Source organism: Etheostoma spectabile, chromosome 8, assembly GCF_008692095.1.
Source record: "Etheostoma spectabile isolate EspeVRDwgs_2016 chromosome 8, UIUC_Espe_1.0, whole genome shotgun sequence".
NCBI classification, from domain to species: Eukaryota; Metazoa; Chordata; class Actinopteri; order Perciformes; family Percidae; genus Etheostoma; species Etheostoma spectabile.
The window spans coordinates 6,982,124-7,109,524 of record NC_045740.1 but is presented as its reverse complement, the minus strand read 5'-3'; the positions used below and the strand labels follow the sequence as shown (position 1 = coordinate 7,109,524).

General features: G+C 39.3%; 7 protein-coding genes across 10 annotated transcripts in view; 6 read left to right on the top strand and 1 right to left on the bottom strand.

Moving 5' to 3' along the window:
* The first annotated feature begins 24,873 nt into the window (after positions 1–24,873).
* smad3b (SMAD family member 3b) lies at positions 24,874–35,799 on the top strand. Of its 2 annotated transcripts, none has more exons than XM_032523390.1 (9): positions 24,874–25,303; positions 29,314–29,507; positions 29,624–29,758; positions 29,915–30,004; positions 30,087–30,137; positions 31,370–31,582; positions 31,685–31,822; positions 33,590–33,734; positions 35,518–35,799. In XM_032523390.1, exons 1-9 carry the CDS (start codon positions 25,101–25,103, stop codon positions 35,639–35,641), a joined length of 1,293 nt encoding a protein of 430 aa, XP_032379281.1. In that variant the 5' UTR covers positions 24,874–25,100; the 3' UTR covers positions 35,642–35,799. The 2 variants fall into 2 exon arrangements, with proteins under 2 accessions (XP_032379281.1, XP_032379282.1); XM_032523391.1 differs by having other exon boundaries at positions 29,915–29,989; positions 35,518–35,797.
* Positions 35,800–37,920: 2,121 nt separating this feature from the next.
* aagab (alpha and gamma adaptin binding protein) lies at positions 37,921–42,656 on the bottom strand. The gene is made up of 10 exons (XM_032523392.1): positions 42,439–42,656; positions 41,927–42,117; positions 41,740–41,836; positions 41,557–41,646; positions 41,363–41,446; positions 41,178–41,257; positions 40,889–40,991; positions 40,617–40,721; positions 38,770–38,819; positions 37,921–38,462 (listed from the first exon to the last, which is right to left on the bottom strand). Exons 1-10 carry the CDS (start codon positions 42,530–42,532, stop codon positions 38,385–38,387), a joined length of 972 nt encoding a protein of 323 aa, XP_032379283.1. The 5' UTR covers positions 42,533–42,656; the 3' UTR covers positions 37,921–38,384.
* Positions 42,657–43,365: 709 nt separating this feature from the next.
* iqch (IQ motif containing H) lies at positions 43,366–66,953 on the top strand. The gene is made up of 21 exons (XM_032523389.1): positions 43,366–43,659; positions 43,983–44,105; positions 44,395–44,462; positions 44,609–44,684; positions 44,939–45,058; positions 47,058–47,160; positions 47,430–47,516; positions 47,779–47,975; positions 48,128–48,673; positions 50,229–50,295; positions 51,140–51,223; positions 51,315–51,499; positions 52,896–53,168; positions 53,313–53,501; positions 58,057–58,177; positions 58,432–58,718; positions 63,393–63,551; positions 64,765–64,887; positions 65,339–65,400; positions 65,860–65,968; positions 66,177–66,953. Exons 1-21 carry the CDS (start codon positions 43,609–43,611, stop codon positions 66,258–66,260), a joined length of 3,114 nt encoding a protein of 1,037 aa, XP_032379280.1. The 5' UTR covers positions 43,366–43,608; the 3' UTR covers positions 66,261–66,953.
* A 900-nt stretch (positions 66,954–67,853) lies between these two features.
* c8h15orf61 (chromosome 8 C15orf61 homolog) lies at positions 67,854–69,348 on the top strand. 3 transcript variants are annotated; one of them, XM_032524206.1, is made up of 3 exons: positions 67,854–67,863; positions 68,162–68,697; positions 68,797–69,348. In XM_032524206.1, exons 2-3 carry the CDS (start codon positions 68,355–68,357, stop codon positions 68,922–68,924), a joined length of 471 nt encoding a protein of 156 aa, XP_032380097.1. In that variant the 5' UTR covers positions 67,854–67,863; positions 68,162–68,354; the 3' UTR covers positions 68,925–69,348. The 3 variants fall into 3 exon arrangements, with proteins under 3 accessions (XP_032380097.1, XP_032380098.1, XP_032380096.1); XM_032524207.1 differs by lacking the exon at positions 67,854–67,863 and adding an exon at positions 67,874–67,930 and having other exon boundaries at positions 68,349–68,697; XM_032524205.1 differs by lacking the exon at positions 67,854–67,863 and having other exon boundaries at positions 67,937–68,697.
* A 34,962-nt stretch (positions 69,349–104,310) lies between these two features.
* skor1b (SKI family transcriptional corepressor 1b) lies at positions 104,311–111,157 on the top strand. The gene is given in 9 exon segments (XM_032523861.1): positions 104,311–104,539; positions 104,989–106,599; positions 106,602–106,729; positions 107,105–107,195; positions 107,312–107,416; positions 107,537–107,599; positions 108,024–108,098; positions 110,182–110,256; positions 110,961–111,157. Coding segments are annotated over 8 exon segments (2,229 nt in total). The 5' UTR covers positions 104,311–104,539; positions 104,989–105,005; the 3' UTR covers positions 111,059–111,157.
* A 2,038-nt stretch (positions 111,158–113,195) lies between these two features.
* On the top strand, positions 113,196–123,210 carry pias1b (protein inhibitor of activated STAT, 1b). Its single transcript, XM_032523860.1, has 14 exons — positions 113,196–113,219; positions 115,435–115,867; positions 115,991–116,075; positions 116,281–116,328; positions 117,151–117,241; positions 117,326–117,460; positions 117,571–117,676; positions 118,097–118,170; positions 118,873–119,033; positions 119,471–119,604; positions 119,692–119,869; positions 119,967–120,106; positions 121,250–121,287; positions 121,378–123,210. The coding sequence occupies exons 1-14, from the start codon at positions 113,196–113,198 to the stop codon at positions 121,720–121,722; spliced, it is 1,992 nt and encodes a 663-aa protein (XP_032379751.1). The 3' UTR covers positions 121,723–123,210.
* Positions 123,211–124,922: 1,712 nt separating this feature from the next.
* The window catches only part of morf4l1 (mortality factor 4 like 1), a 7,043-nt gene continuing 4,564 nt past the window's right edge, over positions 124,923–127,401 (top strand). The window contains exons 1-5 of the mRNA XM_032524128.1: positions 124,923–125,171; positions 126,454–126,500; positions 126,598–126,665; positions 126,759–126,845; positions 127,214–127,291. Of these exons, the coding sequence (XP_032380019.1) occupies positions 125,132–125,171; positions 126,454–126,500; positions 126,598–126,665; positions 126,759–126,845; positions 127,214–127,291 (320 nt within the window). The 5' untranslated portion in view covers positions 124,923–125,131. The remainder of the gene's footprint in view (positions 125,172–126,453; positions 126,501–126,597; positions 126,666–126,758; positions 126,846–127,213; positions 127,292–127,401) is intronic.

Genomic DNA, 127,401 nt, shown 5'->3' with positions numbered 1-127,401 from the left:
CTTGTTCTCATCTTTGCCAAGCAGAAAATGATCAGAACTGTCATTTCCCTGTTTATACGAGTAGTGTGATGTCTGCACTTGTGGATACAGAGGAGTTAATTAAAAGACCAAAGGAGATAAATGATTATGTTTATATTTCAGTAGGATCTACAGCATTTTTTTTATAACTAGATTTTAAGACAAGCTAACTCAACAGATCCACATGTCCTTGAGGTCCTAAGGAGCCTCAGTAATGAGGAGCGAGAGGAGATGGTGTAGTGGAGGACAGTGTAGGAGGAAATGATGAAACTACTCAGGCGATCCTTCCGAAGTTGTTTCTACTTAAGCACATCATCGTTGGCCCATGGTCGCAGGTCTCGGGCCCCCACAGCCAGCTTGTCTCACAATGGACGGTGTTATAACTGACCGGGGATGCGGCACCCTAAAAAACCGCCACAGTGATATTGGAATGTATGCAGAGAAACCAAAAAGTTTTACAAGCCTACTGGAATCTTAAAAAATACAGCCAAGGTGGATGTGGTTTAGCTGGCTTCCTTCATAATTGCTGGTGTTGGGTTGTCAGATTGGCGGGGCTGGTTGTGAGAAGGGGGGGGGCGGGGGAGCAGGCCTCTGCCAACATTCAGCAGTAAAGGCATTCAGTAACACTCTGATTCTGATTTAATGAGTGCTGCTGAACTGTGCAGTTACAAGGAAATGTGTTTTAAAGTGGGTTCTATAAGACATCGACACTGTTGGATGAGCTTTTTGAAGTTTGAGAGGAATGTACTTTGAGCAGAGAGGCACAATGAAGAGGGCTGCTTTTTTCATGACAGGTTGTCAAATTTTGTGTTGAAAATGCTACTTTTCAATTGTGTGTGCTGCTGAGTGCAGCGTCTCTCTCCTTCCCTTCCTCCATAAAGGCTCAGACAGCCTCCTCCAGGCCTGCTGACTGTCTGGAGCCAAGACTGTGTAGAGTTCAATCAGCAGAGAGGAGTGGCTCCACTCCGCCTCTGTCTCTGCCTCCTCTCTTCCCTACAACTGGGGGCCATTATCTTGCTCCTTTGTGTCTCTGTTATGGGAAAAGGGCCCACATCACCACTGGAGAGGAACTGGTAGACAATTATATGGGGTGGCGAGGAGCTAAGACACATAGTGGGCAGATTACACAAGCCACCACAGACGGTATGAGAGGGGGCCTAATTAGACAGGGCTGGGGAGGGGCCAAGCGATAATTCACATCTACTGAAGCTGCATCTCTGGAGAGGCGACTGCTCTGCTCCAGAGCTGGAGTAGTTGTGGCAGGAGGACTTTGACTCTGAGCAAGATGAAGTAGGAAAAGAAAAGCCATGTAAGCAGCTTTTTGTGCTCCATGAGCTCAGGAATGGTATTGATTAGCAGGCTGCAGCCTTCAATCATTTTCTGGAGAAGTCTGTGTCGCTCTCGGCCTCAAAAACCTAGGCGCCATTTTGTTCCCCTGTTTTCGATAGACTGAGCTATAGTTGCAGCGCTGCATTGATTAGATTAGCAGCTACTTTTCACAACAACACAAACATGAAGCACTCTCTGTGTAGGACACATAAATGCTACATTTTGATATGTCTGCATTTGTATTTCTGTGCACAGATGAGTCTCTCTTAGCTGGTGTGCGGACAACTGCTTTTTAAAGCTTTGAGTTTCGAAACCCTGTTATTATGGCTTCTGTTTTGTCAAAGCCTCAGTACATTCCTCAGACTGTAGATTCTTGTCTGTAAGCCTTTCCTAAAGCCTGGTTCTCTATGTTCACAGTTGGCAACAAAGGATTGAAGTCTCTGGTAATTACAATCAAGTCACTAAACACATCTGTTCCCTTTTCACAAAAATTGAGCAGACCTGCAAAAACATCCCTCAGTTAGTTAATGGAAGAATAAATGACAAGTGAAGAGTAATAAAAAAGTGATTTCCTTTGCTGTTACGCTCATAAGATACTAGAGAATTAAAACAGACACAAACTGTAAAGTTAGTAGGTCACTTGAGCCGGGCAGATGTGGAACTACCGCAGCTTGCTACTACTCACTCCATTTGATGACCCTGTCCTGCACATCTGGCCCCAGTAAAAACACAGTGAGGTAATAGCACCTTTTGAAACGAAAAGAGATTACACAGAGCGCTTGCAACACTTCCTGCTCTCTCTCTTTCTCTCTCTCTCTCTCATGAACGTCGGCCCACGGAAGTCTTCTCACCTTGGTTGAGGGTGTTAATTACGGCTCCTCGCAGCTGCCATGCTCACCACTTACTGGGCGTGCTGACACTTGCCAGCGCGTAGGGGATCCACGCTCTCAGAGGGGATTATGGGCCGGCACGCAGGGCAAGCCAAAAAAGAAAGACTTTTGCTTTTAGGTGTTTTTCCACCTTAATGGGCTGAATATAAGACAGACGGATGAGAAGCGGTGGGACTGATGTGTCTGTGCTTTGGTGTGGGTTGCATGTGTCTTTGCCTGCACCGGTGTGTGTTGTGGCTCCACAGACATCAAAAAGCACTTTGTTACTGCTTCTCTCCGGTTTGAAATCTTGTTCCAAAGGAATTTTTGTTTTGTATCCCCCCCTACAACCATATTCTGCTACTGTCTGCAGACCCTAACTGTGGCCGGGAACAACATTGAGAAGCTTTAGGGTTTTCAGAAACCAAAGACCCCGGCCCGTTTCCCTTGAGATCCCACCCCCCCCCTCGGGTAATTACAGGTGCGCAGGGCCCCTCTTGCGACAAAAAGGATTTATTTTTTTATTTCCCGAGGTTAAAAAATGCCCATGGGGAAACACACACAAACAAAAAAAAGCACCCTTGGGCTCTTCTGACGCATTTGCCAATTTAAAATCAAAAGACCAGGGGCCCTTATTTTTTTCTCAGTAAAAAAGATTTTTAAATTATCTGGTGATCTGAATAGCAGCCCAATTTTAGTGCCTTAAGATTTTTTTTTTAAAACCCGTTGTAAAATTAGCATTTGTTGTCTTTTGCTTCTGACGACAACGTGTTTTTTTTTCCACAGCATGAAACCCTTTTTTTTGTCGCCTAATACGATGTTTTTTCCCTTTAAAAACAAAATCCCCTTTTTAGTTAACATTTCCAAGGGGCAAGGCTTATTCATGGCAAAAAAGCTAGAAAACCTTCTTTTAAAATTTCCCTTTTTTTCCTTTTTTTTTTACATACGACTTTCTTTAATGAAAAAAGTTTTGGGGTTCTGGGAAATGGCTCAAAATCTCTATAATTTATGTACCTTTAAAAGAGTTCTTTACAAATCAAATCCCTCCCCAATCTCTATTACCTTTTAAGCAACATGAATGCAATGTGCTGCAGTGGTGATGAGATACATATTTTTATGCCTGCATGGCTGTGGTTGTGCCTGTCTGTGGGTTTTCTTTTAAATGTGACTCTTTGAGAGAACTAGTCACGAATCCGTTTTACACTTTCTGCTAAGTAATACAAAATACATTCACTTAACACTGACTCTCACATGTTTTAAGAAGTAATCCTATATATTAAAGAATGTCATGCTCATTGTTCTAGCCAAAAACTCAAATACTTTTTTCCACAAGCCCAGTTTGTCCTTTCAGAAGTCTGACTGAGTTTTTTTTCCCAAGGGGCTGTAAAAAAGAAGATCTAGGAACGAGGCCCCCTTTTTTTCTACAGGGCTCCTAATATGTTCCATATTGTGAGTTTAAATGGGGTGGACTCAGGAAATGCAGTCACACTGCTTTGCCTTCCAAGCTTCCAGTCTGAGGTTTGGCCTGCAGTGCCGGTGGTTCTGTGGACTGGAGCTGATTGGGCGGCTGGAGCTGCCGAGGTGGTTAGGCTCAGCCATGTGGGCTTTCTTCCTCCTCTTCTCAGGAGCCGAAATGTCCACGTCGCTGGTTCTGTTTAGTTGTGTTTATCTGCCTGCAGAGGAGCCCCATCTCATGTAGACTACACACTGGTCCACTCACACTTTGTTTGCGTTCTGCAACTTTCTCAACGCTGCATCATTGTTGCTTATTGTGCAGAAGTGCTAAAGGAATGACTTGACAATTAATTAACTTTCATACCAAGAGCTAGATAAGAAGATAGATATCACTCTTATGTTTGAATGTTAAATATGAAACTACAGCCGTTTAGCTTAGCTTAGCATAAAGACTGGAAACAGCTAGTCTGAAGGAACAAAATCCCCTTACCTGCACCTCTAAAGCTCACTTACCAAGAAATAGTCCAGCCCTTAACTCCCCTTTCAAACCACAATATTTGTTTGTTGTACAGATTGAATAAACAACACATAATGTATTAATAAGTGAGCTTTTGTTACCTTTGACAGAGCCCTCCTGTTTACCGCTTTCATGCTAAGCTAAGCTAACAAGCTGCTTGCTGGCTGTAGCCTCGTATATATTGCACAGACAGAATGATATGAATTTTCTCAACTAGCTCTCTGGAAGAAAACAAATAAGCTGCTTACCTAAAATGTGAAACTATTTCCTTTATCTTTAAAACATCACTATTGCTGTCCTCTTGATGCTTGTTTTGTCTACAATGTGTTGTGAGATCTTCATTTAGCCAGTGCCAGAACTTTAAACAAACCCTTCAGTTGTTGGAGATGACTTTATGTAGTTGTTTAAGTACTCTGCTGGGCAGTGTGAGTCCCAGCTATGAAAGCGTATCTCTGAGAAGAGTGAAGATGAGTGAGGAGGCTCAAATTCTAGCCCAGAGGTCAGGTTTCGCATTCCTGGGGCACACACCACCGCCTGTCTCCACACTGACATACCTGCTGAGTGTATGAGTGCCAGCGAGAGGCCAAGAATGTGTATGTGTGTGTGTGTGTGTGTGTGTGTGTGTGTGTGTGTGTGTGTGTGTGTGTGTGTGTCTGTGTGTGTGTCTGTGTGTGTTTCATGCAAACTAAATGTGTCAAAGTGAACATATTACATTCCATTACACATCATCAAACATATATACATACACAAACATATCAAAGCAAACAAAAGAGTGAGCTGTTTCTTTGTGTGATACAGGGGGGAGAACACACACAGATGTAGAGAGGAGTTGGCTCATCAAATCAAACCAAGCACTCATTACTTCACGCACGGCATTCACAATCAGCTCAGAGGGTGGGTGAGAGTCCAAAAGAGCAAAAACCCCCCAAAAAAACAGGGCTCCTTCTAGTCTCATTTGAGCAGAGCTGGTGCCCTTGGAACTCAGAAGAATCCAGAGAGTTGAAACCGCTGCAGCTTTTAACTGCTCATGGTGCCTTTCAGGCTGCTGTGCTGCAGCATTTAATTTCAATGTAAAAGCCTCGCTAAACAAAACTGACTTGTCTTTGTAATTGTTCAGTCATTTTGTTGTGATTTTAATGGAAAGAGGGATATGAATACCAGTCCAGCCACACACAATGGTTTTCATTATCTTAACATAGTGTTTATTTCACAGTCTTTGAACGGGGCCTGTATGAGTAACATGAGGGAAAGTAAATCACTAATTAGATTTAAGTGTTGCTTTATTTTTCACAAACACAGTTACAAGGAAGATTGAACTTGAGTTCAGAGCTGCATGGATTGTTTCTGCATCTTTTAGCTATAGGGACACTTCTTTCAACAACAAAACTACTAAAAATGCATTAAAACGTACATAAGTCCAACCCAGTGTAAAAGTTTTGTGTGCTATGTACATCGTCTTGGATGTTAAAAGCATTATTCATGATGCTATCTCAATACAAAATTTATGTCAGGCTTGACAATTCCAGAGAGTGTAACTTCACATTCAATACTCACCTCTTTGCCAATATAGTTGCCAATTCTGGCCAGGAATTGTTGGCTCATCTGCTCAATGCTATGGATCAGCAACACAATACCTCCCCGCAGTAATTTATCAGTTGGTTCATTGTAACAATGTACTAAAGAATGTGTAGTGTTTTTCAATGTTTAAATCAGTTTTGAGTTTGTCCAGGATAAGGGTTATCAAACAACAAACTGGATTGCTTCAAACTTCACCAAAATACAGAAACTTGGCCCAGAGGACGGGTGTTCAGTCCCCAGGCTCCGTGCTTTAGTGGGGTCCCTTGAGAACAGAAGCGTCCCCCGAGGGCTTCCCAGCCAGAGAGCAGCCAATGTTAATAATATGTCCTATTCCTCCAGGGCTGTGCAACATGATCTCCATTTGACATTCCTGAGCTTTTGTTTGTCTCCATTTCCACTGCGCTCCAGCCCCAACTGTTTCACTTGTCCCGTGCCATCCCATATGAGGCTGTTTAACATCTTAATCTGCTGCTGTCTTTCATCTGGCTCCTGTTAAAGCCTTAAAAGAAAGATTGTATATGCTAACTTCTGTCAGCACCTGCCTGTAAGAGAGCAGGGGAGAGGTGAAGAGGAGCAGACAGGAGAAAGACAGGGAATGGAGGATTTAAAAAAGATATCTGAATGGGATCATAAGTGATAATGGTTGGGAACCAATGGTTCATCTATAAAAATGCACTGTATTATATAAGACTGCTATGTTTTTTATGTAACATTTTAATCTGAAAATGATCTAGTAACTACAGGTGTCAAATACATGTAATGGAGAAGAAGTAAAAAGAATAAAGCAAACACACAGGTTAAGTCTAAGTACATACAGTTGGAATTGTATTTGGAATTGGAATTGTCCTTGGGTACATTTTCTTTCCACCACTTCATGTGCTGTACACATCTTCTGCAGTCAGTGCTGCTGCATTAGGCTGCCTTCACCTTCCCTACATGGATATTTATGTCCCTCCTGCTGTAATTCATCATATAGATAAAAAACTTGAGTGTATGACATGCGTTCATTTTCTGATAACTTTTCCCTCTGTGCCACTATCTATCCAGCTCCTACAGAACCTGTAAGATGGGGGGGGTAGCCTCCATACATCTCCACGTTTGCTTGCTTTCTTATCTCTGCTGCTCATGTCAGTGTGTTGCTGTGCATCATGGCATGGTTCTCCCAGATTCTTCTGCAGATTTATGTGAATGCCCATCCCCTCGCCTGTGGCAGCAGGTACGAGTGACGGCAGCTTGTCAGACCTGACGGACATCATGATGTTCTTACAGCCATTAACAATCGCTAATAGGAATGAGGCCCCCAGCTACAGAAGCCAGGTTCCGTACAGTGGGCCCTGGTATATCATGACAACTGAGGATCTTATTGTTGTTAGGAGGACAACAATGCGTCACAGAAAGCAGCACACAGATCAATGCAGTCACTGAGAACATTGTCTCTCTCCACTGGCATTCCTCTAATTGCTTCAGTCTTTTTTTTCTTTGGCCTGTATGAACAAAATAAAGCAATCCAGAGGAATTAATATAAATGCTGTAATAACTGCCCTCAGGGCTACTCAAAATCAGGATAATAGCAGGCGCCTTGCAAGCAGAAAGAAAAAGAAAATCCTCATTACACTTGCTTCTGCATTCTTCCTGAACGGCCGACATGCTACAGCTTGTCACTTTAGCTTGGAAAGTGTACAGATTTATCTGTGTAGCTGTTCATTTTTCCTGTGCCCCAGAACAGACTGCAGATTGAAGGAGGAGGCCTGAATCTGCCTGAATTATGTGTTTGTGAGGGCTATAATGATTCATATTTTTATGTAATGGGTTTTATGTCGCATGGCGTGGTGGTGTGAAAGTTCAGTTCTTCTCCAGGAATGCAAAGCTGCAGTCTTGAACTCTCATGCCAAACTCTCACTCTCGGGTATAGTTTAAACTAAGGGCAAGGTAAATTTGGTCCACAGTGTTGGGTTATTTTTGCTGGCACGCGCACGTTTTTGGGCACAACCAGGCATCTGCTAGTATTTCAGGTCTTTGGCATGGACTCAGTCAGTGAGGTACAGTATCAGGGGATTTCTTGCCTCTGGCGATGGCTCCACTCCAGCCTAAGAGGCCTGTTCACATCTAAAGAGAGGCCCCCTGTGTCGATGTGATCACTGTGTGAGAATACAAGAGAATAGGCAGGTGGTTGTTACAGCAGGACAAGCTAGAGACTGAGGCTGATCAGACTTACTACATGAGGAGTCAAAGAGCTGTTTTATTTTGTTTTGACTGGACAAATATTTGTGAGTCCATTATGAGGTTACACCTACAGACATGGGCTTAGGAGACAGTAGGAGTTTGTTTTCATCCTTTTCATCTTTCCCTCGCGGCTATCCCTCTTTCCTCTCGACTCCAACTCTACCCCTCAGCAGAGTTTTTAATATCAAAGTGCGCTGTCTGACAGGGGTAAGTCTCAAACAAGGGCTCTTTTGTTGGGTCTCCCTCCAGCCGGCCAGGAACGACAAGAACTTGTCATCCCTTGTTCAGTTAGAAAGGAAGATGAAGAGAGGGGGAAAAGGGTCGGACAGGATTGGCTCTTCTACAACGTACAAAAGAGATTATTTAGGTGTCTGGCAGTAGGTATGAAACTGAATAACGTAATTTCAGCTTATTAGGGAGCAGACATACTGTAGATATGAAAACCCTATTCATTTTTCAGATTCCCCATATTTAATATCTCTCTGTCTGTGTCTGTGGGAGAGGGGGAAGACTGTTGTGACTTTGCCAGAAATCAGAACAACTACCGCAGCCAGGATAAATATAATACTCTCTCAGTTTACCTGGTATTTACACTAATGTCTTGTCATCTGATGATATATAGGTACATCCAGCGGTGGTAGAAAGTAACAAAGTACACTTACTCAAGTGCTGTACACATGTACAATTTTACTTGAGTTTTTCAAATTTATACTGCTTTGGCAAATATTGTGCTTTTTACTCTACTACATTTATTTCTACATATGATCAACTCATAAAATAAAAAATATGGTTTAAAGACCTTGCATTAACCTACTCAATAGGAGACGCCTCAATCAGACGCCAGAGTAAGAGTGATGATAGAAAAACGCATGGCGTGTAGCAGATGAGTGCAAAGAGCATTTTTGGTGATGGGTAATAAATGACAACACTGTAAGTAGTTTGGTTAAGTTTCTGCCTTCTTCTATTTGTTAACCTTAATGAATTTGAAACCAATGCCAAGCTCAATGCACAGCTGGTGACACGAGAAGAGGACACCAGGCATCGACGCAGTCGATTGAGCGACTCTGTGGGGAACTAGTAAAGCGACAGGGGAAAGTTAACTCAAAAGTTAACGGGAAAGTTAGAACTTGCATCCTCTCTTGTTGTTGGCAATCAAGGCATTCAGTGTATGATGCGGCCCGTTACTAGCCGGTACAGCTGAAAGGCTTAGTGATAATTCATCTCCCTAGACCAGACCACAAAACGTTATATCATCACTACATCATTTAACCTTTTGATTACTTTCACTTTGATATTTAAAGTCCATTTTTGTGGTAATACTCATATACCTTTGTTCAATTTTCAATGTGGTTACTTGTAAGTATTATTACATTATGATATTGCTACTCATCTGAATTATTCCTCCTTATAGTTCATAGTACTTAGTTTTTTCTTCCAAAGAATTTTGTGCTTTTTATGGGAAAAAATCAATTGCCCTCAGCTCCTGTAACATACCACAGTACTTGTTATGTTTCTGTTTACAATGTGTACATCCTCACACCGGCTTTGTTAAGCTGCCTGACAAAGATCTTCATGCTGATTTCATAACTGACATTTAACTTGTTCCCACAGTTTTGGAGAGTAAGGTTGAAGTCACAGCTGAGAGGAGGATCGTTTGATCCTGACGATAAACAGTTCGCGCTGCATGTGTGCATCCTTTTAAGTTAATCTCTATCTGATCATTGACTTGCCATGTCACCCCACCTGATTCAGAGGGTTCTGTCTCTGTGAACTATTCAATTCAATTCAATTCAATTTTATTTATAGTATCAATTCATAACAAGAGTTATCTCAAGACACTTTACAGATAGAGTAGGTCTAGACCACACTCCAAAATTTACAAGGAGCCAACAGTTCTAGTGGTTTCCTCCAGAGCAAGCAACAGTGCGACAGTGGCGAGGAAAAACTTCCTTTTAGGCAGAAACCTCGGACAGACCCAGGCTCTTGGTAGGCGGCGTCTGACGGGCCGGTTGGGGTTAGTGGAAAACTATATGGTTATGTTAGCAACATGGGTCCTGTGACACTCGAGATGAGCTGGATATCAGTGCTATTTTTTGCTTGAAACACACCTTCAAACAAACCGGGATTTGCTCTGAGGTAAGATGTTCTTCCCATGCTATGTATAAACTTTGTTTGACCTCTGTCCACAAAGAACTTTTCCTATGAGTTGTGGTCCAGGCTGTAGGTATGAAAATGTACGTTTACAGTGAGCTGTAATGTATACCAGGGGAGAAGGAGGAGGGAGTGCTTGTGGCTGGTGGCCAGCTGAGGCCCCAGATGTGCAGCATTGTCTGGGCCTTGTCCTGTGTTGTAAGTGCGTAGTGTGGAGTCGGCTACCGGACACACACTGAGGGATCTGGGCAGCAGATGATGGCTCACTGTTCCCAGAGTGTAAGATAAACTGTTATATGCTACAAAGGATTTACAATATGAAAATGTTAACAAAAAGAAATCGTTGGTTAGTGACAAAGAAAAATGTGTGTATTAAGAAAACATACAGTTAAACGATAATGTGGGGAAATTGCTCTTATTTTGAAATGAGTAACGTTAATTTTAGCTTTCTTTCGATCAAGTCAAACTGAGACAAATTCATCAGGTGAAGTCTAATATCATACCATTTCTGCTGAATATCTGGGGCTGTGATTTCATGTTAAACAAGATTGTTTCCTTCCACAAAATAAGATGATCAGATGAGATAGTTAGCTTTTCTGTACAGAAATGCCATCACACCATGACTTTTACCCCACAATTTCTCCTTTAATGATACAGTGTACAGGAACAGGCATATGTATCAGTGCCACCTGTATTCATATTTTTTTATGATGAGTCCATCATTCACTCCCTTTTATCTCTGTGTTTGGTCATTACTAACTCTTGAGGGAAAGATCTGACTCTTCAGCTGCTAAATGCTCCACTATCATCAGCTAGTTGCAAAATTTGTCCACCTGCTGTATGGTGCTGAGCAGACTACTGTATGGTGGATTTTTTGTTGTTGCTGCTTTTTTAGCTTTAGGAATGCATTTGTGTCTGAACTACCAGCTTACCAAACCAAGTAGTGTTCGATGAGGAGCTACTCACAACTACGGACGTGGTTATGGTGTGTGATGGCCACGATCATGTTTGTTCAAAACAACAGTGGTGGATGGTATAAACAGACGGTTCATCCAATCATATACCAGGTATTTTTTGTGTCTGCCCTTTTTAATACAGCTTTTAATGACAGCTGCTCAGATGATTCTGTGTTAACAATCCATCTGGCTTATAAGGTTACCACACTGCTGTTGTTATTCAAAATCATAAAAGCTCAATCTACTTTTCTTGTCAGCAAAAAGGAATATATCTCAAATGTTCTCTTTCCTTTGTTGTTGTTCTGCATCTTTTGACATTGTGTAAAGTGCCCACTGATTGTGGATATACAGCTGTAATATTGTTACTTTTAGACTGTTCTATGCATCTTCTCCTTTATTTTCAGGTTTTTCTTTTCCATCTCCCAGCATGCAAATCTGTGTTTGTCCTCCCTTTTTTCCCATGCAGTCATGGAGATAGCTACCTGTTCCCACACTGACTTATGAAGAGAGAGTTGCATCAGCAGAGGTAATGCCTTCCTACCAACTTGTTTGCTTTCCACCTTATGCTACGCATGAAGAATGAAACCTTACTATTTTGGGACACTTGAGGGGGGAAAATACTCCACCCAGAAGTTATGCAATTTAAAAACATTAAAAAGGTTCCATATTTCTTTCGTGGACTTTTTCAAGAATGGCCAACACTCCTCGAGGGCCACGTGTGAAGTCCATGAAGGGTTTGTTGGACGGGCACGGCGAACACACAGCTCGGGAAAGGAGTGGAAGTGTTCTGTCATGGTTGCACATGGGCATCTGGTGGTGATTAGAGACCATTTGTTTCTGTCAGAGCACAAAGCTTCAGCCTTCTCTCTGCATGATAGATGATTTAGTAGAAGTGAACTGGATAAAAGGGAAAAAGGGGAACACACTCATCAATGAAGTACTTTGACACAGACGTTCGGTGATTACCTGCACTGGAATGTTTTTCTACGATCGGGCAGAACAAATTTAAGAAAAGTCTGTTTTTCTTCCCTGTGTGTGTTCTGTGTTCTCATGGACAAAATGTTCTATTTGTATTTCAAGCCCTTGTATCCAAACTTGTCCTCTTCTCACTCTATCCTCTTGTTGTTTTCTTCATTCTCACACATGCACGTGCGTGCACACACACACACACGCACATACAAACACACACACACACACACATACATAATAAACATACTAGTTGATGACCGGGCTAATGCTTGTTCCTTGTCTAAAGAGCAAAGATGAAGACAGAGAGGAAAGTGGCGAGTGGTGCAATAGACCCCCCCCCCTCCCTCCTCCTGTCCTCCCCAAGGGGATCGGATGTTCTCAGCCGTTATAAGCAAGCAAAGCTGGCGGCCGGCAGACCGTCTGGCTCCAGAACAGCCCGGGCACACAGACAATGCCAGACCTTCTGTCATGAGGTTTGCTTTCACTGAGGTCAGCTAAACAAGCCTCTAGGCCCTAAACACAGCCATGTGCACACACACTCTTTCATCCTCATACACACATGCACATCTGAACACACTCTAGATAACTTACTTTATTTCCCACCTTATAGGCATTGGTGTCCCTTGTTTGTGTTGTCTGTGTCTATGTTTGCAGTGTCACTCTGTCCTGCAGTCAATGACTCAAACTCAGACTAGAGGCTGCCGTTTGATCGGCTCACTACGCCAACATCGACATGCTTTGCACGCAGTAGCATTTTAATTAGAGCTGTACATTATAACAACATACAACATAGTGGCACCTGCAACTGTCAGAGTGAGCTGCAGTAGCTGTTGTGACATATATCATGTGTTTGTGAGTAAATTCAGAACTGTCAGTACTGATAGGTGTCTTCAATATGTTTGTCCACCTTATACATATGTAGAAGCTAACTATTTGGAGCATTTTACAATATAGGCTAATGCTGGTGCAGTGGTAAAATTGAATTAAATACATTTAATCAGGTACTGTAGCCTACTATACAGTTTTGATATACTTGAGTATTTTTCAAGGAACACTTGTAATAGTTGTACTTTTGACTCCACTACATTCATCTTACAGCTACAGTATAGTTAGTAGTTATCAGACAAATAATAAAAATAGCAGTTTATAAAACATGTTATAGAGCATTGTGAAAATGTTACTTACACAGTAATACATCAGTACTAATAATCCAATATGTGTAACAATACAACACTAATCTGTTGTATTTATGAAATCATATGGGATTGCATATCTTTTTTTCTGGTCAGTATGTGTAAGTGAGTATAATATGTGCAAGAATAATTTGTAAAACTATACAGATAGGTCCACCAAAAAGTAAAATTGAAGGTTTTTGCAGCTCCAACAGTCCTTGAAATTAATTTATATGCTGTTTAAGTGTTAAATTATTCTCCACCACTGCCAGACAAATCTAGTATCCGTATAAACTTTCGAATCTCCACTAAAATCAAAACTAAAGTTGCATGGGCTTGAGAAATGTTTTGATGCTCAGCACGAGTTTGAAATGACTGATTCACCTTTAGCTTGACTGTTTTAGAAAGGCATGTTTGCACATGTGTACATTTTGTTATTTAATGTATACAAAACACGTTTGTTGCAACAGTGTTTTATAGTAGTGTTACGCTCTTTTATGTCAGAAGGGATATTTGGACAGGAGAGGAGGGCTGCTGGATGGATCTGGTCTCCTGTGTTTGGGGATGGGCCAATCTGCCTGCACTCAGGAGGGCAGAGTAACTTTTGTGAGTGAGTTATTCCAGCTGAGGCTTCTTTGTAGCCCGCTGCAGCTGTTTTTGATTTCACAGTCCATCCCCCTCCTCACCCCCAGCCAGCATCATAGAATGGATCCCCCGCGCCACCCTCCTTACCTACCTCCATTACCACCCCTATACTACACACTGATACTCACTCACATTTACTCTCGCATGTTAAAATAGCCGACACGCACCACAACAGGTGTTTACACTCGCTTGTCTGTCCACACAGGTTTCAGGGTGATTTATGATGGACGGGAGGAAATTAAGCATGAAGGATTACATTGTGTTTAAGACACCGACAAGACCTGCACAGTGTGTGTGGTGGTCTTTCTAAAAGCCTGCTGGCCTGCAAATGTGAGCCCTTTGAGTCACATTTGCAGTCACATTTGATTCTGATTCTGCCTTAACAATTATAGATACTGTACACATCAACACGTTTATAAAAGTTAAGGGCAAAAAACACACACAAATGTTTGTGATGTCAGCGATCACACTCTAATAATCCAGAGGATGTTTTATTATTATTTATTTTATTTTATTTATTTTTTTTGGGGGGGGGTAGATTTAGGATTTTCATAGGGAGTCAAAAGAACCAAAAACTGAATGTATGGATTTGTCAAACTTACTTTTTTTTTTCTATCTCTTGTTCATTTTGGCCTTCAAGTTTCTATTTGTCTGTTAAGGGTACTCACGGGTACAATTGTATTAAATACAAAAGTATATAAAGGTTTAAGCCAAGAGGAACAAACAACCCTGTCATTTTAAATTGAGAAGTCTACAGTGGTGTCTCTAGAGGAGCAAATAACAGCTACATGCTCTAAAATGTTTTCTTTTATCCTCCCTCCCCTTTGGCCTGCTCCCACTCTGTCCATCCTTCCCTCCTACATCTTCTTTTCTTCCTTCTCACCCACCCCTGTTTTTTTCTCTCTCTCTCTCTCTCTCTCTCTCTCTCTCTCTCTCTCTCTCTCTCTCTCTCTCTCTCTCTGAATGAGCTGCCTTCGGATTACTGGGGCTTGTGGAGGTCTATCAGAAACATGTGTGGAGGCTCATGGGAAGTCCTTCGTCAGGCGGCTCACCCTCATTTCTCCCAAAGAGCCCGAGCCAGTGGGGAAGAAAAACTCTGCAAGTTCAAAGAGAGAAACGTATTGGCTTTTTACAGGAAATTATTTTCCATTGAATGGGTAAACAGGAAAACACTTCTCACTCTATACCACTCTCTATAAAATACAGGAGCCAGTAAGAAAACTGGATCATCATCACCACCACTCCGGCTTTCAGACTGTGATTCTCTGTCTCTATCTCTGTCTGACAACCCTGTTTGACTTTATATAATAACATCAGAGACATCACATGTTGGGATTTAGGATAATCCTAAATGATCATGGATGATCACACTGAAACATGCCAGTAAACTTCAGAAGAAATGCAGCATAATCAGGATGTCCTCATAGATTGTACAGTCTGCTGATTGTAAACGTCTCATCAGAACAATGTCAATACGTGACAATAGTAGAGGCAGCCACTGAAGGAAATGACACGATGAATTTACCTTTTTTAAGTTAATTCAAACATGTGTTACGTTGCCACCTTGTGGGCTGTAATTGTATTGCTCTGGTGGGCACACACCTGCAATGAGATTTTAGTTTGCACTTTTAAAATAAACTATTTGCAAACCACATAATTTTAAACATACATCATACACTAAAGCTGTGTGTACTTTGCATGTTTTCTTTGTTTCTGTGAGCGCTCGCCTAGAATGATCAGTAGGGAAACAAGTACTCAGATCTTTAACTGTAAACATGTAAAATACTCCATTGCAAGTAAAAGTCATTAATTCAAAATCCTACTCGAGGAAAAGTAGAAAAGCATTATCAGCTAAATGTACTTGAAGTATCAAAGTAAAAGTGAGTGTGGTGTTATTATATATGACATTATTAGATGGTTAATGCTGATGCATCAAATTGCACGCAGCATTTTACTGTTGAAGCCGGTCGTGGCTGAGCTAGTTTGCTCTACTTTATAAACAGTTTGGTAGTTCAGTCCAGCGCAACCCAGAGGTCGGACTCCTTCAAAAAGGTCACAAAATAAATGTGAGCGGCTGTGAGATGATTGATGGGGGCGTAAAGAAAAAACAAACCACCAAGGTTTGTTACACAAATTTGTAGGCTATTTATCTTTGTATTTCTTTGTGTGAGCTAAAATGGATCTCAAACACCAGTTCTGGTGTAGTAGAAGTAAGTGGAAGCTGAGCTATAGGTACATTAAACGTGTATCAGCACACTTCTGAACTTCTGCTCTAATTGACAGTGTGCAAACAGTGAGGGTCATGTGCAACAAAGATCAAAGGTCTATAGTACCCTCCTTAACCAAAACACTCCACCACTTCGAGTCTATGTGGTGTTAATTCATCAGTTACTGTAAGCGTGTTAAAAGATTAAAACCAAGTCTTTGTGCAATGCATGAAGCAATCACTGCAGAGGAATGCTGCTGAAGAAAGAAAATGTCTTTCAGCTACCGAGCAGAGTCTGTGCCGCCAGAGAACGAGCCAGAGAGGGAATGGAAAAATCCACGGCATTTAGGTAAAGCCATGTCATAAAGGCAGCACTAATGAGCCGGAGGTTTTAAGAGAGGGAGAGGAGGAGGAGGCGGGAGGAAATGGTTTACATATGGATTTGAAAGAGCACAGGCATCACAACTATGTCGTGTATTTAATGAAGCAAAGTAATCCTGGTGCACGTCTCTCTCCACTACTGCTGCACTACTGCACACTCACTTCTGTTTGATCTTTTGTGAGACTTTTTTTACATATTAATTTGTTGCAAAAAGTAGTATTAGAGAATGGTGATATACTTTGAAGAGGATTGTCTTGTGTCAAGGCACACTGTGCGTTTGTCATTTTGATTGCACTAAAAATGTTCCTGTGTCTCACTTAGAACAACAACATCTCGCTTTTGTCAGCAATAAAACAAATCATATGATTGTGGCTAAACTGCTTGTTAAGCTTAGCAAAATACAGATTGACCAGAGGGTATAAGAAAATGTGTAATAAATAAATGTATGTAGGCAATTGTTGAGGACTACAACAAGCCTGATTACTTTCTTTTCCTGAAGCCACATTAAATCATCTTCAAAGCAATATCAAACTTCATTCCCATTAAAAAGATAACACAATTTCAGTTTTAATTAGTAGTGATACTGGAGTACCGAGAAGAAAACAAACCTCATAGACATCATAGGTGTTTCATCTAATTGTTTCTTAACAGTCAAACAACTGTTTGCTAACAGTTAAATGACAAGTAACTAAAGATTAATCAACTGTAAATTTACCATCTATTAATGATGGTTATTATAAAATGTTAACAACTTTTTTTGTATTCTAGATATAACAAACATATCAAATCTTTATTATGGTGTTAGCAAAGAATTAATTTCACTACCGCATACATCATGCTTTAAAAAAACAACTAGCCTTATTATTGTTTGACTTTTTTTTTTTTATAATCACAGTAACTTGATGATGTCTTGCGAAAGTCTTGAAACGTAATTGGTCACCCAAACAGACGAACAATCGCTGGCAACAGCCACGCCAGGCAACTGCTTGGGGCCGCAGGCCGTTAGGGGGCCCTCGAGGGCTGACAAACTTTACTCCACAGCAATGACTCAAAATGTGGCAACCACAGTGACCGCAACTCCCCTTCCCCTTACACAAATAGATTACTTTTGCAATGACATTTCAGTAGGAGCCCCAGGTCATTCCCGACAGGCACGATAACCAAAACTTTTCAATTGAAAGGCAAAGGAAAATTAAATTATCATTCTGGGAGAAAAAAAAGAAAGACAAAAAAGGAGGATGACAAAAAAGAAAGCAAGACAGTGGTAAGTAGACAAGATAATGAAGGTAAAGTTGTGTTACAGTAACGGTCTTAATGCTCTATGGCTAGCATTAACATTCGACAAATGGCATTAATTCTTCAGCGTTTTTTTTAACTGGTTAACCTTGAAATTGTGAAGGTAAATTGAATGTGCACAATTGCGCAATAACTTAAATTGTAGGTTGTTTTGCTGACTGCCGAGTCTGACCGCAGCGGTCTTGCTTACTACAGGATCAATGTTAAAGATTGTTGTTCCCATCAGTCACTTAAAGACAAAAACACAAGAAAATACGGTTTAAAAAAACAAAAACAAAGTTACCCTTTAAAAAAACAGTTCAACATTGGTTATATTGATTAATTGACCAACCGTTTTGATTGCTGCTTTTATTTTCTGTAATGCATACTTTAGAGAAGTTTAGCATGGGGATCTCTATGGACACCTCGACATTGTCCTTTGTCTGCTTTTAACTCTTCCAGTCACTTTTGCCTCTGGAGAAAGAAGCTTCTCAGCTTTAAAACACATTGAAACCTATCTCAGGTCAACCATTTGTCCCCGGAGAGACATTCAGGACTGGCTCTTATTTCAATAGAGTGAAATGTCTTTAGATATTTCGATAAGGACATAGTGTAGCTGTAGCCAAGGCCCGTGAACAGCATTTGTAGAGTTTAGAACATGATAGAGATGAATGCTGGTTTGGAGGGCCCCCATAGACATTTTTGCCTAGGGCCCAAACAGACCCTAGAATTGCCACTGGGATGTGCTCATAAAAAACTTCTCAGGCACTTGATTAAGATCAAGTGACTTAAATGTTGTTTTTGTGTAATTAAATTTTACTGGCAGCCCCTCAGTGTGACAAACATTCTTGACTCTGACCACTGAATTAAAACTGCAGAGGTGAGTTAGTGTGCAGAGTGTGAGTTTTTTAAAGACACTATTTTATGTGGTATATAATTAAGTTTGGTCCCCCCTTCAGACTTTATCCCCCTTATCACCCACATTTGTTTTTGGAGTCCAACCACATATTTGACAAAAGAAGTGAAGAAGATAAACAACTACATTGCTTCAGTTTCAGCCTTTTATTCAAACCTTATTGTCATTCTCTGACTTTGCTACACCACACTTATTAAAGGCCCAGTGGTTTGGGCCTGCAGGTACTCTGCCATTTTCTAACATGAACCCCCTGTAGATTAGATTGTGGGTGGACACAATGGGGATGGCTTGCAGCAAAGGAGACCCTCAATTCAAACAAGGTTTACCTAAATGCAACAGCTGAGGGACAGGATGGGTCTCTCCTGTCATCACCCAATCCTTAGGAATGTGTTTACTACCCTGAAATATGGCCCCCTGTTGCCAGTGCAGGTCATTCAGCTCATGAATGACTGCCTGAAGGTTGGTTGTTTGTTGGAAGGTCACAAAATAAGGAAAATAGGTTGCAATGTAAATTGCAACACTGCTGTATTATGTTAAAGGTCCAATATGTCATACTGACTGCTAGCGTTTAAAATGGTTACTGCAGACCAAATTCAAAATACTGAAAAGAGTTGTCTCCCCAGCCCCTCCTTCCCAGTGTCAAAGTTCACGGGAGTTGCCAGGTTGAAAACGATAAACCAAACGGGACACAGTCAATGTTGCTTGATGCTAATCTTGCATTGCCAGACATTAGTCCACAGTGCAGCAGAGTTGCTAGATGCCATAACATACCATAACATACCATAACATACCATAACGTACCATAACATACCATAACATACCATAACGTACCATAACATACCATAACATACCATAACATAGTATAACATAATGTTGCATACATTGCAAAGCAACCACCAACAACTCAGGCTACAGGGTGTTTTGCCAAAGTTGAATTGCATCTTTCCATTATGAGGAAGTCAAACATGCGGTTTCTGGCAGATGTTATGCATCCTACGTTAGCAGTTAGCGTGTGTTAGCATGGCGCAATAGCACCTGTCAGGCTCACTTCACCGGCTGTCTACATTTTATTTTGCAAATAACTAACTCGAGAACACAATATGATGTAAAATCAAATGTTGAAATTAATGAAAATTTCATCGTTTAATCATTTGTTTTCTGCTTTCATGGCTTATTTTACAGGTATATCTGGCAACCAGGCCTGGCTGTCAAAATGGGCAGCTGGCACCAACACGCAAGACAAAACACAGACATTCCGTCACGGAACGAAAATTTCAAAGGAGAAAATACATTGCATTGTTGTCAGAATACAGAGTATTTCAACGTAGCATGTTTCGTTAATATGTGATAACACATTGGGGTCATTGTTTGATTAAATGCATACTGTACATGTTAAATATATATTACATACTGCACCTTTAAGGCACATGCCGGTATATACAGCACTTTCCTCATGAAATGTTAATACAAAGATTTCTGTTTTAGTATTTCATCATATTTCTCGGAAGATGAGATAACCCTGGAAAAGAACATAGTAAAAAGCAATACTTTTAATGTATTTTCATGCACTATTGAATAACATAGAATCAATCATTTTAGTGAGGGTTCAAACAACTAATGCACCGTAGTGCACAATTAAAAAAAAGTATTTCTAAAAACGTTTCACAAAGCTTACAATTGTTAATACACTCTTTCTAATGAAAACCCATTTTCAGAATACAGTAAGAGAGATCAGAAAGTTTACAATTGCTCTCATACTAATGAGAACACATTATAAGGAGACACCAAAAATAGTGATGAGTCCAATAAGAGCTCTTCTCTGCCTGCAGCTCTCTGAAATAAGCAAGTTTTAATGTTCAAGAGTAATGCTTAATTATCCATACATGGCCATTTACAAGCCTATTGCCACAGGGCTCCGGCTTCACAACATTTCCCCAATCTAATAGAAGATAGTATTATTGCGTGCAGTCAGAATTATTCACTGCATTACCCACGATTCATAGCATGTATTAACACAAGCAATTTCATGCATATGGATACAGTGGGTCTTAGCAGGGGAGCTCCTGATTGCTCTGAAACTAATTTCACAATCATTAGTTTTGGTGGTGGTGTGAGTGACAGAGTGTATTTACCAGATCTCAAAAAATGTTCCACAAGCTTTGTGGAGGAAGTTGTAAAGATGAAAGTCTGTTCTATGTGAAGTTCTGTGTTTAAACTGTACAGTGACAGCAGTGTTGTTAGTCAAAAGAAAATTGGCTTTGATTTCCAAATATTTCTATTTCAAATACAAAAGGACAAACTAATAATAAATAATCATAACTATCTAGTGTCAATAATTTATGATATCAGTGTCCACTATTAAATAGAGTCACAGAGGGGGAGATTTTTTGTAAATACATGGCCAAGTGCTTGAGCTAAAGGCCTAACAGAAAGCCATTTTAGCCTTGAGGTGAAATTAATGAATCATGGCCAAGTGCTGCATTTCATCCATATGTAAGATAGGGAGATATTTTGCAAAGCCTCTGAATCAACTTAATACTGTTATGGGTCATTGTTCACAATAAACATGTAAATTGTGTTTATGGAGTAGAATATAAATCAATGGCACTGATACACAAATAAATTATAATCACAGTGTTGTCCTGTAGTTGTACATTGATATAGCCTAAGAAGAAGAACACACACACACACACACACACACACACACACACACACAAAGACAATGTCCTTTTGTACATAAATCCAAACTGAGAAAATATATTTGCATTTCATCATAAGCCTTCACATTTTGACATAGCAGAAAAAACACGTATACTAATAATATTAACAATTGTTCTGTTTTATTTAAGCGTGCCGATAAACCAGTGGTGGAAAGTAACTAAGTATATTTTTGCTCAAGCACTGTATTTAAGTACACTTTTGAGGTATTGTACTGAACTGAATTTCCATTTTCTTCCACTTTATCCTTCAACACTACTTTCAGATGGTAATATTGTACTTTTTACACCACTTGCAAGTTTCTTTTCAGATTCAGGTGAATAATTCAAAATATAAACAATCAACAGATAAAATATAATATATTTAAATGCTAATACTTTTGTATTTGTACTCCACAAATGTGCACACATGACTTTACTACACTGTATTGCTACAGTACTTTGACTTAAGTGAAACATCTGAGAACTTCTTTCACCAATGCAATAAACCATGATGGTGTGACAGTGAGCCAGCATGCACAATACCAGGACCCTGAAACTAAAACAGCTAAATGGAATTTAGCCATGATTAATTGTATTATTTACTCCTGCTTTTCCTACTGTGAGATACCAAAATGTCTCCTAGGGGAAAAAAAGCCTGTTAACGAGAATTTTCCTTTAGATATTTAAGAAAGGTAAGTAGATAGACGGACAGTATATACCATAATATGAAACTATTTGATACAAAAGTCCACAAAAACCGGCCTGGACTCACAGACAACATTAAATGATGTAGGAACAGTTTTGTACCACTAGGTGGGGATATGTCATCTATCTTCTTGATAGTCTTGTTGTTTTACAGCCAGTTTACCAGCTTGTGCATGTCATGGATTGATGTGATGAATTTAATCTATATGTTACAGATTTGATTTCAGTTTTGGAAAATATATGACGATTAAATTCTAGATAGTAATGTAAAATCAATGCAGAACAGCACTGCATGCTCACATTCTTAGGATCAAAGTGTTCATGATAAGGTGCTGTACGACTTTCTAATAAGGCACACTTTATGAATGTTTTTTAATTCACAACTAAAGGTTGATACACAATATACTAATGCTTTATAGATCCTTTAGAAGCCAATAATAAAAAAGAGTTTTGGTTAGTGATGACCCTTTTCCTGGTAATAATACAGCTAGAAATGTTGTTAATCCGTTAATACAATTGTACTACACACTCTGCATGTAAGTAATAGTAAGGAAATGCAAATACAGGCACCTGTGAAACAAAAAAAAGAGAAAAGAAATATACAGAGTGGAGAGAATCACAGTGAGGAGACAGAGAGAGAGGAGGATGGGATGTATCGCCTCCATGGGTTCGGAGTAAGAGGATTCAAGGGTGCTTTGGTGTGGGCCAGAGGGAGGGAGAAAGGAGGGAGGGCACTACTGCCCCAGATTTGGAGGTGCCACTGTCTGGGGAGAGATTGATGGCTGCAAGCAACAGATAACAGCTTGCAGTGTGAATGGAGATTAAAAAAGAGGCAGAGATTGCAGGGAGAACTGGACCCACCCGTTTGGGTCTATGCTCAACAGCCACATCTGATTCTAACACACTGCAATTAGCTGCTGAGGCAAATACAGGTTTGTGGAGGGTAAATTTGAGCTACTATGATTTTTTTTAATCATGCTGGAAGCTGTCATTTATCCTACAGAATATGTGTTTATAGAAATGTGATTGCAACAGATGCTTTCATTATTATTATTTTATATTATAACACTTAAAATGTCAATACAATTTGCCCATATGGACACACAAAAAGCATATTTACTCGAACCGCTGCTCCAGCCTTGTCTAAGTATTGTTGTGACAGCAGCCCAGCTGATCAGTCCCGTGCAACACATCCAGCTTGTTTCCCACATAGCCCATGAGTGGTCCATCACAATGCCATTGTTATCCTGTCCGCAGTCATTACTTATTCACCCAGCCGTCATGCCTTTTGTCCAAAATCATTCTTCTTGTCCCCAAGACCTTCTCCTGCCTGCTGCGGCCCATCTGCCCCCCTGTCTGACACATACTACACGAGCCCCCCATTTTTGTCTCTGTCTCTTTCTCTCTCTCTCTCTCTCACACACACACACACACGCAGAAACTCTTCACGCAAGCTGTCCAGCTTGTGTCCCCTGGCAGTAAAAGATGCCGGCCGTGAAGCCAGAATACACAATAAAGAGAGCTCTGCAGTCAGATCTGCAGTCTGTTTCCTTTGCCATTGAGTAGACTGTTTTCAGAATCAGTAGCATTTGAACAGTTTGATTAACATAAACACATGTGTAGCTACACAAACTTCTGACCCACACTGTTTGGTAAAGAGTCTAGATTCCATGTACTATTGTATGTATCAATATGTGTCAGCACTATACAGCACTATGCAGTTCAATTAAATTGAATTATGCCTGATTGAAGATTTTGCTTCGTGGCTTCAGGAAACTGTGATTTGTGAATTTCCCCATTTTCTGACATGTTATAAACCAAATGATGTATTGTTTATTAAGAAAACAATTGGCAGATTAATCCATAATGAAAATAATCGTCAGTTGCAGCTCTAATTTAGTGTTTATCAATGGTTATCACTAAAAAAAGAGCATACATTAACTTTAGATACACACAACTGACTGTTCTAGAGAGCTTTTAATTTTATTTTCCAAGGGCCATTGCCAAGATAGTCATAATATTTATTTAAGAAGGAAGTAATAAGCCATGCTAAATACTTGCTTAAAAATAGACAGCAGTCATTGATGGAGGTTATAAATAGAGAGAAGGAAAAGGGGATGGTCCTGGAGGAGTATATTTATAGCACATGTACACTGCTGTTTACTGGAGGCAGCAGCCAGGAGTGCACTTATCAATAACAGCATAAAAAAACAAATAGCACTGAATGTACAGTCATCTATTTCTGGAAATATGCATCTGTGGTGAAATAAAATCACTTTTATGAGGGGATGAAAGGGATTACTCCAAAGGGTCTTCTATTCATGGACAGTGAATGCAGAAGTTGCAGAAGATCACTTTTCACCCTCGGCATATCTCTGATTACAACATTTTTTCCATTTCTTGGCTCTTGAATTTGACGTAGGCCTATGTTGAACAGATGCAAGCGGGTCTAAATCACGTATAACTCAACATGAATACATTAGGTGGACACATTATGAATAAAAATGTAAACATACTGTATCTGAATTGGTAATAAAAACAAATGACCATAACCCAGAGGTGTAAATGTAGTTTATCAGAGACAATGCTTTTATTACTGCATTAGTTAAGTTGTTTTACTTGTTGTTGTTTTTATCCTAAATATAAAAGTCTATAGGAACCTGACTATTTGCTATTGGATTTCTTTATCCTGTTTAATAATGTTTAATCTAGTAGTGTTACTGAAATGTGTAGGATTAGGAGCATGTCTTGACACACATGGTTGATGCAGGTGGAGGACAGACCAGCTGACTGAGGAGCAGGAGGAGGGGCAGACCGACAGCCTGGCTGGCGGGGGAGCTGATCCACTCCAGTTCGACAGACGGCCAACTTGATCGGAGTGAACCTGCGACACAAGCCGCTGCTGCAGACTCCCCCGGCAGCGACCAGCCGCTCGTCTGTCCGGGAGTTTGTTATAGCAACGAGAAACAGTACTGTTAGCAATTCTGGGTATTAAATCAGAGTACTGTAACTAATTGTTTAAGTTGCAATTTAAAATGTCCATATTACCGTTCACTCCTCCAATCGTGAAGAGGCTTCTTGGCTGGAAGAAGGGAGAGCAGAACGGACAAGAAGAGAAATGGTGCGAAAAGGCTGTCAAAAGTCTTGTGAAGAAGTTGAAAAAGACGGGACAGTTGGACGAGTTGGAAAAAGCCATCACAACACAGAACGTCAACACGAAATGCATAACCATACCCAGGTAACGACACAAACCGCGAACTAGCTGCCTCGTAGTTAGCTAAGCTGAAGCTAAGGTTGATGGCAGCTAACGTTAGCTAGCTAGCTAGCTAAGTTGCTGGCTAGTTAGCGTGAGGCTGAGCTATTATTAGAAGCCTAACGTTAGTGCTTTTGTTAGTGAAGCATTGTATTGTTTAACTTTGAATAAATTACCAAATTCATTGATTTAATTTCAATTTCAAAAAGTGTGATGTTATGCAGTGGGTTTTGATTGCATTGATAGTTAGCTTTAGCTGTTAGCTGTGGTTAAAAACAATCCATATTAGAGCTAACATTAGCTGATCAAGTTAAACTTCACTTGCTTTTCAGCTAAGCTGCATTTGTTTGTGTAAACAGGTAACGTTAACAGCCAATTGGCATTTTTTCAGTCTGAAATACCGATACATGGCAACTAGCGTTAATTGAGCTAGCTAGCTAGCTAGCCAGTGTTGTGATTATAAATGTCAGGTAAAGAAGACTTGATGCGCCTCTGGCCGTAAACACGAGTTACATGTGAGAATGTTGTCATTATATTGTTAGTTTGCAAGTTAGTACTAGCTAGAATAACTGGTAGAATAGCGGTAACATATACGTTACAATTTAAGCAATTGTATAGGAATGTTATCTTAATAAAACCATGAATGTGACATACATAGTAGTAGGTGTTTCTCAAATGCTTAAGCAAGTTTTTTCTAAATGTCTAAGCACGTTTCACCTGCTGACATGGAAGCTGAGGTGCATCTATGCTGCGTAAACAAAAACGTTATGTCCTCAGTTCACAGGTGTGATGAATAGCAAGAGCAGAAGGGTTGGTTCGGCGAAGCAGTTCCCTGACTCAGTGGATGTTTAGACTGGAGTGTGTACTCTGGGAGAGTTGGAATAAGGACTCGGTTTGGGATTCCCCACATGGGATACCCATTCGTCTAAGACTAGTAATTCAGAATACTATAATATGAGGTTGATTTTTTTTTGGGTGTGATGCAGGACCATAGAGTGTATATTAATAATAATGTAGATTAATAATATGAAGTCTATGTGCAGGACTGTGCGCACGTACAGTTGTCTGTAAGTGGTCTGGATGAGTCTCAAATGTCGATTAAATGTTTTTCCTTGGTTGGATGTTGAACTTGTTGCACAGTTTAATTAATTTACTTTTTTTAGGCTTGGATCCTCATTTCCATCTGTTTGATTTTAAAATGTATCCTTAAATAAAATTTAAAAAGAAATAGTTAAGGAATACAATGATAACTCAGACAAGAAACATAACAATATGAAGTAGAATGTAAATACATTGCATTTGCATCTCATACATACATTTCTTCAATGTGAAATATTACAGTAACATTTTTTTTTTAAAGAATTTAAATAATGTTTTTACTTTACTACATAAAATAATAATAAAGGGCAGTGTAGAAAAAGGTAAAATACACCCTTAGTAAATTATTTAATTGTTAAGCATACTTCAAAGTAAATTTTTTTGCCAAGGAATATACAATCAAGCACAAATGCTAATGAAACTGGAAGTCCTGACTCCCGCATCATGGTGTATAGAAGTGTTAACTACATTAAAAAACTTTTTCCAGTTCTTTGAAATGTGCACCAGGCTCAAGGAGGGGCATGGCCTACTGTTTGGATTGCGGTTCAATGTTGGTGTGTCCAGAGACTGTAGGTTAACAGAATAACAGCTGTCTTGCTATCTGTTGGGGATACACTATTCTATACCCACAACGTTCCACTCCCGGGATTGCTCCGGGGCGCAGTAAATTCTGCCGGATGCATGTCTTTTTGCCCATGTCCGTTTCCTTCCGCTTTCTTGTGTTGGAGTTTAAACTCTGTTCGTTTTATGAGGACTATGATGAACTGCTCCTTAGATCTCTACAGGGTAAATTGAGACGGCTAGATAGACTATCTGTCCAATTTGAGTTTTCCTTCGCACGATTAAAATAGGGTATCACCTCGAATATTGCCTAAAACGCTGTTATTGGTATTGGGAAGTACTGGAGTTTATACATTGATCCGCTACCACGTAAAAAAAGAAGAAAGAAAAGAAAGTCTGCATTAAAGTAGTTTATTTATGTTCTTTTTCTGTTATAACTGACTGCCAAACTGAATATTAAAAGAAAGCTCTGTGACATTCATTGTTTGAGAGTTTAACCTGAGCCAGACTGACAACAAGGATATAAATCATATCACATCCATACAGGGATAGTAGTACACAGTTGTTAAAACATAATAAAATATTTGACACACTGGTATCGGATCAGTACTCGGTATCGGCCGATACGCAAGTTCAGGTATCAGAATTCAGGAGGAATTACTGGTATCGGACCATCTCTAGAATAAAACAACTTTTGAATGTACACATTTCACCAAAACAAGTTCCTTCCCGGTGCTATTTTGCAGCGGCTCCCATGACTAACTATTGTAATTGGTTTAAAGAAATGCCAATAAACCAGAGCATGTTTTTATCCCATCCTGGAATGCTGTGGGGACTAGCCAGACACTCTTTGCAGCGTGTGGAGGTGGGTCTGGCAAAGCGAGACTGGGGATACAAGGATTCAGTGTATGTGGTATGCTTGGTAAAACGCTAGGCCACCAGATTTCCCACAAAAAAAACAGTGTTGTTGCAACCCTTCATCTGTTTCATGCAGGCACTGGGCAGTAGTGTTTGGCTCTGTGACCAAAACTCAAAGGAAATGCTTTCTCTCCCACTCAGTATTGTCACGGGATAAGAGGTGCTGCATTGGTGTTGAGATGCCTGGCTGACCGCTGCACAGTGTTGTTTCTACAGGTAGATAAGATGGTTGTCTCAGTCTAGTTGGGTGACAGAGTGGTCAGCATTTCAGAGTGGCAAATCAGGGAGACCAGACAACGCACTGACCAATCTCAGTACAGGTATGAAAAGATTGACTTCAACTGACCCTAAAAATATACCCTCTATGCCGGAGTCAGCGCTGGAAGATGAGTCTGTACCCATCTCTTTTGTGTACTATTTAGGTATCACACTGTTCAAACTTCAATGGTACAATCTCTTTTTTTTTTTCTTCAGTCCCATCTAGCATCTTTGCTTGCTTGAGCTAGAAATGTTCTCCATTTTTAAGTTTTTTTAAATACTGTGTCAAAGCCTGTTCCTTTAAATCGGAGTGAATTTAAAATTTAAGAGGTTATCCATTACTTCATTTGGCTGTTGATGTAAATGCAAATGTATTAGAAATTATGATATTTGGGTTTGGTACTGGAAGTTGCTTTGTTGGTCATCTTGAACTAGCACCAAGCTAGCTTTAATTTGTTCGTCTTGAACCCCAAGTCCTCTAACAGGAGGCCAAGCCTTGGTAAAGAATGAAAACCATATGTTTCTCGTAACAATGAGCTGAACTGTTGTTGAGTTCAGCTGGAAAAAAGTAATCACCACACTGGACTCCATGTGAGTCTTTCCTTTCCTGTTTTAGTCATTTAAGTTTCATGGCAATATATACATGCAAGGTCTTACACTTCACGGTCACATATGCTTTTTGTGCAAAAGTTCAAACTACAATTTAAACTTCTAGTTTGTCATTATCATAACATAATAAAAAATGTCTAGCCTTTTGTTTACATTTCAAAATGTTTATTTGACATTTGGGGTCATTTTAGGATGGTTTAGACTGTTGATGTTTCCTTGACTGGTGCTGCCGTGTGGTAAGGGCTGAGGGAATGGTTGGCAAAAAATATGTTCTTTCATTCTGACAGTATTTTAATACAGTAAATGGAAAAGCATTAAATAGCACACTGCATAAGTAATATCGGAAATAGAATATTTGTACCAGGTCTAATGTCAGTCAAAGGCTTTAGTCTTCTGCCCTCAGGTAATGTTGATCTATTCTGAACTAGGTAATATGTTAAAGGTTGTATCCTATAATTCCAAAATACTCAGAGCATAAAGCAAGCCAACACACTGATTTATTCAGTTCAATGTGAATGTACCACTAAAGCCTTTTTGCTGCTGTCTTTCAGATCTTTAGATGGGCGTCTACAGGTCTCCCACAGAAAAGGTCTTCCTCATGTGATCTACTGTCGCTTGTGGCGCTGGCCAGACCTGCAGTCCCACCATGAGCTGAGGGCTGTTGACCACTGTGAATTTGCCTTTCACACCAAGAAGGATGAAGTCTGCGTAAACCCCTACCACTACCAGAGGGTTGAGACACCAAGTGAGTGCAGTTAATTGCCACATGATCCAAATCACTGTTTTTAAAATAATGTTTTTTCCATACAGTTTACAGAACTGAACTTGTCCTTTTTAATGAAATTATCTGTGTATCTCCAGTTTTGCCTCCTGTCCTAGTACCACGACATACAGACATCCCTGCAGAGTTTCCACCATTGGGTGACTACAGCCCATCCATCCCTGAGAACACCAACTTTCCTGCTGGCATTGAGCCCCAAAGTAACTATATCCCTGGTGAGAATAGCATTGGCCTAAAATATACTCAAACAAAATAGCCATAAAGCTGTCATTACGTCTCAAAAACATGTTTTAGCATTTGAAAACATGTCAAACCCTTGATATGCTGAAACCGGGAGTGTGTTAATCTTTGTCTATGTTTGTATGTTATAGAAACTCCCCCACCGGGGTATCTCAGTGAAGATGGTGAGACAAATGATCACCAGCTCAACCACATCATGGACACAGGTGACTCACATGAAGGTACACACAATTCAAGCTCATGCTCTTCTAATTATGCCTTATCTAGATCATGAACCAAACCTCTATTACCGCTCTATTTCAGGTTCACCCAGCCTGTCGCCCAATCCAGTGTCATCCACAAACAGTAATCTTGGTAAGCAAAACCAAAGGGGTCATCTTAATTTACAGAGCATATCATTCATTATGTGCACTTATCTGGTTGGAAGCAGTGACATTATGTAAGCTATAATACTGCTTATACCATGACCTTTTACCAACAAACATGTAATATGTAATCAAATTACATAATTTCACGTCCTTCATTTATTATGTTACCAATTTTTGCTTTTGTTTTTATGTTTTACATATCATGAAATATAGACTGTGTCTGAAATCACTCCTCACTCATGTTCACTCATTCACGTCTCGCTTCATAGTGGACACTCAAATGTGAGCAGTGAATGGAGATTTTGGACATCTGCTTGTCATCGTCATTTTGCATCAGATTTTTGAAGTATCAAGTCTGTTTGAAACCACCTTTGCACAGTCCCATTAGGCTTTTTTATCTACTTTTGTAGTGGTTATACAGTAAATAGCACATCAAAGCTTTCTAGCTAATCCACTGAAACCTTAACTGTTCTTTAAAGTACATTGTACCTGTTGTGTCCATTAAGGAATCATCCTTACTATAGGAGGAAAGTTTAACATTATAGACATGTTATCTGTAAACATCCTCTTCTGACTTTGCAGGACAGCAACAGTCAGTAAACCTAAGTTGTTGATGTCTTTTGATGGGGGCTGTTTGATTATTCGTGCACGTCTATAGTTTTAGTGTTTTGTAGAGGTGTGTGTGTGTGTGGGGTGTGTGTGTGGTGTGTGTGTGTTTGGGTGTGTGTGTGTGTGTGTGTGTGTGTGTGTGGTGTGTGTGTGTGTTGTGTGTGTGGTCGTGGTGTGTGCGTGCGTGCGAGACAGATGCGCAATGGATTCTGTGTGGGAGGCTTAGCCTCAGGGCAGTAAGTGTGGTATGAATGGAGTCTTTGTCTATGATCTGTCCTTCGTCTGTGAAAAGGCCAGCAGCAGACAGCTCAAGCCAAGGTAATGCAATAATAATATCCGGTTGCCAGGTTATTCTATGTATGTGGAAAGCCACCAGGAGGTCATTGTTAAATGTATATATTTACGTCATGTCTTGTCCATTCCTGGCTGGGGCGTAACGGTGATGGGAAAGGGAAACTTTATCAGCCGTGTGCATCTTGACAATTAAAAGGTTGTTTGAGCACAGATCAGTACCTGTTCTAATGGATTTCTTAATTATTTTTTCATAAACCTATGAGCTTGTATCTTAGCTAATGTCTCTCCATCTAACCTCACCCTCTGCTTACACAGACTTACAACCTGTGACATACTGCGAGTCTGCCTTCTGGTGCTCTATCTCCTACTATGAGCTGAACCAACGTGTAGGAGAGACTTTCCACGCCTCCCAGCCCTCCCTCACAGTAGATGGATTCACAGACCCATCCAACTCTGAACGCTTCTGTCTAGGCTTGCTATCCAACGTCAACCGCAACTCAGCAGTAGAGCTCACACGCAGACACATAGGTACTCATTTTATTTCACATGGATTTGCCTTTTATTTTCGCTCTTGACATAATCAGTAGGTAGCTGTGCGCTGAGTGACAATCTTCTCTCTTCCCTTTCCAGGACGGGGCGTACGGTTGTACTACATTGGTGGAGAAGTGTTTGCAGAGTGTCTCAGTGACAGTGCCATCTTTGTCCAGAGTCCCAACTGCAACCAGCGCTATGGCTGGCATCCTGCCACTGTCTGCAAAATACCTCCAGGTTAGCATATTTATATTATATTAAATATATATATATATATATATATATATATATATATATATATATATATATATATATATTACACTTTGAACAGTACAGGCCAAAGGTTTGCACACACCTTTTCATTCAATGTGTTTCCTTTGTTTTCATTTACATTGTAGATTATCACTGAAGGCATCACAACTATGAATGAATACATGTGGAATTATGTACTTAACTAAAAAGTGTGAAATAACTGAAAACATGTCATGTATTCTAGTTTCTTTAAAGTAGCCACCCTTTGCTTTTTTGATAGTGTTGCAAACCCTTGGTGTTCTCTCAATGAGCTTCATGAGGTAGTCACCTGAAATGGTTTTCACTTCACAGGTGAGCCCTGTCAGGGTTAATTAGTGGAATTTCTTACCTTATTAATGGAGCCGGGACCATCAGTTGTGATGTGCAGAAGTCAGGTTGATACACAACCAACAGCCCTATTGGACAACTGTTAGAATTCATATTATGGCAAGAACCAATCAGCTAATTAAAGAGAAACGAGTGGCCATCATTACTTTAAGAAATGAAGGTCAGTTAGTTTGGAAAATTGCAAAAACTTTGAATGTGTCACCAAGTGCAGTCGCCAAAACCATCAAGCGCTAAAACAAAACTGGTTCACATGAGGACTGCCCAAGGAAAGGAAGACCAAGAGTCACCTCTGCTGCTAAGGATAAGTTCATCTGAGTCACAAGCCTCAGAAAACGCAAGTTAACAACAACTCAGATTAGAGACCAGATGAATACCACACAGAGCTGTAGACACATCTCTGGAACAACTGTAAAAAGGAGACTGCGCAAATCAGGCCTTCATGGTCAAATAGCAGCTAGTAAACTACTGGTAAGGAGAGGCAACAAGCAGAAGAGATTTGTTTGGGCCAAGAAACACAAGGAATGGACATTAGACCAGTGGAAATCTGGTCTTTGGTCAGATGAGTCAAAATTGGCTATCTTTGGTTCCAACCTCCGTCGACAGAGAAAAGGTGACCGGATGGATTCTACATTGCTGGTTCCCACCATGAAGCATGGAGGAGGAGGTGTGATGGTGTGGGGGTGCTTTGCTGGTGACACTGTTAGGAATTTATTAAAAACTGAAGGCATACTGAACCAGCATGGCTACCACAGCATCCTGCAGCGGCATGCCATCCCATCCAGTTTGCGTTTAGTTGGACCATCATTTATTTTTCAACAGGACAATGACCCCAAACACACCTCCAGGCTGTGTAAGGGCTATGTGACCAAGAAGGAGAGTGATGGAGTGCTGCGCCTCCACAGTCACCGGACCTGAACCCAATCGAGATGGTTTGGGGTGAGCTGGACAGCAGAGTGAAGGAAAAAGGGCCAACAAGTGCTGTACATCTCTGGGAACTCATTCAAGACTGTTGGGAAACCACTTCAGGTGACTACCTCTTGAAGCTCATCAACAGAATGACAAGAGTGTGCAAAGCAGTAATCAGAGCAAAGGGAGGCTACTTTGAAGAAACTAGAATATAAGACTGTGTTATATATATATATATGTATATATGTATGTGTATATATATGTATGTATGTATGTGTGTGTGTATATATATATATATATATATATATATGTATGTATGTGTGTATGTGTATGTATGTGTGTGTATATATATATATGTATGTATGTATGTATGTATGTATGTATGTATGTATGTATGTATACACACACACACACACACACACACACACACAACACTTACACATTACATCTATTTTACAGGCTGCAACCTGAAGATCTTCAACAACCAGGAGTTTGCTGCTCTGCTCGCCCAGTCAGTCAACCAGGGCTTTGAGGCCGTCTACCAACTCACCAGGATGTGCACCATTCGCATGAGTTTTGTCAAGGGTTGGGGAGCTGAGTACAGGTAAATAAATACATTTTAAACAAGACAGACATTAAAACAATTATAATTATATTAAAATGACAATTTTATATATATACATTACATTTGTTTCTGACATTTACCTGTTATTGCTTAAATATCTGACATATATATAATATTTGTTTGGCATATTGTTTGGCAAATCTTGGCCATTTTTTAATGAGGTAATTTCCAGTATAAATTCCAGCTGTCAAGTCTGAGTAATCCCCAGGGTTTTAAAGCCAAGACCAGCAACGTGTACCTTTCCCTTTTCATTATTTGTTTTTTGTTACTTGCGTAAAAAACAAAACATAGTTAAGTGTTCAATTAGCTGTTCTTATTTCAGCTTTCCAAGGTGGGATAAAGCACCTGCCTTAACACACTGGCTATATATTGTTGTCTTTGGCCCAGACTGCATAAAGCAGAACACAGCAAGTGGACGCCTGTCCTGTGTGTCGGCTTGTCCAGATGCTCTCCACATACATATTCAGTCATACAGTTAGGGCTCCTGCACACTACCTGCGTGGTGTGAGACACGAACGTCTCAAGCACGGCTCGAGCTGCACTGAAAACGCGTGCTACAAAAAGGACTAACACTTATTTTTCTCGTAACACGCAAGCGTGTTGGAAGCGGTTCCAGGCAAAATAGTATACAAAAAGATGTTTATATGTTCATTTTGACACAAATACATGTAATAAATGACATTTTAATGTCTGAAAGTCCCTAGTTTTGACATAAATGCAGATCTAAATGTTATTAAAAAATTATAATAAATAATTATTGATTTTCAAATACTGCACCTGTCAATACAGAAAGAAATATTCTGTAGCCTATTTTGCCGGTAATACTGCAAACGTTGTCTTTGCTGTTATCAAATCAGTATACAGTATATTTATTTTTTACATGAAGTATACTACTTCTATTATTTCATTTTATCAATGGGAAACCTACATGTGTACACACAAGGCTAATGGCCGAGTCAGAAACGTTTCTGGTGTGCAAAGACATAGAAAACCCCACGCAGCCAACACGCAACAGAAACGCCACGCTTACGCCACACAGGCAGTGTGCAGGAGTCCTTAGGATGTGCGCAAAAACACCTATGCGCCTAACACCTATGTGCCTAAGCCATATAATGGCAGGAAAAACTCTGATCAGTAAACATTTGCTTTTAAGGGTTCATTGCTCTTCTTCTTTTCCTTCAGGGCAAAAAACTTCCATTAAGCCTTGTGCCATAAATTTTAGAAGAAAAAAATGAGCGCGCGTTGATGTTTATGATCAGGATAATTGACGTCAGTTTTAGGGGTGAAAAAATGAAGCTGTGTTGTGCACAGACGGTAGCAAACTTGGAAAGGAAAAAGAGGGCAATGGGGGGTGGGTGCTGCTGTGAGTCGGCAAGAGAGGGTTGAGTAACAGAGAAAGAATGCAGCAGGCATTCGTGAGGGGACATGGTGTGGGAGGTGAACCCATTTCAGACACCCTTTGCAAGGGGGATTCCCACTGGACTATGAGTGGTGCATGTTATATTTCTGGCACCAAACACCTTGGAGGAAACATCTCTGACAGAAACTTGAATGACTTCAGAAATAGCTTGGAGAGTTGGTTTAGGTGTTCAGCAAATTCAACTAAGACAAGAAAGACTGAGAAGACTGTATCTTTGCTTTGACTAAAATGAAGTTACTTTAATAATGACAAGGATTGTAAATGTGTGGTACTATGTTGTAGTATGAAAAGCTCTCAGTAATGACAAACTGTGCTGCCCCTCTCCTTCTCTGTACCCTGCAGACGCCAGACAGTGACCAGTACCCCCTGCTGGATAGAACTGCATCTTAATGGCCCTTTGCAGTGGCTGGACAAAGTCCTCACACAGATGGGCTCTCCCAGCATCCACTGCTCCAGTGTGTCATAGGAGCAGTACATGCTTCACAGAAGCCCTCTTTCCCATTTCAACTCTTATTTTCAAACCACATGTGTGTATATATATATATATATATATATATATATACACACACACTCACACTCACACTCACACTCACACTCACACTCACACTCACACACACACACGCACACACACACGCACACTACCGGTCAAAAGTTTGGGGTCACTTACAAATTTCCATGCCACTTCATTATAGACAGAATACCAGCTGATCTGAGTGGGTGGCTGATCTTTAATGCAATATCTACATTGCCCATTATCAGCAACCATTGATCCAATGTTCCAGAGGCACATTCTGTTTACTAATCTGATATCATTTTAAAAAACTAACTGAGAAAACACTGGAGAATCCTTTTGCAATTATGTAAGCACATAATGTAATTTGAAAACTGCTGACCGGGTTAAAAAAAACATGCAACTGACCTCAGCTGGTATTCTGTCTATAATGGAGTGCAATGGAAATTTCTAAGTGACCCCAAACTTTTGACCGGTAGCGTGTGTGTGTGTGTGTGTGTGTGTGTATATATATATATATATATATATATATATATATTATATATATATATATATATATATATACACTGTATATATATTATAAATATAATAAAAATAGCGTTTCCTTAATGGACCAAATAAGGAAACGCTATTCATCAAATGAACAAATCACTCTCCTCCCTCGCTGTCTCTAACATTTCACCTCACATCTATAGCACTTTGCTCAGCACTATTTAGTGTTTTTAGTTGATGGTTATTTCAGAACTTGTACATTGTTTTGTTATTCATGTGTTCAATGGGCAGCCACAGGGTATTTGCAATAGGTTTCAAAAGACAACATATTTTCTTCATAATTCATTCAGACATGTCTATGCTCAGTGTTGTAATCTTTTTTCTTTATGAAGGAGATTGAAATGTTGGTTTCCCAAGTCAAAGGGATGGTACAGTTTCAGCTTGTTCACCTTTTACATGTTTCATCACATTTTTGATTCTATGAATTAGCTAAAATACGCTATGATCACTGGTGTTTCAGTGTCCCAGTACCACTCTTTGTAATCACGGAATTAAGAGGCTTATTTGTCAATCAAACCATAAATTAACATGAAAAGTCATTCTGAGGAGTGATTAAATAGAATATATTTAATTATCTTAAGTACAAGGTACTTTGCCCGTATTAATGTATCTGTATGAATTAAGTGTCAATTATCTGATTGATTGTGTAATTGGTATTTTATCTATTTTAAACAAAATATAGACATTAGCACTATTGTTTCTTGAAAAGAACCCTTGTATGAAAACTATTTTGCTCAGTGAAAGAGACATTTTATAAGTTATTTTTGCATACTGTCCTGCATGGGAATATATTTTTTTTATTGCCTCAATACAATTGTACATAAATATTTATAGCTTGCGATATCTTGGAGTCATGCAGTGCTTGAAACAGTGGACCAGACTGACCTCTGGCATGAATAGATTCACAGAAAAACTTTGCTTTAATGACCCAAAACCTAGCCTTCTAACCAGGGTCAACTGGTTCTTAAGTGTGACATATAGGATTACTGTATGAGTGATCATAGTGAACTGGTTGTATTTAGGAACCTGTGTGACTTCGATGTGAAGTGTCCTCACTAGCAGCAACCATGGCTTTGGTTCATCGATGGCATGTAGAGTAAAAACATAAATTCAGATCTTTTCACATTACTGTTGGCCTATAGTACACTATCCCCCCTGTGGATAAATAATCTAATTCTTAATTTACTGTGTTGATCAGTGTAAAGCTTTAGTTCTAGTGGTAATTTGCTTGTCCAGTAAATACTGTAATTACATACATTGCTACAACATAAGGCATGTGTAATATGCTCGCTGTCATTGTCTATAAAGCCACCATGTTCATCCTGCACTTACAGTACATAAGACTGAGTCACCATGTAATTTATTTGAAACAGTGCTAAACTGAAATACTGTGTACTACAGTGCATTAGGTAGTTGGTAGATCTCTTGTAGTACTTGTGTTCCTTGATATTCTTAGTTGGAGGTTTTATGTTCCAAGTCTTATGTACATGATTTTTCATGTAGTCTAATATTTGTCCTAAAATTGACCATTGTTTTGTTATCTGTGAAAATTAAATAAATTGCAACCAAGTAAAACGATTAGGTAAATTTTTGTTTAACCATGGCTCGTTATTACAGTGACTAGAAAAATGAAAACCCTTGTACAGGAAAGCAATCCAATACACTAAAGCACACACAAAAAATAAAATCACAAGTCTTTATGTTGATTCAACAGAATGTGGATTAAATGTCTTACAACTAAGGATAAGGCACATTATGTCACTTGCAAGTCATTGTGACAACTGTACCTAAGGGACATACACATAAATCAAAGCCCACATAATTCAGATATGTTTATCCATCAGGTGCTGAGGTTCACTCAGGGCTTATAGCATAGTGAGGGACCCAGGGGAGAAGAGTGAGGGTCATCCGTTGGATCTCTTCTATCCCTAATTAAGATATTCAACTGCTTCTCAATATACACCAGTATTGCAATCTTTTCACTTTAAGTTCACACGTTTCTAAACAGGACTATGCCAACAGTACCATCTGTAAGCATCTCCACTTTCCAGGTGCAAGAAGCAAGTCAAAGGGCGCTGGATCTTGTGGGAGCCCCAGGAAAGGAGGAGGACCAGGAGAAAAGAGACTGAAACACAGGTAGCTGCTTTTAGCTTTCCTCTCCCGATGATAACCCATCTATCTCATCTTCATCACCACCAATGGCCATCCAAAATGCTTTTGCTACCTGGAAAGTAGATTTAGTGTAAATACTTGATACTGGAGTTTACATCAAGATGTTTATTTACACAAGTTATTGAGCCAAATTGAAACTTAATTAGCTACTGAAATATGCTCCTACAATTAGATTCAAACTAAAACTAACATTGTATCTGTCACATTATCTATTTGGGCATAGTTTGACAATAGTGTGAGATTGTGAAGACACTATTATTGGTTTGTGATACACTGTAAATCATTTATATAACCAGGGTACACAGATTGTAAACATGAACAGGTTCTAGTCTTGTAAATGGGTAAAAACAGTTACTTACCTTCTCTGCATGAACCTTTCTCTGATCATGCGGTAATGAAGAAGCTTTGTCTGCAAGTTGAAAATTAGAAAAATACAAACATTGTAAATGGCTTCAGCTTTACAAATATTTGACCTCCACACCAACAATGAGAGCAAGGTAAAAACATCAAGTACGGTTTACAAATGGCCAAAAAAGCTTTTTCTGACATACAGTGGTGTGAAAAAGTGTTTGCCCCCTTCCTCATTTCCTGTTCCTTTGCATGTTTGTCACACTTGAGTGTTTCGGAACATCAAACCAATTTAAACAATTGTCAAGGACAACACAAGTAAACACAAAATGTAATTTGTAAATGAAGGTGTTTATTATTAAAGGTGAAAAAAAATCCAAACCATCATGGCCCTGTGTGAAAAAGTGATTGCCCCCTAAACCTAATAACTGGTTGGGCCACCCTTAGCAGCAACAACTGCAACCAAGCGTTTGCGATAACGTGCAATGAGGTTTTTACAGCGTCCTGGAGGAATTTTGGCCCACTCATCTTTGCAGAATTGTCCTAATTCAGTTACATTAGAGGGTTTTCGAGCACGAACGGCCTTTTTAAGGTCATACCACAACATCTCAATAGGATTCAGGTCAGGACTTTGGCTAGGCCACTCCAAAGTCTTCATTTTGTTTTTCTTCAGCCATTCGGTGGTGGACTTGCTGTTGTGTTTAGGATCATTGTCCTGCTGCAGAACCCAAGTTTGTTTTAGCTTGAGTACACGAACAGATGGTCGGACATTCTCCTTCAGGATCTCTTGGTAGACAGCAGAATTCATAGTTCCTTTGATCACGGCAAGTCTTCCAGGTCCTGAAGCAGCAAAACAGCCCCAGACCATCACACTACCACCACCATATTTTACTGTTGGTATAATGTTCTTTTTATAAAATGCAGTGTTCCTTCTACGCCAGATATACTTGGACACACACCTTCCAAAGAGTTCCACTTTTGTCTCATCGGTCCACAGAATGTTGTCCCAAAAGTCTTGGGGATCATCAAGAAATTTTGTTGTGGAGAAATTGAGACGAGCTTTGATGTTCTTTTTGCTCAGCTGTGGTTTTCTCCTTGGAACTCTGCCATGCAGGCCATTTTTGCCCAGTCTTTTCCTGATGGTGGAGGCATGAACGCTGACCTTAACTGAGGGAAGTGAGGCCTGCAGTTCTTTGGACGTTGTTGTGGGGTCTTTTGTGACCTCTTGGATGAGTCGTCGCTGCGCTCTTGGGGTAATTTTGGGCGGCCGGCCACTCCTGGGAAGGTTCACCACTGTTCCATGTCTTCGCCATTTGTGGATAATGGCTCTCACTGTGGTTCGCTGGATTCCCAAAGCTTTGGAATGGCTTTATAACCCTTTCCAGACTGATAGATCTCAATTACTTCTTTCTCAATTGTTCCTGAATTTCTTTGGGTCTCGGCATGATGTGTAGCTTTTAAGGATCTTCTGGTGGACCTTACTGTGTCAAGCAGCTCCTATTTAAGTGATGCCTTGATTGTGAACAGGTGTGGCAATAATCAGGCCTGGGTTGTGGCTAGAGAAATTGAACTCAGGTGTGGACAACCACAGTTATAGTATGTTTTAACAAGGGGGGCAATCACTTTTTCACACAGGGCCATGATGGTTTGGATTTTTTTTCACCTTTAATAATAAACACCTTCATTTACAAATTGCATTTTGTGTTTACTTGTGTTGTCCTTGATTATTGTTTAAATTGGTTTGATGTTCCGAAACACTTAAGTGTGACAAACATGCAAAGGAACAGGAAATGAGGAAGGGGGCAAACACTTTTTCACACCACTGTAGTTGCACATTCCCTTTTCCTTCCCTAATTACCTTTCATCTCTTTTAATTTGGTAAAGAGACGTTCAAAGTTATCCACATCTGCATCTCCAGCCGTGAGATTAGCAAGTTCCTGAATGTCCAAATCAGTCATTGCATCTGAGAGAATCAACAAGTGAATATTAATAACTTAACATTAAAATGTCACCTCCAATGATCAAGATATCAGTGTCTTGGGAGAACATACTGACAAAAATGTGCCAGCAGGGGGGAAAGATACTTTAGATGTTAGCAAAAACAGATTTCATCAGGAGTTGTTCACTTACCAACCACCGTGTCTTCCTCTGTGTCTGTGTTTGTGTTTGTACTACTTTCTGTATGGTTAGTTTCCTCACTAACAAGTGAGCCCTCTACTGGCAAGCTGGAAGACTGCCACAGAAAAGAAGCTAGGGTTAGCATGTCTCATTGAACACTGACAGATTTAAAGTCCCATTTAAATGAAAATGGATTGATTATATAAGAGAAAGAAGTAACACAAATTGAAAGCCAATTACAAGTATAATTGAAATTATGATCAAAGTAAATGAAAATGGTAACAACAAAATTGCCACTGACCTGTGGATCTTGACAGCTGTGTGGGTTGTTGTGTCTGGCGGCGACCAAACTACTCATCAGACCAAAGCCCTGATTGTGCCCTATTAAATAGAGATATAAACTGTTACATACCACACATACACAATGATAAATTATACAGTCAGGGGAAAGTGCAATAGGTAATTGTATCACTCATGTCATCTCACCATCCTTCATCTCCACACTGGACCACACATTGGCATTGAGAGCCTGGACTATTCTCTTTACTCCCGTGGATTCTGGAAAGTCATCTGATAAAGACACAAGACAATGTAAAGGAGTACAACATTTGCTAAATATGGAAAATGAAAATATAAATGTACGCAGTGTCATTGGATTTTCTACTGTCTGTAAAACTCACCATCCTCATCTGGCAACTCCTGTGGATTGAGCTCCACCAGCTCAAAGGCATGAGCCAAACACCACTGTTGTGCTTCATGTCTGGTGACCCCTTGAATACAAATTGAATTTCAGGTGTTGTATTCCAGTGCTTTCTGCAAACCAACCGACACCATAAATAATCCAACCTTAAGCCAGAACTAACCATTTTCACAGACTCTGTCACACACCAGAATGAGCACCTCTGGAGCAAGATCTTCCACCACTGATATCCAAGGAAGTAGCTTTTCCAGACCGTCCTTCTGCAAGCACCGTGTGCACATTATAAACGTTGCACATGTATCACAGGACATACTGAAGAGATTCTCAAACGATGGTTCATTTTTACGTACCACTGTACTGTCAAAGTAAGCGATGAAAGCCTGCATGGACTGGGCAATCTCCGATGACATTTGAAAGGTGCTTGGTACAACACATAATCGGACATCCGCTGTATAATATTTGTTGTTGATGGTCCATGGATACCAGGCTACTGTGTCTTCTTGCTTGATCGGTTCGGGCAAAGTCTTCGAACTGAGGATCTCTGAAGCAAAAACACGCTTTTTATGATTATGAATCTCAAATACAAACTTGCTTTCACTGTGACCACCGGCTAGCTGCTAATGGAATAAGATGCATGTAACCCGATTCAGCCTTACCTTTGCCGTTTTACAGCAGCCCCGCACAAACAAAAAAACACAAACTAGCTTTACAAACAGACAAATTGGTTATTAGTATGTAACGTAACTTGCAACATGCAGACGCTACCAAACGCCATCTGTTGTGGTAAGAGCAAGTTAGCTTGGTTTAGCGTTAACATTAGCCTGTTTTCCAAATCATGCACGTTAATCTTTGTTAAACTTACGTTTTACCAGCTCTTCTTCTTCAAACCCACTGTCACAGCTTGTGATGAGTGCACACGGAATAGTCATCTCGGTGTCTTCTTCTGTGGTTGACATTTTTTTTATATTTAGGACAAGCTTCTCTAGTTGCTAGCTTGACGTGACGTTGTAACCTTTCAACTCTGACCGGAGCGGCTTCAACCATAGACGGTTACTTTGCAACGATCTCTTCCGGTAATTTTTTAAAAAACTTTATTTAAACAACACAAATGAATGAACAACAAGTTTATTGTTATTATTTTATTTCTATGACATTAACAGTATGTTCACACAAAACTGTCGATACCAGCGACAGATATCCATGTATAGGTGAGTTATCAAACACAAAATTATCTTTGCCTATAAAAAAAATTAAACTTTTGTTTGGAGTCCGCCCATTTCTTCGTGTGAATGTGAACTGTTCGCAATCATAAAGTAAACTGTCATTAACATTAATTGTTAATTGTCATTAATTTCATTACCTTACCTTCAGAATGTATTTATCCTGAAATTGAATTGTTTGCCCAGTTCTTCTTCTTACAAAATATTCTGGTAACAGTTAGCTACAGTTGACAAAATCTTAATACGTCCATGGATAAAATCGATAAAATAAGTGACCCATTGCCGTGGCTCATAAATCGTATACTAACTAAAAATGTCATTTTTGGCAACATTTACGCTTCCTTTGTTTTAGAGTGGTCTACTTTTGTGCCCTGAATTTACCTTTCAGGCAAAGCATCTCCCCAAAAAAAACACCAATAAATTATGAATGTATGTTTACATTAATGGTTAAAGTAAGATTCAAGTAAGACATGTTCTGATTTTTTTTTTCATCTGCCTGTTGGGATGTAATAATAGCTAGACTGTAAGGTTGATGTAACGAAATAGTTGTCCTGTGGTTTGTCTCTGTACCCGGGGAAAAATAATTTGTTGGTTTCGTTGTCTTGGTTACGAGCACTGTTTGAAGACTTTTGATTGTTGAGTAGCTAGCTAGCTAGCTAACTGGTTTGGTGAAGTATAACGTTAATGTTAGCTAGAGGTCGTCTTTAAGATATCGTGTCACATGTTTGAGTCACATTATTTTTATTATTATTTTTATTATTATTATAGTTATTATCATTATTATTATTATTATATATTAACCCAATACAAAAATGTCTGACACACTTAAACACGAAGATAAATTGGGAGCAGGTTTATTACAGGTAAGTTATATTATAGCGTTAGCTACCTTAATGTTAATAACCTTAACGCTAACTAACGTTATCGGCGTTAGTCAATTTATTGAACAATACCGTTAGTTAATCCATCTGTTTTTAGTTTTTGCGGTAATCTCAAATTAACAAAATAGCTAATTTATGACCACAGTACAGACAATAACTAAATGTTTTCATAAACTGGTAAAGAATTTATTTTCAAGAACAAGATAGCTAGCTAACGTTACACGTAAAATTCTGTTGTTGATTGTTGACTGTTTTTTAGGCCAGTTATGCACAGTACATGTACATCACAGAAGTGTATATTACAGGTGCAAGAGGATTTGAGACAACCCAAATGCAGTCTTGAGGACATCACTATCAATGAGAGGGGAAAAACAATGGACATTCAAGCCTTGGACGCTGCCATTGGCAAGACAGAGAGTAGCATCAGGGTGAGATGCTACATTTTTGCACTTATGCAGAATAAGCACTGATAACAATACTATTGAATGTACATCAGACAAAGGTAGCTGAATTGCAACTTCTATATTATTCTTATTGTAAATAGAAGCGTGCATTATCTAAAAACGGTGACAGTCACTGTTTTTAGATAATCCTCTCTTAACGTTTAGGGAACGTTATGACCCAGAGAGAACGTTCCCTAAACATTAGTTTTTGGAACTAACCTTTAGAGAACCACAAACTAACGTTTCCTAACGTTCCATAAACGTTCTGTGTTAGTGGAGTAAGCAGCTGCTGGTTCTTCCAAGAATTGAGGACTTACAACAAAAGAAGCAGATTCCCAAGTGGTATGTAAGGAGAAGCTTACATAAGTTATTACTAAATAATTAAATACTACTACTAAATAAAAACCATGTTTTGTTAGAACTCTTAAGAAATATGTTTAGAATTGCATAAATGCTGGTGATTGGTATTGTGAGTCTGAAATACACAGGAAACCTGCTCTGGAGAGTATCCCAGATGTGCGTCCAGCAAGGGAAGGCCTTCAAGGGACTTCACCTGGGAAAAAGGTAGATTTTTATTCATGTTCAGAAATGAAAATGTAGTAATACTACTAAGTAATACTATTACTAAGTAATAGTATTACTTAGTAATATAGAGCACAAGCTATAGGGAAGTTAAACAAAAACATTAAACATTAAGACCGACAAGTTAAACGAATGTAAACATGAGACAAAAAGAAAACACATTAATTCCTTTTTGCTTAGCAGAAATACACATACATTTAAATCTGTATTACATTTCCTCTATCTGTCTCCTTTAGCACAAGTATGCGTTAACCACGCATTTGCCATGTAATCCTGCTCATCCAAACAACAGAGCCGTTATGCACCAGAAATTTGGGATGTCCCTCTCTGATTTCCACAAGAAGAGCACAGATGCAGTAAGTAATATGACTTTACATGTAGATAAATATTACTTCAGCTGTAGATTGAGAGTATTCAAAACATGTTATGCCATGTATGGAAATGCCACTTTACAGAGGTTTGATTAGGTACTTTCAAATTACAGTATGGTTTTTGGGTTATCAGTGATAATTTAAAGTATTGTCAAATTTATTGATGCTAGAAATAATGTTAAAAGTATACTTGTGTGACTTCCAAGTCAGTATCACATTGTGATGCATTGTGTGCTCCAGGTGGGTTCAATGTAAACACTATGAACTGAAAAAGGCTACTTCACTCAGGCTCTTTGTGTAATTAAGGTGATTTTAGTGATTTTATTAATACATTTTGTTCACTTGATTCAGTATCATAATCAATCATGATTCAATCATGGAGTGGGTGACAGGTAATTCATCTGTGGCTTTGTAAAACTGAACACCAAAAACTTTTAATTAGTTGTAGAAATCAGGCTACATCCAGTTATCGAGCAGATTGTCACACTTTAGTCTTACTGCTGGAAAGGACTATAATCAACTATAATAATACACTATTATCAGAATGATCATATGTCCTACAGTTATTTGCTTTGCACAGTGAGAAATTGATTCCTGTGTCTTGAGTCTTGACTGGTACTGTATATTGACATTAATTGCAACATACAGCAAATGCCTCGGGAAAGATTTGATTAGAAAGCATTACAAGAGTTTCAGCTACAACTAAGAAGGATTGGATATTAGTGTTCCTTTTCCTGATGCTTACTCCTTTAATCCTCAGAAGAGACACTTTCTGCTGGAGTAAAGAGTGATGGTACAGGTCTGCATTAATAGATGCTTTAAGTGTCATGCTCAGAGAGACAGGGACATAAAGGTCACTTGGCGCAGTGATGACAGCCAGCACTTATCCCAGCAAACAAATTAATCTTTGCAAAGGTCGGAATTAGTTTTAGATATATTTTACACACTTTCTTTTCCAATATGTTTTTGGTAATCTATACCTGACATGAGAAATAGTGGCCAAGACTGTCACTCTGATATAGGAGAGATGGAAGTGCTGGCTGCAGAAAGCAGCAGATTGCAGCACATCAGCATTCTTCTAAAGAAACAGGCGCCTGATTGCTGTGCTATGGGCTACTGGTTTACAGCTGTCTCAGGACAGAAGTGAGTACCTGGTCCAGCATGCCAATAAGACAGCCATATCTTCCCCAACTGCTAACCACTGGCTCTCTGCCTGCTGCCTCCTCATGCAACTCAGGCCAGCTCTTCTCCACTCCATACCCAAGCCAGGAAATTAGCTTTTGCATTTTAGCAATTTCACAAAAAGGTGCCACCTTTTCACAACCCCACCTGAAACAGATGTGTGCCTTTGAGGGGAGATTCTCCCAGCACCTGGCTACTACCTGTGGTCTGTCAGAGAGCTCAGTGGTCTGAGGAGAACGAAGGAGAAGACATTAGGTGACAAGTCTGGAGGATCAACAGCACAAACTTTGTGTTTTATAAGTAATGACACATTTTAATCTGCATATTAAACTAGGCCATTAAATGTCCTTTTGATTTAATTATGATACAGAAGTGTGTATAAAAATGTTTAAGTTTAGCAAAACAGAGTTATAGTGTTTTAAGATAAACCTTGGCTACTTTGTAATTAATTGATGTAGAGTTAGAAGGGTTACATGACAGTTTACAACTTTGAACGTGCCAGTTTTATGGCACTCATGAGTTCTTAATAAATACAGAAAATCTATTGTTTGTAATCATGTAGGCTTTTTTCTTACATCACAAGTCTGGCATGAGTCTCATTAATGGTTGGTTACCTCCTATACTTAGAACAGTATCACTAGAAAAGAAAAAAAAACATTCAATTCAAACATGCTCAAACTCTCAAGCCGGGCTGCTTCAGCAGCGGGGAAGCACTCTTTAGTGTTTTTTATCTAGTAGCATTGTTTTAATTTAATTTATTTCAGATGTACAACCTCTGATCTTATATAAAAATTCTGTTCAGGCAAAACATCACAGAATAATCCATGGCCCTGTGGTGAGTCTTCCGACCATTGAACCAAAGGGCCGTCCTAGCCTGGCAATGCCTGAAGAAGACATGCGTACAAGTAAACAGATTTTTCAACACCTGACCTCTGTTATACTCTAGACAAATGCTTATTAATTGTGCGTTTGATATTTTGTGGCAGTTTGATCAAGCTACTACTTTATATTTAATAACTAACCGCCAACTATAATTTACTTTTTACATTCAATTAATTACCGGTAGATTGTTTTTATATTAACTTAGCACTCTGTTTTCCATATTATTGTGTTGTATTTTTTTATCTAGTGCAATGTTTTGAAAGTTGTTTTTTTAATTTTCTGTTTTCATCAGTGCCAGATTCAAGTTTGCTTCGTATGTCGATCCAGCACAAGGCTGTATCTCTTCACCCCAGAGAGGATTCCTATTCTTACAAGACAGGTCCGCTGTCCTTGGAAATATTTACACTAAGAAAAGTCCTACCACTGTGACAATCCGATATTTTGTTAGGGCTTCTATGCAATTATGCATTTTGTCTCTCTTGCCAATTCTGTCATTGTTTTGTTTGTCTTTTAGTTTAAACCATTTAGTGACTTTATTGTAGTAGGTACAGCTGCCACTTGATTTGAAATTAAATACTGTTTGCCACTGATTGATCACTAATAGAGTAGCTACATTTGTGCCTGTATGTTTGGGGCTTTAGGTCTGATAGGCTCTAAGTCCCAGTGTCACAAGCAGCTGAAATGGGAAACAGAACCTGTATCCACCTGCGAAAGAATTGGCAGAGAATGCACACCCCTCTGGACCACCAAGACACCGCCTCCCTCTACAAGCTCCAAGAGCATGGACCACAGGGGTATGATGCAAGGCATCAACGATCTTATCCCTAAAAGCCCTGAGGTAAGAATACTGTAATAGTTTTAAATAGGTGTTAAATTAAATCAAGAAAGAGAAGTTAATCAAAGACAATGTTTCAATTCCTTATTGCTAAGCTAGCTGAATTATTAAAGTCTAGGTTGGTTGCCTCTCATTTGTTTCCCTATTTTCTTTAGAATCTACCTGTGCAAGTTCCAGTAAACATCAGCAAATACCCCTTTACCATCATAAAGGGACGGATAAACCCAATGGCGACAGATTTCTGTCATTTCAAGCAGGGCTTTAGCTTGTGCTGGAGCAGTGTGGTAGATGCTCTGGAGGCCCTGGAAAAACTGCTCAGGGACTTTGCCGTGCCTCTAGCCAAAGTGAGCGGGGAACGGCTAGTGGAGTTTGGCTATGGTTGGTATAATGGTTGGAGAAAGGCTCCTCCAGTGATTGGCCTCCTCTCAGTACTTGAAAACTGGGAGGAGATATTGAGTCTGGTCTTACGCCCAGGTCAGCGCTACAAGGGAGAGGGGGGCATTGACGCAGCTGCCATCCACATCCAGTCCTGCTGGAAGCGCTACTTAGCACGAACTGCCTACCTGTGCCACTGCCGGCGCAAGTGGGCGGCAGGCACCATCGCTATCTCATGGTTGATGCACACTCAGATGCTTCGTATCAAGAAGGCCCTGCAGGCCCGGCGTTTCAGACAACTGCAGAATTACCGCAGCAGAGCCCAGGTGATGTTTCTTATATCCAATGTGTGCTTTCTCTCTTTTTCTCTCTCTCTTACCTAATGTTGCTCTCTCTTGAAAAATATTGTTTAGGCTAAAAGGAAAATTATGTTTCTACATTTCAGCTTGCTATAAAGTTCTATATCCCATTCAGTCAAAAATGTCAGTGTTTTACAGAGGGCGAATCAAAACTTGTGTTTGAGCAACATCCATTTAGAGGTGTCAAGAGTAGCCTAAATGATTGAAGAAGTAAGGACAGAAATGGGCAATGCCATGTCAATAAAAATGCAGGGACATTAATCATGGTATGTAATTTCACCAAAAAACTGCTGCTTTAGTACTTCTGGGATGAGAGTAACAGAAACACCAAACAGCAGAGGGGAGCAGTGAGACAGATGAACAGAGTAGAACAACAGGAAGAAGCAAGATAAACATACTTAGACTAGGACTTAGACAAACAGAGGGGAACTGCACAAAGAAAAAGTAAAACAGATAAACAGTAGAGAACAGCAGAAGTAAAGAATGAGACAGACGAATATAATGAAGTAAAATTGCAGCACAAGAAGACAAATGGAAAAACAGGGAGGGCTAGAGATCAAGGGCAAAAAAGGCACCCAATCCATTCCAGTGGCCAATTACAGTACATGTAACAGTAGCTAAATATATAATGTCATGCTAAATATAATAGATGCTTTAAATATTTAAAATTTAAAAATGTGTTATAATGTGATATAATGTGATATTAGGTTTTAAAATGAAAATAGATTGTAAAAGGAAAATTATATTTTTGCAGCTAAAATTATTGTGACAAAATGTAAGGTTTGTAGTTGAGTGGGACATATGGAGCTATTGGTTAAAAACAATGTTTAAAACATGCCATTTTAGACATTTTAGATTCCCTGGGAGATGTAGACAAATTACATTACATTACTATAAATATTTTTAACGTCTTTCTGCCACAGCAAAACCTTGCAGTTTTAAACTCAATAAATAAAAATTTGCTTCTATTTAGCTTTTCAAGAGAGCAGTATAAAAGCACAATTTTCCTAGATGCATAATGTTTTTACATTTTTCCCCATTCAGCATAGATGTCATGTCTGTGCTGTCATCTGGGTGGAACATCTTTTAGAGCTCTGGCACAATATTAATTAGTGCCTACAAGTTCATTTAGTTTTAACATCGCTGTGTGTGTGTATACATGCACTAAATGTATGTTCTCACTCTTAAAACATTCATACCCTGTTAATTAAGCCTGCTAATCTTCCCCTGGCAGTAGCATCATGTACCTTGCTGATTGAATTAATTGTGAGAAGATGTTTCTGAAGTAAACGCTTAATTTAATTAAGGTGGTATTTTATGCTTGGATTGCTTCTGTTAGCCCAGAGAGAGATTGGCTTGATGTGTTTTAGCTATGCAGGGATGATTTGTGTGTGTGTGTGTGTGTGTGTGTGTGTGTGTGTGTGTGTGTGTGTGTGTGTGTGTGTGTGTGTGTGTGTGTGAGTGTGTGTGTACACGCGTTCAAGCAGTCCCCTCTCTGATCACTCCTTTTCACCATTCCCAGCATCTGGCAGCCAACTGGAAATACATCCAGTCCTCCAAGAGGACCATTATCCACATCCCTTCATTAGGTAGCTTTCTTTGCCTGCTGCACACACACATCTGATCCAGCAGCAGTCATCCCCTGTCTCACCACTCTGCTGCTCCAGTCTTTGGCCCTAGTGGAGGCACTCTGTCTCGTTCAAATGACTCTCTGCAGGAAACCACTCACAGGATGATGACAGTCCCCATGCCAGGGAACTGAACAATTTAGTCTCAATCGCCATTTAATTTGCAGATTAAGCAAATGAAAAGCCATTATGTTGAATATTTGCAAGAGGCACAAAGGTCTTATTTTATTGCTGTGCAAAAAAGAACACACAAAAAGAGGAAGAAGCAGATGTGTTTTTGCACTAGACATAGAGCGCAAGCTATGATCTGTTCTTGTTCAAATTTCAAATTTAGCATAATTAGGCATGTGCATTGTAAATCATTGAGCGATTGTCTAAAATTATTAAGCCTAATTACTAGCAGATGGAATGCTTTATTTGCACTTGGGGTGGCTACAGAGAGTGCTGTGTGAGCAAGGATGATTAGAAAGTTGAACCCCATTGTTGTTAATTAGCATGAATTCAATCATTTAATTACCTTGATTCAGTTGAGGATTCTCTCTCAGGCAGAAATCCAGACAGACATAGAGTAAAATGCTGGAGGTATCACTGGATGTAGCTCAGTAGTGGCTGGACATGGTGCAACAGGACGCTCAGCACATGACAGACGCTGTGTGACTAGACTTAACTACCTATCCCCCAAGTTTAGTAGCGCACATCTAAGGGTAGTTGTACAGAGCAACATATTTTAATAAAGCCAGTTAGAGATGATATGAATCTCTCTTTCAAAGTTGTATGCAGACTTTTGTGTAACTTGTTCTGACAGGATACTCTCAGAGCCAGCGAATGCACCTGAGGGGATTTGGCATCCTACAGAACATCCAAATAAGCAGAGTGTGTGATATTAGAGGTAGAAGCTTCTCACTGCCTCACCCCATATACATACATTAACTTTCTCTTCTTTACTGTAAACATGTAATTTACTCTTTGTATATTTTAAGATGAAAATGTGGAGGTCATCTACGTATGTCCGCGGCATCTGGGGGAAGACATGTTGCACTATTACACCAGCCTCCTGAAACGTGATGGAACCACAGACGAGGATTATACCGGGACCCCTCAGGCCTCATCCTCCTCTGTCAGACGCTTCATCATCCTCACACCTGAGGCTGTAGATTATTTTCCGGTAAGGTCAATGACATTAACATTTTGTGCACAGATGTATCTTCAAAGAAAAAAACCTGACAATGCCTTCCATTTCTCAGCAGGATCTTAGAATTTACTGTAGAGGCGTCGATTGTATTGTACTGTAGAGATGCTACAAGCATCTGTAGTTTATGAACTCTCCTCTAGAGGGTACTAGAGGAGATTATTATACAGTTGTCGTGTGTGAGTTACCCTCTGTGGGTTTAATTCTTTTCATTCCCTTTAACTACTTTTGAAATTAAACATCTGTGTTTTTTCGAAATAAACACACTAGAGCTATATGAAGTTATAATTAATTAAAATACATGTACATTAATTGTTGTGCCAACTTGCTAAAAACCTTCCTCGCCACGTTTTGCAGGATGTAACCACCATTTCCAACTTCAACATGCAAGGCTATCTAGAGAGGGCCAAGCTGGTAGAAAGTGAAAAACTGTTTATTCCATGGATTGGTTAAAAAATAAAGATGAGGAAACTGACACACACAAAATACAATCTACTGACAGCAGTCAGAAAAATTTTTGCTCCGGTGAAGCCTAACTTACACTAACTTCACTTAAAGAAACCAACTCAAAATTTTCCAATAGCAGATTAGGCTAGTATAGTGTGAGTCGGAATAGGGCAAAACACACATCAGAGTACATTGTGCAACATGACCAATTACCTGAATTCTAATGTCTCTGAAAACAATTTACTTTTGTAATAAGAATAAAATACCAAAAACTGTAAACAACACTGTGGTTCTTAAATTAGAGGTCTCTAGCTGGTTTTCAAGAAATAATAAAATGTTATATTAGTTGGCTTTATTAACTGTTTATTCTATCCAACTGCTGCATTTTTAAAAATTATGAAGTGTTTTGATTACCTCCATACTATAAAATAAAGGTGTTGTTATATTGTCTTTTTTCATCCAGCCATTCTATCCATCTTTTAATATCCCTTTCCACTAGATTGAATGTGCAACATGACATGGTCTTCTTCATTTCTTTCTATTGATTTTCCTGCTGTTTTGTTGTTAAACTGTGCCAGACGTGTTGCTGAGATGAATCACTGGTACCCATGGCTGGCAGCGCATTCTGCCAGTGACAGAAGGGATAATTCCATGTGGATCAAATAAATACAGATGTGAAGTAATTAGTTATATTCCCAAGGAGCTCATTGCTAGCACACATTAAAGATGTGAAGGATAGGGGAAGCCTCCCACAGGCAGCTTTTATCAATTCAACCTGCTGGAATACAGGAGAGGTTACAACCCTGCTGGCTATTACAATAATAGATCTGTTGTGTGTACACAGTGATAAATCAGGTCATGAAACAACCCTTGGAAGACACATTTAGACATCTTAGCAGACATTTTTCCCCATCTTCTCTTCCAGACCCATAACATGTGCCTGTCTACACTACTAAAGTATAGTCCACGCACCCTAAAGCGCATCAGGAACCTGATCCAGGGGAAGCAGGCCTATATTGTAGGTGGAGTAGCCCATGAGGATGACCTGGCAGTGGCTGATGAGCTAGGAGTGCCAATCCTGGCTCCAGAACCAGCTATTGCACAGCACTACAGCACCAAGTCTTGGGGGAGGAGGATCTTTGCCGGGGCAGAGGTTGATGTACCCCCTGGTCAAGGAGACATCTACTCGCTGGACCAGGTCAGAGATCAAAACCACAATTGCATGCACAGCATACAGCATGAGGTGTTTTGCACATTGCCTGATAACACAGAACACTTTTTTACTTTTATTTAAAATTAATTATATTATAAGTTTGTTTTTCATGTCTCTCTCATGGTTTAGCTTCATGAAACACTGGCTAGGATCATGACTCAGAACATTGATGTGCAGCGCTGGCTCTTTAAGATCGACTCTGAGCATGATGGCCGTGGCACAGCATACTGTGATGTATGCCATCTTAGCTGCTATAACTGGGCCCTGCAGGAATGCCGTCGTTATGATCCTGAGATATGGAACACAGAATGGATTCAGGTAAGATGTGAGGATTATGTCATTCCCTGTCATAAACTATAGGACCACTTCTTAATGGAAATTTGATACACTTACGTTTATGCAATGTTTTATTGAATTTGCATGAATTTTGGTTTGTGTTTTTATTTGTTTATTTATTTATCTTATTACCTTTCCCTAAACTGATGTTTTTTACTATTATGGCTTGTTTTTATGGCTCAATCCAAATACTAGTTTTAGAAAAGTGCAATACAAATAAAGTGTATTGCTATTATTATTACTCTCATGCCAATGAGGGACTGGCCATTTAAAGTTAACATGGTAACAACTATACTTAACAGATAACATTACAGTAACAGCTAGGTATTAAAAAGGAGCTTGTCCTCCTTGTTGAGATGAGACAGCTCAAAAAGGGTTAAATTCATGTCTGTCATCGAATGAACAATATCATAGGTCACAGTGGGGTCAGAGAGTTGCCATCATTTAGCCCAGAGTAGGGTGAGTCACAATGCTGGTCCCCGTAGTACAGTATGTTGAGCATCGTCTCCACAGACAGAACATTAAATCAATAGATAAAATATCTGTTTATACACACAGCTATTATCCATTCTCCGAGGCACATACATCAACTAATGTCGGTGTGATGGGGAGAACAAAAGGCTGTCCAGTGGTAGTAATGCCCTAACTCACCTGGCAGTGTTTATCAAATCACAGTACAGGCATTCTGGTCAATATATTTATATTTTTATGAAACTATTGTGCAAATTATTGTCCCACAGATTCACATCTGATTTAATTTGTATCACAAAAAGTATTTCAAAGTATTTCAAAGTACAAAATGACACCAAACACTTAAATCCTAAATTGCAGCAGATGCTGTGATTTTCTGCTCAAGCATTACAACACTGAGCTTTCTGTGTCTGTCCATAACACTTATTGGATGGGTGTGAGCCATTTGTAAAGAGAACATTTATTACAAATTCAGTGTGTTGTGTTAAAAGTGTGACATTGTAAATATTTAACAAAAATAAATAGATTTATATTTAATCTTAGACCTACTCAAAACAAATAAAATGCACATAATCATTAGTAAACCATTCATTTCGTACAGACCCAATCTGTACTCTGCTTCTGAGCCCCTGGCTCTTATTTCTCATATGCTTACAAAGTAGCCTTTGATTTTCTGTCATGTGTTAATTACCGTATTTTGCCATTTAACTGAGAGCATTGTGTAAACTAATTACAGGCTAATGATTGTGGGCTTGGAGCACAACGATTTTACTTTTTATTCCATTCGAAAGAACAGCAATCATCTCAAGCTTCTTATGGCTCGCTCTGTTTTGTTCCTATTAGCTCGTTCTTTGATTCATAGTGTATGTGCAGTGTGGGGCTGTAATTGTTGTTGCATTGGTGCTGTTAATTATGGCAGAGAGTGGCTGAGCCACAGCCAAGGTCCGTAATGGTGGCTGAGGCAGCACAGGAAAGTAAATGGGGTTTGTTTCACCAGCTGGGGTCCCATGGAGAGGGACGAGTGCCGAGGCCCCCAGTGTAGACCAACAGCCTCGGGGCTTCTGGGCCATATGGACACAACACTTTAACTGGCCTTTATTCTACACCTTGCTCTTTTAATCAAAGCAAAGCCCACATCCTGTGCTCCTCATTGCATGATTTTTTCTTATGACATTGTTTTCCCCAAAAATGTATTCGCCCCTTAAATATATCACATCATCTGTCTGTTGTTGTACTTGTGTATATTGAAGATAGCAATTTGGCTCTACAGTATATGCTGTAAGATTACAGAACAACGTTGTTGGTTAGATAGATACATGAATATTTTATATCATTGCACATCCTCGCTCTCCTCTCCTCACAGCAGAAACTGTAGGTGGACGTTCAAACTTGCCAGTATATTTTAAAATATAACACTCGTAGCGTAGCACTTTTCCAAAAATAAGTAGACCTAATTAAAATGGCAATGACAGCTTGTGAATAGGATAGATACTGAATATTTGTGAGCAATTAAACGAGAGATGATTAAAGTTATGTTTATGAAATTAGTAGCAATTATTAATGAAACCCAAATTATCAAATTAAGCGTTTTTAATATTAATTCATAATTACCAAGAATAAAATCAAGATCATTGCAAAAAATAACAAATACGTTGTTTGAAGTTTATATTGTACAAATATGTTATACTCTTTATAATCACTGTAAAAGTAGAGAGACGATTAGAGAGTATACTTGGCCTCAGTCTACACAGACTGTGTGCATATTTTTGTAATTATTGCTTGTTCTGAAAGGCTCAGCATGAAGAAGCTTGACTCACAAGAGTACCATGTGGTCTTTCAGAATTATACCAACAATCAGATTCCTTCTGGCTTTGTAAAAGAAAGCCTAAAAGGGTACAACAAGAAGGAGGAGCCACACTATAGGAGCTTCCACAGAAGTCTAGGAGATGGTGTGTTTATCTGAATATAGTGAGGCCCACAGCCTCCCTAACATTGTTTCAGCCTGCAGAAAGCCCCCAGGCCTCTTTTAGCATTTACACAGAGAGAGGTTAAAGACATGTAGATCTGCACCCATGCAATGCCTGAAGGGGGCCACACACACACACTTAAGCACTCACACAGCTTGCATATGGATCATTAGGCACAAGAGGGTAAAAATTACACCTAATAGCGTCAACAGATGGAGTATTTCTTTTTGTCACACTGGGTGCAAACAGATCTTGAGCAACACCTTATTTAGGTTAAGTTTGTCAACAAAATGGGTCATTTGATAATCACTACAACTGAAGAGGTACAGGGACATTTTGTACAGATGTTTTCTGTCTAAATATTGTGCAGTCTGTGCTTGCATGGAGGAGTTTAAATATATAATGCTCTGCCTTAACATAATTAACCTGAATTACCTTAACCTTAAGACGATCTTAAAATAGTCTTTGTGGTCCATGTTTGCTTTGTGTTTTCTTTCATTTCACTGTAGGTCTTAAGTGCCTTTTGTGCAGCCATTAAATTATCTTTAAAATCTTAAAAATCCAACCAGGGATGAGAAGAATGTGATAACAAGAGATTAACTGAATGTATTATTTAGTATTACACATGAAATTAGTCATGGGCTGTAGTAGATTGATGTTGAAACTTTGGTGGGACAGTGCTACAGAAAATGAATATTCATACAAAATGTATGACTAGTCAAATCATATCCCTCTACAGTATTCTCAAGACTAACTGTAGCTTCTCAGTTGTTTCTCCATGTAATGGCGATGAAATGGCAATCAAAGAGGCAAGGCAACATCTATTTTATTTATGACCAGATTGCTTGGCTTTATGTGGACACCAAGCAAAGCCTGAATCCTATCACAGGGTACTGTACGCAGTTTAAGTCCAAATAATTTATTGCAAAATACCTCTCTTTCTTTTCTTCCTGTCCTGCTGTTTCTGTGAACTGCATAGGCAAAGTCCTGGGGTGAGCCTGCTCTTCCGTTTATAATGACAACTGTTCCCTTACACTTTTTGCCGCACCATTGTGTGCTTTATGGTTTGTATAGGGGGAATCACTGTGTAGCATTTGACCTCGCCTCTTACAGTACTTGAATATGATGATGGCTGTTACATGACTGGAATATCAACAGCATAATCTCCAGTCCTGTCTCCAGTGAAGCCAGACAGCATATACTCAAAACAAAGTAACGCTCTAGATAGAACAATGAAAGAACAAAGACATTATTTCCATTCAGAATTTAGTCATCTTTCAGACAGGTTTCACATATTCTATTGGGTATGAACAAATTAAAATCCTATCTAATGGTCATACACAGACATTATTACGTACAGAAGCCTGTATTTCAAAGAAGACTCAGCATTTGAACACTTCATACAGTCAACATAAGCATTCAATTGTAGTTTTATACAATACACAATATATATGGTATATAATGACAGCTAAAGGTTTAGTAGAGTCTTGGTGGTTACTTTGACTATATTACAGCATTGTCAGAGAAAACATTGTTCTTGAGTTGCCAAACTGTTTAAGAGACACCTAAAGCAAAAGTTAGAAATTACAGCATAATTAAGTGATGAAACCATTATGGCATTTCCTAGTTACAGAAACAAGAGTGATATCGATCCCAGTCAAGCCCTGATTGATCCCCAGATAGATGGGGTTAGCTTAGGCATTCATCAGCTGCCCAGTGGAGAGAGTTGTTATTGAGGGCAGATGCTGTCTCTGTGGCTGTGAGTTAAAGCCATTAGACTCCTGAGGCCTTCTGATAATAGGCTGTCACTCACAAATAGGCCCTCCCGCAGTAGCCATCAGACACTCACACATAAATTGAAGCAGCCACCAAAGGTCTGGAGGATAACAAGCAGTCACTGGAGTCATCCGGATTACACAAGGGCATTTCCAATAATGTAGTCGACCCCTAGAAAGCTTTGATAATGGGACAAAATAAAGTAGCCAGGACTTGTTATTGAATTGTCTTTGAATTAACAAACCTACATAATTTCTTTAGCTCTGTCACCAACTAATTTGCAGTAGATCCCTAATCTATGCACCTTAACTTTCTTTCTGCAGGAGTCTGTGCTTCTTAGATATCTAGATGAAATCCCAGAGTGGCTTGCCCGTTACAGTCAGCCAGCTAAAACCTCCTGCTATCCCAACTGGGCCTTCTTCCTGAAGACCTTCCTCAGGCAAGGTCTGATACCTATTGTCAGGCACTGAATGCTTATTCATCTGCAAATACAACCATTTGGAATATGCTAACAGTCAGAAGGAACATGTATTTCCTAGTTCCCTAATGTTGCCTATGTAAACTGACAAGTTTGATAAAATTCATGTTACTCTTGTTGGTTGTTAAACAGCTACCAGGAGAGTTTCAGATGCTGTATAATTGGTAACTTTTTTATTGTCTGTACTGTAGCCATTCCTCTGCTCTCACTGTGTGTCCAGGAGGTGTGGTGGAGGCCTACCCCCCTTCAGACAGTGTTACTTGTCTGACAGTAGATCTGCTGCTGGAGCCCGGGGGTGAGGTGACCATGCTGTCCTGTGGAGACCAGCTTCACGGTTCCTGTCAGCTGGAAGCTATAGGCTCCACTGTTCCTCAGACCTCTGTACACCCAGAGACCCTGCAATCCATCTGCATGCGTGTGGGCAAGGCTTGTCTACAGCGCCTTATAGTAGGTTATGTCTCCGTGGACCTGGCTACATTTCTGAACCGCAACACCATGGAGCAAAAGGTGAGACACAAGCAAGCCGGCCTTAGCTCATACTACCACGATAAATATAGTCTGAGCTGTTGCAGCGTGGGGTGTCAAAGCTCTCTATTTCACCATATTGGTGAAAGAGATCAATTTTTAGGCTGGATCAGCGATCCATATGAGCAGATAGGTGTCTCCCCTACTGCTCCCTTGGGATTTGAAAAACAGGCAAGGCAAACAGTGGGCACAGGGACCAAATGTGTCACAAGGACATCTAATAAACTGTCAGGTGTTATTGTGTCGATACACTGATTCCACCATTTAAGGCTTGCCCTTTAACCTCACAGTGCCGTGAAATTCAGAGACAACTATCTTTTAGACAATAGGTCATTCTAAAGTGGTTGGCAGCTTCACAGGGATGCCCTGTCAGTGTTTAACCCCTAGCTGCTTACCTGCAGCGGTCTGCTGAAATTTTTCTGGTTATTGTAGTGAGGCACCATCGAAGCCTTATCTCATTTGTCAGGATTAATTTTTGTTGATACCTTCTTGATTTATGATATTGGAAATGAGCTGGTTTATGATGGTTTAACCTTTGCTCCTAACGTGTGGCTAAATTGACTGCTTATTGATCCAGAGCTGTAAAATGAAATACTTTGTTTATAATATGGTCTACTAAAATACTAAACCTACAAAACAGTGGAAAAAGGACTAGAGCTATTTTACAGTTTACAAAAGGGTATGAAAAGTGAATCTGAATGTGTTCAGTTTTTGTTTTTCTTTTATTAAATTTTATTAAATTACCATCAGGTACCATACATCTTCTTCTTATTCAGGGCATGTCAGTAAATCTATTCTATTTGGGTTTTTTTGTCTTTATTTTTAAGCTTTATTTGTGTTTACATTTATAATTTATTCTCATTATAAAATATGGATTCAGAGTTGACACTAGCTAAGGGCATGCTTGCCACTAGAGGGTAGTCTCTTATGGATTAGATGTTACCACACAGTGAGAGCAAGGCAGTGTTCAGACAATGCAATTTATCCTAAAACTTTCAATACATGCAGGCCAAACGTTTGGACACACCTTCTCATTCACTGTGTTTCCTTTATTTTCATAACTATTTATATTGTAGATTCTCACTGAAGGCATCAAAACTATGAATGAACACATATGGAATTATGTTCTTAACAAAAACTGTGAAATAACCGACAACATGTCTTATATTCTAGCTTCTTCAAAGTAGCCACCCTTTGCTCTGATTACTGCTTTGCACACCATCACTCTCCTTCTTGGTCAAATAGCCCTTACACAGCCTGGAGGTGTGTTTGGAGTCATTGTCCTGTTGAAAAATAAATGATGGCCCAACTAAACGCAAACCGGATGGGATGGCATGCCGCTGCAGGATGCTGTGGTAGCCATGCTGGTTCAGTATGCCTTCAATTTGGAATAAATCCCCAACAGTGTCAGCAGCAAAGCACCCCCACACCATCACACCTCCTCCTCCATGCTTCACGGTGGGAACCAGGCATGTAGAATCTATCCGGTCACCTTTTCTGCGTTGCACAAAGACATGGCGGTTGGAACCAAAGATCTCAAATTTGGACTCATCAGACCAAAGCACAGATTTCCACTGGTCTAATGTCCATTCCTCGTGTTTCTTGGCCCAAACAAATCTCTTGCTTGTTGCGTCTCCTTAGCAGTGGTTTCCTAGCTGCTATTTGGCCATGAAGGCCTGATTTGCGCAGTCTCCTTTTTACAGTTGTTCCAGAGATGTGTCTGCTGCTAGAACTTTGTGTTGTATTCATCAGGTCTCTAATCTGAGTTGCTGTTAACTTGCAATTTCTGAGGCTGGTAACTAGGATAAACTTATCCTCAGCAGCAGAAGTGACTCTTGGTCTTCCTTTCCTGGAGGGGTCCTCATGTGAGCCAGTTTTGTTTTAGCGCTTGATGGTTTTTGCGACTTCACTTGGGGACACATTTAAAGTTTTTGCAATTTTCCGGACCGACTGACCTACATTTCTTAAAGTAATGATGGCCACTCGTTTCTCTTTACTTAGCTGATTGGTTCTTGCCATAATATGAATTCTAACAGCTGTCCAATAGGGCTGTTGGCTGTGTATTAACCTGACTTCTGCACAAATGATGGTCCAAAGCCCATTAAAAAGGCAAGAAATTCCACTAATTAACCCTGACAAGGCTCACCTGTGAAGTGAAAACCATTTCAGGTGACTACCTCATGAAGCTCATTGAGAGAACACCAAGGGTTTGCAACATTATCAAAAAAGCAAAGGGTGGCTATTTCACACTTTTTTGTTAAATACATATATACATACATTAAGTATTAATATATTAAGACTACTGATAATAATATTCTGTATTTTAAAAAGGAACCAATTATACAAAATATATATACACACATTAAGTATATATATACTGTGTATATATACTGCTGTGTAAATATATATTTTGTATTATTGGTTCCTTTTTAAAATACAGAATATTTTCATCAGTAGTCTTTATTTGGACTTTATTTTTAAGGAAACAAAACAAAATATATTGGTATAAACGTAAAAGTATTTCTTACATTTCAGGATTTCATTTAGGCACTAAATTTTAATTTTAGTGTAACTCATGTCAGAAAATATACTATATCTCAAATTTATTATAGGAACTAAAGCTTTTCTCATCTTTAACTTGATATAATGACAATCTTAAAATGTTTTTTCAGTATCAATGTTGACCCGAAATTGAATGGGATTCACTGACAGCATAAGTAAGAGCAGACTATAAACAGCATGTGCTACAATAGAGGCAGGAACATTAAAGACAGATTCTTAACCATCTCCCCACGCATAGAGCTCAGACAGAGGACAGCCACATGGGCAAACCTGTCTGGATTTAAACATCAATTTAGATTCAAACCTGTTGCTAAAAGCTGCCTACTTTATTTGATGGGAAGAAGTGGGTCACATATGTTTGCCCTTGCAGTCTTTTCTCACATTGTGGAATGGTGGGGCCCCAGCTGCAGCATCAGGGTTTTTAATGAAAATGCAAGGCAATAGAAAACAGGTACAATCCAGGCTTAAATTTCCCACGGCTTTGTTAAGAACGACAATGAGACATTGGAGTATGATTTTTAGTGAGTTGAGTGAATGGCGCGGTGGAGTGTGTCCTTCACTGAGGCCCAGGTAGCAACCTGATGCATAGAAACTGGCATCTATCTAGTGGTAGCTACTGTACCTCTGTCTTACTGTAAAGGTCCCTGGGTGCAGTTTACGGCTGAACATGAATGTACACAGCTTGCAATTGTTTTGATTTTATGTGTACTGTTTATACACTTTGTGCATATATTGTATATCCTACATGTCATTCTCATATAGCGTATATGCAATTTTATTTAAATGATGAAATTACAAAATTGACTCATGCAATTACAAATAATAAGCAATGGCTTTTTTGCACATTGGAAAACTGTTCCAGATTGCCAACTACAACATTGTAGTTTGTTTTGCCTAAAATTTAACATAAAGGAAAACATTTTTGTCACTATAACAATTTGAGACATTATTTGGGGTACCTCTTCAAGTGGTTCATTGAAAGTTTTATGAATTATCTCTTGTATGACAGTCCCTTTAAAATTAATACATTATTAAAATGTTTATATTATTTATTTATTTGTATTTGCTTATTTATGAATAGATTTAACATTTCAATTATGATTTAAACAAAAATGCCAAACTTTCTCTGGTTCCAGCTTCTCCAATGTGAATATTTGCTGATTTTCTTCATTTTATATCATTGTAAGCTCCATATCTTTGGGTTTTGCACGGTTATTTAGACTAAACAAGACATCTGAAGGCAACACCTTGGAGAATGTTCTCAGCATTTTTCACTATTTTCTGAAATTTCCCTGGGAAAAAAATGATTAATTAATTTATTGTCAGATTAATTCATAATGAAAATGAGTTCTAGACTATAACAATGTTTTACAATATATTTTATAATTTATATTATAACATAAATTATGATTTAATAAAAAGAATGAAATGTGGCTCATAAGAGAGTTACTGTACATGGTCAGATATCCATGTGTTAGTGGAGATAAAGTGCTCAGGTTACAGAGACTGGAGGGTTCAGACAGGCAGCGATTTGCATTCAGTGGCAGGAACGTTTACTTTGACAAATAGGAACAGCAAAAGGAGGCAGCCGACTGCCACTTAGTTATTACCAACTCCTTCACTGGTGATTTATTTGCCACTTTTGAAGAGAGGGCATAGCTATTAGGTTATTATTGGGAAAATTAGCCCTGTTTAAGCAGAAGGCTACGACCATACCTGACCCCTTAATATACTTATAATGATGCCATTTACTATACATATCTGAACTTAGCTTCTCATCAGACCTGTGCCAAACAAACTAGCCCAAGGCAGACTGAATACAAATACGCAGGGAAGTATCTACTTTGTGCATGTGTCATTCTACAACTGAATTACCTAAATCTGTCGAGCACACACCATTAACCGTGTTTTCCCTTTCCCCTGCCTCTCAACGTGGATAACATTGTAAGGATTAAAAGGTATTGACCCCTCTCTTTATAAGGACTGGTGGGTGAAATACTTTGATGTTCCATTTTTGTGATTAAATTGGAATTTAAGTTTGTAGGGTCTGTTTTTCTCTGCTGTGACACCGAGTTCACCATGTCTTGTTTGCAGGTGTGGGCTATTGATCTGGACCTCACATACAGTGACCAGTTGGCCATGACGCAGTTGCTTCTGATGATGACTGGAGGAACGCTGAATTTCCACACAGGCTGTTTAGAAGTGCCAACTCCAATCAGAGAGAAATGCCGTGAACACCAAATTGCAGCCAAAGTACCATTTTATATTTGTTTATTGGGACAATTTTGATAAAGTTACATTTTCTTGAACATTAGGTTGATTTAAAATGCTATATTTAGCTGTATACTTTTACAATTTCCTCAACAAGGAAGAAATCACCCGTTCTAAAGCAAGCTCAGATTTTAGAGGACATTGTTATCCCACTACAGTAATCACAAAATAGACCATGTTTTGCTCTTCATTTTTGTTAAATACAACTAAATACTGTAATTACGCACTGAGCTCAGTTGGTGTTTAGGTGCTGATTTTATTATCATTTTGATAGACGAGCCTAAATAATCAACACATTAATAATTCATACCATTTTCATTATGCATGTGTTTGCATGCTTGAACACCTCATCAAACTGGTGCCAGTCCTTAAACAATAGAGCTCTTTTATTAGCAATATGCCTGAGTTTACGCTTGTTAATCTGCGACTTGTATTATTTTATCAAACATTCATTTAGTCGGTGGCCTGGTGCTTCAGTACAGCAGTTGAGCCACCGCTGTGGTTAATGGCTTTAGCAGTGGCCATCATTAGGGGCCTGCATATAACAAACACAATTAAATCCCTGTTGGACACTTTTATTGTTGTGTGAGGGTCCTGTATTTGACAACCGCAAACACACACCCATCACAGCGAGTTATAGGCTATCTCCTGAGCTCACAGAGGCTTAGTCCTGCTTTTTTGTTTCCCAAAGGTGCCTGAGAACCAGGAACATTTTTATCCTCTTGAGCCCTGCCACTTTAAGTAATCAACCTCTCTAGTGTTAGTTATGACACTCACATGCTCAGAGCCCCTCCATTATAGTGATGTGTATTGTGCGAGTAGTCCTTTTGTGCATTTGTAGTACTTTTTGTCTCAAATTGAATGCAAACATTTGCAGTCCCAAAACTGGTTTATTTTATTGGCATCGTACAATTAAGCTCGTCTTGTATTTGGCTTGTCTTCTAAACATTAATTGTTCCTCCCCGCAGTTAATTAAGAAAGGCCCAACAGTTTACCACATGTGCCCCACACTCATCATGTTTACTAATCACACACACTCCCCAAACTCAACAGTGACCCTAAGGACATGTGCATGGGGTTCAGCCGTCTCTACCATTTTACACACATCACCACCTACGTTTTAGATTAACAGAAAGACTAATGCCAACAATCATACACTTACTGACTCTTTCTTGTTTTCTTGCTTTTTGTACAGCCTCCCATGGTTAATCGTTATGCAGTTTTTGGGAGCCACTTGTTTCACTCCAACCTTTCCATGTTATACCACAATGTGTTCTTTATGGTGTGCAAGGCTCATGGAATAGGATTTAACATGAAGGTAAAATCTCAAAATTAACCTGTTTGCCTTTTTATCATCCTTACATATTGTTTATTTTTCAGCTTAGTATATGATTGATTAAAATCCACAGATTTTACATAATAAAAGCTGTGGAGTTAGAAAGAAGTGAGCTTACCAGACTTTTTTCCCACTCCTTATCTCTGCTTGAGGCTAGCAAGTCAACGCTACATTAGCAGCTACTAGCATAACATGCATAAACAGTTGGCCAAGTTGCATTGTGATGTGTAATGAAGGTGCCATGTTTTGACAAGAAAGAAGACTGTATGGAATAAGAAAGACAATATCTCTTGTTCTGCTCCATTGATTTTGATCTTAAGTCAAGAGTCCCAAAATGTTATAGGAGCACAATGCTGCATCGGTGAAGTGTTTTTTTTAAATGTGATGATGGAGCTGTTCTTTTGACTCTGTATTTGTGGCTCTTAAATTTCAGAGGAAGCAAGGGACTGTATTTGCTCTTTATGACAGCAGTGAGCGATGCACTATTGGAATGATGTAAGTATTTCTTATTGCATCAAATTCCTTTGCACACAGTATTAATGACATTTAGGGTTCATTGTCAGGAGAAAGAAGCACATTTAGATTTGTTTTACCTCTCTTTGTTGAAATAGACAGGCACATGAAATAAACAGCAGAGTATTAGGTGGGTGAAAGACTTTGGACAGATTGAGGACAATTCCTTTAGAGGAAAAAGGTGCCCTATCTGGCTTTGTAAATGTTGTTACAACGTCTTGAAGTTAAGCAGAGGGTTATTCAACATATTTTTCACTTATATCTTTTAGCTTACATAGTGCTGTAACATTTAAATCAAGCTGAGCTTATCCAACCAAAGTTGATGAAGATTTTGCTTGCTGAAAGTTTCATTTAACCACAACCATCTGACAAGCTGATTGTTTCATAGCTGGCAACATGGGGAACATTAGTAAACTCGTTTGTTTGGGGTGTCGTTAATAGAACAGTCTCAGAAGATCTCCAGGGAGCTCTGGTGACCTTTGCTCGGAATCTGTCAGACATTCATCAGGAAATATCGCCCTCTAAAATGCAAGGAGAAAACAATTTTAAGGTACTATGGTAATGACTTAACGATCTCTCCTCATCTATATTATGAAACTTGCATCTTGAGTCAAGCTTTGGTCTGGAATTATGTTGAAGAAAATGTAACCAAAATTATGTTTTAAATATAATAACATTGATAGATTTTCAAATAACAGACTCTTGCGTGGAATAATTATGGATAGTGATTTAACTTCTTTCATATTTTGTTTTTGCAGGAGCTGATCAAGGACATAGAAGATGTACTGCAGATGACTGTACAGAACAAGATGCGAGCGGTGGAGGATAAACTTGCTGCCTAGACAGCAGGTTCACCAATAAACTCTTGGCCAGTTAGGCCTTAAATGAACCTTTATAATGATTAGTTGTGTGATCTCTTTGAATATAATTAATATAATAATAATAATAATAATATTGGTAAATGACAGCTTTTAACAACATACAATAAACTATGCACACAGTAATTCCACTGGGGAATCAGTAGGCTTCATTCATGAATTTATTAAGGATTTATGGATTCAAATTATATAAAGCAGTTTTATTTTGTGTTGGAGACTGCAGATTAATTGTGCTTAAACTATTACAAGGGAATACGTAGTGTGGATGAACTTCATAGTATCTTGACTTTATGTCTATATTTATACAACATAGATGAGAATGAGTATATTGTTTAGTGAGATGTTCCATAATACATTGCCTCTGTGAATCTGTGGCTACACATTTCTTTGGTCGGTTGATAAAAAAGTGATTGGTACTGGCTGTAATTTGATTGCCAAAGGACTCCTGTAAGTTGACAATATTTATTTCTTTATAAAAAGAGTGTATTGTGAAGTTTTCAGAAACACAGTATTTTGTTTTTTTTCATTATTATACATATGTTGTTTTCAGCAAGTGGTGAATTGTAAAAGTTGAAATGAGGTGATTTAATAAATGTTTGCATTCAGTCTGTCACTACAAAATGATTTGATGATATGAAATTCAGTTGGTTTGAGGAGCTAAAACATCACTTATCGCCCACACAAACCAACAGGTTTCTTATATACAATGTATACATATGTGTATACAGCATGTATATCTTTTAATATGGAAATTCATAAAATTGTATGCATACTTGACTTAACATTTTGGCTTTTTGTGGCCCATATTCAGTATAAATCTTTGCTGATATGGAGAAAGTGTGGTTCAGGTGTGTGTTGCAGGTTTGTGGACTGCTGTCTGTGGTGCTGATCTACAATAGACAACTGAGTGTTTATTTGAAAATATTTCACTAAGGGCTTCACTGTCTTGGATCTAGTTTGTAAAGTGTCTTGGATGTAGTTTGTAAAGGAGGATGTGCTGGTGGTCTTTATGTGGTCAGGAGCCTAACAAAAACCCTGATTACCACTGGGGTCAGTAATGGTCAAAGTTGCAAAGGGATTATTTGAAGCAAAGGTTATGGTCCCTGATAACCAAGTTCAGCATACTTATCTTGATAAATAAAATAAAAAGTAAGGAGGTGTTCCAGGCACGTCCAGCTGGGAGGAGGCCCCGGGGAAGACCCAGGACTAGGTGGAGAGACTCTATCTCCAACCTGGCCTGGGAACGCCTCGGGATCCCCCCCAGTCGGAGCTGGTTGATGTGGCTCGTGAAAGGGAAGTTTGGGGTCCTCCATGTGCAATTTGCATATCATGTGTAACTATCTATAAATGTAACTTATTTTATGTAATTTTGTACTTTATAGCTGTGGGCTTCTCAGTTTTTTTCCAAACAATGTCTCGTACTCTCACACATATTGGACTGTTGTGAATAATTTGTAAAATTAAAAATTATAGTACTTAATGTTAAATTAATTGTTTTATAGGGTGGTGTGACCGTCACTTCACACATGACCAATATCGGGTGAACAGACGGTCGTAGTCCCAAATTGTGTTGAAGAGGAACAATTGCACAGCGCTGCGTTTCCAACCGGACGACTTTAGCAGGAGAACCAGGTCAGATCAAACAAACACTACACAGCACAGCTCTAAGCGCTCACTCAAAGAGCTGCTTTCTTCACAGGTCGTTGAAGGAAATTGGATGTGTATGTGTTCAGCATGTGTATCCGGACGTGTTGCTCTGTGTAGCGAAATATCTTACGCAGAATAACTTTTTGTTTAGTTCGCAAATATGCACTGTCGTGCTTGCTAACCTTACCTCTCGTTAGTTGCTCATGTAACATTAAAAGGCGCTGTGTCCTTTTCCCGCTGTTTGAAGGACGTGTCAGTTGACACAGCATGTTTTGCACAGCTGATCAGCTGATTTAAAATGTCTGTACATTTCATCTATGGTTAGTAGTCAGAGCTCTGCCTGTAAGTAATTTACATGCGGCCCAGGTGATACAACAGAAAAGGTGAATCATTCTACTGTTAGAATAAGTCATGAAGGAGGTTTTTAGGAAGATACACAGCATCGTTTTAAAGATCGCCCTGTTTCCGAGCACATTTGGCAGGACTGGCCCGCGGCCAACTGCCTCAGAGGTGTTGACCTGCCACCTGCTGCAGCGGAAACTCCCGCCGTGGACTTCATTCTGTGTCCGCTACAGCTCCGTTCAAAATGACCAGTTCGGAATGTCCAACTTTAATTGGAGAGTCCAGGGATCCAACTACCAAATACTCAGAACAGGCTGCTTCCCCTTTATAAAATATCACTGTACCAAAACGCCTCCACACAACCTGGACTTTGAGGACACATTTTTTACCATGTTGAAAGTACTTAATCTGGGTCAGTAAATATATTTAATGATCTATCCTATATAAAATACAAATTATTATTTTTAAACTCTGCAGATACTACAAAATCACTGTGTCCTTTTTATTGCAGGCATCCCTTGTTTGGCCTATGGCATTGGTTGCTGGATGGTGGTAGGAGCTGCAGAAAGAGTGCAGACAAGTGTTGGACCTGTCACAGTCTATTTCGCTTACAAAGAAGAAGAAGGCGCACAGTATTAAACCCTGAACAAAATACTATTTTAAGTGTGTTTGCAAAAGGCTGGAGCCTATTTAATACAGTTCCCCAGGTGATGTTGTAGTGGACCTATTGACAAAAATGCAATATTGTATAACTCCTGCTCCTATTGTCTGACTACACACATTAATTTGTGTTTAATTATTTAAGATTAAAAAGTTGCAGTGAAGGAGTCAGTTATGCATGTTAATTACACTGACACACGACAATGACAGTGTTTGTTCAGCAAGCTAACTTTCCATTAAAGTTTTAATTAAACTTTCCGAATAGACTGTTCGACCCTATGCCTTTTCCTGGGTGTTTTCACAGCAATATTTGTGAATGTTTTACCAGCCTCCAGTGCATGTCTTCAGAGTCATTACATTGTAAAAGTATATTATTGCAACAAATATTAAAGTGTATGAAATGACTTAGATTGCTTGGTGGGTGGGTTGTAAGGTTAAGCCAGCTTCTCAAGATGAAGTCTTGAAAAATAATGTAATTGTAAATAAGTAATTTCCTTCAAAGCCCAAGTCTTAAAAACTATAAATAATTCACATAAGTGATACCAAGTGGCACCATTTATTTGACACTGCTTAAATGCAAGAATTTTAATAACCCCTGCTCATTTATTTAAAGGTAAATTAGTGATCACTCTGCATGCAACAGATAGTCAATAGTGTTAGAGAAAAAACATTGAAAAGACAGGTCTGACAAAATAGGTTTTAATTACCAAAGTGTGGCCTTTGCATAGAGACATCTACATCCCTTCATGCAGGCCTCCACTGGCCTTTGATTTCTGGTAATGTGCTTTGCTGACAGGGCACACTTGCCTCTGCTGCAGAGTCCTGCTCCCTCTGAGAGGCAGGTTGACAAACTGCCATATTGATTTCTTCACTCCTCAGCATCTCATACTAATAGCATTTATCTGTGACCTCAATTATCTGGCCTTGGCCTCTTCATTTTTTGGCAACAATGAAACAACAAATAATTTCTTGTTGTACATGTAAATCAATGCACCTTTTGACTTGAAGGCTGTGATATTGGCCTACATGATGTTCATGATGCACCGCCTCTTCATGAGCGTCCTGTTTTGTAAAACTTGCTCGTCCTATGGAAGAACAATTTTCAGGGTAATTAAATGTACAAAAAAATCATATCACTGAATGTTTATTTCTCATGGTCTTAAGATGGGCATCTGCATTTGTTTGCAGGCCTAACCAACAACACTAACCATCACTTACACTAGCACCCCCCCCCCCCCCTTTTTCTTTATTTTTTACCCTAAGCAATGTAACCTTTTTTGTGTAAAGAAATGTCCAAACCTCATGCAGAATTCATGTGCAGAATCCTCTTAAACAGTGTGATGACACCATACTAACTCTTAATCATACTAATTGCCTTGAACACGGAACATTTAGACACACTTATGGAAATGTGATCCACAGTATCAGGCTGCACCTAAACCCCCCCTGCTTTCATTTCCAACCTTTCATCAGGACTGAAAGTGTGCATGGGGAATGCTCAGGCAACCATGTCTTAATTACTCATTGACCCTTTGACCCACAAGCTGCATTGATACCATCGTACAGCCAGACACAATTGCATGGGGTTGCAACTGACCGCAGCTTTGTGTGCGGCTATTACAGGATGATGCGAGTCAGTGAAATCTAAACTCTGGAGCATGTGAGTACATTGTATTTGTTTTCAGGACTTCACCTTTGAGTCACTCTAAACTGCAGGGGAGGGCAGCGCTTCAGCTCCGGCGGAGGCTTAGCGTTACACATCGAGCCTCAGTCACCACCAGTGCAGGTCTAGGGTATCTGGACTGCAAATGAGCTGCTGTAAATTAACCAAATATATGAGCATTTGGTGCGAGATTGATGTTTTTTAATAGCTGTGGTAGTCCTGTCCTGTATTGAACTGTCTAAATTACCCAACACACATCTAATGTGGTAATGAACAAAGAATGAATGCCTGTTTGGCAAGTTTAATTGCATGCTGAAGCTGGTAATAACTTTTGTCAAGGTGAAATCTTTAAATACTTGTACTGTTTAGAATTTAGGTAAGTAAAGCAAAACAAGAGCTGAAATGGAGTGTGGTGTTCCTGTAAATTGTTAATGTTCAACGGTGAAATTGCTAATCAACTTGCAGACTTGTAATTATCTTCTAATTACCTAATAAGTTCTCAGTTTATTCAGTGCAACAAAAAAAAAAGCACAAATGTTCATGTTCATCTTTTTGAAATAGTTGATGCACCCGATTCTTAAATCAATTATTTAGTAGGAAAGTCACAGCAGGTTTTTTTTGTCATATAGATATATGGCTTTGGCAGAAACAATTATTGCGTGAACAACCCCTGCAGCTCATACTGGCGAGGTTATCATTATTAAGCCTCTGGATCGGCCACCAGCACCGTCTCCCCGCTTGCTCCAGGAGCAGCAGGGGTACCAGAGCCATCACTCAGATCAGTTTAAGGATCACACTTGGAATTACATCTTAATGCAGAGGTGTCAGCCAACATTGTCACAATATTTGCTGTGAAATGGCACTTTTTGAATTATAATGTGACAAAGGAAACATAAAAGCTCATTACTTTTCAACTAGAAATCTCTCCAGTTGTAGACATATGCACACTTTATATCAGCTTTGAAAGAGTAATACTTAAGCAGAGTGAGAAACATAAAAAAAAAAAAATCCATTGTTAATTGCTGACCTTTTCACATTGACACTTGAATCCCTTCCTTTTTCTTTTGGAGGAGTGATAGCTTACTTAAGTTGTTTAAAATCTATTATCTATTTCTTCACCCAAGGGATGATGAGCTGCACCATAACTCTCTTATTTACACCCGCTCTCTTTTTAACTTTATGACAAGTTTTATATGTGTTTGTATGTGTGTTGGGGGGAGGGCAAGTATTGAAACACTATGCCTACTGTGCCAATCAGCAGTGGGTGGCTAAAATGTCTCTCAGTCTTCTATTCTGGCCGCTCTGGTTCAAGACCACTCCCAGCTGACATTAGGACTAAGTTGCAGTAAATAACAATTCTGGACAATTTTATCAAGGTTCTTTATATTCTACTTTTCATGTAAAGTGTGATAAACATGCTAATGTTGTATTCTTAGAGTGGCTCCAAAGTTATATAGTTTAATATATCATTGTCATTGCTTTCACTGTGTTTAGTTGATGCCCTTAAGCATGTGCACTTAACTTTATCCCCCAAATCCGTTTTTTCTTCAAGATCAGTTGATTGTTTTGTTTTTCTTTCTTGTTGATGATGGTATTATGTTCACTACATTCATACTCAATGCTTACTCTGTTGACATTAAGAGAGTAATGCATTTTAATAGTTTTTCCACGACTTATCGGGAGAGTTAAATGAACTATCCATTTTTATTATATATTATGCAGTATTTAAAGTTTCAGCTCATTAAAAAACAGACGCCCTCCACACCCCCCAGGCTGTCTTTTACCCCCCACCAGCATGCAGTCAGGCTCCTCTAGCCACGGGCTCTGCTTGATCTGTTTTTCCTAAGTCAAAATTAAAATGTTCCGAAATATTTATTTATTTGCGTATGTGTTTTATTTCACCAGAGAACAGACTAATGTCTTTGTAGCTTAAACAAGCGGCATCAGTGGATCAGAAAAGGGCATAATGCATGGTTTTGTTTGCATGTTATAATTTGTTACATTGCATATATGTTTTATCAATCAGTTCAAAATAAAAAATTGTGTATAAAAAATACTGCATGTACATTAATTTTGCACCCCAGCAAGCCCCTTGTGTTAAATGATTGCCCTGCTTTTTACTTGCACAATAAGCAGCAGCCTACACAGCAACTCAGTGCCAGACTGCAGATTTACATTAAATACACTCATACTGATGCTGCATACAAACATAGAAATGGAATAAATCAATTTTTGTCCTCAGAAATGCTTCACATACATCTTGATGCAGCGTGATCTCCAATCTTTCTGCAAATGAGCTGCAGTCCCTTGTAATGGTTTCTGCTCCTCGTGGGAGGCCAGTGTCTCAGAAAAGCTGCTGATTGAGGGAGAAATGTAATACAGGTGTAAAGCAGACTTGATAGGGGTCTTACACGAGGGTTATGCATTTTAACAGTGATATACATACTGTTACATATTTATCAAAGAATATGGAATTTGCTGGGTTGACTCTTTCTGGCCTGCAGCGATTTGTACATTTCTGCTCGAGTGTTGTTAACTCTGGCGGAGAGGGTGGCTATTATGTTGAATTAATAGGAATTAAGGGTTTAAATTGGTTAAGTAAGCACTTCATTAATCTTGAGTGGATTGCTGTGTGTGAGAGGTTTATAGGTGGTGTAGTCCGCTAGTGCTTAGATGAAAGAAAGGGAAGGAGTTCTGAATTACAAAGCTGGTTGGTGCTCAGTAGATGTAGACAAGAACTTCCAAGTAAACTTCAAAATGTAGAGCTGGAACGATTAATCGATTAGTCAATTGACAAAAAAATAAATTTGCAACTATTTTGATAAGTGAGTAATCATTTCAGTCATTTGTTGCAAAAATAGTGACAAAATGTTACAATTTATCTGCTTCCAGGTCCTCTAATGGGAATAGTTCCGGCTTCTCTTTGTCATATATCTTAAACTGATTTCTTTTGCACTTTTGGTCAGACAAGATGTTGGAAGATGTCACCTGTGGTTCTGGGAAGTTGTAATTTGATTGTTTTCACAGTTTTTTTTCCAAACAATGAATTAAGGATCCTAAAAATAATCAGGTTTATTGATAATGAAAATATGAAAATAACTGTTGCATCCCTAATATAATGTACTCTACATGTTCTGCTCAATAATGTATCTACTTTCTAACGTAACTTTGTTATATATTATGTATTTAAGCAAATAAAGCTATTAAACACTAGTAGCAAGAGGTTCTTGCTAAGTCCTTTAGAGTCTCGCTGGTTGCATTTCTACATTATAACATGCTTATGGCATTGTACGTACTGTCCATACTACAGTTCTCTACCTCAGGATCTTCTGTATACATACACTATTTTCCACTTTTACTGCAAGACACACACTGAAAATGTAGGGACTTAATTAAAGACTCCCTTTGAATGCTGAAACCTTTAAGCAGTATGTAATTGTTCAATAATCCTTTGCCTTGAGTCTGGACACGGCAAGAGCTTCTGTAAGTGAAGTTATGGTGTGGGTCAGTTGGAAGCGTCGGCCTCCCCCAACAGAGGTGGACTAATTGAGGTGTGTTTTTATCTGGGCTTGCTAATGATGATGATGTTGCTGGAGAAGTAGACTGTCCCCTTAGGCTGAGGAATAGCATGACTTAGCCAACCTTCTGTACTTATTGTCCAACAAAGGGGGAATTCACTTAATGCAGTGCTTCAGAAAAGTGGATAATTGTGGTTACAATCAATAAAGTAACAGAGCGGAAAATGAACGGTGTGTATGGTGTAGCTGTGTTGTAGATATTTGACGGAAATCGAAAGGAGCGAGGTTCTTGTTTTTGTGTTTGTTTCAGCCAAGTCATCAAACGAGAAATCGATCCCAGTTTATGCAAACAATATACATATACAGGCAGGTGTGTGAGTTTGTGTGTGTATGAGTGTGTGTGTGGTGTGTGTCCACTGACTCACCAAGGGGGGGGCTGGTTGGTTGGATGAGCCACATTGTTCCTGTGCGGCCTAGTGACATCGCTGTAGGGCAGAGAGGGATGGAACCTGAGAGGGGTGACAGTGATAAATAGCCCTTTTAATAACAGCTGCCCCACTTGGCCAGCTAGTCCCAGTCAGTGTCCTCTGTGTATTTATGCCTATGTTTATTTATGCATCCATAGCATGCAGGAAATCACCACCACAGGGGTACGATCATTCTTTTTTTGTGTTGGGGCGGGTTAACTTTGGGAGGGGGTAAGTTAGCTCATGTTAAACCGATCAGATATTAATTTAAACCTCAGGTTGATCTGTGGGCATGTCTGTTCAGAAATATACATATACACCATATCTGAGAGAGGAGTCTAGCTATGATACTTGAAGCGCAAACAAATCTATCTATCAAATAAAAATATCCACACTCCTTATATTTCTTTATTTCTTTATTTATATTTCTTATATTTCTAATATCTGAGCAATTGTAACACAGAGTTTCCCTTCGGGGATCAATAAAGTATTTCTGATTCTGATTCTGATTCTGAAATCTCCTGAAGTACAAAGAAATAAAGGGTTATAGTTTAATGTGCATGTCACAGTTTGGGATCTCTCAACGAAGGGAGGAAGAGAGACATTACCTTTGTATGTGCCACCATGAATTGTGCAAATGTTTTCTCCAGTTTTTGAGGACAGAGTTAATGTTCTGACTACCACACAACAATCTGGATATACTATAACTTTGTAGTATAGTGGCTTGTCTGAGCCTTCAATCTTTGTGACTGAAGTCAAAAACCTTTTGTCTGCTGAAATATGACCTCAGGCCCAGGTCTGTGAATAGGGAGAGGGGAGGCTGTAGATCAGAGGTGTCAAAGCTTCTTCCCGGAGGGCGATGCTGGTGCTGTTCTCACTCAAACCAGTTCCCTCCCTTTAATTGGTTCAATTAGTTAAGTATCCATATACATTATTGCGTATGCATTTTTCATGACTCTTCTTAACGCTCCGTTTAAACAGAACAACTTCCGGCTATGATTTGCCATTTGGATGAATGTCAAGGAGACTAAATGATTGCACTAATTGAGTAATTAAAAGCAGATGTTGGAGCAAGAGCCAACAGCATACACTTTAAACACTTTGCCCTCCAGAAAACCTACAGTGTTTTTGACACCCCTGTTATGTATGGTTATCCCAGAGGTGCCTCTGTAATAGTTACAGTTTCACCCTTGTGATTATTCAGTTGAAGTCTTTGCTATTGAACCAAAATGGTGTTTTTATGCTATTTTGACCATAGGAAATGGTCTGGAAAGGAAAAGCCCATCATGCAACCTAATGGCCAGACTCAGTGGTGCACAGATTCAGCACAAGCTCTAGACAGGCAAAGCACGGTATCGCCACACTTGCCCTATCACTCTTACCCCCCGCTGTCCTCTGGTGGGACGCTATTGGCCTGTACGAGACTCTTTTAAGAGACATGATGTTATGTTGAAGGTAATTAACATTGGAAATGTGCCAGTAATGAGAATTCGGGTAGCATCAAATTGCAAAGGAACATGGTGTATTTCCATGGTTTTGACAGCTGTGGGGATTGGAGTAGTGCTGGAAGGCTTTACAAAGTGCAGATCAATAAGTAACTATTTTCCTATTAAAGAGAAATTACTTGGACATTGCACTAAGATAGCTTGTGGCTCTTTCACTTTCCACCAGCTGTGGAGGAAAGGGTTCTTGTTGGAGGACTTGGAGGTTTGTGTAATTTGGTCTTGAATGAGGTGGTATTTGCTTTTCTTTCATTCTGGTATTTTGGAAATAACTTCACTGAAAAGAGGTGGTGGTGGGATTCTGGACCCCCCTAACCCCGATCCTAATAGGAGAAAGAAACTTGAACTTGGATCCCATGGTATTTATTAAAATGATTGTACCTGGTGGTAGTTTTTATTTGTATTTTTTTTAGAAATTCCATGAAGTCACAAAAAAACACAAATCCGTCCTTCAGTCATATCTAGCAGGCTGCAGCTGGTGCCTGAATATGTCTGACTGTAGGTTTATGTAATGGTCCTTATGAATGCTTTCACTGTCACATGTACTGTCCCATACATTTTTACCAATTATTTTAAATCCAATTTGATTACACGTGACTGTCTTTATCCATCCCACTGTTCAAGTCTGTGATGGACAATAATGATCTTACAAGCCATCACACAGATGTACCATAGCTTCTCTAAGAAAAATGTGAGAAAAGTTTCTCATTATCAATATCTTATTTTTTTTTAATTATTAGTGCTGAAACCACTGGTTCTAGGATTTGTTGCTTTACTGTGTTTTGCGTAATTTTAGATTGAATATCTTTAACTGATTTGTCAATTGAATAATTGCTAAGAAAAATAATTGTTTGTTACAACCCCACTAATGATTTCTTCATCCACATTACAACAGGAGATAAAATTAGCTAAAACTCTATAACATGTCCTGTACACGTTAAAATTAGATCTTAAGCAGACCAAAATTTGAATGCTATTTCACAGTTCAAGGGTTACATACACATTTGAAAATGTCCAGATGTCAGAGTATTTTTGCACAACCCTTTGTGTGATCAAACTAAATAATGCCAAATGAAGTGTTATTTTCAAGCACCTCTGACACCAAGCACTGTTTCAGAGCATTTACAGTTCAACTTTCACTGTCTTCCTATCTACCAATTTTGTCTGTTTCACCTCTAAGAAATTATGTATTATATAGAGAAGGTAATAATTGCCTACTTGAATGCCAGATGCAGTCAGGATATTCAAAAGCAGTGGAGAGAGTTGATGACAAATCTTATTTTAATAAATCTCTAGGCCACTAGCGTGGCTAATGAACTTAGTAATTACTCATCGCTGGTTGGAAGAATTTAGCCCGGGTGAGATAAAATCAGTGGCTGCTGGGAGCCACAGGAATGGCACAACAGGCAACAATCAACACAGTGTCTGCACAACAATCAATCACAACTGTCAGGCTCTTAACAGTCAGAGTAATTTGCTGGTGTTTTTCAGAAATGAGTACACCTTGTAAAATGTAGCTAAGATCAGTTTCCCAAACACCTTGCAGCACAATAGTTTTAAACCAATGAGATTTGTGTCATATGATTTATCACAGTGCTTTTGGAAGAAAAAGAAATATTATTTTTAGCTAAAGAACATTTTCCTTGAGCTCAAATTACTCCATTCAAGCCTGAAGTCACCTGATCTTACAATACAATGTACTTTGTGGTTGAATGTTAACATTTCTTTACAGTTTTAGTGTCTCAGTGTTATAGCTTGGTAGTTTCTGTTTTGTTTTGTTTTTCACTTTTCAAATGATTGACTAGTCAGTTACACACTTGCGTATAGGACTAAATTACATTTTGGTATGTCATGAAACAATGAAAATGAAAACAAAAATGCACAAAAAATGAGAAACATTTTTTTTTTTACTTATATAGGATCTACGTATTATCCTATATATATATATATATATATACATATATATATATATTATATATATATATACTGTACTGTACTGTATGCACATATAAACTCACAAACATTTCAATGTACATTGATTGAATATATACACAAAATCTATATTAATCTGTCTTGCGCTCTATCTGTCCATTTACAGTATAAGACACTATTGAACATTTAAATATGAATTGTGGTGTTTTACTGAACATCTGTTAAACCACAGTGATATTTAAATACGAGTCAGAGCAGGGTGGTGAGTAATACTGGACTATTCACAGATGCTCCTTACTGCACAGCTCTAAATCATGTTTCTTAATTCCCAGAGCCACATCTCAATCATACTCCTTGCTAATTTGAGAGCCACCCTCATTTCATTTTAAACGATTCATTTTTGGCAAATTTGTAAATGGCCCTGATGTGTTCCACAATTTAGTCAATTACTGTTTCAGCCAGCAGGACTCCAGGGACCAGGAACATACAACGCCTGGAGGTACCATCTCAATAATTGTTTCAGAAAAGTTGGGAATGGATTGCTAACGCTCTGTTCCACTTATTGAAATGTCAATTGGAGTCAAGACCCTTTTACTTCTTTTCTCACTCTTTCTCAGTACATTGTGACTGCCTCACCTTTCCTTTCCAGTCTGAGTCCATCACTAACAGGGTAAAACTGAGCGTGATATTTTGCAAAATGTTATCAGTATTTATTCTTGTGATGATTGTCCTCACAGACATTATTTACCAGGAACTCAACTGGGTAGTAATGGTTTAGAATAGCTTATTTAATGTTTATCTGAATTAATCCATGACTTGCAGTTTTCCTGTCAATTGTAAAATTATAATGCAGCAGATCATTTGAACTTTACTTTATACTGAAATGGTGATTCATTATTAATTAGCTGGATAAAATTAAGAGATGACAATAATCCAAATTAGTTCTTAATGGGTGCTAATTAAGAGTAGAATCCTTCTTTATGGAACTAAACAGTGTGACCTGCAGACCCCAATTAATGAAGTTATTATTAGCCATTTCCCTGTCTTTGGCTGATCTGGATCTTTTTCAGTTGAAGACACAATATGTTACGAAGCCTTTAAAAATGTGCTTCTGTTTGTTTTGCCACAAGGTCCCTCACCCATCCTCTGCGCCAATTAACCTGCGATGAGCCTGTTGGTACGATGCTGATTAATTAGGGAAGGGAAGGGATCTACACATGATGCTGTGGGGAAGCCCTCAGGTGAGCACAAGATAGTATTTAGCTGTTATCTGTTGCCTTTGTTCCCTCATGTGTACACCGAAACACACGTTGAATTGTTCATGTAGAGTCATCTCAGTTATCCACACAGTGTGATGCAGGTCATGCTTTCACACATCAATTAGAAGGGCAGCTTTAAACATACTTCCCTCCACAGTGTATATCACAGTCATTGTTAATAATAGAGAACAAACGTGTGCCGTGTGTACTTCCATACTGTGGGTCAGCTGCATGTGTCTGTTCTGATTACTGGATGGGTAATTTTGTACTTCTGTACGTAAGACATTCAGCTCTATTCTATAATTAACTTTTGCCTGCACCCATCAGGCTCCATTCCACACTTGATGTGTCTATAGTGACTGTTACATGCAACCAGCTTGCCATTCAGTATGTATTAAGCTGTCAGAGTGGGCTGCTCTCCCAAGCTGCCTGTCTTCACTGAACAACCCAGCCTATTAACTCCTATTGACTGTGACACACATGTCCCTCCAAAATGAGCGGATCCGTATTGATTTTTCCTGAGAGCTGCTCACTTCCCCCTTTCATGCCGCCAAGGGTGAGATCTTTATCCTGACTGATTGTATATGTTCATCGTATCAGCGCAGTGTTGTTCATTTGCCATTTCAGACCCATGAACCCTCTTCTGCTCTCCCCCTCCTGTGTATCACGGCTACTGGTATGCAGCTAAGTCTCGATGAGACAATTAAAAGGCCTGAATCCCCTGTGTCCCCTGTAACACTGCGGTCAAATGGAGCTCCAGACTTTCCACACGGCACAAAGTCTCCCTGCAGCTTAATACAACACACAACATAAGACATGACAGCCAGCTCCTCTCCCCCCACTAACACACTGCCTCCCAATCGATAAACCTGAATAGAAGGGTGCCATATCCTCTCAGTGACGCTCTCTCTAACTGCTAAAGCCCAAATGAACTCTGACAGCATGTATCGACGTCATATCAAGCTCCACCATTGAGAGAAAAATCTCCTGGTGAAATCAGTTATTGACATGCTGTGGAATAGCTTCCCTTCCCCAAGGATTGATACAGTTTATGATATATAAATATTTATCTAATATGTGTCTGAAATAGATTTGTCTAGTTTGGGTATACAGTGCGTGTGTCTGGTCTGGTGGATAGTCCATAGAGGGCTATCAATGCCTCGCTCTCTCTCCTCTGCCACTCAACCATGACTCTGCCTTTCCTTCCTGTTGGATGCTGTTTTTACAGGCAGCATGAAATTGCTTTAGCTGTTGTGACTCCATCTTGAAGTCAATAGTAAAACATGTTGTAATTACATTTTATTGCCTCTCACTCTAGAAAATCAAAATGGCTTTACTGCGGCCATCATATTGTAAATGCATGTAAACGTCCTGCGTGTCTGTTAGTCAAACCCTTCACACAAGTAAAACTAGATATATCTTAGTGAAATGTGAAAAATAGTCTTGCATTTTGTTTATGTAAAGCTCCATGTAATGACTTTTTTAATTTCAATTCCTGAAACATTATCTTTTAAGATTTAAGATACAAATTGACAAAGCGTTATTCGAAGTACATGCACTTTGTCATTTTTACACTTGAGTCATTGACAGATTTTCTTGTGTCTTGATAAGTTATGTAAATATAGCCATACAATGCTGGAAAATGGCCATGTTTTATCTGCTTGTATTATCTTCCCTCCTGGAAAAGACAAAGTACATTCATAACTGCCACTACTTTTGCTGCTTTTTGTCGACAGCTAAGACAGGGATTAATCTTTTCTCATAAAACAGATTTTAGTTTATTTTATTCACACATAATTTAAAAGGAGGCTTGATACAAGGTAAAACATTATGCAGGGTAGGTTAGAAACCAAGAAAAATTCTTATAAAGATACCCCCCCCTCTATGTTACGCTAAGAAGCGGTGAAAATTAAAAAAAAGAACAATAAAATAAGGTGGAAGTGTACAAAATGGGATGAATTGCAATAAGTCAAAAGTCATTGTTGATTAATGACCTTTTCAAATGTGTTTTGAATGATGATAATGTAGATGTTGATTGTATTGATGCTGGTAGATTGCTTCAAAGAGATGGTCTTCTGTATTTCAACGTATATTGGTTAATGGACTTCTGACAGAATGGGAGATGAAAGTCCTTAGAGTGTTTTGTATGGTATGAATGACTCACTGTGGACAGCATAAAACATTTTTGGATAATGCTGGGCAAGTTTTGCTTCTTGACAAGTTTATACATAAACACAAAGGTCTGACATATGTTTAAATTAAAAATTTAAAAAGGTTTGACCATGATGTAGAAAGAAATAACAGGACTCTTCTTGTCCCATAATGCCAGCACTAGGGCCTTTTAAAAAAAAATCTGTTCTAGCAGCTTTTATCAAAATTAGATGAAACAACTCTAACCAAACAGATTTGTCACAAGATTGAGCTTCTTCTCCCTGGCATTATTGTTTTATTGTACTGCAAATGTTATATTGATCTTCCACCTCTCGTAGCACCTGAACTTGAGGTGACCTGCTTTCTGTTCGGATGTTTTGAGTTAGAAAGATACGTCCCTGGCTTTTAAATCCTAACATTTTATTTGTTAGTTACATCTCATTACTGTAAACGGGTTCTAAACCCAATACTCTACTAGGCAAAAGAAAACAAATAAAACGGATATCAGATCTCAATGTTGAACAACACACATGACATGCCGTCTTATTGTATGATATTGATTTTTGTAGACAGGCACAAGGCACACTGACCTTTTCTCCTTGGTGATGCATGGCCGCAGCCTTGTGAACATGACAGTCAGTCTCAGGTCAAATACCTCTGTCACCCATCCTCCGCTGTGTCTCTATTACAGTCTGTTGGCTTTTTGGCTGACTTATTGACCAGCTCTCATGCTCGTTACTCAACAGAGGAGTAGTTTGCTGTGATTGATACCGCGACTACTCTAAGACCGCTCTTAGCCCCCCTCCTCTCTCCTGTCCAAATCCTATCTGTGGTTTTAAAGCCATGAGTGGGTTTCATTAATGGTCTCTACTGTTTATGACACCATAATTAGAGTTGAGGAAAGGCACCTAACTGCCACGGTTCCACCATACTGAGAAAGTCAATAATGCACACCCAACAACTTCTCACACAATTGAGCCCTGTGGAAAATCTATACGGTCTGCTGCTCAATGTCTTTATGGTGCCGTTTTAGAAGAAGCCACCTTATTTGTTAGTGTTTTGTCTTCCACTTTTAACTAATCCCGCAGAATTGATTATTAACACCAGCAATATCATTTAGCTTCCAGCAGCCTCCACAGAATAGCTGTTGTGTGGGATGTATTCTTGTGCAGGCAGTGTGCAACACTGTGTTCAGTATGGCACGCAAGGCAGAGCCTTGTGGCCATTTACCTGCTTTTAATTTGTTTTGTGCTCCACCTCATGTACATGCAGCAACTCCTGTAAAACCCAACCAGGCTGACCGCTACGCCTGGGTTATTTGTGTGGAGCAGGTCATAGGGGATATTACATTAGATTGCTTTCACAGAAAATTATGCTGCCAGGTGGCCTATTGGGCTTTTCTCCGTGTATCTGTCAGACAGGATCGCAAGAAGTTACAGAGAGAAAGAGAACAGTTTGAATACACACAAATACACCCTGTTTTTTTTTTTTACTCACCCATCTGTCTTTTTAATTAAAACAACAACAAAAAACAGCTAAGGGAATACTTGAGCTTGCAAAAGAATATGTAGTGTTGCAGGCTGCAACTTAGATATTGAAAGAAATGTTGCTTTATTTTACAAGCTAGTTTTAACTGGACATGTTATCAGTGTTAACGTAAATTCAATCATTCAGGAACCACACTTCTAGATAAAAAAGAATTTCCCAGTCTGGCACTTGTGTCGAGCTCTTGATATATGTTCTTTGTTTTCTCTGTCACAGGTTAGTGTGAGACATCACATCAGGGAGCTGGCTTTGAACAGAATAGTGTGCGTGGTCTTTAAATGCTCAGCAGATGGTGTTCCTTTCAACTAAAGACAAGTCAGGCTTTATATATTTATAGCCCAATATTGCAAAGCATGCCTCAAAGGGCTTCACAAAAGAAAGAGATAAAAACAGTAGCAACGTAAAGCAAAAAAGTTAAAACTAAAATAAGATCCTGTTTTTGGTGCCGTTGAGCTGGTACGTCAGTATTTGTAACATATCCCCTTGTTTTCCCTAGGGTCACGACTGTCATCTGATGGGTGCTTTAGAAAGCACCATGAATAGTTGATGTGAGAGCGTTCGCTGTAGCCCAGACTTGAATGTAAATAAGATGCAGGTGACTGGGACACCATTTCAAGGTTCAGGCTGACTACAGCTCCATTTCACATGGCTTTTCTATTTGCAAATATACTGTATTTCCTGTAGGCCCTAGAGAAACAACGCAGTAGGGGTGCCAATGCAGAGTGCTCTGGCAAAACAAAGGCGTAGTCGCCTGATAAAATAGTTAGGCTTAACTTTTGCTGCAACGCAACTCCATCCGGCAAAGCACTACATTAGCCAATCATATACATGCAAGCACACCTTTCTTGCAGATTTGGTAATGTTGTATTTCCACTGTTTGCCTTGGGTTCTTTGTAAGGAAAGATAAATATTTGCCGCAGTAATAACTTTTCAGAGTTGTAACATCCTGTCTTTTGGTATTTTAAACTAATGTGCAGTGTTTTTGTATCTAAGAAGACCTGAAATACAGATCTGTTTACTCAACTGGAATTCCTTGAATGAATTTCAGGTCTCAGGTCTGAGGCTGAGTTTTGCCGCTATTTTTTCATAAGCTCAAAGTATTATAGGACATAGTGAAAAATAGGAGATCACTAAAGTAAGTAGGGTGCATCCTCTGGAGACCGTGCATGTCTACACAAAATGTCATTGCAATCCATCCAACAGTTTCTGGGCAGGGCTAAAAAATGGACATCAAAAATAATGCCTCAGTAAACATGCTAATAAGCAAACATAATTTAACTTATAGGTAGCAGTCACGTTGCAATATGAAAGAAGTGTTAATGAGGCCAGGAAAACATGTTGAGATGACAGCAGTCTAATGACTTCCATGACAGTATACAGGCACTGGTGTAATCACAACTAAATGTCAGACACCATAAGGCCTGGTGCATAATGGCTCCAGATTGAAATCTCCCTCTTGCTTTAATTAAGAAATGCAATTTTTGCTTAAAAGGTATTGATTGTAGTTTAAAGGATGAGCAAGCCATCAAACTAAAAAGTGAATAGAGACCCTGGAGTCATAACAGACATGAACAGTTGTGTAGGCAGGGATTTGCTCCGGGAAACAAAAGACAGGCAAAAGGCGGTTTTGGAAACATTTCTGGGTCTTCCAAAGGGAAGGTAGGGTTAAAATAAGCACTGTAGCCTTCAGGGTTTAGGGGAAAAAATCAATTATGATTTGTTCCACTGGATTTCAGACGTGGCCCTTAAACAAAGCAGGCCCGTTAGGAACCTGTGAAGCGTTTTTCTGAGTAACTGAATCCCTCAGAGTGAGGTGTGACACTCATTTTGCCGGGCAGGAAAAGAAACCCGGGGCCGGTAGAAAAACAGGGGATAGTTATAAAAAACATGAATAAAAAAATGGTCTGGGGGCAGCCCCCCGCGATAGGAGGCTAGGATGGGAAGTTTCCCCCTGCAGACCGCACACCCTCTGGCTGGTCTTGCAAGGAGATTAAATGTTATTTGCTTGGAATCCAACATATGCTTCTGTGAATGTAAACCAAACTTAGCTCGTATCAGTTCACCCTTGACTGGAAACCTAACCTCGATGACTGAATGAACCAGTATCATTATTAAATCATTAGTGCTTCGCTTTTACTGTGCCTGCAATCCTAACCACAGCAGGAGAGGGGTTTAAAAGGGGGTTTGTTCTGCGGCCAGTTATGACGTGTAAAACCCAAAATAAGAGCCTCTTTAAAAGCCCTAGTGGCAAAGGGAAAGATTATGGCAAAAAGCCACCCACCCAAAAACCCACTTAGACCCTTTCTGGATTTGGGTATTTGTTCTCTTAGTTACTCCTACATTACCCTTACTTACCGCAGTCCTTTTAAACATAGTTCATTACCTTTGAAAAGGGGGGGGTGCAAATTTAGTTAATTTTAATGCCCGATTACCTTCCAATTTTTAAACCAAATAAAACTTTTTTTTGCATCAATCAGGAACGATTTAAAATTTCCCCCCCCCTCTAAAGCACAGTGGTTCCTGGAGTCTTGCAGTAAAGTCTCCCCCTTTTTGTTTACTCTAATGCCTGTGGTTGTTGCCCCTTTCATGGTAATGACTATGGGGCTACGAGCTTATTTTCCCGTTGAAAGAGGAATTTTAAATTTGGGGGTGGTCCAAAAAGGGGCCCGACTTTTTTTTGACCCCCCTTTTCCCGCCCCTCCCCCAGTGAGGGGGCCCGGGGAAAGCGGGTGGTTTGGGGATTTTGGGGATGAATGACTGTATTTGGTGGGCAGATTGTTACAGTTTCACACTAATTGAGGGGTCAACACAAAGAGCAAATGTGGTAATTGAGTCACTTGACTGTGCTTATAGAGTTACCCCCGGCCCCTTTTTTAACCCTTTTAGTGCCCCGGAGTCCACAACAAAAACGCTCCCCCGCCTCCATTTTTATTAGGGCCCTCCAAAAAAATATTGTTTTGTTGGGTTTGTTATGGTTTTCATTGGTCTTAAGTGAGTAATAACTCGGGAAAATTTAAAATTTTTTTTAGAAAAAAAATTTAAAAACAGGTTTCAGAAAAAGGATTTATTTATTTACCTTGATATTGTTGAACTGTTGCATCAATGAGCAAACCATTAACACTACCAGAATATAGAGCTGCATATTATGTCTCCATTGGATAAGATACTGAAAGTTGGCCAGACTACACATATATAAAAATCATGCACGTGTACTCCAATATGTCTGAAATGTCCTCTGTTTGTACATCTTAACAATCAACCTTTGCACCAGGGCCCGATCGGACTGTTTAATGTTTTGCTTAACGATTCATCAATCCATTTGTTCCCCCCGTAAATGATCTGTTTATCTGTATGGTAAATAGAAATATAAGTTGTAACTAACGATTGTTTTCTTTATTGATTAACCTGCCAGTATTTCCCTCTAATAATCAAATTATCGTTTGGTCTATAAAATGTCATGAAATGCTTAACATGATTTCCCAAAGTGACATCTTCAAATGTCATGTTTTATCTAGTCTATATCTTTGATGTTCCACTTCTGGGATTGTTCCTGTGCTGGAGGAAATTCCGCCGGATGCATGTGGTTTCACTGTTTTCCGTTTCCTTCCGCTTTCTTTTTTGTTTGAATTTTAATCTCCAGTGGATTCATGAGGACTTTGGTTAACTGCTCCTCAGATCTCTGCAGGGTAAAGTGAGACAGCTAGCTAGACTAGCTGTCCAATCTAAGTTTCTCTTGCACGAATATTTTGCAGCGGCTCTGTGCGGAATTTAGCGCCACCCATGATGGTTGTGATTGGTTTATAGAAATGCCACTAAACCAGGACACGTTTTTCTCCCATCTGGAATGCTGTGTGGACTAGCCAGACCCTCCTCTGCTTTGTATTACGTGGATGGTCTGGCCAAACAAGACTATGTTTTATCTAACCACCGTAGATTTCTGGAACAACTTCACCTACTTTCAAGGTTCACAGGTTGCTTGTGTTTTCAGCTCTATATGTTATATATTCAATATTCAATTATGTAAAACACAGAAAAGCAGCAAATACTCACACAGGAGAAGCTGAAAACAGAAAATCATTGGCATTTTTGTTTGAAAAATCACTTAAACTATTATTTTATTGTCAAAATAATTGGCGGTTAATTTTTCTGTCAATTGACTAATTGTTGTGGCTCTACAATGAATAAAAAATAATTATCTGCTGGGGTTATAGTCCATACACTGTGAGAAGTACCTTCTCTTTTGTCTTGGTGCCTCGTTCTGGTTTATAAAATAAAAGTTTATAATAATAATATAATACTGTAGTCTAAGGTTTACCAAAACTGTTTTTACCTTTATCTCTTGAGATATTTTGGCTGAGCCTAATACCAGTGATATTTTGCCAAAGCAGTATCCTTTGTGCTGGAGACATTGCCCTGCGTTATTGGATGGAGTTTAATGGATCTGTTGGCCTTTGTATTTGCTTTGCTCCTGAACCATGTGCTCAGCTGAGACTTGGGCAGAACACCATCCATTTACACCTAATGGCCATCGCCTTTGAATGTGGTGAGTTGTGAACAACAGTATATGTGAGTGTTCACGCGTGTGTGTGTGTGAAAAGCTACAAGGACAAATGCATTCTGCATTTAATGAGTGTGTGCAAAAAGGGAACCTGGGTAGTTAAAACTGAGAGTTGGCGAGACTATTTTGTCCCTTGTTACCTGACTCCTCTGTTGCACCTTTAAACTGCAACATGCCACTAAACTACTCTGATGGTCTCACAGGACAGATGTAGAGGCTGCAGCTCTGTGTGAATGGGATTGATGGACCACATTAAACTCTGAGCTTCATCCCCCATAAATGCTTTTGCACTCTAAATCTTTTCAGCTAAATCACTGTGAGAAGACCACACACTGTCGGAGATTTTTCCATGAGATTGTTGGATTGTCATTTGAACTGTATATTTCAATCTCTCCAGGATTTTGCGATTGCAGCGACAGTGATGTAAATGCAACCAATCACCGTGAATTCGGTGTGACTTGTTATTTTGACCAATCACCGCAACTTTTTTGCAATTTTGACCAATAACAGGAGCTTCCCGCGACGTAAACCCATCACAGCAGTCCCACGTGCCAGACTTTACGTCCGTATGCGACGCTGAGAGCCAGTGACCAAGCTGGAGACCAGGTTGATGTAACACACGTACGTCGCCAAATTAATTTCCTTGTTTCTGTTATGGAGACAAGACGTGTGTGACTTGAAAATCTCACATTTACCAACAAAATGTACAGCGAAAGACCATTCAAAACATTTCAGACCGTTTCAGCCAACGGTTGAAACGTTGTTATTTTGACATCGATGTGGGCTGTAACGTTTTTTCACACTACTAACTGCTTAAGTTTCCCTTTATTTTTAAAGAACTATACCAAGAAAAAGTTTTCTTTGCAATTTTCACTGTCTCTCGCATCTTCATTGCAACAAAAATACAAATGACATCGTAACTTTTATCAAATTTTTTACAATAGCTCCCGGAAAATCAGGCATTTTAGGCTGCAACAATCTAAAAAAAACCCTGCAAAATCCTGGCGGGACTGATATTTGGTTTTGGATAAACAATCATTGCCAACTTGTGTGTATATTTATTTTATTAAATGCATGTGTGGAAACAAAGATGACATTTCTTTGTTTACCTTGGCGTATCCTCCCTGAGGTCTGTTTAAATGTCCACCATTCTCCTCTAACACTCTTTACTCCTGACTAAGATGTGATTGTTTTAATGCACAAAAATGTGGATGTTGTAATTACCATTTGCAAAACAAGACAGCAGCTTCATTGATATGCTGCCGCTGATAAGGCAAGAGCTTGGCAGCGAGACAATGGCTGAGGCCACCAGGGGCTCGCCAGCAACCAGGGACACAGGACCGTCCTGCCTCCTTCGTCAATGCAGACGACCAACAAAAGCGCCCTGTCATTCACCAGACACTAGCGTTTTTAATTAATTTTCAGTCAGCTCTCCTCGGAGTGCTTGTGTGGTGATGTTGACCCCCAGATCTGCTTCATGAATGTAGCTTTCTCCACAACCCTGGCTGTCAGAAGGTCAGCAGTGCAGACTGCCTGAGTAAGAGCCCTGTTTTCTATACTACTGGACTCTGGAGGCTGTGACCATTGTCCTAACCAGGAAGGCGATGTGTTTGAGAACATGCATATGATAGAGGTCAGAGAGGGAAATAGCAGTTCAGTCTGACTTGTGTAAGAGCATGCTAAACCTGATGAAGACTATTGATTCTGAATATCAAGCTTTTGTGTAGTTTTCAGTAGTATGTGACCCTTATTTCGTCAGTTGCCATAGTACTTGTCTTTAACGTAGCTCTATCAGTTATTGACAAAAACGTCAAAGCAGTTAACCTGTTAAGCTTTAGAAGGACATAATGTTTTTTTCACACCTCTTTTTTTATTGCATTAAGACTCCACAGTAAAAAGGATTGTAAAGGACTATTCCGGCGCAAAAGTAACCTAGGGGTAAATATGACGTGTACCGCGTTGACCGTTCTCAAGGATTGTTTTCATGCTAATGTCTTTAGGTTGAAATAAACTAGTGCAAACGCTCAAAAGCGGATAGACTGTATTCTTTACGCTCACAAGACTTACTGCTACGGTCTGTACCAAGTGTCCGCACAGAAGTTGGTAAGGTGGCATTTCACTATTCTGCCCCCACAACATGGAATAATTTACAAAAGTTCTGGAAATTAAAGGAAGTGGTTGCAATTGGCCAGTTTAAACTCTTGCTCAAAGGTTTGGAAATGAAATCTATGGTCTGTAAATGTTTTAAATAGTTTTATGAAATTGTTATGAAATTGTCTGTAATGTACGGAATTGTTGTGATCTGTTCCGCTGTCTTGGCCAGGACTCCCTTGAAAAAGAGATTAGTAATCTCAATGGGATTTTCCTGGTTAAATAAAGGTTAAATTAAAAAAAATAATAATAATAATTACCTTATGGTCAGGGCATGGAGCAAGTAAAAATAAATTGCTATTTCTATACCACTAACAAGGCTCAAAATAGCACCACATTTCCACAGTAGCATAATGAGGGTTCCTACATGTAAACCCAAAAATTCAGAACTTTGTAATTGTGCAGACAGTTACATTATTAAAAAAATAGTTTATAAAGACATTACCTTTCCCGTATACAGGCAGGCGCCATCTTGGTAAATCAGTCATGACCAGTTGAACCATGAACGCTATGCCTACGCTATGTTACTGGTTATTGGTTGCACAGCGTTCATGTCAAAGCGTGTTATTAACCCCTAGGTTCATTTTGCGCCGAAATTGTCCTTTATTGCAGCTCTCGCTCTCAATGCATGAGTACAGATCTGAGCGGCCTGTGGATAAGCCGGATCAGCGCTGATCAAATTGCTGTTGTCTTAAAGCCATTCTGATTTGGATTAATTTACAGGAGTGGTCACACCCGCTTGGTCTGTAAATCTATAGGTCCTTATGTTTCCACCTTGCACCCCACCGGGCTTTGTGATCTGCTGGGGCTTTGGAGGATGAAAGGAAGTGGGACTTGATATATTTTTGTTAAATGTGCCAACTGTGTTCAAGAGGGCTTTTAAATAAGTGCCATTGACCTATTCTTAGGTTTATCCCAGTCTCTTCTTGTAACCCCTCTTTTGTCTCTGTAGGGAGCTACATTTAGTCTGATTAACTAATGGCTACAATGTTATTAGAAATGAGGGGTTTTGGGGGACTGCAGAGCTGTCTTCAAAGCCTTGTCATCATGCAATTTACTCTTTGTCTTGACTTTCAAGTTTCAAGGAGATCAGACCTGTGGTCCAGTTGATTTGCCCTTAAATCTAACTGATAGCTACACAGCATGTGTTTTGATTATATCCTCTTCACTTTCATTGCTTTTATATGACGATGTACTTTATTAAGTACTTTATTAACTCCAGACTAAATCAACATTCAAAGTAGATATCCACTGAAGATGTACTTGGTCTAGGACCAGGTTTAATCAAGTCCTTGGAGGAAGAAAAAAAAGGAATAGGAAAACATTGCAGGTAAAATGTTGGCTAATCTAGAATGGCGTTATTTCAGCAAGCTTTTGGATCTGGCCCTTGTGGCTGGTAAGATGTCCTCTGGTCTCTAAAAGCATTAGATCTAATGGTGAACCATTTTGCTCACAATTAATAGAGTCCCCCAAGAGATCAGGAGCCTATAGACTTGTAGAAGTACTAGCAGCCTTCAGGCAGCTGGCTAGATGTGGCTTTCTTCCCCGTCACTCACATTTGTCGTAATGGCACGAGAGCCTCACTGGCTATTCCCCAATGCTGTGTGTATGCATGAGTGTGTGTGTGAGCCCACTGCCCCAAGCATGTCTCATTTCAAAGTGCTGTCACTCCCTGCTTCCTGGCATCTATTAACACCCACCATTATCATGCTAATCTACATTGTATGATTACATAAAGTAATTTATGCACAGTTCTATTCCATGGCTGCACAGGGATGCGTGCTTCTATTGTTGAATGTTTTAAAAAGAACATTTTATGATCAGCAGATTCATTTTATTGTCTTTTCTTCTTTGAATCTTGTTTGTTTTGCTTCCTCTCACTTTTCACACTTGTCTTTTTACTTTATCAACAAAATCCGTAGAAGCTCTCACAACAATATGAAGGCATATGCCCACTGAGAAAATAAATAGCTCGAACCGCTAACTGAGCCATGCTGCTTTGTTCATGAAGAGACGATGAGTTGAGATCACTTTCCTCTTTAGCTCCATATCGGAAATGGTAAGAATGTGTTTTGTGTTGGAAGCAGAGGGCAAGAGATGAGCTCTCTTCCTCATTTATTCACAGCTAGTGGAGTAATTAGGAATGCAGAGGGCTGTTAAATTAAAACTGAATTGCACTTATTAACATTTTAACTACCAGCCCCACCCTCTTTAGACACTAAACAAGGACAGTGTCAGCTCTAATATGCCTGAAGAATCCCGCTGAGGGGACTCTTTATGTATCTCTAAAACAAAGACATTCTTTAAAGTAAGATCTTCCTTTTGTTTAAACAACCAAGCATTTAACATTCAGTGTAATATGCCAAGGCTTCCTCCATGCTGTCAGGAGACGCACCGCTAGAGCTACTCAAACTCTTTGCTTAATGGAACACTATTTGTGGTCAGATTGGATAGCTAATGGTGGTCCCTTTGAGGGTAACTCTCCAAATTAAATAGCATGGATTCACATCTGTCAGACAAAACCAGGAGGCTCTTTGTAATCAATGACCCAAACCAAGAGAGGCTCCACGGGGGGCGCCTCCGCTATGATGGCAGCAAGCATAAAGAGCCACCAGGGATGCAGGCAGCTCACCTGCACTAACAGCCACGGTGCTGGGCTTGTGGAGCAGACTAGAACCTGGGAGGGAGCAGCAGCAGGGTTAATGTACATTTATAGAACAGGTCAAACTACTTAAGCCAGGCACTGATTTATAATGCAGGAGTGCAGTGTGACTAAACTGTAAAGGGAATTCTTGTTTTTCTGTGCAAACATTGCCGTTGGTGTTGTGTTAAAATGTTGAACCCCATTAATTTTATCACTCCCCCTCTCTTGTTTCTCTACGTCTTTAAATTTTGTTTGGAGGAGAGACTAGCAAGGCCTCCCGCTGTTCTGGAGAATTTCCTCTCGTTGTTAATTTTCCCTGCTCCATATGGCGCCACAGACACTTCACCTGCAGGCTGTGGCAGGCCGCGCGGCAGCCAGCAGACATCCTCGGGCTCAGGCTGTCATTTACACAGGCCTGTGCATCTGTCTGAGCAGAACAGAACAGAGACAACTCTTCTCAACTCACAACCTGAGTCCGGCACCATCCACCTGACAAAATCGGATGCTATTTCTGAAATGTAAAGGCGGTGGCAGATTAAGCTAAAACCTTCATGCAAAAGGTTAACACCCCCACTACCAGTTTGGAAAAGTCAAGCTGGAAAATAGTCAAAGAGATGATGCCGTGTGTGTGTGTGTGTGTGTGTGTGTGTGTGTGTGTGTGTGTGTGTAGGGGGCTTGAAGTTTGCCTATGGCAGAGCCATGGAAGAAAGGGTTTCATCCTGGCTTGTCATTGATTAGAGAAGGGTCTTTAATTCAATCCCACCCCATGTTGTGATTCATTTGCATTCTGTGTCAGGAGGTAATGGAGTTTTGCTCTACAGTTTGCTCTGGAAATCTTGAAAATGTGGTCTAATGTGCATGCAGCCGCTAGCAAAGAGCTTTCTGATTTATTATGTCTCTTGTGTTAGCTCATTTTTTCCATTTTTCCTTGTCTTGGGGTAGGACTATGTGCTTTCAAATGGTTTGCAGAGAGTATGGGTGCAAACACTGCTAAGAAATGGTGTCTGTGTGTGATATTTATTCTGCAGACCAGATTTACATCTAAAGTTAAAGTTTCCTTTTCACTCTAAAAATAACATTGCGTTCAGCAAACATTTAGATAAATGAGTTCTGAGCATTTTAGAACTAAGATTTAAGATGTAGGTATGTTTTAGGTTACAGTGATTACATTTGTGAAAATGAGAAAACTTCTTGCCATTTTCAAATTTATTTTACTATTTTCCAAAACATTGCTATAAAGTTTATAACAAAGAGAAAAGTATATATATTTTAATTGGCCTCATTGGTAATTTGATTTTACATTATTTATCTCTACTATTTAAATTATTGATGATAATGTTTTAAAAGTTCTATTGTGTAACTAGACACCTAATTTCCCCATGGGGACAATAAAACAAGAGTTTGATCACTACAACCTGATAATACTTTTAGGAAATGTCTTCATACTAATTTTACGCAGTAAAGTCTGTGAGCATTCATTGTCCCTCGCCATTCCAGCACATGCCCTTATTTTCCACCAATCTTAAAAGATTCCTGTTCACAGAGGTCTGATTTTTCCATTATGTCTGAGATGAGATGTGAGGTTAGGGGAAACTCCTGATGGGGCTGCATTGGCTGTCAGTTGGTGAGTGGAGTTGGTTTTCTGAGCAAAGTTGGGAAAATGTGGTGATAAAATTTGTCAACCTCTGGGGGAGGCCGTGTTCAGGGTCACAGCTAAATCTATGCGCCGTGGGCTAAAGGATAGCCCATAATTCCAGCACAGACGAGCGTAGAGCTGACCTCAGTACAGCTGAGGCCAGGTTGTACTGATTTCTGCCCACCTGCAGGATCGGTAGTGGGATAACAATGAAGGCGAGGGGCCAGACGGGGGTCTCGCTCTCTCTCTCTCTCTCTCTCTCTCTCTCTCTCTCTCTATGCCCTGTCTGTGGAGACACCTGAATGTCCTTGCACACTGACCGTCTCCCTGCTTTTCTTCATTCGTCATCAACAGAATATAGCTGTTGACACAACAGCGTGCTGCTTTTGAAGTAGAAAATGGAATTTCTCAATGAATATAAATCTAAAGTGACAAGAATTGCATTCTTACTGTTGCTTTCTATTTTCATCCCCACATTGATTTTCTATTATATTAAAGTGTTGCATCAACATGCTATCATGTTAATACATCTTACCTATTGTGAGTCATGGCTCATTCAACTGATAAATATGTAAATTAAAATGTTTTATAGTTGATAGCCAACATTAATCTCATTTGGATGTCTTAAACCAAATTAAATGAGAAAGTGTAGCACATAGCAGTTTGGAAAGTGTGTCGTGAATTCATCTCTGAATTAAAAAAGAAATGGGCAGGGGACAGAGCTTGCTCTTTTTATTACAAATGTTAATGAAAAATGTTATTGACTTGAACAAATGGAGAATACACCTGGAAATGTATTTCCAATTTCTCTCTCTGCGTAGTTTGCAATTATAGTTATTTCAGCAATAGTGGGGGAATTAATTTTGCGTGCAGACTGATAATGTTAGCAGTGTAAGAAGAATGGATATTGTGTTGGATAGGGGGTCTCTAGGTATTTACAAGGAGTGGAGAGAGCAAAGCTTTATTTAATTGAAAGAATGGATCAATAATAGCTGTAGCCCTTTGTCAGAGAAGGCCTTGCGAAATGAGCAAGTAATTTACTGTGGACAATCCCAGGCCCAGTGGATAGCTGATTGAAGGAGTGTATTCTGTGTATTAGTCCATCAAGTCTAGCTAGGTGCAGGTGGGTATCTTAAAAACTTAATAAACATTAGGAACAAGCACTTCCATGGATGGATTGTTTCAGTGCCAAGGAGTGACTGGAGTAATTTGTCAGTACTGTATTTTCTCCTCACCAGACAGTTGACAGAAACACTGGGTATTTCTTTGTCCCTTGTGCATAAATGTCTTTAAATTCATAATTAAAGATAAGAACTTTTATTATGTCCCTTCCATTTTCAGCCTCTTCCTTGCCATTAATGGTAAACCTACAGTTATTTTCATATATGTTTGTGAAGGTTTCAAAAGTTTGTAAAGTGATTTTCTTTTTCTTTTGATTTTGATTTGATATTTGTAACTTTGCAGAAACTATTTTCCTCTTCAAAGAGAAGCTTCTCAACTATGCATTACTAGAGATAGAATTGGGTTTTCTTCACTATTTACATCTTACAATCCAGTTTTTCATTGCTGCTGGATGTTGGTAAATGTTTTCTCAGATCTCACTTATGCATCATTGCCCTCATGCCATCACCAAGAGATATATATATATTTTAATCAATCTTAAAGGTAAATTAGTCTCCGTGCACACTGGCAGCTATCCCAGTATGTAAATTCATGTGCTAATTCACAACATGATTTCATTTCAACTTCCAAGCAAATGAGATTTTAATTGAAAATGAGATCTTCCATAGAGTCTCTCACTGGAGATGTGCGGCAGGGGAATGATACTTTTCACAGATTGCTTTAAGAGACAAGGATACTTTTTTTTCTTCTTCCAAGCCATTTACAAAAAGATTGTATGTTTTCTCAGCCCGCCATTTCCCCACAACCTGCAGGTTAGTGAAAATGCTCTGTGAAATTAACATGTGCTACAGCTCCTCGTCGGCATGAAGAGGCGGGCTATTAACATTTGTGTGTTTTCATTATGTTAATGGTGTTAACACATGCCCACAGATTGCCACCAGTGGTGCAATAATTTTGTCTTGCTGATCATAAAGTGTCCGAGTGGGTCATTTTGATTATGACACACTAATTACATATTGCCTTTCCTTTCTGCGTGTTCCCCACCACCCCAAACTCAAAGAGACCTACAGTCTTTAATGGTAAGCTTTTATGAGTTGAAGGAAAGAAAATAAAAGATCTCCGCTGCCTATGTTCCTGACGGCTATGTAGCATGCATGCTTCACTGCTTCCCTTTAAACTTCCTAAATTGTGTTTCACAATAAATAGATGCCCAAGCCTTTAACTGCCAGTATTAGATTAGATACCATTAGATGTAATAGAAAATTCTCTCCCTGTAATATTTTCATAAGAGTTTGAGGCGTTTGATTAATCTGACTACATTTTATTGCATTAATGATTTTTTTTCCTTTCCACTCTGCTGTAAAGACATTGTGTACAGGCTAATGCTGTTTTTTCTCTCTCCCCTCTCTGCTCACTCTCATTCATCCTCAGCCGTTATTGCAATGCATTGTTGATGAGGTGAGTCGGCGTCTTATGTGCTTTCACTCCTAAAGTCATTCCTAATGGAGTGGAAACCTTATATTTTGTTTCCTAATGAAGCACAGGAGTGGCAGACAGCTCCGCTTGGGCTGTCCTATGGCTGCCTGCAGGTTGAAGCCACCGGGCCGAGCCAAGCTGCTCTGAGGGACCCAGCAGGGATGTTAGGCCGGGGCAGCAGACAGCTTACACATAAACTTATGCACAGGCAGCAAATCGTGGACATAATATATATATATATATATATATATATATATATATATATATATATATATATATATATATATATATATATATATACATTTGTGTGGTGTGTATCTGTGACATGATATGTAATGACAAGTTGCAATCTTGAAGTACTCAAGTAAACGTCTCAGTCATCCATCAAGTACAGTACTTGAGTACATGTACTTAGTTACTTAGTCCATCACTGAAGAAAGCCCAGCAGCTGAAGTTTTGTTCTGCCAGGGTACACAATCTATCAGCATTTATTTTCACAGCACATCAAACTGTAAAAAAAAAAAAAACTGTCTATGTAGCTCCTATGCTGTTATGCTATGTTACAGTCTTACTATATCTCAGTATTATAGTAGTGACATATTCTGACTAGAATTAGAAGCTAGAAGCTTTTAATTAGCAAAAAATGTTATAAAGAGGTTTTGATGGCCCCATTCACTGCTTCTTAAAGTTCTGTTTAACCAGTACCTGAAGTGACAGGTCTGTGCACCGAGAGTGGAAAAGTATTTGAGCTATTCTGAGCTGAGGTTTCACAGCAAGGTCACTTTTAAAACAAAATGTCTCCTCCGCTATCTAGGTCACACCACATTCTGTTACTTTCTCCGAAACTTCCTTCCTTCCTGCCTTCCTGCCTTCCTGCCTGCCACGGCTTATAATTAAACACACACAATTATCCCAAATTTAATGGGATTTCAGAACCAGGCTTTTATTTAAGAGGCAATGAATAATATTTTAATTGCATATGTAACTGTGAGATCGAAATGTGCTTCTCTCATCACGTGTAATTACTACACCACATTTTTCTACTGTGATACTGTGATCAATTGCTGATGAGTGTCTTTTGTTTCTTCTTGATTTTTCAGATCACTACGGTTACTGATTGTGAAATCATCCAGTAGGGAGGAGAGGAGGCATAAGCACACTTAAAGCATATGCACAGTGTCCTATTGTTTATTGATGTCTGTAATTAATGATATAATGCATGGCTCTGAAGTAGTTTGACCTCTGAACCGATCATTATTCAGAGTGTAGCAGCATCAATCAAACTGTGCTTTTCTCAGATCTTTTTCCGTACACTCCCTCAGGGACAGACGGGGCACCCACTGTATCCTCATTTGTATTCAGCTGACCAAGGCATTAGTATGAATGATTTAGAAGTCTGTATCAGACATAGACTAGATGAGAGGCAGTAATATGAGATTTTAGAAGCTGCTGCTGAAGTTCTTAAACACTGCAACTTCTGCTTCGCTGCTTCTAACTCCAAAAAAAGTAATTTTCTTTATAGGGCTTTGGTGTATTTACTGATTCTTTTTCTCTCAAGTCCACCACAGAAATGACATGTATTTACTCGTCTTTGGGAGATGTAGTTTTCGGGATCCAGTAATGACAAGCTCAGTGGTGTTATTCACCCTCTCCTCATCATAATGACCATATGAATGCCTTTTCGATGGAGTGCTGGCCATATTGTTTGGGCTATCTGGAAGGAGCGACATGCATCGTTGCCCAGCCTGAGGTTTAGAGATGGTGTTGATGTCCCACTACACCAAGCATCCCAGGCTCTCCTCAGGATGGGCGTATTAGAATAAGTCATTTCATTGTTAATTTAAATGGCTTAATACATCACTCTAAGGTAACAGAAGGATGTGTGAGCAGCAGAGGGAGAGAGTATGAGAAAGAGTGGGAGAGAGATGCCAAGGGGTGTTTCTTTAATATCAAATGAAATTGAATCCCGCATTACCTCACTTGTGCCGTTTCTCAAGCAGCTTCCAGGCTATTAATGGAAAGCTGTAACAGGATTGGTTCAATCTTTCGGTTCTTTAATTTCACCGCAGCTCCCAGATGTTAGGTCTTTGTCTTATTGCTGATCCCTGGCTGATCTATGGTGTTGTCTTTATCCCGCCTCCAGTCCATTGTGGCTATGTGTTGTGTTATTGGGTCAGGTGAATTTATCAAGGACAGAGAGTTGGGCAGTTCACACACCAGGGGGATAATTACAGGGTGATTGGTTTCCTCACGCTCTCTGCTCTCACTATCTTTGTCTCCTCTCTGTTAGCCTTGCCCTTACATAAACGCACACAGCATGTCTGGCACTGGAAGTCGACCAAAAAAGCTTCTCAGTCCCGGGATCCCGGCCTCTTACCTGTTCGATCTCTGGGGCCCGGTTTTAAACAGCTGTGTTTGTTTAATAGAAAACATATGCACCATTGTTTACAGATGTTTGTGGATTTATTTACACCAGTGGATTGACTGGAACTCGGGAGATAGCAGACTTTAATTCTCCACCACCGCATCTGCTATTATTAACCTAACCTCCTCCCATAGATAATTCATCACAGTTACCTTCTAATCTCACACTTTTTCTGTCTCCTCAGCCCTGAATCCTCTCATCTACATGTCCTTTCTGGGTCATGATGACACACTCTCACAAACTGCTGTTCAAGTTCACATAGAGAGAACACCAGTTTCATTAATTAGTGACTTCATGGTGTGACTTATGACCTCTCGTGAAAACCACAATGTATCATTTTTACACTTTTGTTTTTGTATAGGACAATCAAACAAGGTGCTGGTAGGCGTATGATTGCCAGGCTAGATGTTTCCACCCGGTTCCCTGTGGACCACTGCATCCTGCAAGGTCAGATCAGCTCACTGATGAACACAGTGAACAGTGAGTTTGTTTGTGATTACCCAGTCTACAGTGTATCCACGACGTTCCACTTCCAGGTTGCTCCCGTTCTGCCGGAAATTCCGCTGGATGTCACTGTTTTCGGAACACTGTTTTTCATTCTTGAAACATTGATAAAACTGTACAGCAAAAGGGAAATATTCTTAGGTTGCTGGCTGTAGCTTCATATTTAAAGTGCACATAGACTAGAGTGGTATCAATATTCTCATCTAATTTTGTGAGAAAGCTGATATGAAATGTCATGCTATTCCTTTAAACAGTTCCTATTTACTCCCATACATGTTGGTGCACCTTGTATTTCTGTGATGTGTGCCTCTTTGAAAGTGTGTAACCTTGAAAGGGCAGGGTTTTTTGGACAAGAGCTTTTACTTGTTTGTGAGACAAGGTTTCCCCCAATCCCTGATGCTGACAACTATGTTGCACACCCTCTCACCACCTCATCTTGATGGAAATCTCTGGTCCTCTGTTCTCTTTCTCACACACAAACACACACAGCCCTAGCTATTTGCACTTCCTGACTTTGAAAGCTGTCAGCAGAGCAACAGCTTGCTGTTTCAGTACTCTGGACAGTTCCTCCACAGAGACTTGCAGAGTGTTCAAACCGGAGGCTCTCACCTCACCCCAAAGTGTAACTGGGGACACCAAGACTGAGGCCAACACTGAGATTTACCACTTGCTGTGTGCGTACGTGCGTGCATATGTGCGTGCGCGTGTGTGCGTGTGTGTGTGTGTGTGTCTGTGTCTGTGTCTGTGTCCACTGAGTCACCCAGCCCTTCCCCCACACATGCACATCATCCACCCAGAGCCATTCTATCTGTATGGAAATTTGGGCTCCACAGCTGGAATCCCACAAAGCACTGTCATCTACTAATAGTTATTATCTCTTTGGCCTGCTCCCTCACAAAAACCCTGCAATACAAGCGCATCACATCTTTATGGTAATGCCCTACACTATAGCCCCAGGCTATGGTGCATAGACCTTTGTTATCATTACGATAATTCCCATTCTCACTTGACTTCTCATTACACCATTGAAACTGCTCGGGGTTGGATAGACAAATTCCTGCATCTTTCTTTATTACATTGTAGCATACATTGTTGATACACAAAACTTAAACTCTTTAAATAAATATAGTGAGGTAGTCAGTATAATGACAATTAAGGATAAGAGTTGTCACTGAATTAGCAGTAGAGGGGCCTCTGTGCTGTCGTATTTGTGCTTTTTTTGTAGATATGGCTAAATGATAAGTCAATATTATATCTTGTTACATGTCCTTATTAATAATTCCAAGCGAAATGAAATTAAATATTAATAAAGCTTCTTCAGTGTGGACATTGTGGGGAGATTTACCTCTACTTGTAGTTTTTATTGGGTGAAGAGTGTGGTCTCATCTAATGCCGTGTGGAACAAAGTTCACTACATTTAAAACATTAGATTATGTCTTATGTATAATTTTTCTTCATGTTGTGACATATATTTATACACATAATATACCAGACCTCAGATTATGGTTAAATGGTTTTATGTCAATTTTATGTTTTGGTTTTTTTCAACACAGAGAGAGAGAAAAAAATGTTCTGGCCTAATCTTTAGTGCATCCTTTGCATTCCCCTGTCCATTTCATATTTGCACTTGTGACATGTACAATTTACTTTTTTTGTTAATTTTTTAAAAATGTTATCTTGTATTTTGACCATTTATATTTCTTTTCTCCAATTCTGTTTTTCAGAAAACTTTAGGAGTATGTCACATTGCATTTCACTACACAAATTTCTTGTATTTGTGACAGATAAACCTTTGAATCTTTTCAGTGTCAAATCTCATCTTCTTCTCTGGCGGGCATGGAGCCCACAGTGAAAAGAGTCTGACTGAAAACCTGACGAGAGATTTCCTTGTCAGGTTTTCTACAATCAAATCCACAGAAGAGCAGGTGATTTACATGTATGCCATGATGAGCTTAGGTCAGCTCTATGTAAGCAGCAAAGAGTGAGTGAGAGAGTGGCTGCTCGTGTCCTTGCGTCTCTTCATGAATGCCCACACAAGGCCTCTGGATTGAGACAAAAAAGTAATTGCGGCGTGATTGGCACAGCTTGTCCCGTGCAGCCTGCGTCCCACACTTGAAGGCTCTCCTTGGAGCACCCTCATTGTCACACAACCTTTTAGCACCTTTGTTCCTGCCTTCCCCTAGGACCTCACAGCTCACCATTGGCAGATGAGTCCCTGTCTGTGACAAAAGGGTCCCTGTGCTCAGCCTCATTTGATGCAGTGATGAACTCCCCCAACTCCCCCCTCACTCACAAACACACACACATATATATTGCACACCACCTCCTGCGAGAAGAAATGTTCCGTTTAGCGGTGGAGGATGTGGGGGTCAGGACCCAGGGGTGGGCTTTTAGGAGACAAATAAACATCAGAGCAAGAGAGGAGTGATGTCTTGTTTACACATTAGCAACCATTTAGCAACTTTCACTGTTTTCACTGCGTCTCTCCGGTGGCCTCTCAAACAGCTGATCTTTCTCTTTTGTTGTCTTTGCAGCTCAGAATCCAGTCAGGATTAACACTGTGGTCCATGGTGAATGATTTGAACAGTCTGAGTTGATTTTGATTAGGATCTAGGCTGCTATAACTGACAATAAGTCAGTTAAAATAAGTCATGTATCATATCAAGTTTCTAATAAATGACTCTGACTCAACCAGAATATTAGAAAAGATCCAGAATCATTAGCCAGCAGCTCTCCCGACAGTTTCACTTTGCTCTGCTCTTACACTTCAACTGTTAATTTTTGTGATACCCAATCAGGCAAACACAAACACACACACACACACACACACACAAACTGCATCTTTCTATCATCTAATGAGGTGATGACCAACCACTTGTTATAATTGCTTCAGTCTCCTTTTAATTTTCAAGCTTATTAATCATATGTAGAGTTATTTAAGAATGCATAAATTAATCTTAGATTAAAAAGCCTATCAAAGCCTCAAAACAATTAAAGAGTAAGGTAAGATTTCCCCTGGGCTGGCACTTTTATTTTAATAGAGTGTTCAGGTGATTATCATACTTTGATGCCGCACTGTGATTAATGCAGACACACTTTTAAATGAGCTGTTCTCTCTTGCACAAAAAGGTAGAATAAGCATGAGTCAGATAATGACCTTACTGACTTTTGGGTTACTTTTCTCATTTCCTCTCACAGGCACTCATATTACATCACTTCCTACAATGAATGAGTCTGACTGTTGCATTTAGTTTGAAAATATGGATTTCATAATCGGAATTTTAAGGGTTTATTTGTAGTCACTTTAGTTGAGTTAATAGGCATTTGGGGTAATTTCATTTCAACTGGAGTTGTTTACACGGTCAATATACCAATAATTTATCAAATAACAACAATGACTTTTAATTAAGATGTTTGTGTTGATGACAGTCAATGTTTAACAGGCCATACCCGTTCAATAATCGATAGATAAGCAGATGGAGGAGATGCTTGAGGAGACGCCTCAAGTTGGACGACCGTCTGTTCCACTTACATAGACTTTTTCTTTCAAGCTAAATGCATTTTCAAATAAGATTTAAACGGTAGTTTCTTAGTTGTGAAATGTATTTAATCCCCGAGGCATGTAGATTGGCGATTTTTTTTTTTTAATTTTCCCTTCTCCAGCTAAAGACACAAGTCACATTTCAGACATTTTTAACGATGTGACAAATAATAACTAAAAACAGTCGTATTGTTAATTTGCATTTGGTAACTGTTTTGCGATCAAATTATTGTTTTAATAAACCAGCCATATTATTATTAGTATAACTATTATTATAATTATTATCATTCTTTCTAAATTACTTACCAAATATAGCCTATGTAATTAAAATGAACAAGGCTACATCTTCCTCTCTTCAAATTAGTGAATAATTATGGACAAATTGTCATTAATGCTGTCCAGCTCTGTCTGAAGTCAATAGCACCAACAGGGACGTGTCCTGTTTCCTTCATCAATATTACATCGGCGCTGCGCGTGCTGCCAGATGAGAATTCACCCGAAGCTGAATTTACTTTAAAAAAGTTAAACGCCCTTCGCTTATGGCGCAAGGCTGCCCGCATTGTTCCTCTGTCAGATCATTTTTTCTTTCAGCTTTGAGTAAAACAATAAAAAACAAAGCGCAGATCACAGAGGGTGACCTTCAGAGCAGCTGGTTATTGTCAAAACACATGTAGCCGAGGCGAAGTGTAGCTTGTAAACGATGAATCCGTGGGAACCCCGCACATGTTGAAGGCCTGCACGCCGCATTCATCAGCGGGCCCTGGCTGCATGCACACAACAATGTGTCGGTGGGTCCCTGCTGTTTTTAGCGGAATGCCAACTCCTATTGCAGCCTCCTCCGTGCATAATGTCAATAACATTGTGTTGTTGTTTTTTCAACTAGAAAGTGCAAAAGAATTAATTAAACGGCCAACACAGCTGCAAAGTCATGCAAAATTAATGTGGATGTTTTCTTTTTTATTTAGAATGTAGGCTATGCAAACATAGGCTGCATGAAACAGCACGTTTAGGTAGGGATTTTCGATTTGATAATAGACAACATGTTATTCATATGTGTAGACCTGCATGCTGCTATAAAACCAAACACTCAAACCTGACCGTCTTCATTGGTCATGAATCCATAGTTAATGCGGACTGTCTGTGTGAGTGGGAGTGCCTCGCATAAGTTTTTTTCCGTCACTCGATTGCTGTGTGTCGTAGAGGGGGCTGGACTACAGCCTGCCTGCCATGTGGACACTGCTGCTGCTATCACAACACAAACCATCCGCACACAACGACAGCGGAGAGAGAGGAGAGAGAGAGAGAGAGAGAGAGAGAGAGAGAGAGAGAGAGAGAGAGATAGAGCGCAGTGAGCAGGAGGGAGGCGGTGCTGCACGGAAAACTGCGTCCCACTCCTAAAGCACATCCTCCAACACAGACTATAGACTTCTCATCGCTCCGACTTTCACTTGATCACAGCTTTCTCATTCACGACGAAGGGGGGCTGCGCGAACATTAAAGGTGAGTTTGGGAAACTGATTTCGACAGTGCACTGCGTATTTGGGTCATGACCTCAGTCCATATGGCCCAACAGTTTCTACGTTGTTTAAATTATTACATGCAATTATTCAAAATGGAAACCTGTTAACAGTGAAAAAAGACTGAAGTTGCAGGCATGGCTTACAATTAATTTAAGTGGAGTTTTAAGTGCAAGGAATATATAATATGCTCGTCAAGATGTCACCGACATATTGCTTAATTATGGGTTCCTTAAATTCTTAAGCCTCACTCTAAACATAAATCAAATGCCTCCATGCAACTTTATTAAAAGGAAATTCTGATCTTGTCCACTTTGTTTTTATGTTTACTTGCTATGGGACAATGAACTAAAAGGCTCCATTAAAGAGTTATTGAGGCTGTTGTTACTTTGACAAATATTTAGAGATTCATGTCAAACGTCGTCTCTGCAGCTTCCAGACCTCCAAGGATGGACTCCATACCTGCGGGACGAGACTCCAGCTCTTCGCCAAGCTCCAAACAAGAACTTTCCTACCCGAGCGCCAAGAACCTGAAGCCCAACCAGGTCGGAGAGACGGTTCTGTACGGAATACCGATCGTGTCTTTGGTGATAGATGGCCAGGAGAGACTTTGCCTTGCACAGATATCTAACACGCTGTTGAAGACTTACAGCTATAACGAGATCCACAACCGGCGTGTGGCGTTGGGGATCACCTGCGTCCAGTGCACTCCTGTCCAGCTGGAGATCCTGCGGAGAGCCGGTGCAATGCCAATCTCCTCCAGGCGCTGCGGGATGATCACTAAACGCGAGGCCGAGAGACTTTGCAAGTCATTCCTAGGAGCTCATGCTCCGCCTAAACTACCAGAAAATTTTGCCTTTGATGTTTCCCACGAATGTGCCTGGGGGAGTCGAGGCAACTTCATCCCGGCCAGATACAATAGCTCCAGGGCCAAGTGCATCAAGTGCTCCTATTGCAACATGTATTTTTCTCCAAATAAATTCATATTTCATTCGCATCGCACGCCAGAGTCCAAGTACACGCAGCCAGATGCAGCTAATTTTAATTCTTGGAGGCGGCATCTTAAATTATCAGATAAAGGCAGCCAGACAGATGTACTACACGCATGGGAAGACGTGAAGGCCATGTTCAATGGGGGCAGTCGCAAGAGGACGCTGCCAGGCAGCGGGTCAGACTCCGGCTCTCACTTGAAATCACATGGACATAACCGTCCCCGAGACTCACCCGAGATACCGGCAAAAATCCTCAGCTGCGAGGACAACCGGGGCGGCATGACGAGCACCCGAAGTTACCCGGTGATCCCCGTGCCCAGTAAAGGCTTTGGAATGCTGCAAAAGATCCCACCACCGCTCTTCCCTCATCCGTACGGGTTCCCAACTTTCGGCCTATGTCAGAAGAAAGACGACAGTATGCTGGGAGAGCAAAGCAAAGCAGGCCTCCCGGGTGTCCTGTGGCCTGGTACCAAGGACAGCGCCTATCACTCCTTCCCCATGTTCTGGCCCGCGGCGGGCGCGTTGCCCATGCCTCCGTACCCCCAGACTCAGCACAAACCCCCACCAGAGCTGCTGTGTCCTCCTAGGCAGACCGACATGGACATATCTGAGCACAGCGACCGGAGCACCAACACGTCAAAAGACAGCATGGTTGAAAACGACCGGTGCTCCAGCACTCAGTCTACGCGTAATGAAGATGACAAGTCAGGTGACGAGGCGAGGCCGCTGGAGGGGATCACCCTCGCGTCCCGGAAAATCAGCTACGTCTCCGCGTTCAGACCAGTCATTAAAGACGCAGACTGCATCGCCAAGCTGTACGGCAACAGGGGCGCTTACAACGGGTGTTGCACCGGCTATTTATCGCCCGATTTTTTAAGTGAGAGCTCAAGCTACCGGTCCGTGTCCCCCTGCGTGGACAGTGAGGGCGAGCCGGACGTGGATGTGGAGACAAATAAAACACCAGAGGAGGAGGAGGACTCCCGGCCTCTGTCCTCGGTATGTCCTCGGACTCCTCCCGCCTTGGCTCACAGTGTTTCACCAAACGACTCGGACTCAAGAGCCTGCAGGAGAGCAGTCTGGTTGATTCCCAGAAAAGGAGCCTGAACGTGTCCCAGTCCTCTGACAGAGAACTGCAGAACAAGCAGTTATCAGAGACCCACATAGCTGCGTCTTTTACTGAAGTGAGTGACTTATGACTGAGAAAAACTGGCGATAAATACAAGATGTAATACATTATCTGAAGTGTTTTGCAAGTTTGTTTCTTTCCTTGGCTTGTGTGTATTTAAAAAGATACATATCTGTGTCCCTGTGGGTAAATGTCTTTTATGTTTAAACAGTGTAACAGCATGCAGCAAACAGCATGTCCACAACGTTTAAAAAAAAACACATAAATCACTTCTTTAAATAAAAATGTATGCACTTCAACCTAGAGTATAGTTTTAATTATTACATTTAATTAATTTTTAGATTTGATTTAAAAAAAAAAATTATAATTATTTTGCGAAACCTCTTGTGATTTTAAGAGCTCAAAGAAATGGTGATTGTGTTTTCTTTAGGTATACACACCGGAGAGGGGTGAGCTGCAACAAAGGAGCAGTCCGTATCTGTTCAGACCTGCAAATTACAAGACTGGAGTTACAACAAATGGTTAGACAGTTTGTTCTGCTTTTGTAAAAAAAAAAAAAAAAAAAAAACATTTCGCTGTAAAACAAAAAAAAGAAAGAAAAGGGGCTCAAAATTACATCGATTTATTTTCTCTTAAGATGAGAGTGGAAGTAAAGAAGAGCCGTCTTCCACAGTGGAGGAGATCGAAACGAAATCTTTTCATGAACAAAGCAGCGAGGAGAGCCAGCGAGAGCCGGATGAGGGTAAGTTACACCGAGGTCAGCTTACAGGACTTTTCTCTGTTGTAAGCTCTAAGTTTTAAAAGATAGCGCTCTACTTTTTTTGGCAGATAGAGGAATCTCATTTATTTTCTGTGTATTTAGGCGAGGACGTGCCAGCCAGAGCTCTGCCAACCCAAAGATCCATGATAGAAAGTCTGGCAAAAGGTAAGACGATGTCTTACTGTTAGATAAAATGATTAACAGATAAGAACCTCTTCCACAAACATTACATTATTATTATTATTATTATTATCATGATTATTATTATTATTATTATTATTATTATTATTATATTATTATTATTATTATGAAGAAAATCGGACAAATACTTAAATTTTCTTTTTCTTTGTTTTTGCCTGGAGGCAGATTCTTTGGGATTTGTCCTAAAACACATAAAAAGGGAAGTTCTTTTTTTTTTTTTTTTTTTTACTGCAGGCCCAGGAAGACCTGCTCTGAATAGTCAGTGTAAATGATGATGGTGTCCTCATCCCTGTCATTAAAAATAGAAAACTGTCCTAGAAGGAAGATGATACAAAAGCCTGTTGTACCTTTCCACCTCCAACGTCCTCTATGTGTGTCTGCTTTTTAGAGGAACTACAGAAGCAGCTGTTAGAGCAAGTTGAGCTGAGGAAAAAGCTGGAACGTGAATTCCAAAACTTGAAAGGTAAGCCAAATTCTACAACAGTGCTTTCCCCACTATTTTGGCTTTTATCACCAAGCAGTGATTTGATAGACAGAGACCTGGTGCAAGTTAAGTGTTGGTCTCCTTTCATGTTTGTGATTCAAGCGGAAACATGAACCCTTGCAATGCAAAGACCAAATCCACCTTAACACTGGCATGCGGGTGCTCCTCTCTGCGGAGCAAACATCTGTTAAAGGGCAGCGTTCTTCCAAATATTCTAAGTGGTTCAAGGCACACTCCCCCTGGGAAGAGATGCTTCCAAAACCTCCATTAACCATGATTTGAGAGGATAATGATTTTAGCCTTCTGTTCAAAAACACCCATGCATCCTTAGAAAATAGTTCTCTCTGGGGAAGAAAGTGCAGATATTTTGGGGCTCAATGTAATTTACAGAATCACTGATACAGTGCACAAATAATGTTATAAATAGATATGGCCATACAAATATAAAAGGGTAATATGAAACAAGTGTATGTACTGTAGCTGAGGAGAATTTAAATATCAGAGTTTACATTATCTTGAATGGCAACACAAAGAAAAATGTGGAAAATAAATGTTATTAAAAGATCCGACACTGGTGCTGCAAAAGGGGGAGGGGGGGGGGGGGGGTGTAAGTGTAGGCTATATCCCAGACATGTTAAATTTAATTTAATTGTGCAAAACCTCAGATGTACAGAAAAGGGATAGACAAGGGACTCTGTAATATTACGTATTAAAGTTTTTTTTTGTCAAAATGGTTACATTGCTACACCAGCGCAAATAGTACAGATTAGTACTTCATCTGTTTTGGGTGTAAACAAACAAGCTTGACAAGACAATTTACAAGATTCTGATCACTTTACCTTAAAAAATATTTGAAATAGGCTATGACTTGTTGCATATTGTTTGATATTATATTTATTCTGTCTATCCTTTTCGTGCAACATCACATGTGTCAATGTAAGAAGGATGTCTTAGAAATTAACTGTAACTGTAAAATCAATGTAAATTTGGTTTTCCATAAATTCACCTAATACTTTTCAAGTATTTTGAGGTTCCATTGTTCCATCACTTGCTAACAAATCTGTTGTCAGTTCCCAGTGATGTGTCTTACATGAGCTGTCATTTTGAATCATTTTGAGCTGTGTGTTGGACTTTACTTAAATACACACAAACAATTTCTTTATGCATTCATTGGATTTGGATCAAGCTTTTGGGAATTTGACAAACACAAGGCATAACATGTGACAAAACAGCACCACTGGTTAATCTGTAGCATTGGATTCTTGGTGCAAACCCCTTCGTTATACATTTATTCAACATTTTTATCCAATTCTTTATTGCCATTAGGTGGTTTGTCATATGATCAAGTCCAATCTTAGTGTGCAAACAAGACAATTAAATTATTGACAAAAGCGTGTTAATTCCATCAACTCAAATGTCTAAACAGGTCCTTACAAAGGACATTTTTAGATTTAATTTAGGTCTCTTAAACTAAAGGGGGATTAGAGTACTTTTGCAAACTGGTTTTCATTTTTTTTCCTTACACTTTTTAATCCATATTTTATGAAATATAAATAATAAGTGTAATTTAATAACACTGATTTTTTTTTACATGCACATTTCTTATCTCCACTATAAAACATAAATGTAAGTTATTTTATCAGGATGTGTAGTTGCTACAAAGGGAGCCCTGAACATGCAGCTGCAGTTTGCCGCTTTATCTTGAGCACAGCGCCCTCTAGAGGCTGGGGAAGGTCCGAGCTGCATGGACCGCTTTATTTCAAACAATAAGTGTTATTAATGTTATCAATCCTCAGTCATTTATAGCGAGACTTCATCCAACTAACCTTATAAACCTATGTCCACAAGAATATTTGTGACAAATGTCAAAACAACTAACATTTTAAAATTACAAATAGGCCTAATACAGCAGCCTGGGTCCAATCTGGCTCAATCCCACAATTTTGTGTGTATGATTAGGTTTTTATTGATGGTTGTGTTTTTTTTTTAATTGTTATTTTTTCATTTTTTAAATAAAGGCCCACCTCATCACTGAAACACATGTCTGCCATTTGTTCCTCAGATAACTTTCAGGATCAAATGAAAAGGGAACTTTCCTATAGAGAGGAGATGGTTCAGCAGCTTCACATCGTCAGAGGTGAGAAAAATCAGGCAGGCGGATCCAGCGGCGTGGATTCAGAGATAGCCTACTGTGACATGCTTGCCGACGTGATTGATGGCAGCCTATGATGCTCTGTGTATACAGGATATCAGTGATTTGCGTGGACTGTCGGGAGGCTTTCATTTACTGTTATGATACGCAAGCAAGTATGCTACACTGTTAAAGTCACGCGAATCACTGGCACTAATGTGAGTTTTCTCATGGGAGATTTTTTAATCATGATCATAATCGAATCAAATACAGACACATAGCCTACTTATAACCTTGTGGAAATTACAAAAAAACAGGCCTAACATTTTTTTCCGAGATTTAAATTGATTGCTTGGTCTGGGCTCAGTGCATCTTGTGTCTTTATGTTGAGGCTGACACTTTAGAGACCTGGACCAAAGCAGCAAAAGTTGATAAAAAAAAAAAAGAAATGCATCATGGGCCTACATTTCTGCATCCTGTAGGCCTATGGGCAGACACTTAACTCTACATACATCCAGATTAGGCTAGCCTTTATTTGGAGCATGCCTTTGATCAGTTGACCCTATCATTTTGTAACTGTGTTCAACCTAAACACGCGTGTGGAAACACGTCTACTGTGTGTTGTACTTTGATATCATTTTCAATAAGGCCGATTTACCCTCACTGTATACGTACACTAGGCTATGATTGTTTTATCTACTTCTTCATAGGAGCTCATGACGCTTTACACCATTTCTCGTGTAAGATGTTGACTCCTCGCCACTGCAGCGGATCATGCTCCTTCAAACCTCCTCTGCTACCGCCCTAAATCGGATTATATAAACAAAGGACACATCTAGAGCGTCTGTCAAATCAAGGAAAACATCCGAGCGGTCAAGTTGAAAGAAGACTAACTTGTATTTGGGATATTTAAAAAAAAAAAATCGATCTAAAACCTCAGCATTTATCTTGCATACTGTGTAATTTGTTTTGATGAAAAGTATACCATTGATAATATTTATTATTTGTGGCAAAGTGCAATGACAATGTATGTATCTTGTAATAGGTAGGGTGTTATTTCGTTTTTTATTGTCAATATAGCAGCTTTGACTAGCCAATTCATCCTCTTCCTCTCAGTATTGTGAATTAGCCTACTACTTTTGCTGTGTTCTTCTTTGGAGGCCAATGGCTTCCTTTTGGATACTATGCACTTTAAACAAATGATTGGAATTACCTTAAAAAGCTTGTGCATTGAAATAGGCCTACAATATAAGTATTACAGTTGTAGCGGTCAGACCATGCCTATTTGTTTCTGAAGACTTACAAAACAAAGTTAGTAGTCAAAATTAGTTCATCCACGACCTTGTAAGTAGCACCATATCAAGAATATAGCGTATTTGTTCATGTAGCATATTTGTTTTCATCGCTAATGAATAAATCATTTTATTAAAAGAAATGTGGATTCTTGCCCTTGATGTTGCCATCATGCATTGTTCCATGGGTTTAAGGCTTGGCCTAACTTCATTATACCGTTAGGAGAAGCAGTAAATGTGATCTGCCTTTGAATTCGTGCGAAACTTTCACCTGTCACTAGCCTGTTTGATACACCAAAAAAGATTTTTTTTTTTTTCCAAAAACACACAACGAAAAAATGCAACTAACGAATATTTTCCCTGCCAGTAAGCCTATTTGATCAACTGTTTGATTGTTTAGACTATAGAATGTCAGAAATAGTGGGAATATTTCAACAGAAGTTCCCAGAGCCCGATGTGACATCCCTTAAACCAGGGGTTTTCAAAGTGTGAGGCGCGCCTCCCCGGGGGGGCGCTAGAGCACTTTAGGGGAGGCGCGGTGCGAGGGAAAAAAATAAACCGGAGAAGACACTCGCCAAAGATAAAAAGCAAATACGGTGAAGGCTGCTGGTTGAAGATGATCTGCGGTTAACTCTCATCAGTGCAACCCGCATTACCCAGATTTGCGCATCAAAAGCCACAACATTGTTCCCACTAAACTAGAGCTCCACGATTTTGCACTGTAGGTTTGATTTATGTTTTTAATTTCAAGGAAATGACACTTTACAGATATTCAAAATATGACAAATGTTTTTGTTAAGATATGTAAAACTGTTGGATGAACGTTTGTTAGAAAAGGTTTTGAAAAATGAGTTTTGGGTTGCTTTATTAGAAAATGAAAAAGTGCGTATTTGCCATACAAAGGCCCTGAAAATAAATAAATGGGAGGAAATGTTTTAAAATGTTCATTGTTGAATTTCTTCGATAAAAGTCATTAAAGATATGATGATTCTAAAAAAAAGCAATTAGAAGGTGTTGGAGTGGCATTTTTTGTGGTGCGGATTGATTATGAGGTGGTGGTACAGCGGGCATTGTGCCTTGGAGGGGGCTCACTTTCAACTTCGAAAACCCTGGCCTTAAACCTTTCAACGCCCAGGCTACCACTGGAATAAGCCAACCATTTAATTTTTAGAGGAATTTTGTTTTGCTCGAATAGGCCTACAAAACACATCAAATAAAACGGACTGGTATAGGTAGGCTCGAGATAGTAAAATTGTGTTTCTTATATTTTATTTAGGCATATCTATTTTTATTTCGGGTTGTAGCGATTAATCAATAATTTTATTAGTCATTGACAGAAAATTCATGGCCATACTTGATAATCAATTAATCGTTCAAGTCATTTACCAAGCACACATGGCAAAGATTTGCTCATTTAATAAATGTGAGGATTTTTTTTACTACATCACTGAATATTAAATGCACGCTATTTCTGTTTCTGACTGTTGGCCCGTCAAAAACTACACCCTTGACGTTCCATGTTCCATATTGTCCTCTTTGGTATTGTGTTGCGGTAGCGCCCCCTGCTGTCCGCGGTGAGGAAGCGACACACAATTTTAATTTTGCTCTGTCCCTTGAGGATGGCTTTTGCGCATGCGTACCTAATGTAACAAGATGGCGGAAAATGCGGAACTGAAGGTAAAGTGAGCCCCTACATTAGCTTGACAAATAGACGTTTCACACAGTGAGTTTGGGAATTTCAGATCATAGAAACAATATAACTTGACAGTAGAGACCCGATGAATATTACTATCAAAGCATATAATACCAAAACAAGAGAGCAGTGGAGACCTGAGAAACTGTTAGCTGGCTAGCCCGCTAGCATTAGCTTTGTTATTGTTGCCGACGTCCCGTTAGGCTGCCTTTGCTCACCTGCACATAAGGCCAAATATTGTTTTTAGTCAAATGTGAAAACTACTTTCATGTTAATGTTTTATACCCAACGGCACTATAGTAATAACCACCTGACATTCTCACTAGTTCGCCTGGAGGACCGCAATGTCTTTTTAAAAGTGGGCTCTGTCTATTCCCTGGAAGATAAACGCAGCTTCCATTAGCGTTATATCAGATTTAATGTGAAGGACGGTAGTCCACGAATTATAGTCATTATCCACAGTATGGTTAGCTGTAATGTAATGTAACTCATGTTTGCGATAATTGTTCAATCATCCGAGATAAAGTAAATACTATAACCTTCATTTTTTGTTTCAGTCAGCTTAAACCGGCATTATTCTACTCGTATAATCTTGGTAATTAGTTATTGACAGAGAACACTCTTTGTGAAACGTGTTCGTTTTGATCTGCTCCCTTCTTGAACGAATCTCTGTCCCGTTAATACTTCTTTGCCTCACATGAGCCGTATTATTTCTATACGGTACAAAAGGCATTCAACATCAACGTTGAGCTCATTGATTGAATATATCTAAATGTACCACTTATATCCGGTGGTATGCGACATTACATTTTATGAACATGCCACATTTCAAGCGTCATCCGGATGTTTTACAGTTGCTGAAATGACCTTGACTGATAAAGTGGATTGCCAGTAACATTTGCATATCTACGCAGGTTGTCTTTTTAATGCCATTAAGTGGCATTCAGTGTTGCATTCGTGCGGGCCCACATCGCACCTTTTACACACAGCCATTCACAAAAGATGACTTTACTTATGGTGGACCTTAGAACACATGTACCTGTACAATATAATACAACATAATGCAATGGAAGCCCTGCTTTTGTGGAGATGAAAATGTTTTGTTTTCTTTGCGTCTGTGTGACGGGTGTTGATCCAGTTCTATTGTAATTAATGGTTTTGCTTTATTTGACTTCATTACACTGCAGGGTGAAGTTTGTTAAGAATTAAAAAAAAATAAAAACTGTCATTAGATTGTATTATGTTACTACAACAGAATAACAGGGCCACCTAATACAACGTTGCAAACTATCTTCTTAAAAAAATGGAAATTAACACCTCTGTGACACTGTCGCAAGAAAAAGTCTGTGGTGTATTGGATTCCTTTATTTTGTACAGATACTCGTGTTATTGTGTCCACACCCTGTATTAGTTCTGCTCCATTTTGGAAAAAATTATAACCACAATCATTTTGGTCAATATTAAAATCATGATAATTTAACACAATCAGTCATTGACCATTAGAAAGATGTTGCATTCATTGAAATTAAAAAACAACTAAATACGAAAAAATAGACTTTTCCCGTTGCACCCTTTTGAATTCACCTTCAGAACAAAAGACAAAATAAAGGTTTACTTGCAGTGTAATTGCAGTGTAATCTGCAAAATAATCGTTTTCCTTGATTACATGGTTTTTGTGATCGTTAGGAGCCTAAATTGAAATCACGATCAAAATTGGATTAATTGCACAGCCCTACCCTGTATTATCACTTGCAGCATGAGTTGGTGAGGATTAAAACCTTAAGTAGGAATCAGTAGTTATGTGCGTTTTCTGCTTCAAGCCAAAGGGCCGTCTCTGCCAAAGTAATCTCAGAGTGGATGTGTTTGTTAAATATACTGTGTGTGTGTGTGTGTGTGTGTGTGTGTGTGTGGTGTGTGTAATATAATTTTTTTATTTAGATACTACCCGGACAAAGGCCAAAGAAACTGTAAAAATCTTTCTGCACCAAGCCTGTCTTAAAAGTGAAAATGTGATGGGTCTAGACGATTTGCAAGCTAGTGAAGGGTTTTTAATGATGTAAAGAAAGAAATCAGACATGCTTTAATAATAATGTTTTAAATGATGAAGTCTCAAATGAGAAAAGGAAACTTGTTTCTTTTCATCAGAATATGAAAAAGTGTTTAAAAGACAATTTTTCACACTGTTCTTTTCTTTACCAGCAAATGGTAATGAGCCTTCGAGTTTCGGAGCTTCAAGTTTTGTTGGGGTATGCAGGACGGAATAAGCACGGGCGCAAACACGAACTTTTGACCAAAGCTCTTCACTTACTCAAGGCTGGTTGCAGTCCTGCTGTGCAGATGAAGATCAAAGAGCTCTACAGACGACGCTTCCCAACCAAAATGGTTTCGCCAGTAGACCTGGCTCTGCCCGGCGTTCATTCGGCCTCCAGCCTGCCCGCCGGCCTCGCTCAGCTGGGATTTGACAGCCACGGTTCCCCATCGCCTCTTCTGCCTGTTTCTTTACTCGGGCCCAAGCATGAGCTGAGTCTGCCTCACCTCCCCTCCGCCCTGCATCCTGTACACCCTGATGTCAAGCTCCAGAGATTGCCATTCTATGACGTTCTGGATGAACTCATTAAGCCAACTAGCCTGGGTGAGTCAACCGCTTTTTGCTCTGCTCGGGACTTGTCAAAACCATGTTCATTAAAAGTTCAGTTTGAGTTGACATTAGGGCCTAGTGATTCTGACTGTCATGTTCCTCGTTTATTTTACGTAGCCTCAGACAACAGTCAGCGGTTCCAAGAAGCATGTTATGCCTTTGCATTAACACCACAGCAAGTTCAACAGATCAGCAGCTCCATGTAAGTGAGAAAGCTATCTGGTAAGAGATGAAAGGGAAGAAGAAATAATACTGTAAAACCATTGAGACTACCAACCTATTTGTACTGTTTACATGATTTAAAATGCATTATCTGACAGAGCAATTAATCAGAATACACTGAGTTGTTATTAAATTGAATGTGAAACTTTTGTTCAGCCTGATCTGAGTTTCTTTTAATACTTTAGGGACATATCTGGGACCAAATGTGACTTTGCTGTTCAAGTTCAGTTAAGGTATGTCTAAAATACTTTTTTTCAGAGCATATAAACACTCTTTTTTGATTAATAGTATATTTGCGTTAAGTGATGGGTCTGCGTTTAGCTCCTTAGTTTTGAAGCAAACGGAAATAGTTTTGTCACTTCAAGTCATTTCAGTCTTTCTTCTTAGGGGTTTAGTCTGACTTTCAGATTCAGACGCAAGAAGTTAAAACCCTTACCCAAGTTCTAACTTTAACCTAAGTTTACAGTTATAGGTGTTGAAAAATGACAATTATAAGACTCAAAAGGAATGATCAACAGAACAGGTTTTGAATTGTGGAGTAAAGAATGCAGGGACGCTTGTCTCCTGGATGCACTCGTTTTTATTCACAATGAAGTTGAGGCATTCATTTAAAAAAAAAAGGTGCCCAGATATTATTAGACAACATTTTCACCAATATGATTAATAATTAGTTTGCTGTTTAATTCCAGGAACATAGTTTTGTGATAGCTTATGTGCAAGCGTTTTATTATCTTACAATAACCATACTTTAAAACAATTGAACCAAACAGGCACACTTTGTTGGCATTGTTTAACTTGACAAAAACATTAAATAACCTTAACAAAAACTGATGTGTTTCTGATAAAATATTCACTGTATGGATGACTGCCATCCTTTAAGAGGTGCTCTCCTATATCATAGATGGAGATGGCTGTACTTGACAGAACTGAAATGGTAAAATAAGCAAGCCAACCTTTTTGTGAAAGTGGCAACTTTACAGAAACAAATTGCTTTTGACATTTGTCCCTCAACATTTGATCTTACCGCTTCTGTCATTTATTTTCTTCATTTTCAGATTTTGTTTATCAGAGACAAGCTGTCCCCAGGAGGATCATTTCCCCCCTAATCTGTGTGTGAAGGTGAATGGCAAACCTTGCAATCTCCCGGTGAGTCTATCATCATATTTTCTGTGTATCACACCACCTGTTACTGAGAATCAAGGTCACTGATGTTTGATGTTTGGTCTGCAGGGATATCTTCCTCCAACCAAAAATGGAGTTGAACCAAAAAGGCCCAGCCGTCCCATCAACATAACCTCTCTTGTCCGACTGTCCACCACAGTCCCCAACACAATTGTGGTGTCGTGGACTTCAGAAATTGGGAGGGTAGGAAGTTCAAGCAAAGCTTTAGAAATCTAGGATCATAGTCCATTAAAGCGGACTTAAGTCACCTCAGTGTAACTTTGATTGCTCATTATTTTATCTGTGTTTGTCAGAGTTTTTCCATGGCTGTTTATCTGGTAAGACAGCAGTCGTCTGCAGTGTTGTTGCAAAGACTACGGGCCAAAGGAATTAGAAACCCCGACCACTCCAGAGCTCTGAGTAAGTTATCTCTAGACTTTGTAGTAAAAGCATAGAACATGCAACATGACGATCACATAAACTACCTTCTGTCATATAGTAACTACTGTGCATTTTTGTGGCCTGTTTCACCACGTAGTAACAACCAACTTAGAAGTTCTGGGAATTCAATTTAGGACCCAAAAAAGGAACTAAGTCCTGCTAAATTCCTTAGTTTCTTAAAGATTCCTGGAAAAAGTTCCTTTACTCGTTTGAACATTTGTTGTTCCACTGCACTTTTTTTGCTCACACATAGAACTTACATATTTCAACCATCCATCATATGTTGAAAGATTAATTGTGAGGGAGTTTTGGGATCTTGTTGAACAAATTAGCACAATTGGCTTAAACAGTCATAATACTTGTGTTTAATCTTTGTGTTTTTCCTTTTCTTTCTCACAGTCAAAGAGAAATTAACAGCTGATCCAGAGAGTGAGATCGCCACCACCAGTCTACGAGTCTCTCTCCTGTGTCCTGTAAATACTCCACTATACTACTCAACTAAAAACGTAGTATTGTAGTTAGTTATGAGAAGTATAATTTGAAGTCTGCAGCACACCTGTACAATCAGTTAGTCAATTAAGCCAATTGACAGATCAAGAAGTTGACTATTCTAATTACAGAGGGATTTTTGTAAGTCCCTTAGACCTGTATTTTATTGTGTGGATAGACAAAAAGTACTTCCTACTGTGCTGCCATATACTGTATACTATAGGTGTGATGAGATTTAGTCAAAGCGGGACTAACGCTACGTCACATCTGAAGCGTTCAAGTCAAATTGCCGGTAAAGTGTCACAAGTATGGTTAAGGTTTTCAAACTTCAAAGCGCAGACTGTGTTTGCTGGCATACAATTTAATGGTGAGGTCGCGGTGCAGTTAACTTTACACTTTAGACAACAGGCACAACAGTTTTCACTATGCCCTGGTTACAGACTGACAGGCTGGAGTTTGTAGGGCAAGGCAAATAATAAAGTTGTCATATTTTGTCATTGAAGTTTTCTTTAAAATAGTTTTAAAATCTTGTCCTTGTGAAACCCAATATCGTGTCTCGTCTTGTCTTGTGAGCTGAGTGTCTTGTCACACCCCTACTGTATACTGTCACTATAAAACTAACTGGTGCAGTATTTAATGTAGTACTGATAAGTGACTTTCTTTTTTTTTTCTTTTTTTTGTTAAAGCTGGGGAAGATGAGGCTGACTATTCCTTGCAGAGCAATAACATGTTCTCACCTTCAGTGCTTTGATGCAACACTTTACATCCAAATGAATGAGAAGAAGCCAACCTGGGTGTGTCCAGTCTGTGACAAGAAGGCACCGTATGAGCACCTCATTATTGACGGGTGAGCACTACACGTCACACATTCCTTGTAGATTACAGTCAATTTACCTGGTGACTTGGAGAAGGAGCATAAAGTAAATGCTGCTGTTAAAAACTGTTCTCCATGGTATTATATAGCACCGAGCAGTGCTTTGGCATCTGATAAGTCTTGAAACTCATGGATCTATTGCTTTAATCAACTTCCTGCATCATCGTTCATCGTCTCATATGTACCTTAAGCCATCACCAAGGCAGCCCTTTTTCATAAAGAAGTGCTTTTTGGTCTGATGGCCCAAATAAATTACATCTTTAAAAAGTCCCAATAACACTGTATATCCACAATATTTTATTGATATTTTTATATTTATATAAGTTTTAAGGGATGAGGAAGTACTAAAAGCTTATGTAATTCTGATTGCAAAGTTGACAAACTGTTAAAATGTTATGCTGTATTTATAGGTTGTTCATGGAAATCTTGAATAGCTGTTCTGACTGTGATGAAATCCAATTCAAAGAAGATGGAAACTGGGCCCCAATGAGGTCGAAGAAAGAGGTGCAGGAGGTGTCTGCGTCGTACAATGGTGTAGACAGCGGTATGTAGCTCATGCATTTCAGATTTTTCTAGTGTACTCATTTATTGTGATCTTTGAGCAAAGTGTGAGTTAACAGTTGCTTTGTAGATTCGTCTCGAACAGAAACGCATGAGCAGAAACGGGGATCATCCAATGACAACAGCAAGACCGTTGACGTGATTGACCTGACACTGGATAGCTCCTCTGAGGATGAGCTAGATGATGAGCCGCCTCCTAAAAGGGCCTGTCCCTCGGTGTCACCCGTCTCTCCACCTCCAAACAAGGGGTGAGTCTCAAAAACAAACAGGAAGTTAGAGCACCATGAACAAATTAATTTTTGGTAACTTTGTGCTCAGCCATGTTAATTCTTTGTCTCCTCTCAGAGTACTGAACCTACACAACCAGGCCTCACCTGTAAGCAGAGCTCCCAGCATGCCCCCTGTGGAGACCAGCTACATTCCTCCCCCTCCACCTCTTATCCAGGACTATCGCCACTATTATCACACAACTAGTGACCTGCCAGGTAGACCTGTTTTGCCTTAACGGAAAGGTTTTGATTTTTGTTAAGTCTGCCTCAGTAAGGTAATCACATGCCCATATGTTAACCCAGTATCCAGTATCCAGTACCCAGTATCAGTAAAACTGGTTGTAAAGCAATATGTCTTCAGCTGAAGCTAACATGATGCTTCAGCAGTCTGAGTCAGCTGAATCAGTTGGGTATCTTTTAAAGTTATAGTATTTGTGGTGCAAAATCTGTCTTTATGTTTCCAAAAACAGTGGTTACTTATTATGTCCTAGTTGTGTGTAGACTTGTTGCTGGGACAATCCTCATCAGTGAACCTGGTCATGAAGACACCCACCTGATTTGACAAATTCAAGCTGCTGAAGCCTCATACTAGCTTACGCTGAGTTTTGGCATGGAAACACGACTGCGGATAATGACCCTGATCAAAATTGCGTCCCCCGTAACACCTTAATTCCTATTATGACTATTATTATTAGTCCTACTTCAATTTGGGTGATAATCATGCTCTTTAATTTTTTACTACTATTCCTAGAATTTTGGGAAAAATTGGCACTTCTCAAAGGATGCTGAATTAGTTATTCTCTGTTCTTGTTTGCAATGTTTCCATGGCTGTACAGAACGCTATCACTGGAATACTTGGATATGGGATTTTTTTTTTTTTTTTACATGACTGTCCTCAGGCAAATTCTGGAGTAATGATTTTTAAGCAGATTTATGGGTAATTATTCACGTTGGATGGACATTGGAGTGTAAGTGTTATGACTCATATTTTTGACACAAATTGCAGCAGTCTGGCTTAAGGATTTTAAAGAAGCATACCTTAATGTCCTCCACGAGCTCGGTGTCATAGTCACTGCTGCAGCTCCAACTGCTCACCGGGTTTATAAGGGGACCAAAATTCAAGGGGGAAAGAATCATTACACAGCCAGTATGGGCAGGAGGAATTATTACAGCGACACATCATTCTCTCAATGTTAATAAGCCGTGCAAGTATTTTTATTAACAGACTTGACAAAATTCAAGCTAACCTATGTTTGAATACATAATGTGTGTTGCTTGTTAAAGAAATTTGTGACTAAACATTGGTAGTGTATATCCAGAATGAAGTTCATGGACTGAGCCCTCTTCTTTTTCTTACAGATCTGAATTTCTTCTCCTTCCTCCAAGGAGACAATCAGGTATATTTAAGCAAACTATTGAACTTTGTCATACTGTAGTGTGTTTGTGTCTGGTTGCTGGGTTAACGATAACTCTTTTATGTCTGTTAGCATTACAACATGGTGATGGCTGCCGCAGCAGCTGCATCAGCTTCAGCCTCAGAGGACCACGACTTGCTCCTCAACCGTTTCCTGCCCTACGGCTCCTCTCAGATGTTACGTGAGCAGCCGGGCACCCCAGGGAGCAGCACGCTGGCAGCCACCAACGGAGGCAGCAACAGCGGCAGCACCAGTAGTTTGGTGTCTTCCAGCAGCCTGCGGGACCGTGACAAAGACAGAGAGCAAGACAGAGACAGGGACAGCCACACCATCTCAGGATTGTCGAGGTCCTCGGTGGAAACTGCAGCGGCGGCAGCCATTTATGGCTCCATATCTGACGTTATCTCACTTGACTAGATCCACACAGAACTGAAAGACAAGGGAGACCCCGAGGACAGGATTTTGTAAATAAGGAAGACTAAGATGAAAGAATACAGTGCTATGTACAGAGAGGAAAATCTATTTTCAATTTACTTATCATATGTATATAAACTTAGGACGCTTCTTGTCCGGTGAGTTACTTCAGTTGATATTTTTCTGTGAATACTGAAGCCTTTTTCACACCTCTTCATGTGGTCCTTTGATTATATTGTACCTTTTGTACCTGGTTTTTACAGTTTTGTTTTCGATATTCCATGTTAATGGCATTATTTCAGTACAATGTTATGTATACAGAACCCCATGAGGTGACACCTTATGTAACATGATATTTAGAATATAAAGAAAATGGGCATTGTTGTAGATAGACAAAAGGCAACTCATGGCGAAACAGGAAAATGTGGAACACTTTCTTTATTTTCTAAATGACATCATTTCTGTCAAATGTTTTGACAGCAGAAAGATCTGGTCATTTTTGTCATCACTGTAGATTTTTCTGTAAGACATTCATGCTGTGGTCATTATTTTTAAGGAATTATTTATGATGTAAGTTATGTGGGATGTATGCTGTTTTTAAAGAAGCATTCCTTATGCTTTTAGGAAGTGTTGCCACTAGAATTGCAAACGCTAGATCCTTCTGTTGTCATAACATGTTTTCCCTGTTTCAGTCATTCAATATGAACAATAGTGTATAGTTTAGACTGTACCTAAGATACATATAAATTGGGACTAAGTCAGTATTGTAAGACCAGGCATTTTCAGTGTGTAAATCCATGAATGGCACTAGTCCAGCAAGCAGCCTTTTTATAGTGTAATGTTTTTCTGAAGTACAATATATACAGAAAACTACAGCAAAGTGGCCGGTCTGGCGACAAAGCAAGTTTCTTTAATTTTACATTTCATGATGTTCTTCACGTAAAGGCTGTGTGGAGCAGTGAAGCGTTCACAATTGCAGGAAACATTTTGAAAGTAGTTTTCAGCCTTGCATGTCTCTGCAGAATTACCAGAAAGCTCACCTGTTGGAGCGCTGTGCTGTCCCAGGACGCATAGCCTTTTAAGTGTATTTGCAACAGCCTGTGAGAGAACTGTGATAGTCTTTGAGTCTATCACAACATGCATTTCGGCCCAGAAGTTACAACTGTTGAAGTTCTTATGGACGCATCCCCCCCCCCTTTATTTTTTTGACTTGTGCTTATAATTAGGATTATTTATTATCATATATATTTTCAGCATTTGTTTGATTCGTGGATATGCATTGCTGTCATTGTATGTAATATTTCTTTTGTAATTATATAATTAATGCTATTTAAAGATGTCATAGTTGCTTGACATGCATTGTAACATTTTCTGTTTGTTTTACTATCAGATGATGTCAATAACTCAATCGAGGCTTTGATCATTTTGAACCGCTACAAGGTCTACTGTGCTGTTTAATATTTGTAAGAATTAAACAGATATTAGAAAGTGCACATTTGTAGTTGCTCCGAGGGCGGTCCAGATACAGCTGCATGTGTTTGGCTTCAGTATCCAGTCTACTAATTTAGTTTGCGGCTTGGAAAGAATCACACCTTCCTTTTAAACACTTTACTACAGCTAATGCGTAGAGGCAGATATATTGGCCAATATTAGCTTTTTTCATATACCTATCATATACTGTATATCTATCATCTTATGTGAAGGCCATTCAGTAACAAGAATTTGCTGTACAGAAAAGCCAAAATATATTTGAGGAGTTTAGAAATGGTTTCCTATTATATTGTCTACCAGAGGGCACTGACAAATTAAATTTGTCAACGGAAATGTCCTGCAGAGTTCACATCTAGCAACAAGACTAAAAGTCTAAAGCCATATCTAACATGCAGACATTTGGCAAGTAAAATTTAACAATTTTACCACCTTAGTGTAACAAGGTAGAATACTATCATTTGCTAATTAACACTAAACATTAAGTACTGTTGATGCTGATAGGAGTGACAGTTTTCTGAGTTTTGGTCATAAACCAAATTAGTTGGACAAAAAGTTTTTTTGAGTGCAAAAGTAACCATAATCAGGCTATTTCAATTCATCCTGGGGTAGAAATAGTATAGAGAAAGGCATAAGGCTATCCATTAAGCCTATTGTAATTTTATTTAATAGAATTTAGAATAGAATATTTTTATTTTTATTAAATAAAATTACATTAGGCTGAATAGATGAAGGTTTTGAAAGTATGGAAGTAAATCTGTTTCATCAGATTTTAGAGTAGAATTTAGAGACAAAAAATTCAGATACATAATTTCAAGGCATAAATAATCAGTGCTAGAAATTCAATGGCTTTTTAATTTTAAAATCCGATGAAACAGATTTACTTGATGTTTTTTTCAAACCCTTCATTCATTAACAGAAATAGCATGGAATGCATTAGGCTATCCAGTCAGTCTATTGTATTTTTTTATCTCATTGAAATGTTGATATTAAGTGTAGTATCACCAAAGCAACAAAAGTTAGGTAACATGAAAACACTTTTCACATTTTTGCTGGCTAGTAAAATTGTCCTGGAGGATAGAGTTGTAGTGATTATGTCTCGACCACTTGCAAGAATAAAGTCAGGACAGCCAGAGGCCATCAGGATCTTCTTCATGATCCTTGTTTAAAAACAGAATGGTTAGACAGGGCTAACATATAAAGGTATCCTCAGAAACAAGAGAGCAGACAGGTTGGCAAAAGAGTGACGAAGAGTGTTGAAGTCAATATTATATTATCAAAATTTGAGGGAAAAAAACTGTGTGGAAAAAAGTAACTTAACAGTGGCTAGTGTTGGGTAACGCAACAAAAGGGAGACATACTACACTCAGTCCAAAAAAGGAGTAGGCCTACGCATAAGTAGGGGAACAAAACAGAAAGAGCAAGTCCCTAAAGCAGGCTGAGAACTGGACATAGTAACCTAAATACATTATAGGGAAGCATCCAACTGTTTTTGTGATCATTGTGAGATACCAACAACTGTAAAATGTGCTTGTTAGTTGCAGGAAATGTGTATCAGAGAGAAATGCCATGTTGGGAGAAACTAAACGATTAGGGTTACAGGAGCAGGAGTAAAGAACATCCTGGAAGTTGAAAAAGACAAGGCAGAACAAAGTCAGCCTCCTAATGAGAACATGACTGATGAGGAAAGTGTTACATGCTTGATATTGTAGGGGTTACCTAACTCCAGACGGTGGCAGTAGTGCAACATTAAGGATGGATTCAAGCTGCCATTAAAACTCAAAGAAGAAGAGAGAGATCTTTGGCTTTTGTCGCAGTATTAATGCATCACCGCGTTGGTTATGACGTTTATAGAGAGCGGCGCCGTTTCAGACTGGAATGGGAGCTAGCAATTTTTCCCATATTTTGATAGTTTAATCCGTGAATGGCGCCGAAACAGGACCCGAAACCTAAATTTCAAGAAGGTAACAAGTTGTCAGTTCTCATTTAAGATAGATTTACGGTGTGGGTCAGTGTCGGAAAGGTCCAAAATGTTAGCTAGCTTTAACACTGCCGCCACCGAACCGCTAGCGTTGTTAGCCTTCATTGTTGTGGCACAAAACAAGTATTGCTTTTTACTTGCCGCGTTAGTTATACACTGTCTTTTCTTAAATAACGTTATACGGAGTGTAACAATTACAGTAGCCTAATCTGGCAAAGTCCATGGTTTGTATTTCAGCGATGTTGTTTCTAGCTATCTAAAAGCAGTAGCTTCATTCATGAAGTGTTAGCGCCCTATTGATTTCACCGCCCACCTCTCTGTTCACACAGTGAAGTGTTAGCTGAGTCCTAGCTGGCCTGCTGGCTGGCTGGCTGGCCTGCTGGCTGGCTGGCTGTTATTATCAGGTTGTCAGGGGTTTATGCAGCGCTCTCTCTCTAAGATATGATCATTGTATTGTGAATGTTCTCCAGTGGTCTTTGTTCGTGTAGAAAATCAAGTTTACTCAAGAAATTAAAAAAATCTGTATTGGGTTTGTTATTTCAGTAAATAATTAATAAATTCAGTAATTGATTAAGTATAATATATATCATATGTATTGGTTAATTACTGAGTTTAACTGTAAACAGAAAAATGTGAATCATGTTTTTTATAGCTGTGAGTTTAGTTAGTGATCAACAGTAAAAACATTACAAGTCAGTACCAAGTTACTTATTTAAAACGTTACACATGATCTAAGATATTCAAATTTAATGTTTTAATATACATGTTATAATAATAATAATATAATAATAATAATAATTACAACTGTCTCAAATGAAATGTATGTAAATTAACTTAATGCAATGTGCCCCTAGTTCTTAAACTAGGGCCGGATATCTTCAATAATGTTCCTCACCCCGAATTTGATTCCGGTTCCTTAACAAAGGTTTTTTTGATATCAATTTTATGAAATCCATTAAACAAAAATGAATTACATTACGATACCATTATATATATTTATTTCACTTACTCACAAACTCTTGACTCTAGTCTGACTCACTTTCATTTAATGCGATCTGAGTCTGTGTGTGGCTAAAATGCGTTTTTAAACATTTATGTAATGATTGTTTCTGGAACGTCAGAAAGAGACCGCACGTTTAGGAATTTAAATTTAAGGTGTAACTATTGTTCGTGTTTTTGCAAGTAGTTTAGTCAGCTTAACAATTTCATCGTGTTTTACTTGGACTACTCTCATGCTGATTTTAATTGACCAACACTCTGTTCAGGTGAAAGAGTGCTGTGTTTTCATGGGCCATTGCTCTACGAAGCTAAGGTAGGCATTAGTTAGCCCGTTTCACTGATCATGTGATCCTCCCCTGTGTCTCTTGATGAAAACATTTTATGACAATGAATTGTGTCTCTCTTTGCAGTGTGTTAAGATAAACATCAAGGACAAACAAATCAAATACTTTATTCATTACAGTGGTTGGAATAAGAAGTAAGTTTTGGTTCAAATAAATCAAGTATTTAAGCGTTCTACAGTGAAGATTTCCCATGTGCTTGATTTCTTTCTTGGCGTTTTATCTTCCAGTTGGGACGAATGGGTTCCTGAAAGCAGAGTGCTTAAGTATGTGGACAGTAATCTGCAGAAACAGAAAGAGCTTCAGAGGGCAAATCAGTAAGTCTATTTTCTCTTTTTTTAATGGGTAGTTTTTTACCGACTTTATTGTTTACAAATGCCACTATAATGAGTTTTTTTTATCTCCAAGGAGAGAGCAAATTAACACAAAGTTGTATCTAATCTTAGTAGAAAATGTTCTACGTGGTGAATAGTGAATATAAGACCTGATGTGGGACACACAGAACAGTGCATTAAGTCTTGATGCATTGACGGCACTACCGAAACCCAGAAAAATACTGATGAGGTTCGCAAAAATATGCAGCCTCAATAAACCAACTGTAGTCCGTCATAAAATCTCCTGAAAATAGACTGACTTTAATATGAATGATGTATTTTTAAGTCATTGTTTTGTTTTCCTAATTTAGAGACCATTATGTAGAAGGAAGAATGAGGGGTGCTGCGCCGAATAAGAAGATACCTCCTGCACCGCAGAAAAATGAAGTGTGAGTTTAAGTCATTAGTTTTCCCACCTTTGACCTGCTGTCATGTCTCCTGCTGAACAGGTTTAATGATTTGCTTTAGTATTTTAACATCTGTCCTTTTTGTTGTTGTA

Coding starts and splice junctions, on each gene's coding strand:
- smad3b (XM_032523390.1), top strand. CDS start 25,101: ATGTCCATATTACCGTTCACTCCTCCAATCGTGAAGAGGCTTCTTGGC. Junction 30,005..30,086: donor CACAGGTGACTCACATGAAG/GTACACACAATT, acceptor GCTCTATTTCAG/GTTCACCCAGCCTGTCGCCC. Junction 33,735..35,517: donor GGTTGGGGAGCTGAGTACAG/GTAAATAAATAC, acceptor TGTACCCTGCAG/ACGCCAGACAGTGACCAGTA.
- aagab (XM_032523392.1), bottom strand. CDS start 42,532: ATGTCAACCACAGAAGAAGACACCGAGATGACTATTCCGTGTGCACTC. Junction 41,837..41,926: donor CTTACTTTGACAGTACAGTG/GTACGTAAAAAT, acceptor CGGTGCTTGCAG/AAGGACGGTCTGGAAAAGCT. Junction 41,647..41,739: donor TGACAGAGTCTGTGAAAATG/GTTAGTTCTGGC, acceptor TTTGTATTCAAG/GGGTCACCAGACATGAAGCA.
- pias1b (XM_032523860.1), top strand. CDS start 113,196: ATGGCGGAAAATGCGGAACTGAAG. Junction 115,868..115,990: donor CATTAAGCCAACTAGCCTGG/GTGAGTCAACCG, acceptor TATTTTACGTAG/CCTCAGACAACAGTCAGCGG. Junction 117,677..118,096: donor CGACCACTCCAGAGCTCTGA/GTAAGTTATCTC, acceptor TCTTTCTCACAG/TCAAAGAGAAATTAACAGCT.
- iqch (XM_032523389.1), top strand. CDS start 43,609: ATGTCTGACACACTTAAACACGAAGATAAATTGGGAGCAGGTTTATTA. Junction 43,660..43,982: donor TGGGAGCAGGTTTATTACAG/GTAAGTTATATT, acceptor TGTATATTACAG/GTGCAAGAGGATTTGAGACA. Junction 64,888..65,338: donor GAATAGGATTTAACATGAAG/GTAAAATCTCAA, acceptor CTTAAATTTCAG/AGGAAGCAAGGGACTGTATT.
- c8h15orf61 (XM_032524206.1), top strand. CDS start 68,355: ATGAAGGAGGTTTTTAGGAAGATACACAGCATCGTTTTAAAGATCGCC. Junction 68,698..68,796: donor GTTGAAAGTACTTAATCTGG/GTCAGTAAATAT, acceptor TTTTTATTGCAG/GCATCCCTTGTTTGGCCTAT.